The sequence below is a fragment of the Talpa occidentalis genome, unplaced genomic scaffold (assembly GCF_014898055.3).
Source record: "Talpa occidentalis isolate TD23 unplaced genomic scaffold, MPIMG_talOcc4v2.1 talOcc4.15, whole genome shotgun sequence".
NCBI lineage: Eukaryota > Metazoa > Chordata > Mammalia > Eulipotyphla > Talpidae > Talpa > Talpa occidentalis.
In genome coordinates this window covers 24,724,228-24,868,406 of record NW_023601543.1, presented here as the reverse complement: position 1 = coordinate 24,868,406, position 144,179 = coordinate 24,724,228, and the positions used below count along the sequence as shown (strand labels likewise).

Here is a 144,179-nt window from a genome sequence, read left to right as displayed (position 1 = left end):
GCTGGAAACAGCCATCTTTTGCTTTCCTACTCCATCCACTTTAGGGGAACATGCTTTCTAAATCATCCCCCGGCACTCCCCCAAAATGGGCTCCGTGGCCACATAGTACACCTTCTGTTTCCAAGGCCACGATTTCTCCTTCTAGGCATCCCCCTGAGATTTAGCAAGGCACATTGGCTGGGCAGGAATGTGAGCTTTGTGAGGGCTAAGTTAAAAGTTGATCCATTCCCTAACTATAGACCCCAAAGCAATTGAAATCCATGCCAGACCCTAACCACCCCCTCCCTGTACCTGTCCTCCTTTAAATCTCTTCATTTCTTGCTTCATCCTGACCCTGAGTTTTGGACTTTGCCCTGGGTAGGGGGGAGCTCTTTAAGAAAAGTAACATTTATTTTGCTGCAAAAGCATACGGAATATGGAATCAGGAGAGGGGAATAAGGAGAGTTGGATTTCTAAGAAAGGAGATGGATCAGAACAACTTTTTTCAGACTAGGAAGGGTTCATTGCAGTGCAGTATTTTATACTGCAAGCACAATACCAATATAAACAACACCCCCTCCCTCCTTCCTTCCTTCCTTCCTTCCTTCCTTCCTTCCTTCCTTCCTTCCTTCCTTCCTTCCTTCCTTCCTTCCTTCCTTCCTTCCCTCCTTCCTGTCACCTTCAATGAGGACATTGCAAGCAGGAGGAAAAGAGAATGTCCACTCCCCATCACCCCTGCCCTGCCCTTGCGCACCCCAGACTTGACAGCCGGAGGTCCATTTTCTTGGAGCGATGAATTCCATCTTGACAGGAACGAGAAGCCAGGCTGCATGTGAGAATTCTCTCTTCTCCCTGGAGCCCGAAAGACCTGCCTAGAGTTGCCATGGTAACTCACTAGTGCTCAGGCTCTATTCAACACGAGTGTGATGCTTCTCTAGTGATCACACCATTCCATAGCTTTTATGTTCATTTCACCTTTCCTGGACATCAATTACATGCTGGGGTCTTAGCAGATCACAGGCGAGACTGGGAAACAAATTGCCGCCAGCAAACACAAAGGGAAAAAGCAAAGCAAAACTAAAAACTGGAACTCTATGTTAGCGAGCTGTGGAACTTAGCAAGATGCTTCACCTCTCCCAACCTCATATTGCACTTCTAGTCCATGAAGTGGTGGTGGTGGGGGGTGGGGGGGGCTCGCTGCTTCCCAAATATTTTCCTCCTCCTCCAAATGACTGCATGTACATCATTAATATGCATGGAAATGTCAGCTTTAGCTATAGCTAGAGATCAGCTGGGGGCCTGATAATTTAAAAAAGAAGCTATTTAACAAAAGACCTGTAGAGGAAGCAGGAAAAAGGAAATAAATAGGGCATTGGGGATGGCTGAGAGTAGGAGACAAACTGTAACTTTTTATCCTCCGGTTTGATGGAAGAACACTCACGGTCAATTGTATGTGGGAAATAGAGCCATTTTTTCCCTCTTCTGTCCTTTGTACATAGCCTCCCCCCACCACCCCCGCCCGGGCAGGGCATTCATTCCAAGGCTTTCAGTGGATGCCTGAAACCACAGACAGTACCAAACACTATATATGCTACTATTTTTCCCTTTCCTCTGATAAAGTTGAATTTATTAGTTAGGCACAGTAAGAGATTCACAGCAATAATGAATAATAACATAAAACAACTATAACAATATACTACAATGAAAGTTTATGTCAATGTGCTCTCTCTCAACATATCTCACTGTGTAATATTTCCAGACTGCAGTTCAAAACAGGTAACTGAAACCACACAAAGATGAGGGCAGACTCCTGCACCTACTAGGTAGGTGGTATCTCACTGTACTCAGTGATCAGGAGCTCATTCTCTCTTTCTTGCCTCTATGTGGACTGCTTTCCCCGTAGAAACTTCCTTCCTTCTCTACAAACCAAATCCTACATATGTGCAAGGTGCACCTTAAGGCCCAGCATCCCCGCAAAGGGTCTCTGTAGCTCTCCCAAGCTACAGGAATCACTCACACTCCTGAACGCCCCCTTCTCATTCTTATCATAAACTGCTCCCCCATTTTGGCTACCTTCATTTTTATTGTGGGAAAGACACTTTTGTTTTACAATTTCACTGCTTTTATATTGATTTTATTTTTTTAAAAGATTTATTTATTTATTTGTTTGTTTATTTATTTATTTATTTATACAAGCACTGGGTACAGTCAGAAGCGCAGGAGGGTGAGAGAATTCACCAGAGCCAGAGCGGGGAGCAGAGCAGGCAGAAGGACCGAAGTACACTGCTGAAGGGAGCAGCGGGCGGCAGGAGAGGTCTGCGCGCCATGTGGGACCCTCCTCCGGTGGCCAGGGATCCTGCTGGCGCTGCAGAGGCTGCGGCAGCTTCGCAACCCAGTGCTCAACCGCTGCGCCACTGGGGAGGCCCTATATTGATTTTAAATATGGACAGATGTAAAGAAGGAAGCAGAATTGAGCTATTATTTTCCCCTTTCTAAAACAATAATAATAAAAACAATACACATGTAAAGGTTAGAAAATTCAAACTGTGGCAAGGTACAAAATGAAAAACAGAAATAGACAGCTAACAGCTATGTAGAGTCGGCTAGGTATGAAAGTGGCTAAATTTGTTCAGGTTGCTGTAAAAAAAAAATACCAGGGACCAGGTGTCTTAAAAACAACAGAAACGTGGGGGGCCTCCCTGGTAGTGCAAGGGGTTAAGTGTCAGCACTATGAAGCAATCCACAGCCACTGTAGCACGAATCCAATCCCCAGCCAGGGAGCTAACCCACATGGCATGACAGACCTCTCCTGACTCGCCCGCTGCTCCCCTCTGCAGTGTATTTCAGTCAGTCTGCCTGTTCTACTCCCCACTCTGTCTCTGGTGAATCCTCTCACCATCCCTGCAACTCTGGCCTACACCCCAGCTCTTGTATGCATAAATAAATAAATCTTTTTTTAAAAAAAAGAAACAACAGAAATGGATTTCTCACAGTTCTGGAAGCTGGGACATCCCAGATCAAGGTGCTGGCAGATTCAATGCCTGTTGAGGAGAAACTTGCTCTATGCTTCACAGACAGTGCCTTCTCTGTGTCCTCACATGGTGGAAGGGCTGAGTGATCATTCTGGGGTCTCTCACAAGGCACCAATCCCATTCATGAGGACTCCACCCTTGTGACCTAATCACTTCCCAACTGCAAGACCTTCTAATACCATTACTTTCCGGTTAGGATTTCAATGTATAAATTTGGGGAGAACATAAAGAGTCCATCTATAGCAGAAAGGATTCCCGTTTCCATCTCTTCATAGAGGTGAGGGGACAGTTTTTGCTATCTGTTCTTACCTCCATCCACCTAGTATCACAGTTGAGCAAACAACATCCCCACAATGCATTTTTTGCTGTACGGTATTGCTCTCTCATATACACATTTTTTAATTCCAGTCCAGGTTAAAAGATGTCTTTTTTAGAAAAACATTTTCCCTACCTCCCTGGCTCCATAAACACCTACCCTTTAGGCTTATTCTGAATCAGATTAGTCAGGTTGGCTACCTGATCATGTTGATAGTTTTTTCATTCTTATCTCCATGTGGTTTGGCTGGTCTCCCTCTTGCATGCTCATCCACTTGAAGTCCCCAAAGACCTATGGGATAGTCATGCCATTTATCAGATGTAAGAAAACCAAGGAAGTTAACAAGAGTCTGCCTGATTGGGTCACTCTGCCACCAGCTTTCTTCTCTGTTACTGGTTCAAGTGGATGTATTTTTCTGTGTTTTGTTTTTTTTTTTTCATTCTTCCCTTGTCTTTGGGACTTCCTTAGAGAGTGGAGGCTGTTTAGAAAGCCAGGTCCTTGTAGTATCCTACCCCTATCCATCCAATATTGTGTCCTCAATGCAGTCTTGCTTTCTCATAGCCTTAACCACTTTTTTCTCAGCTCATATGTGTGATCACATCCTGACTGGGGAAATCTACTGGCACTTACCATGCTAAATACATTGACTCTCGAAGCCAAGGCTTAGCAAAGTACAGTCTATTCATCACATCTATTCAAGGAGACTGATATTTTTTATCAAGGTAACACTGGTTTACATTGTTGTTTCTATAACAGAAGTATAGAATCCTCCCTTCCAGGTATTATTACCACACTGCACCCACCACCAAGATACCCATAGTCCACCACCATAGTTTACTGTGCTTAAAGAGTCTGATTCTGAGTGGCCTATGAGCTAAGACTTTTTTTTACATTTTTAATGCTCAAAAAAGGCAAAGGAGTAATGTTTCATAACCATGACAACTATATGAAATTCCAAATTTAGAGTCCATATGTAAAGTTATTGGAACACAGTTACACCTATTAGTTTACAAGTCTGTCAGTGGCTGCTTCACTGTACATTGGCAGAGTTGAATAGTTAAGACAGAGACTGTGTGACCCACAGAGCCTAAAATATTTACTATCCGTCCCTTTATAGAAAAAGTTTGCCAACCCCTGCTGTAGTACATGCCATGTATTTGTTGCTAGCGTTCTCCCATAGTTTTGAACTTGACAAACTCCAGGCTATTGACATAAATGAGTGAACCAGCTTGACCTTGGAATAATAAGGAAAGATGGCAAACTGAAAAGCACATGTCTATCTAAAGGTGAAAACCAGGACTTGTGATCATTCTTGGAACAGGCCCAACTTTACCAATCTTCCAATTTTTCAAGAGAAGACAGAAATCCAGATTTTTTTAATTATCGCTCCTCATTTTTTTTTTTATGTTGGCAAACATTGCTCAGGTCAAATAAATCTTTTCTGTCAACTGCCAGTTCACAATTCTTCTTCTGAGTCTCTAATAGCAAGGAGTCAATTCAGGTTGTGAGAGCCTCACATTCCACCATCCTTGCAAACAGCACAATTGAGCTGATTAGCACAGCCTGCTCCATTGCAGATGCACAGTCTTTGGGGGTGACAAGCAGAAATGAAAATGAGGCAAGAAGTCCAGTCCTTTCCTCTGCTGCCTTGTCTTAATCTGACTTCTGAGATTTTCTCCTCCCTCACTGACTTGCTTTACTATTTCTTTCTCTGCCTCCATTTCTTCTCTCAACTATTTTCTCTCTCCCATTAAACTGGGGTTCACTCTATTGCCACTCTTTCAAACACAAAGTGAATGAGTGTATAAAGAGAAGTTTCCCTTGGCTTTATTGTTCTTGAAGCTCCCTCATATTCTATTCAGAGTGATAGGTTATAGAAGGAGGTAGAGTCCCTACTTAGGCCTCGGACCTGAGTTATCTAATGCAACCCAACTTTTCTAGAAGGTCATATAGGGAGTGATCAGTTTTTCTAATAAAGTGATAATTTGTCCCCAGTTGGCTAGTGTTCCTTTACAAATCCTTCCATAGGGAAACTCATGAGATTAAATGAGTAATTGACAAGGGAGTATTTCAGAATTCCAAAGTGGTATAGACAAGTGTCATCTAGATACTAGCAAAATTTTCACCTCAGTTCCTCAAAAAAATCATCTTTCTTGATTCTCTTCTGTCTCCTAAGGTTGTTCCATTCCAGGCTCCATTACTAACCCCTCTTCTTACGCCCATTCCTTAATGGTGTTCTACATTCTTTATCCCAATTGTCTTTGCAATCTCTACTTGCTTACCATGCAAACTCAACCACTCCTGTGTCCCTAAATACAACATATAGGAATCTAAAACCTTTATCTTCAGACTTGATCTCCTCCTGAGTGTCAGATCCATTTATTCCTCTCCCAAAGGGAAGAGAATATAGAAACATGATTAAGAAAAGGACTTTGTCTCTTAGCTTTGCATCTTAATAACCAAGGGACCTTAAGCATGTTACTTCATCTATAAAGTTGGATAATAATAGTATCTATTTCTTACAATTATTTTGAGGATGAGATGACTCAACAGATGTAAAATATTTTTACAGTGCATGGTACAAATGCATTTTGTTGAAACCCTTACCTCTTCTGCCCATGTATATGGTCCACCTTACATGCAACCTTGTTTTGTACCATCTATGCCAGACTACTACTGCTATTACTCCTCCTCTTTCTTCTTCTTTTGTCATTAATGTCCTCAAAGGCAGAGACTTGATTTCTCATTATATCCCAAAGCCAGCAAATGATTTAATGAAGAATGAATAAATGAAACAGTGGGTCTGACTTAAAACATGAATAAATAAACAAATAAATGAAAATTGAGCTGAAGTGCTAAAGGTTGTGTTAAAAATAGAAACAACAGGCCCCAGATGGAGTTATTTATCTCAAGCCCCACCAAGACTTAATACTGAGCCTGATTGCAATTTCAGCCTTTCCCAAAAGTGGAGTTTTAAACCAATCAATATGGAATTTCCTGGTCAGTACTAGGAAGGTGATCTGCCTGATAAGGACCACTTGTATCCCCCTAAGGGAAGGTGGCTTTGTCTGACTTAATCTTTCTTTTCTTGTTCCCCTGGTTCTTCTAACAATGAAAAACTTCTATTTGTACAACTCCTAGCAAGCAGATCCTTTCTACTTGCTAGATGCTGCCTGATTCATAAATCATTTAATAAAGCCAATTCAATCCTTAAATTTATTCCAATGAATTTTGTTTTTAACTGTTGTTATAACAGCAGAAGGTGGGAGCTACTTTTCTGACCAAAGAGTAGAATGGAAAATTCCTTCCTGCAAGCATTGGGAACTTATTAAATATTTAATAAATGTCACTTAAATAGCAATATGCAAATAGCATCTTCGATTTCATTTAACTCAATGTGCTACTGCATAATTCTTCATCTGAAAGCAAGCACAACAGATCATTCATTTGGCTTCATTTATCAAGCATCAGCATGATATAGTTGCCTTTTATCAAACCACAGCAGCCTGAGGGTCTGGAACTGATCTAGTTGAAAAAAACTGAGCTCGGCTTTCATGGACTTATATCCACTTCATAATTTTAGAGGCCCTCTAAAGCAAAGGTTTTCCAACCTGATTGTGCTTTGGAATAACTTGGGAGTTTTGAAACTATGCAGACACCAAGGTCCCATAATAGTCCTACTCAATCATACCCTCCAGGAACAGAGGTCTAAGACTGTATTTTTAGAAATCTGCCCAAATGACTCTAAAGCAATACCTTAAAGATAGTCAAGATTGGCCAGTAGATGTCACTGAATCCTTCCTAACCTATGCCATCCACCTGTCCTGTTCTCCTAACCTTTACTCGTACTTGGAAAACTGTCTATAGAAAGTAGCTCTGATCATACCCCAGAGGCATCCATAGCTCAGGTCAAATGGACCATGAGAGAGAACAAGAGCCTTGCCATTCATAGCATCTGGAACCCAAATGTTTCCTGGGCAGCTTGGTGACGGCCGTGCAGGAAGCAATTCCCAAGCCTGTGGTTTTCTTTCCCAACTTGATGCATTGACTGCTAAGGTAATACAGTCTGAAGGAGTCATGTTCCTTTGGATGCCTGGAAATAAATAGACCTGTGAAACGAAGCACAGAATAGAAGCAGCAACAGCAATACTTAAAAAACACAAGAAAAATAGTTTAATTTCTTAATGGCCTTTAATTTTTAATTAGCTCTGGCTCCAAAGAAATGGGAAAAAAAAAAAAAAACAACAGAAGAAGTTGCAGAAATAATCCCATCTGCTACAGAAGGCCTCTACGGAACTTGACCACTAAAAAAAGAAACAGACTGTTCCTTGCTTCCACAACTCAGCTTCTCATGGTTCAGTCGAGCTGGTCTTACCACAGAAGGATTCAGCGATTTCCTTAGAAATGTGGCTTTAGTTTAAAACACAAATGACCCCCTGCTGGAAAACAGTTGTTGATTCTACCAACCCAACACTGAATTTCAATGATGCTTGTCTGCGGATACAGGCATCACTCATTCACACACCACACACAACTCCTCTAGGGGCCTCCGATCAGGGCTCAGTTTTTGTTCCTCTTGGTTGGTAGCCCCTTTACTCCACTGCTCCGGTACTCGAGTCTGTGTGTGGTGGCCCCAAGGCGTTACAGAAAGTGCATTAGTCAGCACGGGCTAGGCGGCCATACAGGCTAACTGACTGACTAGTTTAAACAACAGAAATTTACTTTCTCATAATTCTGGAGCCAGGGAGTCCAAGATCAAGGTCCAGCAGGGCTTGACTACAGGAGAAAGCTCTCTTCTGAGCTTTGTGGACAGCCACCTTGTGTGCTCACATGGACTTTCCTCAGTGTTTGCACTTCCTCTGTCTCTCTCTCTCTCCCTCCTACTTTTTCTCCCTCCCTCCTGTCCTCTCTCACTCCCTCTCTCTCCACCTCTCCCTCTCACTGCTTATGTAGTCCGCAAGTCCTGTTTGATTAAGATCCATTCCTCATTACTTCATTTAACCATAATTAATTCCTAAATGTCTTCTCTCCAAATACAGTCACACTGGGGGCTTAGTACTTGAACATATAAACGTGGGTGGAGTAAATATTTCTATCTCTGGCAAGAAATCAGTGTAGGAAGATGCAAAATGGATACCTAGGCCAGCAACTTCTGGAAAGGCCCAGCAGGAAAGACATAGGTCAGACAAGAGTGTCAGCTTTCAAGGGGCCAGCCGGTCAGTCTGCACTCCCCAATCCCAACCCTACACCCACAACCTGTTGCAATCTCCACTGTCTACATGTGTACACTCTGCCCAGGAGTTGTCTACTTTAACCCACTTTAAAAGACGTACCCCAGCCAGGAGATTTATACTCTCTTTGGCTCAATTATTCTCCCTCCAAAGGGAAACAGAAGGAGAAGTTGAATAAATTGGGTTCCAGTTATCAGCATGATAAGTAAGAAAAATGAATAATAGCTATGTATCACCAGAGCAGAAACATGAAACTCTTATTTAATGATGCTCCTAATTGCAGTTGTAGAGCATGGTTTACTTTGACTAAGTGCATTCTAGCTTGTTACCCCCATCTAATCTTCAAAATAAACCGGGAGTTATTTATTTCCATTTGACAGAGGAGGACACAGATACAAATTAGCTATGAGAGTGCCCAGGGTCACAATTTAGTTACTACTAGAGTCAATACTGAAAACTGAAAAAATGCGAACAGTCATTAATCAAGTAACAGCACCACACTGGCCACGTGGGCACCAGAAGTTGTTATGTGGACATCACACAATTTAACACTGACGTCCTCTCCTTTTAGTTCACATATATCTATTTGGTCTCCTTCAACTCTTTCTCAAATCATAAATTTGTATATTGCCGTATTTCCCATAAGGATAAACATTGGAATGAGCCCAGAGGATCAACTAACTGCAAATACTTAAAAAGTTGGTATGGCATTTCAGAGTTTTCAATGCTTTCATATATATTGTTATATTTCATCTTCATGGCAACCACCCGAACACCATTTTAAGAAAAGTCATTTTGTGTTCTTATCTTCATAATGCTTATTTTAATACATTCATGTTATGAAACACTTATTGAGAACTTACCATCACTTTTATCATAACAGCTAACACAGACTGAGCACCCACTATAGCAAGCATTGTATTAGGCACTGTGCCAAATGCTAAGAATAAAGAAATAAATCACATGTATGCCTGCCCTGAAACAGTCTTGCAAATAAACAATTATAGTGCAGCTTAAGGAATGCCTGATAGCGATCACTTGACCTCTGCACTGGACTGTTCTAACTATGAGAATCCAATCACTCACTAAGCAGGACATTTCAGTTTCGGAGAGTTCTGATCCAAAGCTCTTTCTCATCTTGCATAAATCTTCTTCCCCTTTTGTTTCCACCCCTTCCTCCTAGCCCAAACCCTGGGGACACATAATGTAGAGCTCCCATTTCGCTTGACAACCCTTCAAATATTTGAAGGCAATTATCACCAGCCAGCCCTTCCTTAGCTTCCCTGCCTTGGCCTCTGCCTACCCCACCTCTCCAACAACAGAGTGCACTGATCTACCTACTAATACTCAGCCCTGCCCCAGTTTGCAGAATAACCAAGGGTTGAAGTAGGACTCACTCAGTGGCTAGCCTCAGCCTCAGCATTCCAAATTCCAATTACCAGGACTTTGCATGAGGGCACTCTCTTTTTTCTGTTAGTTTCTGAATTCCAGTTCCTTCCCCAAGTGTGCCTTAGTTTGTTAAACAAGACTTCTCCCGGGACCATTAGTCTGAGTTTCTTTTCCTATAACTGGCCTATTATCCCAGGCCTCTCACAAGGAATGTGGCTGTGAAAGGGAAAGAGATAAACACACAGTTAAAGTACATTTATTAGATCAGGAGGAGGAAATGAACAGAAGAGAGGTTTTAGATAAGGAATAGAAGGTGCTTCACGAGGGGATCAAAGTGCCTAAGACCTTGAGAATGAAGTCCAGAGCAAAGGCATGGGTGGGGGGACTGAGTTTGATCTGGAAGGATGCCTTATCCTCGGAGCCTAAAGGATGCCTCTCCTCAGAGTAAAGTTGTAGGTAAGTAGTCTTTGGAGAAGGCTGGATGTTAAGGTCATTCCTGGGGCTGACTGTGAGGTGGTTATCACCAGCACAACAATATAGAGATGAAGTGCTTTCTGACGGATGGATGGCTATCCTCTATATATTGTATTTGTTTTTAATATGAGCCTCTTGTTCCCAAAGAAAATTCTGCTTTTTCATTGAAGTGAGGGTTGAAGCGCTCTGCATATAAGAGATGTGGACATTTGTAGGCGGAGTGAGAAGAGTGCTATGTGTAGAGAGGAACCACAAAGTGGTCAAGCACAAACACAGAAGCCTCCAACTGAAATTGGAGACTCTGAATATGCAGCGGCACAAATGTAACCTTTCTCCAGCAACTGCAATAACCCCGATACTGCGGTGGAGGGTGCAGTCTGCCAGATTGGTCATTAATTATTTTATTAAAAATAATATTCAATAATTTCCTGTATATCAGGAAAAATTATAGGCTCTGAGGATATAATGATGACCAAAATAGGGTCACTCACAACATTAAAGAGACCGCATGACTCAACATTGTTTCTTTCACTTCCCGGATATCATACAAGAACAACAAGGAGAACAAAAGAAACCCCACAAATCCCATCTATCGACTAAGACAAATACAACCTACACACTCAAAAATAATACTGTAGCTGCCAAATGTATCTGAGATAGGGGAGGAATGGGAAGAAAGGATGGGAAGTGAAGAGAAGAAGCGCTGAGAGTAGGGAAAGAGCACAGCAGATCCTAGGAAGATTCAAAAAAATATACTTCCTGATGTTGACTGCTGTATTCGGAGGTGGAAACATGTTCCCTTAATGTGCAGCAACAGGTCCAGGGGCTTGGATGAGTAGGGCAGGGGCAGATGCCCACCAGCTCTTGTTTTGGCTCAAAGAGGCTGTTGACATGGGAATAGATAAAGAATCACGTAAGGAAGCCATGTTCATGGTCAGATTCCCATCTCTCTGCCTACAGGGGACAAGGTTTTGGGGGCATGAAGCATTCAAGGCTACCCTGGCCATTTTCCATCACTAGAATCTCCTATAAATAGCTCTGGAAAGATAATCCAAGTTGTTCAAGAATGGATCATAAAAAAGGAATGGGCACAAAATTGACAAAATTATACTATTTATTTTTATTTTTATTTTTTTAAAGATTTATTTATTTATGATTACAATAACTAGGATATAGTCCAGAGGTGTGAGAAGTGAGAGGAATCACCGGAGACAGAGCAGGGAACAGAACAGGCAGATAGACTGAAGTACACCGCTGAGGGGAGCAGCGGCGAGTCAGGAGAGGTCTGCTGCACCATGTGGGCTGCTCCCTGCAGAGGCTGTAGACAGTGCTCTGTGTTCAACCCCTTGTGCCACAAGGGAGGCCCTATACTATTTAAAAAAAAAAAAAAACTAAAATCTATCCTTCTCAAACTCTTCTAAAACATTGAAGGGGGGGAATCACCCAAATATACTTCACCAGGCCAACATTGTCTTGATCACAAAACCAGACAAGGACAACACACAAAAAAGAAAACTATAGACCAACATCTCTGATGAATATAGATCCATAAATCTTCAACAAAGTCTTGGAAAATGAATTTGACAATATATTAAGACAATCAATCACCATGATCAAGTGGGTTTCAGCCCATGCCAGAAGAAGAAGGAGGAAGAGGAGAAGGAGAAACTAAATCATTACCTAGCTTCATTCACAAAACAATTCAAAGTGGATTAAAAACTTGGATATAATACATGAAACCATAAAATACATAAAGGAAAACCTATATGCTACACTCCTAGATATCTACCACAAAGATGTATTTAGGGACAACTCCAAAGGCAAATATAAAAACAAAACCAAAAATAAACAAGCAGGATCATATTAAACTAAAAAAGCTTTTGTACCTCAAAAAAACCAAAAAGGCAACTTAACAACTAAGAGAAGCTATTTGCACACCACACCCCTGACAAAGGGGTTAATTACCATAACATATAAAGAACTCATACAACTCAACAACAACAACAAAAAATTCAGTCCAAAAATGAGCTAAAGACCTAGACACTTCTCCAAAGAAGATATAGAAATGGCTGTTGAGCATGAAAAAATGCTCAAGAACACTTATGAGGAAATGCAAATCAAAACCATTATGAGATATCACCTCATGAGAATTGCCTACATCAAAAAGATTGAAAACAGCGAATACTGGTATTTGGAGAAAAAGGAATTCTCATCCATTGCTGGTGGGAATGTAATTTTGTGCAGCCCCTACGGATAATAGTATGGAGACTCCTAAAAAAAAATGGGAACACTATATGATCTGACAATACTTCTGCTGTCTATTTACTCATAAAATGTGGGAAACATGAATACAAAAAGATGATATTTTTCTATGTTCATGGCAACTTTATTCACAATAGCCAAGACATGGAATCAACCTAAATATTCATCAACAAATGTGCAGATAACAAAAAAAAAAAAGCCATGAAATATGTAGTGAATGGAATACTACTCAGCAATTTAAAAAATATGAAATAGTGCTTTTGGTTTAAAATGGATGGGCCTTCAATCTCCCTAATGAACGCTGATGCAAAAATCCTCAATAAAATTTTAGCTATCAGAATCCAACAATGTATCCATAAGATAATTCACCACGACCAAGTAGGATTCATTCCAGGGACACAAGGATGTTTAACATCCGAAAATCAATCAACGTTATCCAACACATCAACAAAAGAAATATAAAAACCATATGATAAATCAATAGATGCTGAGAAAGCTTTCAACAAAGTGCAACACCCGTTCATGATAAAAGCCCTTGAAATTCTTGGGATACAAGGAACATACCTCAACATCATAAAGGCCATCTATGACAAGCCAACAGCCAGTATCATTCTCAATGGTGAAAAGCTGAAAGCAATTCCATTAAGATCTGGAACAAGACGAGGATGTCCACTCTCACCACTGCTTTTCAATATAATACTGGAAGTCCTAGCCAGAGCAATAAGACAACAGAAAGACATCCAAGGAATCCAAATAGGAAAAGAAGAAGTCAAACTATCACTATTTGCAGATGATATGATAATATACATAGAGAACCCCAAAAGCTACACAGAAAAACTAATTCAACTCATCAATCAGTTCAGTAAAGTGGCAGGATAGAAAATCAACACGCAAAAGTCAGTAGCCTTCCTATACACAAACAATACATCTGAAGAAGAAAGAAATCAAAAAAACCATCCCTTTTATTATTGAAAAAAAAAAAATCAAATATTTGGAATAAATCTAACAAAAGAGGTAAAGGACCTATACAAAGAAAACTATAAAACACTGTTAAAAGAATAGAAGAAGACACAAAGAAATGGAAAGACATCCCTGCTCATGGATTGGAAAAAAATAAACATTATAAAATGGCCATCCTACCAAAAGCAATATACAGATTCAATGCTATTCCAATCAAAATTTCAATGTCATTATTCAAAGAAATAGAACAATTATTGATGAAATTCATATGGAATCGCAAAAAACCCCGAATAGCCAAAGCTCTCCTGAAAAAAAAAGAAGGGAATGGAGGCATCACACTCCCAGACTTCAAACTATACTACAAAGCCATAATCATCAAAACTGCATGGTATTGGAACAAGAACAGACATACAGACCAATGGAATCGAATAGAAAATCCAGAAATAAACCCACAGATTTATGGTCAACTAATCTTTGACAAAGGAGCAAAGACTATGCATTGGAGCAAAGAAAGTTTGTTCAATAAACGGTGCTGGGAAAACTGGGTCACTACATGCAAAAGAATGAAGCTTGACCACTACCTCACACCATACACAAAAATCAACTCAAAATGGATTAAAGAACTAGACATAAGACCTGAAACCATAAAATACATAGAAGGAAATATAGGCGAAACACTACGTGATTTGCACATCAAAGACATCTTTACAGACACATCACCTAAAGCAGTGATAGTGAAGGCAAAGATAAACAGCTGGGACTACATCAAATTAAGAGCTTCTGCACAGCAAAAGAGACAATAACAAAACACAAGAGAAACCCCACCGACTGGGAGAACATTTTTGCACCCAACACTAATGATAAAGGACTGATCACAAAAATCTGCAAAGAGCTGATGAGACTCAACAACAACAAAGAAAATAATCCAGTCAAAAAATGGGCAGAAGAGCTAAAAAGAAACTTCTCTGAAGAGGAAATGCAAATGGCCAACAGGCATATGAAAAAATGTTCAACATCACTTGTCATCAGGGAAATGCAAATCAAAACTACCATGAGATACCATCTTACACCAGTGAGAATGGCACATATTAAAAAAACTAGCAACAACAAATGTTGGCGAGGTTGTGGAGAAAAAGGAACTCTCCTGCACTGTTGGTGGGCGTGCAAACTGGTCCAACCACTATGGAGAGCTGTGTGGAGATTTCTGAACCTACTAAACATAGAGCTTCCATATGATCCAGCAATTCCACTCCTAGGTATTTACCCAAAGGACACAGAAACATCAATTCCAAAGAACACCTGCACCCCTATGTTTATAGCAGCACTGTTTACAATAGCTAAGCTTTGGAAACAACCCAAATGCCCAAAAACAGATGACTGGATCAAGAAGATGTGGTACATATATACCATGGAATATTACTCAGCATTCAAAAAAGATAAACACATGCAATTTGCAGCAACATGGATGGCGCTGGAAGGGATCATGCTCAGTGAAATAAGCCAAAAAGAAAAAGAAAAATACCGGATGGTCTCACTCATAGCAGGAATCTAGAAAACTTAAATAAGGGACCAGGAAAACGAATAACTATAAGAAAGTGAAAATCAAAATCAACAAAAAACTATGAACCAGAGACACTTTTTGGGGGGCGGGGGTGGGAGGGGAGGGATTGGGGTCAGAATGGGGGGGCTGCAATTGTATGGGGAATATAAAATAAAATTTATTATTTAAAAAAAATAAAAAATAAAATGGATGGGCCTTGAGGTCATTATGCTAAGTGAAATATGTCAGAAAATGAAAGACAATTACTGGATAGTCTGACTCATTTGTGGAATGTAAATAAGCAAAGAGAATAAACTGTCAAAACAAAAGGAATCATTCTTAGACTCTATAAATGAGGGAAGAAGGAGGAGGGGAAGGAAGCTGGCAGGGTTGTGGCAATGGAGCTTTGGTGGAGGGTATATGGGACACATTCACATATGAAAATATGAAGTTGTAATCCCAAAATTACATAGTTATATAAACTAGTGGCAAATCAATAAAACTATTTTGAAAGATGGAAAAGTACAACAAAAACCAAACACAAAAAATTTGCCATTGAACAGATGAAAATTTTATCCAAGCATTCTGACCAAATTTTTTTTTTGGTAAGTTCTATAATTTATTTATATATTTTTTACATCAGTGTTCATTTTCGTACAATATTTGCTTTCTCCTTTCAGGTGTAGTCCCTGTAAAATTCCCACCACCACTTCATTGCACCATCACCATAGTTCCCTGTGCTCTTCCCTCCTCTTCCCTGTGCTCTTCCCTGTTTTGATTCCTCTCCCTCCTCCTCCCCTGCAGAATGTCTCTGACTCATAATTGCCTGTTAATTTTGTTTCTCTATTTATTGTTGGTATTTCTTTCCTGATCCGTTATTTGGTTCCCCTATATTCCTCCTATAAGTGAAGCCATCCGATATTTTTCTTTTTCCCTCTGGCTTATTTCACTCAACATAATCCCTTTTAGCGCCATCCATGTTGCTGCTCATGGCATGAGTTTATCAAATTTTGGGTATATTCTGAAGATGAAATTGATGGATTGGATTGGGATATGAGTTACATAGTCCCATTCCAATGCCTTGGGAAGATTTCTAGCAGTGGGCTCACATGGTAGTATATTTCAAAAATATATCTAAACAAACTAACTAAAACAGAAAACAAACCCTTAGGCTCTTACCAAATGGTGGTTGCCAGAGTAGAAGGGGAAGGAAGGCGGGAAGAATAGGTAGAAATGGTCAATTGTATAGTGGTTTGTGGTTAACCAGACATTTGGTGGTGTGTATGCTGTGATACATTTATCAAGGTGTGGAACTATACTCTTCATACTTACAAGTTATTATAAACAAATGGTATCACCATAAAATGTGTGTGTGTGCGCGTGTGTGTGTGTGTATGTGCAAAAACAGGAGAGCTTAACCTAATTAGTTAAAATTAGTTAAGACATCTGTGATAGGTTAACTTAATGCCAGCTTGGCTAGGCTATGGTACCCAGTTGTTCAAACACCAGTCTAGATGTTGCTGTAAAATATATTTAATGTGATTAATATTTAAATTGGTAGACTTTGTAAAACAGATCACCTTTAATTTTCATAGTATGGGTAGGCTCTGTCCAAGCATTTGAAGGCTTTATATGCAAAGACTGAAATTTCCCAAAGTGAAAGCTATTCTACATCAATGTTGCAACATCCACTCTTACCTGATTTTATATAAAGAACAAATTATGTATAAACAATATATACATAGGTAAACAAAATGTAAACTATATATATATTGACTCTCTGGAGAACCCTGGTTAGTACAGCTGCTATCTTTTTCGACTGATTTTCCTCCATTATGCTTTCCCTCATATTTGAGAGTCAGGAAAGAGGAAGTTCAACTGAAGATATATTTAGCTTGTGTTTAGTGAGATATATTTAAGTAGTTTGCAGTTAGTCCTGTGTATAAGATAAATCATTGCTAAACCATCCTGGTAAAGGAATGTCTTCCAGAAATTCTTCTGTTGTTCATGCTGCTGATTTCTCCAGCATGGTAATGCAAAGGCACAAAGCCAGAGGTGTTATCACTATATGAATACTTACGGTACTTGGCACAAAAGTATGTGGGCACTGAAATAAGGTTTGAAATGTATGGCTCTATAAGCTAATTTGTGGGAAATTCCTTCAATCACTAACTAATGCCTAAACACAAGTTTTCTTCTGTTATGAATAACAGTGCATATGGTTATGAATAGTACTTTTATTATTCTATGATAGGAATTGCACAGAGTATCATTAATCACAATTCTAATGTTTGTAGACCACAAACCTGAGCCAGTTCTAGAAATATCAATTGTATTTCCAGTGTGTGAACTTGCACATTTTATCCTTCCAACTATCAATAATAACAATACACTATTATTTTTTATAGATTAACAATGTTACTGGAATGACTGAATTATTCCTTTCCTATCTATAGAAACATATATTTAAAAACCATTGTCATTATGAAAAAAGTCAAAAAAATATGAAGCCAAAAGTATTATGGAGGTATGTTCAGCAGTCAATTCACTTAAAATAGTGTGCTGTTTTCTTTTTTATTGTCATGCTTGTGTTGTTTTTCAGCTTTAAAAATTTTGTAATTACCAAACTTTCTCATTGTAAATAAATATTTTAATATCTGGTTGTATGTTTATAATTTTTATTTATTTTTTAAGATTTATTTATTTATACAAGAACCGGGGTACAGGCCAGATGCGCGGGAGGGTGAGAGGATTCACCAGAGCCAGAGCAGGGAACAGAACAGGCAAATGGACCAAAAACACCACTGAGGGGAGCAGCGGGCGAGACAGCAGAGGTCTGCCGCACCATGTGGGAATCTCCATGGCCGGTGGGAAATCGAACCAGCTCTGCAGAGGTTGCAGACAGCTTCACAGCGTGGCACTCAATCTGCTGCGCCACTGGGGAGACCCTTATAATTTTTAAAAGTCCTTTTTCCTAAAGAGAGCCTTCCAAATTGTCCAGCTTGAAGACTAACCAACATGTAGCTATGCAGCTGGATGTGAAAAGAAAGAGTATTAAACTATGGGAACTACACCTGAAGGAAGAAACCAATTACTGTACAAAAATGAAGAACAATGTAAGAAAATAAACTTAAAATATTTTTTAATTTCAATTAAAAAAATTACCACTAAAAGAAAAATAAACTATGAAAAATAAAAGATGCAATAGTTTTGGTTTTGTATCTTTTAACTTTGGTTGTTGGATAGATTACATATGTGTTTGTCACACAACTAGTGTCTAACATCTTGCAGGTCACAAAAATCTATTTCCCTTTCTGCTTTTCCTAGCTCTTGTTGGTTCCATGGGTGTCATGATGGTTCAGTGCCTGCCACCCTTCCCTTTACCACCTACTGCAATATGACACATGTCTTAAGTAATTTCCTTTTAACCTCCCTTGTTTGTGCCACTTAGTCCCCTACAACTGGATAAATACAAATTACCATAGATTCATGACTTAGAAGAAACATAAATTATCCTGCTTAAGCTGTGTTTTGATCTCTTCAGATCTCTCTGTTCCTGTGGATGTGTCATCTTTGAAAAATGACACGCAGAGTGTGAGAATAGAATAGATATAACCAAGACAGGAGAATAAAATGTTAAATGTGGACAGAACCAATAGAAAAAAAAAGTCAAACTTTTGAATAAATCGTAGGCCTGTAGAATATCAGATTTTAAAATATCTGTGCCACATAGACAATTTTGGATCCATGTGAAAGAATTTATGACCTCAGTGGTAGTATTTCGTCTCATGGAATCAAGGAATGCAAGAGCCAGAAAGCACATTAGAGATCATAATCCAGTGACCTCGTATTACAAAATGGTCATTGGAGATAAATGAACTGACCACAATCATAAATTTGGTTGTGGTTTTCTCAAGGACTATAAACCATGTAACCCCATAACAAAAGTAGCCAACAAAATGTCTTATTTGGTTAAAGCACTAAAACCAAATACTTGAGTTGATATATCTGGAGAGAATAAGTGGCCACTTCACCATAGATACTAACGGTGAATGAAGAAAATAAAGTAACTGCTTACTGAAGAAAGGGTGTGTTTGAGGATAACTAATGTCCAAACTAGATTTACTCATTTAACTCCATGCAGGTGGGAATCTATTATGTAGTAGGGAAACTGCAGTGAGGAAGGGAAGTAAGGTAGGTACCAGTGAAGCCTTGGATAGAGTCTTTCAAAGTATGTAATATCAAGACAAGCTACATGAAATTCTCCTGGGAAACTCGTTAAAATGCAAATTCCTAGGTATTATCTCAAACAACAGGATAAGGGAAAGTGCAAAAAAAAGAAAGAAAGAAAGAAAGAAACTAGACCACTCTGTCACAACATACACAAAAATTAACTCAAAATGAATTAAAAATTTGGCTGTAAGACCTAAAAACATAAAATACATAGAAGGAAATATAAGCAAAACACTCGATGACATTGCTATCAGGGATGTCTTTGAGAACTTGATGCAACAACAAGGTAAACAAAAGCAAAAATAAATGGGAATAGGGGCCTCCCTGGTGGTGCAAGGAGTTAAGATGCAACCTATGAAGCTATCCACAGCCACTGCAGCACTAGTTCGAGCCCCGGCCAGGAAGCTACTCACATGGCACAGCAGACCTCTCCTGACTCGCTCGCTGCTCCCCTCAGCAGTGTATTTCAGTCAATCTGCCTGTTCTGTTTCCCATTCTGTCTCTGGCCTGTACCCCAGGTCTTGTATGTATAAATAAATAAATCTTTAAAAAAAATAAATGGGAATTCATCAAACCAAAAAGCTCTGGACAACAACAACAACAAGAACTAGCATTAAAGCAAAAAAACATCCTACCACATAGAAGATACTTGAATCATACATCTGACAGGGACCAATATCCAAGATCTACAAAAAAAGAACTCATACAAATCAACAAAAAGAAAACACAATATAAAAATGAGCAGAAGAGCTAAATACACACTTTTCCACTGAAGACACACGGATGGTCAACAGGCAATGAAAAAATGCTCATCACCACTTATCATCAGGAAAACGCATATCAAAACCAGAATGAGATATGACCTCATTTCTGTGAAAATGGCCCACATCAAAAAAATGAGAAACTGCAAGAGTTGGCAAGGGTGTGGATAAAAAGGAACCCTCGTACACTGTTGGTGGGAATATAGACTGGTCTAGCCCCTGTGGAAAATAATATAACCTTTGCTGAAAAGTTAAAAATAGATCCACCATATGATCCACCAATTCCACTCCTAGGTATCTACTCCAAGATTGCAAAAACCACTAATTTGGAGGGATATATACACTCCTATGTTCACTGCAACATTATTTGCAATAGTCAAGTTGGGAAGGGCTGCACACATTGCATGTGGTGTCCACTTCTTTTAAGTGTCAAAGAGGTTATACATTTTGGCTCCAGATAAGGCAATTTTACATTTTTCATTATTGAAAACTTCGTCTTCCTGTATATTGACTTATTTATGGATGATATACTATGACACATGGGATGTGTTTCAAATAATATGGGATGGAAAGGTGGGGATGATAAATGAAGCAAGACTTGCCATGTGTCAATAATTTTTAATGCCCAATAATGGCTACGTGGAGGTGCTTTCCACTATTTCCATGTGTATGAAATTTTCTTTATTTTTTAAAGATTTATTTATTCATGCATAGAACTGGGGTGCATGCCAGAGGTGTGGGGAGTGAGAGGATTCACCAGAGACAGAGTGGGGAGCAGAACAGACAGGTCTACTGAAATACACTGCTAAGGGGAGCAGCGGGTGAGACAGGAGAGGTCTGCTGTCCCATATGTGGGTTAGCTCCCTGGCTGGGGATCGAACTCAAGCTACAGTGGTGATAATGCTGAGACTTAACCCTATGCCACCAGGGAGGCCCCAGAAATTTTCTTCAATAACTAATTAAAACATTCCATCTTTGTATATTCAGCCCATTTTTTGGATTGGCATCTTTTTATATTCTCAGTAGGTATTTGTCCCCATTTATTGAGAAACCTCTCTGGTCTTATTAAGAATGTGTCTCTGGTCTTTTTAAGAATTTGGTCTTATTAAGAATTTGTCCCAGGTAGTCATCTGTTTAGCCACAGACATAAGACTAGAATGCCATGTTCTTTTGACATCTGAACCGGTATGTTCTACCACCTAATTGAGTGAGTTGCTATGTTTCCATTAAGAGGTTGTTAAAATTCAGAGCACTTCTCTAGGGCCTTTGATCTTAGAAACAGTCTTCATTTGATTGTAGGTCTGACAAAATCAGACTGCCTTTGCACACACTATTCTTCATATGGAATTCTTCCCCTAGTTCACCAGGTTAAGGGATACACATCCTGCAAAGCTCAGCATAGTTGCCCTGACCACAGCTACTTTCCCTGTGCCACACCACTATGATCTCCCTTGTGCTAGTCTTATATCTTCCAACTTGTTCCATTTCTTGTACCACAATAAACGATGTGTGTATGTGCGTATATGTGTGGTTTTCCCTACAATGGACCTTATTTTTTTTAATTGGGAGTCTTTTATATAATTGCAACATTTAAGAAGTTGCTCGATAATTCACCTGTGCCTGAAGAAAACATTGATAGAAGAAACAGACAAACGGGAAAAAAAATAACATGGGGGTGAAAATAAATACCCTGAGCTTGGTCAGTTTGTGCATCTGAGGGAAGAGTGATTACCTGTAATGTGGTGTGAAATTTTGGTGTTGTGGACAACACTTTTCTTCTTGGACACCAACAAATAGCAGCACAACTGCCAATCAATGTAGAGTATTCGAAGAAGTCCAAATTACTTAGCTTTTTTCCCCAATGAAAACCTACAGGGGGGCCTCCCTGGTGGCGCAAGGGGTTAAGCACTGCACTATGAGGCAATCGCCAGCCAGCCAGGGAGCAGCCCACATGGCGCAGCAGACCTTTCCTGACTCGCCTGATGCTCCCCTCAGCAGTGTATTTCAGTCAGTCTGCCTGTTCTGCTCCCCACTCTGTCTCAGGTGAGTCCTCTCACCCCCTGCATCTCTGGCCTGTACCTCTTGTATGCATGGATGAATAAATCTTAAAAAAAAAACAAACCCTACAGAGTAAGATGGAGGTGGAGGGTGGGGGAAACTCCTATAAACTGTGTAGGTCATTTGTCACAGTAGGTAAGGACCATGGAAGGGAAGATGGAAGGTACCACACAGACCATCAGTTCAGCTTTGATACTTAGTAATATTTAAAAATATTCCTGTTTAGCATGTTTGCTTAGATGAACATGCTGATTTGGGTCACTGTAGAAGGAACACTTGCTTTTTCATGCCACAAATGAGCGGTCATTAAGAACTAGGTATGGTATGTTTCTAAATGTAATGCTTCCAAAACTGGTAAGGTGTGTTTAACACCATCTCCGTTGTCCTGAAAAAAAAAAAGGCTGGGCCTCCCCGGTGGCACAGCGGGTTGAGCGCAGCGCTGTGAAGCTGTCCACAGCCTCTGCAGCAAGGGTTCGATTCCCGGCTGGCCAGGGAGATACCCATATGGCACGGCAGACCTCTCCAGTCTTGCCCGCTGCTCCCCTCAGCAGTGTATTTAAGTTAGTCTGCCTGTTCTTCTCCCTGCTCTGCCTTTGGTGAATTCTCTCACCCTTCCGTGCCTCTGACTGTACCCCAGTTCTTGTATAAATAAATAAATCTTTTTAAAAAAAAAGGCTGGGCTTTCGCACGTATACTTTTCAAAGCATCCATCATAAACATGTAGAGAATGCAGGCCAACTTAATAAAAAATGAAGTTTAGAGTTAAATTAATTATATACCTTTTCCACCTATACTGTGTCTGTTTTTCAACACCCATCAAGCCAATTTCACTGTAAAAATGTGAAAGTGTCATTTCAAAGCCCACCGGGATCTTATCCTCCCCAGTGACGGCTGAGGCTCAGTGGTAAAAAGGGGCCTTCAGGGAAGGCTGTGTAAAGGCAGCTTTAACATTTTCAGTGAAAAAAGAAAAAAAGCCAACTTGTTTGTGGTTTTGATTTGCTTTTAATAACAAGCTCCCTCAACCAAAACTGATGAATTGGCATAAGAACAAGGGTACAAAAGAACATCAAGGAGCCTTCCAAAATGCTAACCAAAGGATGAATCCTCTGCTTTGGGTGGCCATCATTTTATCCCTCAGAACCAGGAGATAAAAAGATGCAAAGCTTTTAATATATGCCGCCTGAATATATAAAGGAACCGATTAGAGCATGTGGCCAGCGGTGTTGTCTTAATGCTTTATAATCACATTCCATACTTTAAGCAAATGCAAATTCTGCTGCATGCTGCCCTTTAAAAGGCAATTTCACTGCATACTGAATTGGAAGTAATCACTGATACTGCACAAACAAAATCTCTGTTGGGTAAACACCAAAGCATTTCCCACACACTAATGCATTTTAAAATAGCTAACTTTATTGTCAGTGAAAGGATAGGCACAAAGTGGATTCAAACCTGCTTAACTTTATTGGAACTAGCTCAGTTGATTACAGAACGGGGTCTCAATCATTAGGGGGCCACATACATTTCAAAGCAAAGGCAATTCTTCTCCAGCCATCTGCCAACCCCACCTATTCATTTTACAAACACATGCCATTAATCACAAGGGAGGCCAGGAGGAGGTTTGAGGGCTGCGTGTAAACCCATCGTTGCTACCCGAAAAAAATAAACAAACTCCCAACACTTGTTCTACTGATGATGGATGGCACTTGGAAGATATATTTCCAAGGATCATGGCGGGCTGCAATCGGTGGCAATTAGCCCATAGCTGATGCCTTCCTTTGAAAACATGTTCAGTAAGAATGCACACATTTTAACTAACACATTCCATATGTGAACGAGCAATTGAGATAACAGGAGAGTGCATGGCTAACACATATGAGATTATAATTTATAAAAGTTGATGCATGTGAGTGTTTAAGCTCTTCATAGAAAGTAGTTTGCACAGTTTGTTCATTTCAAATAATTGTACCCACCCAACAGCGTAACAAAGAAAAGAGAATGCAACAGATCTCATAGGATTCCTATGGCAGATATTTCAGGTTCCCGTTAGCCTGTCATCCTGAAACTCAAGAGCAGCATTGAAAATAAATCCTTCATTAAAACAATAATCAAAATACATGATTTTAGAAGCATGTTCAAGCTACATTTATTTAATAAGAAAATTAAGAGGAATTTTACATCAAGTAAAGTTTGTTCTAATGAAGTTTTTCTGAACAGGGGACATCGGGGTGCAACTGACTTAGAAGGTCCCCAGAGACCACCAGGCCATATATGTTAAGACAACAAGGTCACCCTTATGTCCTCAGGTGACACTAAAATGCATAGATAAGTGGGAGCCTGGAAAGATCCCCCAAATGTTACATCCACACTATTGTGAAAAGGTGGCTAACTTGAGATTTCTCCCATAAACCTGAATTTTTAAAATGACACCTATTAGAGACTTTATGAAAAGGCTGAATCTATCTTCTTCGTAAACATAATACACTGACATGGACTTCTTCCATCTCTTAGATGCACTATATTATTTTAGCAAATTACCTGGGATTAAACACAGCCAAAAAGGACTGCCTCTGGTGTGAGGGGGCAGAGATGTTGTGGAAAGTTCACAATACTTTGCAAGGACTTCTTCCTTTCCCAAATATACAAGTCTAAAGAGATGGCTGCCACACCGTGTGGAATGTATGACAACTGTCACCTTACAAAATGTGGTTCAAGTCATGGTTCCCAGGGCTAGCAAAAATTCTGGCAATGTGCTATAACCATGAAAGGAGTGGATATGGGTTTTTTTTTTTATTTTGATGTATTTATGTGGATAGAAAGTAGTTCTCCTGAAATGTGCTAGTTGTTATTTCTAATAGTTGAGGTTTTTTTCCTTATGACTAAAAGGTAATAGGTATGAGTATGAACACAACGGCACCTCTAACTCTATTTGGGATTCACTTGATAACTGAGCACGAATATGTAGTATGATCACGTCATTATTGAAAATGTCATGACTGGCTAAAAAATCACATCACCCTTCCTCTCTTCTCTCTCTCTCTCTAGATACACACACATACACACACCACACAAAATAATTCATTGGGAAGATAGTTAGGAAAAATATAACAATGCTGTTAACTGTGCCATTCCTATACTCACAGAGGAAAACCCTATAAAATGATCTGAGACAGCAAGAGAAGTGAGGTTGATTCTTAAGGGGATCCTTCATGTGACTCAGTATTGAAATAAGGATCAGGAAAGGGAAAAACCTTGCAAAGGCACTTCAAGAGAGGCAAGAGAAAAATTTAGAAATCTGGACAAACTGCTCAAAATCAGGGGCATTTTACAAAATACACACAGGCCCAGATCACAAAGATGCCTTTTCTTAAAATGAGGTTTTTGGGGTTTTTGAAAATATAAAAGGGTTTCCCATAATAAGCAATGGCAGAGTAGACAGCTGTGATCTTGAAGTCACTAAATATTTCCAGGTCTCAGATTCCTCATCACTAAAATGAGGGAGTGGGGCTATATTGCTAAAGTTCATTCCAGCCACTATGCTTCACGATGTAATATATCAGGCCTATTTCTTCTATTAATCTGGTTTCTAACTAATACATCCCCAAACCTCTAAGCCCCCACCCTCATCTAACTCCCCCCCTCCCTTCACCCTCCCAAACCCCTAAAAAACTGATCTTAATGAGACTGTCTGTAGATTTGTCACCTTAATGAAGGGCAGAGAGGTGACACAGACCAGAGGCCTATGGCAAAAGGCAGCCCTTCTGTTTCTGGGGACAGCCCCTCTGGCAGAGCCTGGAACCATGGCCTCCTTGGTCCTTGCCTGCACGTGCATTTTCTGTTGCTCTCCAGAAGGTATTCCAAGATGGAGTCACTGGCAGTGAGAAGAAGTAGCTAAGTATACTGCTGTAGCCCACCTCTCCTGCAACTGCAGCACAGTACTTTGGGCTTCTGATGCTATTCCCTTGGAGGTACGAGGCAAATATGCCTTTTAAGATGTCATGCTAAGAATTTGGGAAAAGAGAAGTAATTTCAAAGAAGTCACCAGAAATTCAAAGCATTTGACCGGTCACCAAAAATGCTTCCTCATTTTGCAAATGATTGGCAATTTGAGACTGGTGACCTAGCCAGTGAATCTGTGCTGGAGAAGAAATGAACACTAGGCAGACTGGTCTCAGGAAAAGTCAGTGAGCTGTGTTCCTGGCTACAAACTGACCACAAAAGTCTGCACACAGCAACTCATGCAACAATCCATTAAGGCCTCTGATGGTCTCACTCCCCCTAAGAGAGAGGAAGTTGTATATCACTCAGCTAACTTACTTTCCTAGCATCTGAAAGCAATATATTAATTATCCAAATGCATAAATTACTCCCAAGTATATATATGAATGTATTAACCTCCAGGAGGGAACCAAAAGAATCCACTTCCAAAGCACCACTGAAATGAAATAAACACAATTCTCTGGCACAGGGCAGCTGGGAATTGGAAGGGAAAATTAGCTCCAGCACCCGTCCACATTCTAGTACCCCCTGCCTTTTCTCCAGCTTATCTAGCTCCTAAAACTATTTCCTTTCATGAGCCCAAGGTGAGAGCTCTCTCTGGATGCTGTCTAGATGGTAACAATGCAAAACAGCACGCACACAAATTCTCTTCGGCTTCCCGCTTCTGAACTACATGTTACAAACTGTCTTTCAAACATACTGTGCTCTTCAATGAAAAATGATCTGAAGTATGGAAATGCTAGACAAATTTAGGAAGATTGAAATCATTGGCATATATCCAGCTATCACAAGTCCCAGTATTTTTATAAATCCCCACAATAAACCTTAGAGCACATTCTGATTAATTTGTCTTTAAAAGTACACACTAAGTGTACCAGAAGAGGCTGGAACTCGTATGGTATTACTTAAGTACTATGTTGTTTCAGTAAAAAGGTCCTTAAAAACATCCCCCCACCCTTGTCTTCACCCTCAACATAAGAACAACAAAAGGGAAAAATGATTAAAAGCATTCTTGCTGATAAACTGCAACTCTTGACTAGGCCCTTCAGATGAGATATTCCACCATCTCTGCATCAGGCTCCTGTCCCAGGATCTGAATGGCAGCTTTTCTTTCCAGAGTATTGCAGTGGAAAACAGGGCCATCTGAAAGGAAATAAAGGGTTGGAAAGGATTTAGGGACAAGGTAAAAACTCAGATTTCTAGAAATAGCTTTAGAGCCCCCATGAAGCCAACGGCAGAGGGGATGATGCCTGCCACCCCCCATTATTCACCTGAGCACGGACTTCTGCTGGGAGAACCACCTTTACTCATTCCCATTCCCACGCCATGCCCAAGAGTCATTTCCAGACTCTCTGCCATTATCTCTTCAGATTAGTTCCCTTTACAACATGAGAAACCCTTTCCCATTGACCCACTGTGGCGGGAGAGCAGGCGCCAGCAAATAGATCGATCATTGCAGACGGGACTGAAAGTCCCCTGTCAGGGAGGAAGAAACATTACCCGTCTTGTCTGGATTGCAGGTCAGACTTGGTATAGACAAACGACGTGGTCCAGAACCGGCAGCTGGACTTGCAGGAGCCTCAGACGGACCCACAGCTGGAGCTGAAGCCGGAGATGGAGTAGCAGCCACAGTCGGAGCTGGAGTTGGTGCCTGAGTCGGAGCTGGAGCAGAAGCTTGAGCCGCTGCTGGAGCCGGAACCGGAGTTGAAGCTGGAGCTGGAACCGGAGCCGAAGCAGCTGGAGCAACCTGAACAGCAGCAGCGGCAGCAGCAGCAGCAGCAGCAGCGACGGCAGCAGCAGCGGCAGCAGCAGCAGGAGCAGGAGTAGGAGCAGGAGCAGCAGGAGCAACAGCAGAGGCAGCAGCTGGAATCTGAGCAGCAGCAGCTGGAGAAACAGCAGCAGCAAGAGCAGCAGTTGCTGGCGGTGGGGTGGCAGTGGCAGCAGCAACAGCTGGTGCAGCAGCAGCAACTGGAGCAGCTACCATGGTGGTGGTGTTGGTGGCAGCGGTGGCAGTATTGGTGGCAGCATTGGCAGTGATGGCAGCAGCAGTGGCGGCAGCAGCAACTGGAGCAGGAACAGAGATGTGAGCAACAGCTGTGGTTTTGTTCGGTTCCGTTCCCCGTTCTGTTTGGGTGCTGCAGTCTCGGCTGCCCGTCTTAGAGTGAGCTGAGAGCAGGGGAGTTGAGGGCGGCACCGGTGAGGGTGTAGAAGGGACAGATTCCCCACGGTAGTCTCCACCCAGAAGGATCCCTGCAAAAGAAAAGAGTGAAAGAGGTTAGAAAACTGTAGGTTATGCAAATACAGACCTCTGATTTCCTTCTCCCTTGCTGGAGATTCAGGAGAATTCTGCACTGGACTCAAGTCTAAAATCCTTATCATGCAAGAATCCAGTGGTCAGGAGCCTCCTATCACAGCTAAAAGTTCCTTTCAAATTTAGTGGATTCCTTTGGTTCTCATTCCAACCCCCAGCACAATGTATCAATGTATTAAAGCTTTAAGTGTCCTGGTATCTGTTTTCATGTATTTTCCCAATAGTGATTGATTTCTACCAAGTCGTCAGAACACTTCTACACAGTTTCACTTATAACCAATACCATCCACTATCAGACAGGTAGAAAGGATCAGAGGGAAAGAAGTTCGTGGTCATAGATGAACATGATAATAACTGTGTAATCTAAGGTTCGAAACACGATCATGGTCCCCCAAACGCCTCCTCTAGTCAAAGGACAGTGCAAGTGCCAGAGGGCCAAGAAAGGTATTTGGAACAAAAAGATGGAAAATAAAAAAAATATATAGCTTGCTTCCTCAGACTTGAAAAATGTGCCTTGTGGTAGCCACAATACTTCTGGGCTTTTGATGAGTGGAGAACGAATGGAAAGAAAAAGTACATTCTGTTCTCATCTCAGAACATTCTGGTCACAAAAACCTGCCACCCGGCTCTAGTTAGCTTCCCTGGAACTCCCAGTCCTCCTATTATATGGGAGGAAGGAACACAGAAAAAATTTGGAATTTTGGCATTTTGAATGACATGAATGGTGCATGGGCTTTGGACAAAGACAAAAAGGTCCCGCAGGACAAAGGTCAAATCTGAGAAATGATTAGAGAAAACTGAAGCTGTCTTTCTTCCCAACCAAAGAGAACTCAGGATTCTTCTAAAGCCTTGGCTTCTATCAATGTTCTCTCAGCATCAATGAAAATTCAGTGTGGAGGAGCTGCTTAGTGTGCAGTTTTCCTCTCAGGAGGACAAAACCTGATCTAGTGTGTCTTCCTCTCTAGAATCTGTATTATTAACCCCTTTCCTTGCTACATGGACGGGTATCTAAATCGGGGTTCCCTTTATTATTTTTTTTAATTTATTTATTTATTCAAGCACTGGGTACAGTCAGAAGCGCGGGAGGGTGAGAGGATTCACCAGAGCCAGAGCGGGGAGCAGAACGGGCAGACTGACGAAGTACACTGCTGAGGGGAGCAGCGGGCGGCAGGAGGGGTCTGCGCGCCATGTGGGACCCTCGCCGGTGGCCAGGGATTGAACCGGCGCTGCAGAGGCTGCGGGCAGCTTCGCAGCCCAGAGCTCAACCGCTGCGCCACCAGGGGAGGCCCAATCAGGGTTCCCTTTAAACGTGTCACTTTAGGGCCTCCCCGGTGGCGCAGCGGTTGAGCGCTGGGCTGCGAAGCTGCCCGCAGCCTCTGCAGCGCCGGTTCAATCCCTGGCCACCGGCGAGGGTCCCACATGGCGCGCAGACCCCTCCTGCCGCCCGCTGCTCCCCTCAGCAGTGTACTTCGTCAGTCTGCCCGTTCTGCTCCCCGCTCTGGCTCTGGTGAATCCTCTCACCCTCCCGCGCTTCTGACTGTACCCAGTGCTTGTATAAATAAATAAATAAATGTTTAAAAAAAATAATAAACGTGTCGCTTTAATTTTCCTTATTCACTGTCATTACCCAGGCTTCCCTTCCAGCTCTTGTCATCCCTCTTCTCCTCCATGATGGGCGTGCCAGTCAGGGTGGAAGAGTGGGAGAGCAAGCCTGATCCAGCATTGGAAATGGACATCAGAGACTTTGCTGGGCGCATGGACGAGAGCTGCTCTGTCTTACTTGGCTCTTTCCGGGAACGCTGCTGGAGCACTTTGATCATGGCATCCTTCTCAATAATCTGGGCGTGAAGGGTCTTAATCCTAGGAGGCAATGACAAAGAACATATAAAGACCGATTGTCACCTCATGTTCAATTCTCACTGCTGACATGAACTTGAACTTCCATTACCGTTCCAACTAAAGGGTGGTCTCCTTATTTCTGAGCTGGAAGACACAGGATGAGTGTAGTACATTTTTAAAATGCATTTCTGCACACTCCAATGGATGCAAGAGCATCCAGACGTTGTTGCTTAAATCTTAAGAGGCCAAAGTAAAATATCAGCAAAAAGAAAGACCACAGTGGGTGCTATAAGTGAAGAATCTGAGTCACTGGAAGTGATGGACTCAATGAGAACATGAGTACTTTTATGAATGGGGCACAACTTTCAGGTTTAAATAAACGTTCATGAGTTTACAAGAGACATCAGGTATCCTACTCCCCTATTTGAATGAATGTTCCTTTATGGAGCACTCTGCTGTATCACAGAGTTGAGGTGCAGTGCTAGAAAGAAAATCCTAGAGTGTAAATGCCAACAATTCGGTTCTGGCACAGAGCAGATGGAAAATAATCACCAAGGTCAATGGGGAAAGTAATGCTACTCAGAATTCCAGAGTTCATAGGAATCAGCAAGGCAAAGGTCGTCACAACTCAAATCCTAAGTAACAGATTGGCAGGAGTGCAGGGGTGCAGAGGTTGGGGATGGCTGCAGTATCAGGTTTCCCAGCCCTGAGTGAAAATGTGTACCTTTCTCTGCTGGCATATCTGGTCTCTATACCAATTTCTTAGATCAACCATAGACTAGATCAACATTTTACCTGCCCTCCATGTCAAGGCAACGCTTGTTGGCCATCAAGATTTCTTCCTCTTCCTTCTGGATGCGAGCCTCTAGAGCTGTATCATAGCTGGTGTTAGGAGAGTGGCTGATGACTGTTGTGTCCCTGAGAAAGAAAATAGCAGCAATAATGATGGGAAGGCAGCAAAATCAATGAATCCTAGTTCCCTCCTGTGTCAAAGGTATTGCTGGAATACCCTAACCTGGGAGCAAACTCATCAGGAACATTGGTTTCTAAGTGACATCCTGATAAGAGCTTCCAAGATCAAAAGGGTTCAGCTTTCAATTCTAGAAGAGATTACTGATATGGACATAGTTGTAAAAGTCAGTGAAGTTCTATGAGATGCAGACAGGTTTGCCTTCAGAACTAGACAGACATTCTCCCAAAGCCTGCTGGCAGAGTCCCTTCAAGTTTTCAGATCATGACCAGGCAGTAGGAAGATATTTATTTTATGTTTTATATTATTATTTATATTAGATTTCCACTTTATTCTCATGACAGTCATGAAGGGGATAAGGAAATCAGCAAATGTATTGTTACAGACAATAGTAGCTATATCTGAGTACTAGAAACAAACTGTAGATATTTCAACAGGTAGCACCAGATAGGGCATGTGAGCTGAGTGAGAAGCAGGAACTTTGAGTCAAAGCCACCTGGTTCCTATCTAACCTACATCTGGAACATTCTAGCACCAAGTTAATGAGGCTACTCCAAATAAGTGACTATTCTCGGCCAGAGTTCCAACTGCATGAGGGACCATCATGTTTCAACTAAACATGTCTCAGGACATTAAGTCAAAGATTAATTAATGAGGAGAGGACTGAGTGTGGGAGGGGAAGGGAAGGGAGAGGTGAACAGAGAAGAGGGGAGGGGAGAGGAGGGGAGAGGAGGGGAGAGGAGGGGAGAGGAGGGGAGAGGAGGGGAGGGGAGTGTCTAGCTCATGGGCAAGGTGGCTGTCTACACAGCACAGGAAAAGGAAATATGGGAATCCTATATTTTCCTGATAACTCAGGTCATGCTTCTTTCATTTAGCTCATTTACAACTAAGAGGGAAGAGAATGGAGAAAACTGGATCCTATTTGAGTAACTTAGACCGAAAGAAAAAAAAAAGGATTAGGGAGAATATTGATGTAATTATATTGCTCTTAAAGGAAATCAGACAATGGGCCTAGAAAACAATGAACTGGCACTGCTTCGTTATACTTCCTATGAGAACGAGGATCTGTGGAAGAACTCCAGGCATATTTTCTGCTGGCAGCTAGCTATGTTCTCTTAGCTTAGAGTCTGTGACCACTTACAGACTGTGACCAGTACTGAGGAGGGTGAAGGGGCAGGGAAATGAAGAGGTGAAAAATTGGTATTAAAGCTGGAGAATTCTGATGAACTTCTGCAAAATTACCATTTCCCAAAATGTTTGCACCTTATATGCAAGGCTGAAATAATTTATGTGAACAGTGCACTAGCTGGACAGCAAGAAGAGAAAGGACTATAGTGGTTCTCAGCATGTGCTATGTTCAAAATACTTCAGTTTCTCAGAATTCTATGCTTCCCCTGGGGCAGCTCACTGGCTTGCAGTCCTACTAGGGATAACTTCTGTGCTGCAGAGTACCCAAGAGGAAGCAGTACGGAGTAGTGCTAAGAGCACAGGATGTATCCTGTGATCCTATGATCTACACTGCAGTCATAGCCCAGCTTGCCCAAGTTCTCTGCCACTAACAAACTCTGAGTCCAGGAAGTCAGTTAACTGTGCTAAGCCTCCGTCTCCTCATATGCAAACTGGAAAGGGTAATAGTCCTTGTACCTTGTACCTCATGGGGTAAAATAAAAATATGCAGGTAAAACACACAGTGCCAGGCACAGTAAAAACAGTCAATAAAGTCATTATTAAGAGAGAAATGTGTAGGCAGAAAGAATAACATACAAGAGAATATAATTTGAAAGAATTCCAGCTCTCGGTATCATGCTGGAGGCAACTCCTGTAGTGCAGAGTTGCAATGTGATGGCTGAGGCTTTGGAGCCAGGCCTCGCTTAAAAGTGCATGGTGTCTATGGCTACTGGGGACTTGAGCATAAGGTTGTCACTGGGGGAGCCAGTGCTGGCTTCCTGCCAATTTCATTGCATAAAAGACCGTTTTGGGGACTCAGCACTGCCAGCTAATTGATATGGAAACCGTGAGCTCCTCAGGAATGGAGCCTGAATGTGGGGCACTTAGTGAATTCCTACAGAAATGCCAGGATGGCCTTCAGTATCAATATTCCTTCTTGCAGGCTGGGGTTGCTAAGCCAATGGCTTGAGCAAAAGCAAGAAAGCAGTTTGAAGGATCAACTTGACCCGCTCACTTCCAACAATCTGAGTCTACCCTTAAGCTCATCAGAAGGATGCTAGGCCTGAAAGCACGACTTGCAACCCCCAAACCATATATCCCTGAATTTGACATCCTCCATCTCAAATTCTTAAGTAAACAGTTTCTGGCAACAATCAGCTTCTCTCTCTTCCTCCTTTCTCCGACAAGGTTATTCCTATCACATTACTTACACGGCTTTCTAGAATGTCGCCCATGACCTCTTAATTAAAACATCTAGTGGCCTTTTAAACTTCAAGTCCATCTTTTCCTATAGGTGGCATTCTCTTGTTTATTTAATATGTGAACTCAACCATGAGCAGAGCACCATGTTTGAAGTTACTGAGAGGCTGCAGAGTGGAGAGACATGGATAAAACTAGTCCCTGACTGCAGCAAACTCATAAGAGGAGACAAAAAGAGTAAATAATTAACTATTACAGAAATGAGTTTGGACTTTATTCCAATAGGCACTGCAAATTATTAAAGCTTTTGAAGGGGGATGAAATAATCCAAGCTGTGTTTTAGGAAGATAGCATTATCTCTTGCTGAAATGTGATGGGGGGATTAGCAGGGCAGTACACTGGAATCAGGCAAACCAGTCAGAGAGGTTATTGTAATCATCCCAGCAAGAGATAATGATAAAATGAACCGGTGAAGTGGCTAGGGAAATGAAAACAGGCTACAGGAGGGAGAATCACTGGAACTTGGAACCTATTTAAATGTGGACATTAGGGAGAGGGAAGAATGAATTAGAACTTTGTTGTTACTAATTCAAATGTCTGGAAAAGATGGCAGACTGCTCCTTTTCTGTGATAGGAAACCAAGGAGATTTGGGGGAAAATATAATGGGTTTTGCTTTTAGTTACAATGGAGTCAAAGTGTCTTATGAATGGTATGTGACATCTGAAATATGTTGAAAATTCGAACCTCCTCTCAGAATTATTGTCTGAAGCTATAGTAGAGAATAAGATAACTAAGACAGAACATACAATACAAAAGCTGAGGAGGTGATCAGCTTCTGTCTTCCTATTTCCCTTTCTTCCTTTTTTCTCAATTACCTCTATCCCCCCCAAAACAAAACATTGTACATTCCGAGAAAAGCAGCAACCTGACAGAGTAAATGCAAACTGATCATCGTGTGTGTTATCTTTTTTTATCTACTTGCTGTTCTTCAGAAATAAATTCACCATTTATGAGCTGAAACTAAAAATCTGCGTTGTCAGATCCGTTCTTCTGGGACTGAACTCCTACTTGATAGTAATTTTCCTCATCTATATTAAGCATCTAGAAAGGGCTATCTAGGAAAACAATTAGTGTGGAGCTCTAATTCAGGCCATATTATTGTGATTACTTTTAATATATCTCAGTGACTAAACAATAAGTCTCAAATAGCATCTCATGTACAGTTAATAAGACCTATGCCACCACTTTTGAAATCATTATATCTGAGAGCAGCAGAGATTAGTGGTTAAGAGGTCAAAAATGTAGATTTAAATCCTGCTTCTTCTGCCATTGGCAACTGTGTGTGATTTTGTACAAACTATTTAAATTGTCACTGTGTCAGGTCCTTCATCTGTAGAATGTTGAATAATACTTAAAGAACTTTTGTGAGGATAAACAATAAATGTCAATTGCTTAGAAGAGCAGAGTACCTTTTATAGTAAGCACTACATGTGCTTGAGAACATTCTCAGCCTTTTGACCAAAACAAACATTTGAAGTATCATATATTTATTTTAAGTATCATATATTTATTATAAGACCTTTTTTCTTATGTGCAGGCTGGGGTTGCTAAGCCAATGGCTTGAGCAAAAGCAAGAAAGCAGTTTGAAGGATCAACTTGACCCGCTCACTTCCAACAATCTGTTGGAAGTCATCAGTTCATTTTCTATATGGGCCCTCTTAACTTTTCATCAATGAGTAAAATTCACGTAGCCACACAACTGACCAGAGACACAGCACTGACCTATCTGATGTCTAGGTGCATCTGAGGATAGAGGGCAACACCAGCAGTTTCCATATTGATTAAAATACCTATCCCAGACCCTTTAAAGCCAGCTCTAGCTTTTCATACCCTGATCTTGTCTTCATTTGAATAGCAATGATTTCTTCCATTGACAGCTTTCCCTCTGACAAGAGGAGCTCTTTGAATCAAAGAGCTGGAAAGGGTATATAAATAGATCACCTAATAGGTCTTCTCACCTGAGAAAAGACCAACCGTGGCCCTTTCTTACATTTAAAAATCTGTATTTTATTATTCACAATGGCCCCAAACCGGAAACAATTAAAATACCCACGATCAAGTGAATAGGTAAGCAAACTGTGGAAAAGCCATACCATGGAACACCACTCAGCAATAAAAGGGAATACATTGTTGCATCAAATTAGATGAGCCTCAAAATAATTATGGTAAGCTACAGAGGTCAAACAAAGATTATATGCTATATGACTCCTTTTAAATAACATTCTAGAAAAGGCCAATTCTCTCATTTTATAGGAATTTGAACACAATTTCTCAATCTCTCAATTTCTCCTGTGGGGTGGACTAACAGGCATGCAAAGGGTACACTATCCAGACAGAGAATGTTTGCCTAAGGGACAATCATAAAGTGTTCCCACTAGGTGGGAACTGGCTGCTGTTTATCATATTAAATGATAAGCATGAACAGTTTACTGAAAACAGTGATTGCATGGAAAATTTCTACCTGCTGATTTAAAGAAATATGATTTACATTAAACCTATCTTATGGGAGACAATAGATGCTGGAAATAAATTCATCTGAAAGGGGGGTCCCCCAAAACTGAAACCCTTCCAGGAAGGAACAAAGGGGACCGTTTCTTTCCTGCATTTTGACCTAGAGTCTATTCTAAAGAGAATTTCAGCAGGAACTTCCCAGCTCCAGGAACCCTGGCTTTCTGACGTTTTCTCAGATTACACCTCTTCATGAGCTGCATCTTTCTAAGTTTCTGCCCAAAGATGACAAAATTCCCCCCGCATCTCCTTTTCAGTGCTAGGGTTTCATGAATTACCTCTGAGCAAACAGTGAGGACAGGTGTTTTCGTAGGAGCTAGCAGCTAAAGTTACACTTAATTCAACTTAATCTGCCTACTAACTCCTTGACCATCATCTAGCAGGGCTGGCTCTCGTTGCACTCTGGTAGTGTACGGGGATGCAGTGAGCCCACATTTCTCAGAAAACAAAGACTGGTAGGCCTACGCCCATGAGGACCTCAAAATCAAGGCACAAGCGACTTCAATCTATTTCAGATTTACAGGGGATAGCTGGAGACAAGCAGAACACAATCAAGTAATGGACAATGTCTTCCTGGAGAAACCACCAGGCTACCTCCTAAGCAGTGACCTCCCTCTGATTTGGTACGAGCACTCAAAGGTAAAGGTATCTGCCAACCCCTCCACACTCACATCCCAACTGACAGTCTGACAAGCACTTCCAGGATCTGCTGGCTCACCAAATTTAGAATGGTAAAAATAACATGGCGGTGTTTAATGACTCTCTAGAGAGAGATCTATCTGGGTGCAATATGCTAGAGCCTACCTTAGATCCCCAATTCCAGACCCAGGCAGTCTGGATGGCCAGCAAACTATATCACCTTCTGATCTGAATTTACTTCTTTTTGTTGTTTCTTCCCTTCCCAACTGATGATTCTGAATGGCAGTCCCACAAACAAACTGGATAAGAACACCATTTCCTCCAAAGTTCAATAATTCACGTTCACAATGTCGAAAGGGGAACAAAGAAGAAGCAAAAGGTGAACACCCCAGGGCCTCCCTGGTGGTGCAGCGGTTCAATCCCTGGCCAACACTGAGGGTCCCACATGGCGCGCAGACCTCTCCTGCCGCCGGCTGCTCCCCTCAGCAATGTACTTCATCAGTCTACCTGTCCTGTTCCCCACTCTGGCTCTGGTGAATCCTCTCACCCTCCTGTGCCTCTGACTGTACCCAGTGCTTGAATAAATAAATAAATAAAATCTTTAAAAAAAAAAAAAAAACTCTAAAATTTAAAAAAAAAAAAAAAAGGTGACCACACCCTGCCACATCCTCTCCCTCGCCAAGTGGAAAATGGTCGCTTACATATGAACTCATAAGTGAACTCAGGGGCACAGAGAATGCGGCCTTCAAATACAGACCTTCTCTAAGGGCAGGGATGGATTCATGTTCAGCACCACCTCAGCCTCCCTTGCACAAGCCAGACCTAGCAAATGGCAGCAGCCGCCCCTGAGTGACATTTAGTTTCTAAGTGGCATTTCTCTGGAAAGGCTTACACTCCAGTCCTGGGCTAAACAACACCACCTACATATGTGACTGAAAGAATTGGTGGCCTTGGTGAGGGAGGTGTGCAGATGTCCAGTGGACCCCATCTGTAATCAGCCTGGCTTCTGGAGAAAGCTGACCTATAATTCCATTAAGTTCAAAAGCAAGATGAATTTTCAAATCCCTGACCCTGTGTCTCCACAGTTTTCAATCCCCCCATAACTAAGTGGGGAAAAAACACACTTAAGCCAAAACTGGGAGAATAACAGAATATTACAGAAAAAAAAAACACTGAAAATCTATTAATAATAATAATTAATTTGTCAATCATTTCTGAATAGTAGCAGCTGCCTTTCTGTTCTCCACCCTGCACAGGCTCTTCTGGCTGTGACACTCCACCAACCAACCACTCACCGCTGAGCAGCTACGGTGGCAGCAGCATCCAAAGCAAAATGTCTCATCACATTCTCCTCCAAGTACTTCTGCTCCCACTTGGTCATATCAGCTTCCAGGGCGAGGATCCTCTCCTCCTTCTCACGCAGGAGCTCCATCAGTGCAGCAGCATTGTATTCTGAAATGTTGGTGGGCTGAGAGTTGCCCTGGCGCTGTTGGGGGAGATGTCAAGACACCCCATGTTAGAACCGCGGGGACGGAGTCCCATTCGGACAGTCCCCATTCTTGGAAAGGATGTCTGCCCGAGTTACTTCAGTTTGACTTCTGATTCCTCCGAAGGCCACAGGACTTACTATCATGAGCTGGAATTGCAGACGCCCTTGATCAGGACAGACGCCACATCAAATTGTGACTCAGCTCGGAAAGTGAATCAAGGGTTTAAAAACCTCTGTCCCCACCTGCCTGCCTGGTACACAATAGAAATGGGATTTGAAAGCTACGATTTGGTTCCAGTCTTGCCCCAGAATTGTATGTCCTTAACTGAATCAGACCACCTTCTCGGGGTCTTGAATGTAAGAATGTAAGAATGAAGTGGGAGATGGCTACATGATTCTAAAGGCCATTTCCACTTCTAAAATACTAGGATTCTGTCTTACCATGTTCACTTCTTACAGAGTCTACTGTTTCGGGGATTCATAGGAAAAGAAAAGTTGCAAGATAAGAGGCATTGAGGGGGGCCTCCTTGGTGGCCTAGGGGTTAAGTCTCAGCACTATCACCATGAAGGCCTGAGTTCAGCTGGGGAGCTAACCCACATATGGTGCAGCAGACCACTCCTGTCTTGCCCACTGCTCCCCTTAGCAGTGTATTTCAGTACATCTGACTGTTCTGCTCCCCACTCTCTCTCTGGTGACTCCTTTCACTCACACACATACACACACACACACCGTATCTCTGGTAACACCCCAGTCCAGTTTTTCTATGCTAAATAAATAAATATTTTAAAAAAGAGGCATTGAGGATTTGGCTGGGATAGAAAGCTAAGGAAGTAGGCTTCGACTACAAGTGGGAGGCACTTTGGAGCATGATCGGGTGAGGCAAAAAACTAAAGGGGTTGAGATGCAACCTATGAAGCTATTCGCAGCCACTGCAGCACGAGTTCGATTCCCGGCCAGGGAGATACCCACATGGTGCAGCAGACCTCTCCTGACTTGCCCACTGCTCCCCTCAACAGTGTGTTTCGGTCAGTCTGCCTGTTCTGTTCCCCACTCTGTCTCTGGTGAATCCTCTCACCTCCCACACCTCTGGCCTGTACCCCAGTTCTTGTATGAATAAATAAATAAATCTTTAAAAAAAAACAAACTAAAGATGAGCAAGACTGTGGTTTTTGTGTCGTGTCAAACACCAACTGAAAAACAAGCAACTGAAAATAATCTCATTTTCTTTAAGTTCTCCTTACCTGCTGAATTCTGAGGGATTCCAGTTCCCTCTCCAGTCGTGTCCGGAGACGGTGCTCCAACTGCTCACGTTTTTCACAGGCTGCCTGGAGCTGTACAAGGGCCTGCTGCATCTTCTCCACCTTATCGACATACACCTGCTTCTTTTTCAGCTGAAAATCCAAATTGGGACAGTTGGGAGATGGAAGGAAAGAGAACAATAAGGAGGCTTATGCATCCCCCCACCCCCAATGCAAGGTGCATTTCATCTCTTCCTGGCCAGCTTTAAAAAAATGAATGGTGAGAAGGTCCTTCACGATGACTAACACACTGTCTTATAGTATCATACATAGACGTGACCAGCCTAGGCATTGGAGCGCCCTTTTAATCGCCTCTTCTGTCCTCCAATGACATTCCCATCAGTAGTGTCTGTCTTGGATGGCAAACTTTTAAGAGAAGATTTTTAAGGTTTCCATTAATGAATGTCTTTATCTCTGTTCTTCTTCACTCTAAACTAGAATGTTCTGGGAGTAGGTATATCTTAATTTTGGTCGTTGCAGTAGGGAAATGTTAATTTAAAAAAGAGGGACTCTCTAGCTCAAAAATCAAAAATTTCATTTGATACAGAAAGGAAGCCCACCTCCCTATACAGCTGCCTCTTCTCTAAGTGAGAGAAAATGGCTGGACTGCTGCTGAAGGTACAAGGAGCTTAACATCGTCTTTTTGAAATCTGTGACCCTGGTAATTACCTAATATAATCAAATACTGCTCTGCTGGAAAGTCTCTGCTCCTCAAGATTGCAGGAGCCAAGCAATGGTTTAGTCTCGCGACTAGCACTGCCTTGCTGGTTCTTTACTAAAAGATCACAGCTTATTTGCCATTTCTGCCTCACTCATGGGCCTAAGTTGACAAGATGGGACTATAATTTCTCAATTTTCCTTCTAGGACCTTTAATGATCCCTAAAGACTGCAACTGAATGAATCAAATCTAAGACTGAATGAGTTAAACATGAGCCACATCCAAAAGCAAAGGTGGATGCACAGTGGGACTAAGTATTTGAATTCTTTTATTCTCTTGTAATTTACAAGCAAATCCTGGCTCCTTGGGATTGAAGGAATGAGGAAGAGCTCGGAGCTCTTTAAAGAAGAAGGCCTACACCCTGAACCCGAGCAGATAGGGAAAAGGGCAGCTTTCCCAACCAGTTAGTAAATGAGCAGATTATGTTCCTCAGAATACATGAGGGCACCTCTTTGCTAAGAAACATCAACCCGTATACTCTTCCTAAGGCAGAAATTCTTCCAAGTTGGTCACATTCTTCCAAGTCTATTGTTATCACTTTCATGTTAGCTGAGATTAGGAATACTTTCACTACTAAGATTGAAATCTGAAAATACTCACAATCAAATCAAAGGAAAATTCAGAAATTCAGCTCAACTCTAACTTTTCAACAAATTCCTAAGCCCTTGATCTATGTGGATAGATAGTGGCAATGTAAGACGGTGCCCTGTCTACCAACATGGCCCGCACCTACTTAGCTGGGTCAAGCCACCTGACTCCCCTATTGCAGAAGTCAGGTAACTCTTTAATGGTAATGAGTCCAAATCACTGCTATCTAGAATATCCAAGTCAGAGAGCACTGGCATGTACTGACAGAAAAACATTCCTTGTCTTATAAATATACTCTTCCCAAATTAGAATTACTGGACTTTCTCCAGGGGAGAAAGCCTATATTATATTTTCCTATCAGACCTGTGCTATATTTTACATAGGTAACTAGGAGAAGAAATCTTTCAATTTTTGTCTATACCTCCTTGACAATTCCTCTCAGTCCAAGGCCCTCTAGTTCAATCTAGTTTTATAAACCAGGTGAGGATAAAAGTTTTTATCCCTTAGATATTTTCCTAGGAAACAAACACACAAAATTATTATTCTCTTTCTCTCAATAGGTTTAATATTATTCTCTTTCTCTCACATATTCTCTCCTGGACAATGTGACGATCTGTAACAACATGGACCAGGGCAATCGAAACTTTTAGGCAATGGAGGCTTATGTGCTAAGCTTTGAATAATTGGAGAGGAGGAAATATCCTCTATCCTTCTTCACCTTTTGGATTCTATAATCCTCATGAGCTATTTAAAGTTGAATGCATTTATTTGAGAATAGCTCTGAAAACCCTAGGGGAGCATTGCAATGTTAATGCAGAGAATGCTAACTATAATTACTGAGGCTTACAGCAGTTATACTTAAAGGCAATTAAACTTAGATAGCATGCAGTTCTTGCCTTGATGGCAAAGTACTGCAATGCAAGCTCCAAGAACAGAAAAACAAGCAGTCCAGGGCCAGGTGGATTTCTCCATACTCGGCCTTTCTTGAGAAAGAAAAATCTTAATATCTTAGCAAAAGCACCGCCGGCAATAGAAGTCACCAAGCCAACCTTCTGGAAGGGAAAAACAATAAAAAAAAAAAAAAAAAAAAAAAAAAGCCCAGGGAGTTTTGTGACTTGGCTGGAGATAGATATGCAGGTCAAGAAAAATCCCATTGTGCTTTGCCCCTGGGATGACTTTCTACAAGATACCAGAACTGCTGTTGCTGGCAAAATTCTCCTACCTCCCTCAAAAGAAGAAAGAATGATGTTCACCCATAAACACCATGATCACCTGAAGTAAATGCTTAATTCTTAAATAAATTGGGTAGGAAAGCACAGCTTTTGGGTGCTACCAAAGCAAGACCCTATATACGCAATCAACAAAATCAGATACCTTCTACATAACTATGCTTTTTACATCCCATCTAGCTATGCAAAGGAACAAAAGTCTATGTAGTTTATTGATTCCTCTATTATATGCTTCACTTTTACCTTCATCATGATACAACCCTTTTCTGCTTCTCCTGTATAAACTCTCTTCTGTGCTAAGATCCTCAAATGTTAGGTTAGGATACCCTGGGTCCCCACCTTCACCTCCAATGCCATTAAAAATGTCAGCTGTCCTTCCTTAGGTGAAGACAGAGACAGTAAAATGATTAAGGTCATTAGCTCTGGCCTCAGAATGCCGAAGCCAGGATGGCAAATCCTGGCTGTCTCCTACTCGCTAAGTATGCAAACTTAGCCAGGCTGTTTAATCTCCCTGTGCTTCCATTTATTCATTCATCTATAACATGGAGATAATAATGCTGTGTTCTATCTCTATACTGATCAAATGAGGTAACACATAAAATCCTTAATAGAATGTCTGGTACAAACAGTACTCAAAGTTGTTTTTCTTTTCAAGAAAAAGTTAATGCCAAGTCACATACGTTCTAGCCCTCTTAACTTTGAACATTCACTCCAGGATAGCCTTGACATGGTTCTCATGCTCTCAATACCACAAACTATCACATCAATATCTACCTAAGACATGAAAACAGAGCTATCTGCCCCAGGAAGACAATGTAATGCTAAGCCCCAAACAGAGCTATAGATATCTTTATGGTACAAAGACTTCACTGTATCATTGGAGGTACAATTAGAAGCAAGCACCTTTCTTTTCTGGGATATGGAGGCCTCTATCTTCCTATTCGCGCTATCAAAATGACGTGACTTGTGGTCATTTCCACTTTATAAGAAACACTTATGATCATGCATATTGTTTACCTAAAGACCCTTAGAAAGAGCTCACCCCTTCACATACACATAAACATAAAGCTACACAAATTAGAAATTGTATTTGAGAGCAAAATGAAAAGTAAGGGGACAAGATGGTAATCAGAAAATTTTGATTCTAGTCCTAGCTCTGTTCTAAATGGTAACTTGCTTTCTTGTTCTTAGTCTCAGATCCCCCATTTGTTTAAAAAAAAATGAAGGGTGGTTTAGGAGTTAGAAAACCCTCTTACCTCGGTTCCATCATCTATCAACACCTGACACTTCAGCAGGGTTAAGTAATGTAAGGTTTCCGAGGACCCCTTGCTGATCACCCTGCATACCTTTGGGCATGCATCCCTCTCTTAGGAACACTCTGCCCACTAGTTTAAGTTAAAAACAACAACATTGGGATAGACAGAAAATTGCAGACCATCTCTAGTAGTCTTTCTCTTTCATTGTGTGTTTTTTAAAGATTTATTTTATTTACTTTATGCATAGAAGAACTGGGGTGTTGGCCAGAGGTGCAGGGGGCTGAGAGTACTCACCAGAGACAGAATGGGGAGCAGAAAAGGCAGATCTACTGAAATACACTGCTGAGGAGAGCAGTGGGTGAGAGCAGAGGTCTGCAGCACTATGTGGGTATTTCCCTAGCCAGTGCTGAGACTTTAATGCCTGTGCCACCAGGGAGGCCACTATTGTGTTATTTTTTGAGGTAATTATGCTTTACAACATTGTATATGATTTGGGGATATAGATTCATACTTCTTCAGATGTATATTACACTGCTATGCAAGTACTGCTTTAATTTGTGTATATGTACATCCAAAAGATTGAACATATAATGTGTGTACTCTCTATAGGAACCGAGATTATTTATTTTTCTGTCTTTAGTGTTCTAGAAAATGAAAGTCCACTTGAAAAGTTTCCAAAGCCAAGATAGCAGCTCAGGCTGGAGATTAGTACCACGTGCCTCTAGAAGAAGTCAGGTAAATACATTATTTACTCAAATTTCCCTGGATATTCAGTGAATGGAGGAAAAGTTTTCTTTCCAAATATCGATTTTCAAAAATTGTTAAAACTTCCTTCCCATGGCTTCCTTAAGCCTAAGTCTATGTTCTCCAAATGCTGTTCCTTAAATCACTTTTAATTTTGGTCTTGAAATTCCCTCACATCCCATGTCCTGCTGCACCCAAGGTCCAATCTATTGTAATCTACTCTTTTGCCTCTATACTGATAGTTCCTAATGTATACCCTATTAGCAGTGATTTTGTATGATTTAATTCATATGTGGATTCTTTCATTCATTCAAGAGGTATTTATTGAATTTTTATCATGTGACAGGTCTTATTCCACATCTAAGAGCAGTAATGATGTAATGGGAAATAAGACAAAGTCCCTGCCCCATTGTAGGGCAGTATCCCATAGTCACTTAAGGGCAAGGCCCTTCTGTTTTCCTTTATATCTCTCCTAGGTTCTAGTTATAGTTTATTGTTCACTACATTCTTGGTAACCAGTTACTATTAAATAACTCTCTAATACAAGAATAAAAATGAGCATAGCATATCTTAACCATAATACTACAAATATAAACAGTAAACATATTCATAAATGTACTTACTTTGCTTGGCAAGTCAAGATAATGGTTTCAAATCATTCCTACTCAGAGATAAGATTTTCAATGGGAAATATAAAATCAGAAGAAAGCACAGCAGAAAGGCAAACTATTGACCGCATTCATATTTTTCCATTGCATTTCTGCAATAATTTGAACCCCTTCCCAAGCATTTGGCACATTTCCTGACCTCCCCCCACCCACCCCCGCTTTCTGACTCAGGAAAATCTGATCCCTGCAAATGAATACCACGTGATGGCATCTCTGCCCTCCTTCCAACAACTGTGGATGTCTTTCAAAATTATTTTTTAAAGAATGGTTATATATAAAATTACTTCTGGGGTCCCTAAAGCCACCCATATCTCTCAGTCATCTGCAAGGAAGTGAATTAACAATGATTAGTCCCCATTTATTCACCTGTGCATAAAACATAGGGTGGGATATTTTGGAATTAAGAGATCTGGATTTTCTCCTAGGTATAACACTAACTGTAATACCTAATCTGTCTGCATTTTAATTTTATAATCTATCAAAAATGGATAAAAGTTGAAAATATTTTCTAAGTGTTAGAAAGTACATAGGTGGAAATAAGAACAAATAGGCAGAATACACTATTTTTAGGGCAATGAAAATACTATGTGTATTTCTAATCTGTCTGCATTTTAATTTCATAATGTATCAAAAAATGGATAAAAGTCAGAAATATTTTCTAAATGTTAGAAAACACATTGGTGGAAATAAGAACAAAGAGGCAGACTATAGGATTTTTAGAGCAGTGAAAATACTATGTGTGATACCATAATAATAGATACATGTCAGTACACAGTCGTCTAAACCCAAAGTGAACCCTGATGAATCCTTGTGGACCCTTGCACCATACCAAGAGTGAACCCTAATGTAAAGTATGGGGTTTCAGATGATTATGTGTCCATGTAGGTTCATCAACTGTAAGAAATGTACCATTCTGATGGGGGAAGCTATGCATATGTAGGGGCTCTAAAGAAATAAAGTCTGAATAAATAAAAAAATATAAAAATGAATAGAAGGAGGAGGCAGACTATTACCACTAGCTGGGTGAACCTCAACACATACATACCACCATTGGCTAAAAGGACATTGAAAATAATACAAAACTTTTAGTCCAACATGGAAACAACCTAAAGGCCCATCAATAGATGACTGGATAAAGAACTTGTGGTATATGTAAATAATGGAACACCTTCCAGCTACTTAAAAAAAGATGAAATCATGTCTTTTCTGAAAATATAGATGGAACCTGAAGTGATCAGGCTAAGCAAAATGAGTCAGAAAATGAAAGAAAGTTACCAAATGGTTTCTATCATAAGTGGAATAGAAATAACCAAAGGAAACAAAATAACATAACATATCAAAAATACCTCTTAGATTGTGTGAAAAAAATGTGGTTAACACAGAGGGAGGGAAAAAAGGGGAGGAGGAAAGGGTAGAAGGAGTGAATGTGATCATGTGAATGGCACTAGAACTTCGGTAGTGGGTGCAGTCAGGTATACACAGACATTGAGGGTTGTGGCTATACTCCTTAAACTCACATAATATCATAAACCGATGGTAAATCAATAAAACATTATTAAAAAAAAAACTTAGTCCAGTGCCACAGAAAACATCCTTCATTCTGTCTGATTTTCTTTTCCCTTCTGTTGTCTACAACTTCCAAACACACTGTATCACAAATGTCACAGTGAAAGTGTACTTTCTTTGCTCTTCTCCTTCATACAACTAGTATATATTGCTCCATGAGCCTTCAGTGACTTCTGTTTGATTTGATTTAGCCTCCCCGGGAGCCCCTGGCTCCAAGTAAGAGTTCCCTCTGAAGCAATTCAGTAACACTACCCTGGTATTAGCAAGCTACCTCTGTCCATTGCCAAGAGGTTGTGGTCCACTGGTGGATATTAAAAGAATTGAAGAGTAGAAAACCACCTCTAGAAACTTGCTACTAAGGGAGTGTTGCTCATGTTGTAAAGGAGTCAAAAGAAAAATTTATAAGATTTCCAATTTGGAAATTTCAAGAGCAAAAAATCAAGAAAAATGAGAAAACTGAACTCTGAGGGGTCACTCCATCTCCATTTGGGATGGAGACAATGTCTTAGCATATTGGCTGAAGCAACACCTACTGCAAGAAAAATAATTCTGTCATAAATATGGGGCATGTCATCCGTAAATGAAATGCTCTTCAGATAGGTCAACAATTCATCAACAGAACACTCTGGAAAATTTCTGGGTGGATATTTAGTATATCTGTATTCCTATCAATACTCTTATGTGTGTACATAATTCATACCGTCAAATCTTCCATTCACATTTATAATTCATCATATCCATTGTGTGAGTTTTACCTACACCAACAAATCCTATTTTTTTAAGATTACTTTGGATTAGATAGTAAAAGTCTATACCTAGGCCTCTAATATTGGGAAAGGAAGAGGTTAGTTATGGTACTGTGTAGGTGGGTATGATAGCAGAAAATTATGCATCTCAAAAAGCCAAATCAAAAAAGTAGCAAGGGATCTAGAAATAAGAGAATATAAGAACCATGATGAACAGTGATGGAAATGGAGTGAAAATATGAATCCAATTTTGGAGAACTGAGTGGAGTGGCAAGAGAACTCTGGAAACTGTATTGCCACCATCACTGCAATGTCTAAATCATCACCAGTCACTGCAGTTCAGAACAGGTTAAAACTTGGGCCCCTTTTCCTTGAATTTCTGTGGCTGTCGTTCTAGCCTAAAGCCAAAGAACAAGGCTTACTGGCTCTTTCTGCCAGCCCTCCCACATTCCGCTCTGCCCCTTCCTGTGTACTCTGCACAGCAAGCAGCCCACCCGCAGCATCTTCGCTCTTTGATGTTGCCAGAGCCTTTTTCCCACCATCCCTGAAACAATTACCCAAGCGGTGGCTCAGCTCTGGATCATCATAAGACAGCAGCCAGCCAGAAGCCAGGCTGCCTTGAGCCTTGTGAGTGGATATGCCAGGCATCTGTCGAAATTCTCCAGTGAGGTCAAATTAGTGGGGGGCAGGGGGACTTCTCTTTGAATGGGAGAATACCATGGTTGCTGTAGAACACAGAGTTCTTTTGACTTGGATTTTAATGAGTCTCCACTTCAATAGAACCTACGTGTCCCGAAAGACAAGGGCAAGGGTGGAAAGGCAACATTTACCTCAACCAGTTGCCTGAGGCAGATGCTGCAGATTGCTGGCAAGACCTGGGTCACAGTGATTCACTAAGAAAACAGGTTTGATCTTTAGTGTGTTATCTCCTACCCAGCAAGATAACTGCCTGCATGTGGGCAGAGCAGGGTCTGCAAGAGAATCTGTGCTAAACTTGAAAGAGGAAGGAAGTTGTGATTACGGGAGAAAGTTCTCTATAGGCCTGAGGCATCATTTTTGTATAGAGCTTAAAGCAGAGTGAATGTGTGTCATAGGCAAGACTTACTGGCATTAGAAAGATGGAATGGACTTCAGAGAAAAAAATCTCAATGAGGACTTTGTAGAAAGATATAAATGCATACAAGGGTCCTCAGTCCATTAAAATAGTCATAATCTTTCCCTGACTAATTTGATACAATATGAAAGAGTTAACTGAGTGACCTTGCACTTAGTAGGCTAAGGACAAAAGGCTTTATTTGAGGAAGTTTCCTTAATACTCATTTGCTAAGTAGACTGGAGAGGATTTCCTGGGAAGAACTTCTAAGGAAAATTCACAGCTCCATTTGTAAGCCACACTAAGTTTTTTGTTTATAGGAGACATATGCAGGTCACCTAGCATTCATTTCCTTTTAATTTCAAACATGACCCTATTTGAATCACCTCCAACAGATAAAGGGATACATTTTTTATTCATGAATATCCTTCTTGATTTAAAATTGGCGACTAATTTTGCGAAGGAATCACCAAGAAGACTCCTTACTAGATGAGTTATGAAGCTACCTGCTCACCTTAAAAATCTTCAAATTTTCCATACTTGAAGAATTTTACCCAGAAAGACAAGGCCCTAATGGGGGCTGAGTCACAGAAGAAAAGTTCAGTTTCAATGATCAACTCCTATATTTGATGATAAGGGCAACAAACATTTTCCTTTGAATATCATAGAGCCAGAAAAAATCCAGCACTAATATGCTGCTGAAACAAAGAGGGAAGTAAGACTCAGCCCGGGGGTGACATGGTTTCAAGAGTCTGTATGTGCCAGAGGTGACCTTGCATGAAAATCTGGAAGACATTACAAGGCCTCTAGGATTCCACAGGTTTGATAGCCAGCTCTCCCTATCAAACATTCACCTCCGTTAGCTACAGCAACTCAGAATTTCCCAACATTAGCTTCCATGCAAAAGTACAAGCTGGACGTGGTCTAAAAACTTTAACAATAATTGATGAGCTCATTTGCGGTATCTTATCACTAGATGCCATCATTTAATCCTAGCTCAGTATTTACAATATTTTTTAAATTGTGTATCATACATAGTTGGGGGCAGAGCTCTGGACAAAAACTAAAAATCTCTGGAACAAATGCCCAGAAAATTCTCAGAAGTCTGAAGCCAGAAATATATGTACTTCAGGCAATTGTTTCAGTGAAGGCTGCCAGGAGGAACTGTAGATTAACATCTTCTCCATCTATATCTATTATTTTCATGATTAACAGTTAGTAACCATTGAGCCCTTAGAGAGTGTACAGCAAGACGACTGCAGAAACATTGCCCCCCACTTATCTCCAACTGGATGAGCACCTCCCTGGAGGGCAGTGGGACTGTCCATGCACCCCAATCTCAAAGCAGACTGGACAAGGTCTTCATAGTCTGATGAAATAAAGGAAACCAATAGGAAGAGCTATTTCTTTCTAATTAAATGATGCAGCATTTACTAAATCTGAACACCCGCCCACATTTTCTTTTTGGGAGTTGAACCAAAGGATGATTCAGACATGGAGACAGGCAGCAGAATCTGGGGAATGAAGAGTCATGAGATTCCAGTTTTATTCCTGGCTCTAAGAAGAGTTGCCATGTGACCAGAGAGCTACTTCTCAGTGGGTCTCTCCATTTTCCTTGCTTTGAAAGAATACAGTCTGATGCTCATCCTGTAATTTCCTCTGCGATTTCCTTGCAAAAAGGGGGTATAAGGGAATATATGAGGTACAGCAAAAGGCTATAAAGGGCATTTAAGCTCCTTAGTCCTAGAAACCAGGAAAATACAAGTAATCTTCATTTTCAATAAAGCAATCTAACAATATTTCTAATGTAGACATGGGATGAAGCAGGGCGTTAACCTGAATTTATACAACCCGAAATTGAACAAGTAAGCAAATCAAGTTAAAGGACAACATAGGTTAGATGACATTATCTTGTATAAACCCACAACCCAGATCCGACAAGCATTTTAATACCCAAAAAAGAAAGCCGAGGACAGCAGGAGGTTGGGAGATCTCTCACAACTAGAATGATTCTTACGAAGGAGATGAAACCCAATAAATGAAGCAGGAAAGACACAGCATGTACAACAGCCAGAATGCTGAGGTCTTGGTCATTAAACACTTGGAGGGGGGATGAGGATCTCAAGTTTAGAAAGCTTTTGTTATAATGGAGGCTATTTTTTTCTCTTGAAATAATTCAAATTTAGAATAGAAGTCAGTGACATGAAGTTTTCTTTACCAAGTTATACTTCAGCATCAGTTTTTGCTGAAGTACACCCATTCCCTGAAGCACAAAACATGTCAGAGTTAGAAATACTCCAGTACAATGACAATTGACATCCAAAATTAATGACAGGCCAGCAACAAAGTTCCCTCTATTTCACATGAACACAGTTTGGTGTTGCAATTGAGTAAAGTCTGCATCAAGACTAATCAGATACATATTAATCATAATGCTCAGTAGTTTGGGGGCACTTGCATTTGTCAAGAGAAGGCTCCATTCTTGCAAACAAATAACCAAATAACTTGCAACTTTACCCCGGCATATACCTACATTCCAGAACCTAGTCACTAAGAGACAGGGCACAGTTCTTGGTTTGCCATTAACTATAAACTCTCGATGAGTCCCATTCTGTTTGAGACTGGATGTTTGTATTCTGAAACGAATCAGCAAGGTAAATCCAAAACAAGAGGCATAGCCATCAAGATCATTTATTTTTACCCAAGAAAGGACCAAATTTTCACTCAGCATAGGAAGACATTGTGGTTTCAAGACTGTTAGAGTATATGGAATCATTTTCTAGTCATTCCAAAATAAATGTAGGACTGTGAAGCCCTGTAAAAGCAGGAATTGAAAAAAAAAATCTGATACACACTTAAGGTTGGGCTAGGTACATAGTAAGAACGAGGTGAGAGCTGGTTAACTTATATGGAAAAGCAAGTAGAAGTTGTTTCTTGACCTTGGTGACTTTTTATTCTGGAACAAGAGGAAGAAACTTACAGAGAAGAGAAAAGATATCAAAGTCTATTGACATCACAGCTTTAAGCAGAAGTTGCAGATGCTACCTTCCTACTGAAGGATTATGCAGCTAGTTGCCAGTTCACCAAAATGGTGTACCCCCAGTGCCCTGCATTTCTCAACTCTTCTACCCTCGACCCCATCTGCTACCTGAAGAAATCATACATACCTCTTCCTCCAACTTCACCACCTTGGCCTGGGCGTTGCTCAAAGCCTGGTCTCTGATTTCAATGTGTCGCCTTTGGTCCTCGTTAGTAGAACGGGCAGTGGCCAGCTCTGCTTCCAGCTTCTCCTTCTCCCTCTGGCTTTCTTTATCTGTTAGGACATGAACTATCAGTACTTCTGCAGCTGGCCCAAAACCGCGCCTAAGTGGACAGGCAACCATGCCCATGACTAGATATTCTAGGGTTCTACATACAGTTAAAAGAACCAGGATCTCCGCGATCTGGACTCTTATCACCAGTTCTGCCACTAACTTATTGTATAATTTTAGAAAAGTCACTTAACAATGGTTGTACAAGAAGTGATGACAAAATAGATACAAGGTGTTATGGATAAGTATCACATGAAGGAGAACACACACACGCCCCAGAAGAGCAGGTAGGATTGTCACCTCAATTTTATTTGTTCAAACAAGCCTATATTGGCAAAAGGGCAACAGAGTCTCCCAAAAGTTTTCCCATTGTTTCCTCATGACAGTCTATTAAATAGAGTTTGAAATGGTACTCCTTAAAAATCTCAGAAACATGAATAAAAAGTAAAACACTTTACTCATGAAGGTTATTTTCTGACTAAGATCAAATCTATTAAACACGTCCTCTGCAGGAAAAATCTGACCCACATAATCTAGCATAACTCACTTAATCTCACAATCTGCTTCTCTTGCGAACTCAAGAGAGTATGTGGTAAAACCTGAATTCATGTTATGCTTTTCCCTGCTCCTCTCCTGCAGGGTAGGTTGGATGCAGGAGGAGCACAGGAAAGAACAGATAAGGGCTAGAGGGAAAACATCAGGATGAGAGGAATACAAACAGTAATTTTACCTGAAAAACATCTTCTACTTGAGAATTTCCTTTTCTGCTGAGTTAGAAATGTCAAGCCTATTAAAAGCTTAGGATATTTTTTAAAAGGGTCATTTGATATTTTTGTGTACTTATATATATTACACATGTAAATGTATCTAAACACAAATACAGATGTACGTGTATATTGCTAGGCATAATCTATGACCTTAGTCTGGAAGAACTCTTAGTGAGCAAGTAATGGTCTTTCTGGCTTGCATTTTACAGAAAATTCAGTTAAGCAGCACCTATATAATGAGAACTCAATATACATATGTAGATAGACAGAAGGTTTGAGAAAGAAAGCATCAGTGTGGGACAGTAGCCATACCTATAATTTCCCAGAGAATAGAATGATGATATAACAAATCAACATTTCAGTAAGTTACTACAGACTTATATGTGGTCTCCAAACAGTCTTTACACTTTGGTCCACATACTATTCTTATCTCAATCTGCACTCTTATAATGACTGTACCTTGTTCCATTCCTTAGCTGATCAGAAGATCTGAATGTTCCACTTGAAGTGATGGTCACTAAATTTCAATGAGGTAATTTTTATTCCTTTGCAATGACTGCTTAAAGATTCCATTGTTTGGTCCTAGTTTTAGGTGCCTATGTTTATTACACAGAACCCTGAAGAAGTCAATCCTACTAGTTCCCTTGTAACAAATTCAAAAGCAGTACACATACAATAAAAACTGAGGAGAGAAACTACTTAGGCAATTCAGCAAGAAAAAAAGCTGGCGGATAAATAAAGGTAGTTACATTGAACAATGGCAAAAAACCACAATGATAGAGAAGAGTAAAATAATCCTAAGAGTTTTTTGAAATGTCTAATGTCTATCCAGATAAAATTGAATACCCAGCTAAAATGTTTTTTTTTTTCCTGGTAATATATAATCTCCCAAAATTTTTATCAGAAGAGATAACATACAAAATACAATGGTATTTACCTCAGGCATGCAAGGATGGGTGAATATCACAGGTCTGGATCTGTCTGGAGCAGTTGTAACAGGACTGTGATTCCAGTCCTTGCCCTGACTTGAGTTGTTGTTGACCTGAACACATCAGTTAACCCATCCCCCACCAGGTATTTAACTCCATAGACATAAAATAGGACTTCCATTTTTGGTGGGCATGTAAGGAGATTAAAAGTTGCCACTCGATCCTAACAACAATTAAATAGCGGAAAAGCGAAAAATCAACAACTCTTTTTAGATCTCGTAGAGAAATGAGGTCACAGGGCAAACCACTGCCCCCAAGATTGGAGAGACAGGCAAATACAGAGAATCATAATTTTGGGGGAAAGAAACATGTGCAGAAACCTGTACAAGAGTAGGAAATCCTGAACTGCAATTGATGAATTACTGGCAGCTCAGTGTGGAAAGTCTAAGAACTAAAAACTCCTGGGAAACGGGACATAGTGGGACCCCCACACTTTTGTTTTACCTTTAGGAATTCAACCTAGTTCTTGCAGAAAATGTTGGAGAAAAATCCCTTTGTGCTTCTGGCAGAGAGAGGGGAAATGGAACCATTTTTTAAAATACTAGAGCATTCTGTTCTTAAAAACACCACTCTCTAGAGAAACTGTTTTACAAGGATCTAAATTATTGGGGTTGGACCAAATCCTAACTGATCTAGGGGAAGTGAGATACTCAACTCCAGCCCCTCTGCATCAATGAAGGTATAAAAAAAAATCTCAAAGTTATTTGTGAAGTTCAGTTACTAAAAGAGTGAGAACTACTCATAGGACTATAGAACACGTCCCTTCTTACCACCATTTTAGTGAAGGCCTACTCATAGTTGTTCTTCTACCCACTCTATCACGTCTGCCTTACAATGGAAAATGACAAAGCCTAATAAAAGGTAAAAAAATACAGTTTGAAGAGACACAGCAAGCAACAGAACCAAAACCAAATATGGCAGGGCGGCTAAAACAATTTGATTGTGAATTTAAAACTGTGATTAATATTCTAAGGTTTCTAATGGAAAAAACAAGCCATATATAAGAACAGACACGTAATCTAAGCAGAGATAGAAAACCTAAGAAAGAATCAAGAGATGCTAGAGATTAAAGTAGAGGTGAAAATCATCACCTTATTTAATTTCTTAATTTTTCAAAGAAATAAATGAGATAATGGACTTATTTAAAGAGAAGAAGTACTAGACAGCACAATCAAAAACCAAAGGAGTTTACTGCATAAAGAGAGAATGATGATCGTCAGATTGTGTACAGTAATACTAGTGTTCAGAATGAAAAGATGACTTGCTTGGTCTATAAAAATAGCAATTCTGTTTCTGAAGACAGCACTGCATTATACCTAGATGACCATGACACATGTAGAAATGCCCCATGCCCTCTCCTTTTAACTAGGACAGGCCTCACAGCAGAAACTCAAGTGAGCAGTCTTGATTCTCATATTGGGGTAGAATGTCTTTCCTCTCAATACCTTTATACTTAAGCGTATAGGAGAAAATTTTAATAGGGCAGCCTCGCCTTTCTTCCCACTCTGTATCTGGTTAGATGTACCATGGAAATAAATGAACAGTTGTCGAATACATAGTGCATACCAACTATTGTCCTAACTTAATCGTCAGAACAACATACAAGGGAGATATAATTCTCTTCTCCATTTTGCATTTGAGAAAATCGAGACTCGGTAGCCTGCACAAGATCCCTCAATTGGTAAAAAAAGTAATGGTGCCAGTGTACTTAAAAAGACAGGTTGTTTTAAACTCTTTGCACTGCCCCCAAACTACCTTGTCCCAGGGTGGAGGTGGTTTGGCCTTTCTAGGATAGCTGGAATACATTCCCCAAGGAAGTTTTTCTAGAGGGCTTTCTTGGCTCCTACCACAATTCCAACCTCACAGTGTCCAGAGGATATTCAAAGGCCAAGGAAGTCAAGGGACCACAGGCCATGCCCTCTTTCTTGCCCTCTAGCCTTAGTCCACTTTCCCCTTCTGGAACAATTTTAACAGTCTTTCACCCTGCTGTAAATGCAATTTGATCTACTAAATGACCACATTTTATAAACCAACAGCATAACTCACAGAACACCTGAAATACCAACTCTACACAGATAGGAGTGAGAATTAGCAGATCCAAGGCAAAAATCCATACATTTTCTGTTTTATTTTGTTCTGTTTTATTCTGGGTGGCTGCCACCCTCTTTTCACCAGGGAACTAGCTTCCTGGGTAACCGTGACACCACAAAAGCAACTTCACAACAATTTACACTAGGCATTGATGACACCAGAAAAACGACATTCCTTCTTCTAAAACATACTGACAAAGGAACAGGAGCTCAGGGAAAGGAGGAAGAAAAAAAAGCCCCAGTTCTGAAGCCAGTGCACAACAGAGCAACCCAGGAAGGGAGGGGAATATTATAATGGAAAGTCAAAAACACTTGTAAAAGCTGTCTGGAAGCTGCATGGAATGACTTGAAAGGGTCATGAGGAGGCCCTGCAAAGATGGGGCCTGACAAGTCCCCATCAGGCACCACTCCAGCTGGGAGCCACCCTGACAGAGGCTGCGGGGAGAGGATACCAACTTTGGGCATCTGCAGAAGTAAGGGTGTTTCATCTGTTTCCCCTCCCCACCCCAACTCAGTCTTCATAGGGACTCAATCCACTGTAGTTTTTATTGCTGGTTTTATTGTGGCAATTGGAAAGAATGAGGCATTGTCTAGCTGGGTGGAGTCCATTAGGGACCGATAAAGAAGAGGATTAATTCATTGTCACAGTCTTAGCAGTATTTCCAGACAAAGGAAGACTTGGCATTGCCCTCCCCCCACCATCCAGCTTCACAGCCAGAGTCACTTGTTCAGGCCATAGCAGTGCTCCCCCGCTAGCACCCGTTGCAGCCTGTCAGTGTGATGCTATGATATCACACAGGGTATTTAACTAGGGGAGCCCCAGGTGCAGCTGAGGGATTCCAAACTCTAATCATCAATCTGCATGTTAATCCAGTCTCTCCCAGAGTCAGCACCATGGAGCCTTCAGCAATAAATTCCTACAACATGGAAGGACCCCACATTTACTAAGGCCTTTCTTCTGCTAGCCATGACGAAAGTAGGTCTTTCAAGGGGCTTCTCTGGCTTAACACAGAAGAAGCCATGTTGATGTGAGCAGGTGTTGTGGCCCAGCATCCTTCTTGGCCTAAGAGGATAAAAAAACAGAACAACCCCCCCCCCCAACTTCAAGCCCAAACAGGAAAAAGAATCCCTAGAATACATTCACACTGCCCTGACTGTTTGAGTAGACTTAATACAACTGGGCAGCCTGTTCACAGAGCTCACTCCCATGCACACATGTACACCTGCTGCTGAAGCTTTAGGACTTACTTTTTGCAAAGAGCTGGGAGATGGTTTTTCTGGTATCTTCTGACCCCTCGTATTCCTTCTCTGCAAGCTGCTTGTTGGCAGTCTCTAGACGCTCTGTGGAATTTGGAGACAATCAACAGGGCCTCAATACAAACTCCCAAGCACATGCTGTTTGCCGTCTAAACACAGATCTTGGGCAAAACAAGCCTGTTTGTTCTTGTTACACAAGAATGGATGACATGGAGAGGGGTTTGCAAATGTGAAGTCCCACAACAATACTACCTGGTAGTGAAGGAATGAGTTCACCCATCACTGCAAAATCTAGGTACAGAATTCTCAATTTCAATAAAGGAATCTGTCCCTGAATGTATATATATAAATTTATCTTTCATTTGCTATGGAAAAAGAGCATCAAAGTTATTATAAAGCCTTTAAAATCATGGGTAGCATCTATTTAAGTTTCCTCCTTTTATAGATAGAATAGTCTAACCCCAAAGACAGAAAAACGAATCGTCAATGTCATCAGTTTTGAAGGTGTTAAAGATGTTACTTGTCGCCATCTTCAACATTATCATGTTAAAATAAAAATATAAGGAGGGAGTCCTAGGAACAATGGAGCTTGCACAGCCCAGACACAGGCCTCTGCAAAGCCAATAAAGGAAAAGAGGCAGCAAGGATTGCAGGGGCAGACCTGGCGGGTCCCAGATTCCCGGGAGGATACTGACTGATCAAGGCATCAGCCCATCCCGGCTTCGAGTCTACATGTTTGGGACCAAGTACTACTATAGGCACAGAACAGATGCCCTGCAATTTGCTGACCATACTAGTGGACTGGGCAGGCTTCGGAGCTTTACTGTCTGCTCCTCAGCCCCTTCCTAAGCCATGCTGGCTGATGTCTCAGAAGGAACATCAGAGGTGATTCCCTCACCTCTGAGATCCCTGTTGAAATCATGCATCCTGCGAATCTCGCCTTCAAGCTTGTTTCTCATGGCTTTCTCCAGGGCCTCTCTTTTGGACGATGACTTCACAAGGTTCTCGTACGCCTCCGAGACACGCTGGATTTCTGTCTCCACCTGAATTAAAAAAGGAAAAAAAAGGAAGACAATGGCAATGAGACGAGCTAGACTGGAAAGATGATTGGATTGGAAACCATAAATACAAATCCTTACTGACAGTTCTCCTGGGGCTTTACAGGTGGCCAGGAGGCAAGCACACCAGACAGGTGAGAAATGTTCCCGAAGGATTTCTAAGTTTCACCTTAAATTCAAAGAATCTCAAGCTTAAGCTCAATAATTCATGGGGTCATGAGCTTTCCTCAGATTAAAAAAATTACAGATTCTACTTTCAGAGAAAGTGGTAAAAAAGAATAAAAGTCATAAATACAATTATTAATGATTTCCATTTATGAATAAGAATTTTCTTAATTTTGAAACTATTAATATATATAGTACATGGCTAATGTTATTTCAAAGCATTCAAAGGGCTCTCACAGGTTTATTTCCATTCACCCTAATGATATCTGTCTACTCAAGAATCCCTCTCCCCATTGTAGCAGAAAGTTTACATTACCTTTTCTGAGATCAAGTCAGTGGCAGAGATGAAGCCTAGACTCGCTAAGTCTCTGCCTCATGTGGGAGTTCAGTTCAATTTAGCAAACATTTACTAAGGGCCCCCTATTTACAAGAACTCTTTAAAAGTACTGTGGGGAATATAAACATGAAAACACATTATTGCTGCCCTCAAGGAGATTGCAATCTAATCAAGTAAAAGAATATAGGGAAAGATACATTACTCTGAAAAGTATGAGTAGTGCTATCAAGTGTAGGGGAGGAAGAAGTTATTTCTGGTTGGGGGTGAGGGGAGCAGGGAACAATTTCAGGGAGGAGGTTGCATTTACAGTCAGATCCTGATCGCTGGGTCAGATTTCAATGAGCAGAGGTGAGGGGAAGGGTGTTCTATTCTGAGTGAGCTAATGCATTCCCAGAATGACCAGTAGTCTGGCTTGGCTGGACACTGTGGGGTACACAGAGGGAAGCTGGTACGACCTGGCTGCAAAGATAGACTGGAGTCAGATCATAAAAGGGCTATAATGCCAGGCATCTGAACTTCATCCCATAGTCAGAAGGAAACCAATATGGATTTTTGAACAGAATTCATGACCAGCGTAGTGTTTTATGACACTCCTGCAAATCTTGCAAAATGGGAAAAAGGAAAGGATAAAACCTCCAAGAGAAAGGGTCTTGCCCTTGTGTCGGCCCAAATCAGGAAGAAAACAAGAAATCAGACTCCAGAGTCTTTCTGCAACCAGTACAGCTTCCTTGTACATGTGATAATAGCAGAGATATTTGCATAAAATTTGTATAAGACAAATAAACCCCGTGGCTTATTAAGAAATGTTCACATTAAATTTGACTCCTCCAACCATTGTGTATTCCAGCTCAGTTTTCTACTCTTCTCTTTAACAAAGCTCGGGATATTTTATGGAGAGAAATACCAGGCCCCCAGTGGGAGACTGGGGGAAAGGTGCAGTTACCAAACAACTCGAATTCCACCTGGCCCCAGCTCCAAAATTATGCCTGAGGCAGGACTGCCTGCAAACAAATGAGGCTTACACCACAGAAAAGAGCAGACTCCAGGGTGTTTTTCTCCTTGCAGATGGCACCAAGATAGCAGCACAGAAGGTGAAAATTGGTGAATGGCATTTAAAGACAAGATCTGCAAGGCCTGAGCCTGATAAAGCTTTTGCATGAAATTCAAGTGCTGGATAGAGAAAATAAACATTTCCATTTGAAAAAGCAGGCTCGGTGTGGGTCTTCTCTGGCAGCCTTTCCAGGGCAAGGCTTTCCCTTGTCCACAGCAAGCCACACCTGGAAGGCAGTCCCTTTACTCAAGTTGTTCAGAGTACTGTTTCCAAATCCTGTCCCAAGCCTTTCCCCACTCCCGTGTACCCTCCAAAAGAGCAAGCCATACATCCATCAACAGGACCTTCCAGGAAAAGAAATCACAGGAGACCATATTGGCTGGTTTGCCTAAGTAATGGTGGGGGCAGGGGAAAGGGAGGGTGGCTGTGGGTTTCCAGACTTACTCTGACTATTCCCTCTCCAGCCTCACGCCTTCTCGAAGCTCCAGCACTTTTTTTTATTCTCCCCCACTTTCCTTTGCCACATCTCCCCCAGCTGTGCTTCAACTCTACTGGGTTGGCAGCACTGGGTTGGCGTTCAGTTCCCCCAACACTCAAGCTGTGCCACTTACACTTGTTTGAGGCGTCTTTCCCCATCCTGGGGAACAAACAACATGCACGTCCCATACTGCTCCTCCTCCCGTGACTCACCCTATCCTCAGAAAGAAAATTCACCATGATTCCCTTGGCAAAAAAAAGGCCTAGAAAAGATCTGGGTTCATCCTTCGGTTACTGCATGAAAGAGGGGGCCAGGGCCACCCTGAACGGAGACTTGGGGCAGAGGGGCCAATTGTTACAGGTAATCGGCCAAACCTAGTCTGTGTGCTTCTGGTGTGTATATTTCCTTCCTTGTACCTACATGCAGGGGGTGGGTCATTGAAGTTAAAATGAGAGGAAGGAGAAAATTAAGAATTGAGGGTAAAGCCAGGGAAAAACAGTTTGCACTGGACCCCAACAACTCCCATACAGATTTGGAAACATGGGGGGGGGTGGGAGGGAGATTTTTAGCTACATAAAAACACTTAGCCCTCCTCTCTCCTTTAGAACTAGGTCTGGTGTTTATAAATTCTCAGCTTCATTCAGGCCCCTGAAATTTCCACTCCCGGGTGTCTCCTAAGGACAGAGCTGCTGAACAATAAAAGGCAACCTCCCCTCCCTCCCCCACCTTCACCCTCACCTCCCTGAACAGTTCACATTGTAGGGAGATCAAACCACATGAGCTCCACAATGACAAAAGCTGCAAAGAGGCTGCCAAAGGCATAACCCTATTCACCAATAGCCACTGGAAGCCAAAAGCTAAGGTTCCTAGCTTAGGGCGCTAGAGAGCTAAAGTTCCAGCTGCAAGAGACAGGAGGGGCCCAGGGAAGAATGTGAACTCGGAACATACACTGGAACATACACTCCTTTTTCGAGTTCCTCAGCCTAGGGCTGTCACCTGTCACCCAGCTGTGGTGCTAAGCCCCTCCTGCCCCCCACACACACCAGAGAAAGAGAGCAGATGTTGAATTTCAGCTGCAGGGAAGGACCAAAGTTGAAAGGGGGAAAGGCCTGGATGTTAAAAAAGAGTTATTCTGAGAACTCCCACCAGGAAAGTACTCTAAGTCCTTTGCCGAACAAGGCAGGGTTGGGTAGATCTATCTTCAGTGGCGAGATTTTTCTAGCAACTGTGGCTATGTATTTACGATTCCAGTTCAGTATTGGGGAAAAGATACTCAAGAGAAAAATCTTAAAATGCTGGTAGTGGGCCTCTCTGGTGGCGCAAGGGGTAAAGTCCAAGCACTATGAAGCTATAGGCAGCCACTGCAGCACAAGATCGATCCCAGTCCAGGGAGCTGACCTACAAGGCGCAGACCTCTCCCGTCTCACCCGCTGGTCCTCTCAGGAGTGTATTTCAGTCAGTCTGCCTGTTCTGTTCCCCGCTCTATCTCTGGTGAATCCTCTCACCCTCGCACCTCTGGCCTGCACCCCAGCTCTTGTATTCATAAATACATAGAATAAATCTTTAAAAAAAAGAAGAAAATGCATCATCAAAAACGCATTTAAAAATAAAATGCTGGGCCTCCCCTAATGGCACAGGCAGTTGAGCTCAGCGCTGTGAAGCTGTCCACAGCCTCTGCAGCAGGAGTTTGCTCCCGGCCGGCCAGCGAGGGTCCCACATGGAGCGGCAGACCTCTCCTGTCTTGCCCGCTGCTCCCCCCAGCAGTGTATTTCGTCAGTCTGCCTGTTCCGTTCCCCACTCTGTCTCTGGTGAATCCTCTCCCCCTCCCGCGCATCTGGCCTGTACCCCGGTTCTTGTATAAATAAATAAATAAATCTTTAAAAAATAAATAAAATGCTGGTAGTTCTTCACCTACACAGACATCATCAGTGTTCTTGACCTTATGAAGAAGTGTTTCTGCCTTTGGGATGGTAAAACACTCAATTAAGTTTTCTTAATTGGGCCAGGGTGTCTGGGAAAAGCATATAAATGTTTTTTCCCTCCTCACATTAATGTAAATTGGTACTTCTGGAAAGACAGGCAGGAGGTTTTTTTCACAGTTCAACCTTCATATAGAAAAATCCCGAAAACCTGCCCATCAGTCATGCAGGCAATGACAGGTGGGAACTTTTACATGAATATTTAACAAAGAAGATTTAAAGGAGTCCCTACTGTCTCCCTATGGAGGTCTTACCTTCTGCAGTCTTGCCACCTTCTCGTAACACCCTTCCAACTCCTGCCGCAAGTTGCGGTTCTCATCTGAGAGGATCTCAACCATCTGCTGCGCTCTGGAGACAATGGCGAAGGGGTCTGCAGGCATGGGTGGGTAAGAAGCAGACTGCTGAGCCCGAGGCATCACTGAATAGGCTTCTCCCGGCTGCTGCGGCGGCGGCTGCTGCGGCGGCTGCTGCTGATGGTGATGGTGGTGGTGGTGCTGCTGCTGCTGGCTGAGGCCGGGCTGGGTGAGACGGTAGTGATCGCCCTGGTGAGCCTGACCGGGAAGGAAGTGCTGCTGCGGCCTGGGCAGGTGAGCTGAGTGGTCTCCTTGGTTTGGGACCAGGGCGTGTTGGGCAGGAGACAATCTAGTGGACGGTGGAGACTGCAACAAGGGCATGGAACCCCCAGAAGTGAGAGAAGGCGTAGGGCTGTGAGGCTGAGAATTCCTAGCCGACAGTGGCAAAGAGAGGTCTTGAGGTGGCCTGTAAAACAAGAAAGACATGCTCAGGTTAAGCCTTCTGGGTTGGCCCTGGGGGAGACGCAAACAAGAACTTGAGGAGATTTCTGGTGCCCCCAGGACACCCTCAAAATGAGGAGCAGGCAGGGCTACATTACAGGGTCTCTGACCTTCTGTGACGGCCCAACAGACAGAGGTGTGATCCCATGGGGAGCGAACCAGATGACCGCAAAGCTTGCCTTGTGAAAGTCGAAATGATCTATGCCTATTCACCGTTTGTTCAAGTCCGAGCATTATAACTGATTGTCCTACAAGATAATTTTCACCTTTTTATTTTAAACAGACTTTTTCTGACATCCTATATATGGTCCAGCATACAGAGTCAAATTTAGAAAATACATGCCATTTACCCAGAAGACAACCACAAACCACAATCAAAATCACCCCTCATCTTGCAATCTGCAATTCCCTTTGATAATTTATCTATTCATAAACATTACCTGAGGCTATGTACATGCTTATTACATTAGAGACAGCAAATAATTATTGTTGATTACAGTTATTAATAATTTAATGATGCCTATTAGTAGGAACGATACCAAGATTTGTAGAGAATAATAGGCAACAGTATCATACTTTATCTAATCTACCGAATCACAAAGTGGAAGGACTGAGAAGGCCTTAAGGAAATAATTTAGTCCAACTCTGTCACTGGACAGAGAGGGAAACCGGGTTCTGACCGGAGAAGTGAGTGCCAAATAATATAGAGCGAGTTAGAGCTAATGCGGGGGGAGGCCTTGTTTCCAGAGTCCCCTTTTCCGGGCTCCTTCCACCACCACAATGCATTGATTTCCATGCATCAATGTTCAGATTTCCAGCCTACCGCTTACAGAATGTCCCAGAAAGACAACTTTGGCACAATACTTAAAGCGGCTCTCCCATTTCTGTACCTAATACCAGACTATTAGTCGTTAAGGGAAATAACTAGAGCATAGGAATCAAATCGATTACTTCTACCATCATCACTACCAAAAGTATCAATCAGTGTACCCAGAAGACAAAAAGCATTTTCACCCCCAGCCCAAGCCCAACTAACCTCATATACTCCCACATCCTGGGGATGCTTGTAGTACAGTTGGTATTTCTCAATCCCGGGAAGACAGATGGCTAAGAGCATGAGATCTGCAGCCCAACAGAGTTTGGAGACCTTTTCTACTACTTACTAACTGTGTAACCTTGCTCAAATTACCTAATCTGCATGAGCTTGTTTCATTCCTGGGGTCAGAAAGGAATTACAAAAATACTGCGCGCTTCTCATTTTTGAGCTCAGTAGGAATTACAAACGTCCTCTTATCTACCTCCCAAAGAGATAGCTTGACCCTGTTAGTGACTTTAATTAGGGGCTATCCATTTAATATTTTCACTAAATTGTATAAAATTCATAGTGAAACTGGGGCAAATCACCAGGAGCAATTAGCTTTTAACTGGCATTACACATTCTTCCTACACACACTCCAGTTATCATTAGATTTCATTTATCTATCCCTATAAGAGAATCTCACGATTGAAGCTTTCTGTGGTTTCAAAATCATTCCAAACATTTGCTCATGGATACCAATAACCCAGATATTCCCCGGAGCCCTCAAACCTGCTTAAGCCTTAGATCTGTCTCTCGGCTCCATTGATTGTTCATCCCACAATCTCGCAATTTCATACACGTGTCACTATAAATAATTGCTGAATATTAATGAGGGCATGCGAACTGCTTGTGGAGAGAATTTACATAGTTCTCATGGTTAAACTGGAAAGTTTCTACCACACATAAACCTTTCCTTCCTAGAACTTAAAGCACTCATCCAATTAAGTCTGGGAGCTGTGTGTACAAACTTACTGAGAGTAGTCTTTCCCCATTTTCCATACTATGAATCTTCAGTTTCCTCAGAGGTAAAACTGACCATGTACCTTCCTCCTTTTTGAGTAAGAGTTATCATGATTTTTATATACCCCTGAAGTTAAAATATACTGCCCTGGGATCTGCTGGGGCGTTTGGAGATCCATGGCAGGAAAAAAAGGACTTAAATTTCATGTTCTCCAAACCAATTTTTAAATTTTAAGGGGAAAAAATGACCATATTAACCATCTTCCTTTTGGCAGGATTTGGAAACCCAAAGATAGTCCTTTAAAGACTAAATACTCAGCTCTGGCCTGGGGTTCCTCCCCGTAGCCGGCCTCAGCCCCACCAGTGACCCAGGCATCTCTCCGAAACAGAGTTGGCCACTGGCCTTCCTCCCTGCCTGGGGACTGAGAGTCTCCTCCATGCCCCGGACAGCACACAGCCTCCCAAGGGCTTCCAGAAAGAGGAGACCCCGAGGTCACCAGAAGGACTCGGTTGGATCAGCCCAAGAGGGCAGTGGCCTTGGTCATCACTCTGGGCTCTGCCTAGAGGTAAATGGAGAATGACCACTGCCCGCCCCGGGTTTCCCAGGCTGGAAAAGGAACAGATTTCAATGCACCGCGACGTTGGGAAAACCAAGACCGTGTGTTCCTGGCAGGTTGGCAAACGCAAAGCAAGGCCTGAGCAGTTCGAAAAGGAGAGAAAGTCCTCCAGCCAATCAACTCCTCTGGGCTTCAGCATTCACTCACCAGAAGGAGAAAAGGGGGACAGTATTAATCCTGCATAGTTCCCGCTAAAAGAAGGGCGCTGAGGAATGACAAGGGTGGGGGACAAATGAGGGGCTGTCAGATAGGCAAAAATACACTCAAGGTTATAAATAACAATACAGTAAGAGTAATAATAAAGGTGGCAGCTGGCAGGGCAGCACAATCCCTAAGGCCTCCCACTGTACAGCAGCCGAAAAGCTGCCTACTCACACATTAGCAGGGAACAAGAAGCCTCCTGCAGACAATAGAATCACATGATCTCATGGAAACCCCGACCTGCCTCTTTGCCCCTTCCCTTCCTTCATCCTGCCCCTTCCTAAGACAAACTGGGCCCTGGGTACTCTGCAGAAAAGGGGACATGGCAGTCATGCGGGACAGAGGCCAACGACCAAAATCAGCATTCTCCCCCGCCCCCAAACCAGGCAACTCCAGCCAAGAGACAGCTTGTGTGGACACAAAGAGAAAGCAAAAGCCTGCCGTCCTTCGAGCTGACACAGCACCTTCCACGCAGCCACCTCACTGACTGGGAGACCCCGCCCTCCCCACCCACCCACACACTCCATCCTGTCCCATACGTGTGCAAGTCCACACACGCACACTCACCAGAGCAGGTGCCACCAAGAGCCTGGAATTCAACTTATTCTCCACACAGAAACTGTGCTTTTCCCAGGTTCTGAGATGGTGAATCTGAGTCCTGGAGAAGGCTGCAAATTCCTGATTGTTTCTCTTGCACAACCAGCTCTGCTCTGAGCTACAGAGTTAGGTCACCCTTAGATTCCACTAAACAAGGATTTCAAGAAACCTCAGATCTGGGCATGATTTCAACAATTGAAAGGAGGTGGCTGCTTTATAAACAGAAATGATTACATTTTTAAAAGCAGTTAATAAATGCATAAACCCAAGATGCAGAAAAGGCTCAACATTCAGAAAGACCAAGATTCACAACATTTTTAATTCTTCAGATGCCTTGGCCTTGCTTCCCATCTGGAGTTCTGAGCATTCAGGATATTTATTTTTTTTAATTGGAGAGGAGGGCATAGGGAAGATGATGTAATAAAAAGATTGTTTATACCATTTTGTTCATTTTAACAGCAACTCTCTAGCATTTCACTGTACCTTTAAAAGCAAACAGGTTTTTTTTTTTTATTTTGAAGAGCAATTTGTTCAAAGAGTTTGCTTTGCATCCTGATCTACAATTTATGGATTAAGAACTAAGAATTTAGTCTTCTGATTGTTTGATGCCAGCAGGAGTTAGTTGGAAAGGTACTCACAAACTGTCCACCTCGTTGGTTAAAGGAAATAAAGAAGGAAAAAAACATATCGCTACTTAAAAGCAGTATAATTCTGAAAAGCAGTTCAACTACCTCCCCTTGCCAGTAATTTGTCAATAAGTGCCACTCCCTCATTCAAGGGTCCAACAAAAAAATTATTGCCAGAATTTGATGCAGACCCAAACTTCACACAGTATCTTCTGATTAGTGTCATTTTGCTTATTCATTGAACACCAAGCACCCTGTTCCTCTCCTATAGAGGAAAAAAAAGCCCAAGCAAAACTGTTTGTTAAAATACTTCTCCAGGGGCCTCCCTGGTGGCGCAAGAAGTTAAGGCTCAGCACTGTGATGCTATCGGCAACAGAAGTTCAATCTCCGGCCAGGGAGGTGACGCACATGGCGCAGCAGACCTCTCCTGACTCGCCCGCTGCTCCCCTCAGCAGTGTATTTCAGTCAGTCTGCCTGTTCTGCTCCCCGCTCTGTCTCTGGTGAATCCTTTCACCCCCTGCACCTCTGGCCTACACCACAGCTCTTGTAGGCATAAATAAATAAAAATAAAAAATAAAATGCTGCTCGAGAGAGGGTAATCAGCACGGGCTCTACGTTCTGGAGAGAGAACGATCCACAGATTACTTAAGAGGAAGGAAAAAATGCAAATATCTTCTTGTAAAATATATGCAGCTAAATGTCTCTGATAGTGTAATCAGTATGGGAAGGAAAAAAATCCCTCTCTGGGCTCCTTATTATTTATTTAGGCAGATCAAAAGGCTTTTCCATCTAGCTTCAAACACTGTGGGAGTCATTTCAGATCACAAACAATACTGGTGAATGAGTTCTGAAAATAGCTTTCCTGGGAAGGCGGGCCATGTGCTGAGCGGGGCTTTGGATTCTGCTCCACACCCTAGCCGACACACTCCTCTCCCACAGGACAACAGACATTAGCCCATCCACATGTGGGAGGGAGTCCCTCAGACTCTTCCATACTGACGGAAAGAGGGAAAAAAAAAATTGCCAGCTTCATTGATATTTTGTTGGCTTGGACAGGTTTCCACTAAGCTAAGCAGTCCAAAAAACCAACCCCTCCCTGGGTCTTCCGTTTCAATGGGCAGATGGGAATCGGGTTCTTGCTCTCTTTTAAACCGGAAGGGCCCTGTCACCCCATTTCCTGTTCCAAGTCACTTATCAGAACTTAAGCAGCAGCCCTTTGAAAGCTGCTGAGTGGAGGTTGAAAAGGGTTAGGAAATCAACCTGAGTTGAGGAAAAAAGTCCTAAACTGGCAAAGTTAGGGGTGGAGCCCAAAGTGAATTGCCTCTGGCTGAAAAACAGGACCTGGGGTGGGGGTGGGGGGGGGATAAAATACCAGGAAATACCAGGTGTATTCTCTTACCTTCACCCTACTCCGCCCACAGACTGCCTTCTCTCCTGTGTCACCCAATGAACTTCAAACCAACAGGCTCTTTCCCAAATGAGTGAGACAGGGACAGGAGAGGAGGCACAGATTTGGATATCAAAGAGATCGTAAGTCTGGGCACCAATATGGAAAAAGACCAGCATAGGTCCAGGAATTTCAAACCTCTTTGCCATCCATAATTTCATAATTCCCCATGGTAATAGGACAGAAATATCACAGATAACTGCCATCATTATGACAGATGCTGAATTACTTCTTTTTTTTTTTAAGATTTATTTATTTATTTATACAAGCACTGGGTACAGTCAGAAGCGCACGAGGGCGAGAGAATTCACCAGAGCCAGAGCAGGAAGCAGAACAGGCAGAAGGACCGAAGTACACCGCTGAGGGGAGCAGCGGGCGCGGCAGGACAGGTCTGTGCACCATGTGGAACCCTCGCAGGTGGCCGGAGATGGAACCGGCACTACAGAGGCTGCGGGCAGCTTCACAGCCCAGCAATCAACCGCTGCACCACCAGGGGAGGCCCCAGATGCTGAAATACTTCTGAGCAGAGACTCGGCACAATAGTAACAACAGAACAAATACAATCACAGAATCCTAAGGCTGGTTAATACAGCAACAAGAGAATGAACACTGAATCACTAAGAAGTATAATTAAGAAGAAATGAATATATGGCACACTCCTCCTGAATTAATGGCAAGTGGTACAGAAATCACAGGAATACTTTTCATTCTGCATTTTAACATCTGGCCAAAACTTCGATATGATATGATATGATATGAATTTAACTTAGATGTTTAGAAAAATTATACAGGAAACTCACAAATTTTATATACAACAGAAAAATGAAGCAACCCAAACTCCATGAACTGCAAGAACATACAAGGCAAATAATGTTCTGACCCTCCACATACATACTTCCTCACCCCCCACCACCACACACACAATAGTAGCTGGGTATTTGTTCAGTGTCAGAAAGAATCACAGTATTTCTACAAAAATATTCATAGCAAAAATAAGTGATGGCAGTTGCATGGAAGGGAATAAATGGGTATGATAGGATGTTCCAGACTAAAGTCCAACATCATTTGCTTCTGCTCCTCAAGGAAGGTCTTAATACATAATAGAAGACGAACACTGACCCTTCACTATCCGAGGAGACAGGACAATGAATAGCTGCTAAAATCAAGACTTGTACTACTGTTGATCTACTAGATAGCTGAGGCCACGTTCAGCCAAAAAAGTCAAGGGAATGTTAACATGGTGCTAATTATGGCTGAAGAGGTTGGAAATTTAGGTTGGCGGGAAATTTACTAAGCCTGGGCCCAACCATGCATTTCAGAGTTTGTTATACCGAATGCCTACCCATTCCTTCCCTTAAGAGTCCCAACACAGCAGAAGCTGCCTGGGGATGAGGTCAGGAAATGACAGAAAGGGAACTCTCTTACCTGGCTGCTCCATACTCAGGGGGATGCTGATACCTCATCAGTTGCCCCTCTGTTCTCCCTGGCTGGTTCAGACGATGCTCACTATAGAAGAGCCCTGGCTCTTGGGGCTTGCACACTACAGACTGGGGTGGCATGCCCTTGAAGGGATACTCTGGTGGGGGGCCTCGGTGTTCCATGCCCTTCAGGCTATGCTGGCTGGGAGGTGGCCCTTGAGCCTTGTAGAATTCACTGGAATTCGTGGGATTCTTGTAGAGGTCATTGGGCTGTGGTGGGGAGAGGGGAGCGCTGGTAACCGGCGGATGCGCCTTAACCCCACTGGTGGCCAGTGACATCTGCATCAGGCGTTCACTCAAGGAGCGGACATGTCCTTGCTTAAGGTCTCTGAGTCCTTCGTCCTGGTGCATCTTCCCAGGATTAAGGCGCTGAACTGATGGGCGTCCCTCAGTTCTCATCTTCTGGTTGGTGACTCCCGTAACGTAGAAGGCAGCTCCAACACTGGCATGCTGTTGTCCCCGGAAGTACTGGGACTGGACCTTGGCTTCTTCATAGGTTGGGAGTTCTTCATTGTTCTGCATCCGAGGAGAAAGCTGCTTCTCCATGATGATGTTTTCTGACTGGATTTCCTGCCCCTGGGGTTCTTGCCGAGCAGCATGAGCCACAAGCTGTTGGTGGTGGTCTTGGGGACTCAGCACATCACTCTGAGGGCCCGGGTTCCCACTGCCACTGGGAAAAGGTGGGCCGTTCCCTGTGGCTTGCTGGTGTATGGCAAGCAGGTTGCGATTCTCACTGGGATTGCCATAGCGAAGCTGCTCTTGTAGCAGACGCTGCAATACCGTGGTTCCTCCACTTGGCTGTTCTTCAGAATTTCTCATCTCTATTGCTGGCGGTGCCTTGTGAAGAGAGAGAGAAATTGGGCACCTGGGCTGCCCTTGACCTGGGGAGGGGAAACAGGAATCTTAACACCCAGTTGATGGATTAATCAGTCCCCTAAAGGGGGAGAAAAATGGATATTTGGGGGCGAGGATTCCATTGCAGAGAAGAAGTAGAGAATTGACTCAAGAATTGATAGATTCATTGTTGGAAACTCCTGGGTCTAACACTGATATGATGAGAAATTTGTAAGCATAAAAGCTATTTCCTCTTTCACTTTTTAGCATGAATTTAATAGTCAATCTTGACTTAACTCCTAAGAGGAATGGGGAAAATCAGGAGCAGTCATTCAGAATGACCAGAGAGAGGAATTTTCCTAGGTCCTTACTTACAAGAGTCACCTCTCTATATTCAATTTAAATGAAAAATCCAAATGTGGCAGTAGGGGCAGGATAGTACGGAGAAGTTACCCCATAGACAATATCTGTAAAGCAGTGCAGTATGTGAAGGAAGCTAAAAATTCCAAATAATAACTAAAATAAATAAAAGGTAAACAGAGCTTGACTTGCATCAGATAGAAATGATCCCTGCTTGACACCACTCGTTTTCTCTGCTCTCATAAAACTCTGAAATAGATTTTCTTAAAAATCCTTTTTGTATTGTCCATTTGGGATGCTCCTTGGCTTAATAAATGAAGGGCTTGGGATAATTGTTACTGACAAAGTTTCTCTTTCAGTCATCCAGGAATAGCTATGGAGATTTTTGTTGTTGTTGGATGGAAGTTTAAAGGGGAAGCATTCTTTCATTCTACGTGTGCCTCTGATAACATTTAGAAATTGAAAAATAAAAAGGTTCTCCTTGAAGAAAGGGTGTGATATCAATAACCCCCTCATCACCACCACCACTTCTTAAGTAATATGGGTTGAGTGAAACAGGTATCAACAGTAAGACAACTCAAGATTCAAATTCTGTGCTACAGATTTACAGGGTAACCTAAACAGTTGATTCCTCTTCCCTTGACTTCTGTTCTCCTGTCTGAAAATTAGACGTGATGTCTCTCTCATTAGAGCTCATAATTCATTTGGGCCAGAATCTGTCATGTTGAGTGCTGCAATTCATTACTGAGATTCAGTAATGAAACTTTCACTCTAAAGATCTTAAGTCATGTTAGAGGATAGACATTATGCTACACAAATCACAATAAAGGTCAACCTCACCAGCCTCGGGTTCCTGGGTGAGAACTCTGCAGTCCCAGCTCCCAGGCCCTGATTTCTATATTAGAAAGTATCCTTCAATCTGTGGAAACACGATCCCTTTTCCTTTTAGTTTTGCAGGGGGGTGACCCCGGAGATGTATATGGTAGATGGAGAAAGGTCATCTTTTCTCTTTCCACACTTCTCACATGGTTACTGCTACCTGATTGCCAGTTGTTCTACTGAGCATTTTGACTCCAGAGTTAACCTTCCAAAGGCTCTTTTTAAACCCCTTTCATATTCTCTAGGGGCGTGCATACCATAAGGCTGAGCAATCAGCCCTCTGGACCCCTTTCCCATTGCCTCCCTCCTCCCGGTGACCCTTTTGTGAAAGGCTGACAAGTATAACACAATCTCTTTTGGTGCCTGAAACTGGAAAGATGACTAGCCAGCTGCTTTTCCTCTCTCAAAAACGTAATACAGGAGCATGTATGTTAAAGCAAAATCACTTAGAAACCCTTCCTGCAAAGCAAGGAATTTCAGAGACAGAGCTGCCCCAGACCCTGAAGAGTATACCACCCCCTCCCATTCCACACCCACCCACCCAGCGTGAACACACCCTTACACATGGGTATGTGCACGCACACAGACTCACACACACACGCACACGCACACGCACACACACACACTGATGGTCCATACCTATTTCTGCTTTCTTTTAGGCTTAAAGCCTTGATCAGGATAGGGAATTCTTGCTTATGAGCAGCTCCAGAAACCGCAACGGCAGATTCCTCTCCCCTAACACTCAGGTTCAGGGTAAGCGCCGCCAAGAGTCCAAGCACTGGTCACTCTGAAATGTTCGGGATGGGGAGGGAAAAGAAATAAAAACGTCGTTTCTATTTTGCCACCAATGGCCAACAGTTAAGCAAACCAGTCCCTCCAAGGGAATGATTTGTCCTCCCATGTGCTTGCCTTTGTATGTGTGGCAGAATCGTTTCGTTTTTACCAGGGCAGAAGGAAACCTCACAGGCCAGCAGCTGTGTTCAGGAGGTCCCCAGTGTCCCAGGGATGGAAATGTTCAGGTCTGAGACAGGAACAGATTGCCCTGCTCTGGCCACACAGCCCTAAAATGCCACTGCTTCCATTCTGAGTTGAAGTGGTAAGTGATGACACAAGTCATAACCACTGTCACCATTAGGGTGCGACCTTTAAACTGCCTTCAGCAGTGGAGCAGGTTAGTAAGGCTCACAGCCTTACACCCCAGAAGGGAAGGCAACACCAGGAGGTAGGTTTAGGGTCATAAAAAGTGCTCAGTGAAGTTCCCACTTTAACTGCCCCAACTTCAGATGGGTAGAAGCAAAGCAAAATGTCATTTCAACCAAGTGAGTAAGGATTCATTGCATCCCGACTATTCCAGTCACTTGCCAGCCTCATACTAGAGACAATGTGGGATACAAAAGACAAACGACATGGAGTTCCTGCCCTCACAGAGCTTACAATCTGATTGACTGCCAGTCTCACTGGAGTAACAATGGTGACGTCCCATCTAAATACACAGCAGCACCTGTTCTGCAAAGAGAAGATGCCACCACTTGTTTTCTTAGCACTGCCACTGCCCTAGTATGTCAGCAAATGGAAACTACTAGACTCCATTATAGATTAGATGCAAATGCCTACTACAGAGGGACTTGAGATAGTCCTCATTTCTAACTTTTTCTTGACACTTGGAAAAACCCCATAGGTCCAATCAAAATGTTATAAAAGTGAGGAGTTGGTGGTCACAAGATCCACATTCATATTTTCTATCCCGGCCTAGCCATGCCTCATTCCTATCACTTAAAGGAAAGGCTTTAATCCACACCAGAGACGCCATTTGAGGAGGAAGGCAATGCAAAGGAAGCACACAAGCGTCTCTGTATTTTGGGAGCAGGTCCAAAACATTTGTGTTTTTAAAAAAAATCCACCAAACCGCACAGTGATTAATTTAACATTATTTCCTTGCAATGTTGCCAAAAATAAAGTGAACAGATATAGAGTGAACAAACAAGGAAATTTGTCTTTCCATCTTATTTCGGCCCAACACATAATCACAATCAAAAGAAAAATCATCTTCCATCTGCAAGGTAATTATTTTAGGGTTTCTCCCCCAATTTCAAAGCAGAGGAACAGCTGCTAATTGGAATCAAATCTGGACTGTTAATACAGCTGCTATGGTAAATAACCACCGCACTTCTATTGTCCAATACCATACAAAACAGTTGTCTTTTTTTTTTTCAACTGAAACACACAAAAAAACAGCCCCAGGCTTTTAAACTTGAGTCCCTGGCAAGAAATCACCATACAATTCTTTTCCAGTACTATTTAGATTCTTCATGCTGATTTTGACTGGCTTGAGCCTCACACCCAGCTCCTGACCAAGAAAACTTTACTTGTCCAAAGTCTTACTCTCTTCCCTTAATTTGGTCCTCGCTCTACCATATCCTTTTCAAAACCCAAATCACTTTTGTCAACCGGACACAGATCCTCCCTCCCCACCACCCCACCCGCTGGCCTTTTTTTGCTTCTGTTTAAAAGAGGAAAAGAAGTCAGCCTAAGAAAAAAAGCTTTGGTATTCCTCTCCAGTTTACTGTTTTTTTTTTTTTTCTTAAAGAACTTATGCTCAGCTACATGTCAAGAGTCGAATAAGGAGGAAAACACTACTCCATTTATTCGAGAAAGGAAAGGAAAAGATTCTTGTCTCGTGTACAAGAACTAAAATGGTATGAACTCTGCAACCTTTAATCTGCCCACAGCTTTAATCACGCCACTGCCAGGGGTCTGACATCATCTTCAATCAATAAAATAACCTCGTTTCTCCTGGGCTGACCTAAGGATACTTAATAGGGGAAGAAAAGATATCTGTGGTTCACTCTTTTAAAATGCAAATTGAATCTATATGTTTAACTCTCCAATAACAACAACAGGGCAGCAAGGCTAAGCCAAATTCTTACTCCATTTGCTGTCACTGGGCTCTCCCAGTATACACCTGGGAGTTTGATCCAAAACACTTTAGAGAGACCCCAGATGTTTCCAAAGCCAAGTCCAACAAAATCAAGATTGCAAGGTGGCCAGGGCAGACAGAAAGCCCATCTTCAAATACATGCTGAAATACGCTTATAAGATCTTCTTACTATCCCTTCAACATCATCCTCCCTTTCTGCCCCCACCCCTCACTCCACCAACCAGAATAAAGAATCTAATTCTAGGAAACCTGTTCCTCTGCTAAATCTTGGTCAACTTGTTTCATATGATTTTACTTCCAGCTATATGGAAAAGAGCCAGTTTAGAGTTTTCCCTATATCTACAGGCACATATTTGTGCATTAAATACACACATACACACACACACACACACACACACACACACAAAGAGATAGGCAAAATGACCCACTGAATTCACCCATGTCTCTAGATTGTTCCATATTGTGACCTGACATGTCCTAGAGAATACCTTTCCCAATAGTCTTGCACCCCAGAATATTAATTCACTTCCTTGGTCAGAAACAGTGGTTGCTTTGCAGGTCATCCCTGAACTGTGAACAGGCAATGAGCAGGCGGTAGAAGTACCAGGGTCAAGTGCTACAGCCTAGAAGTCACACTGGCCCCCAAGTTCAAATCCTGGATCAACTGCTTACTAACTGACCTCACACATGTCAACAATCCTTAACCTCCCCAATCTCAATTTCATCATGTGCAAATTAGAGATAAAGGTTCTCCTACTTTACAGGGCTGTTATAAAGACTAAGGAGGTGAGCCATGTAAAGTGCTAAGCACAGAAACTGGCACATAGCAAACACTCAAAAAAAAAGTTAGTTGTAATTTTTTATTGATATTTCAAAGGGGCCTTTTTCTAGAAGGCTGTAGCAATTTTACGTAGGTTGAGTTTTTTAAAATCTTTATTTTCAACTCAGCATTGTACAGGGGACTTTGTATCAGCAAAGGTCAAAACTGGAAGGACTCTTCTGATACCATCTAGTTTCCAATCCCATCTTCCTACCCTTGAATATGCCAGGGCTGACAAATGGTCAGAGTCAGGACCAGAATGTAGGTTTTATTACTGCTAGGGCAACAGACCTTCTACTACAACACCTTATTTAGCATCATTATATTGTACATACGAGATGCTTAAAATATTTACTAAGTCGCATTGACTGGTTTTCGAAGACCTTAAAACCTGGCTTAAGGCAACCGCCCATTTTTCAACCATTGGAGGTAAAATTGTTAATGTCAGGAGGGAAAATTCAAGGAAGTAAGAGGTACATGGTTAAGCCGGAAGTATGACTGAAGGATCTCACAAAATCTCTCCTACTTAGGCCAAGACATGCAGGTGAATTGGAAAGTAACATGAACCTCCACCGATCAATGTTTCCAGGCCCCTGTTCTAGGTCTTGTCAACATCATATCAACTTGGCATTTGCTGTTACTCAAGTCTAACACTAGCTTAAGAAAAGGTTTTGAGTTGGCCCCACCTCTTTGCTTCTATCTCTATCTTTATCTAGATTAGATTACAAAATTATTTTAAGACCCATGGTAAGGCTTTGGCATTTCTAAATCTTACTGTGGATCAGGGTCAGTTTTCTGCTTCTGAGATGGTAAGTGAAAGGTATGGTCATTTTTGATCCTAGTTTTACTTCATTGCACTCCACAGCAATGAATGTGCCCATGTTTACAAGGCCACAGAGATGATTAACCCTAAAGGGCACAGGCCATTGAAATATTGGGTAATGAGAATCCTGTTGCCACCACCCCTCCACATCCCTCCACACACACCCACTCCAAGAGAATAGATCACATTATCACAGTCTCTTTCATCTTGCCTCAGAAAAAGAATAAGCGGTCCATGAAATGAGATTGAGAATAAACTGGTAAGCTTAAGAATATATCTAGAAATTGACTGTTTTGCCAATCACCTACCTCTGGTGGACTACTGCCCACATTGATTTTCATTTTTACTTTAATTTACAAGAAATACAAGCACAACTTGCAAATATTTATGAGACCAAAAAAAAAAAATCACCCATAATCTCAGGACTTCAAATCAAACATTTTTAGCATTATAGAATACTTCCTTTAGTATGTTGTACATTTGTGTTTATACAAAGCAATGAAATAGCGTACATATAATTCTGGATCCTACTTTTCATATTATCATAAGTACTTTCTCCATGTTGCAGTACAGACTTCATAACAAACATTATAATAACGGTATAGTAGTCCATTAAATGCGTGTGTTAAGATTCACTTACCCATTCTCCAATTATTAAGACATTTAAATCGCTTCCAATTTTTTGCTACTTAAATGCTACAAAAACATCTTTGTGATTTAGCCTTTTTCAATATTTTGGACTGTTTCCTAATGATAGAATCCCAGAAGTGAAATTAATAGGTCAAGCAGCATGAATGTTTTTAGACAACCCACTAAAAAATAAAACTAGCAACACCAAAGCACCATGAAACCGCTCCCTCATTTAATGAAACGTTCTTCTGCTCCCATTTTTCCACCAGGGCAGAGCAGGACTTCTGGGAGGGAAAAAAGCCAAGAGAAGCAGTGTAGTATCCCAGTGGCTTGCGAAATGGCAGAGTGGAATGTGGGCTCCCCTGTGAATCCAGCTTGCATGCACTTGCCCCAAATTGCCACCCGGCCAAGAGGCTAATTAGTAAAAGCATCAGGTGGGTGAGAACAGGTTCATGGCCTGTAATGGCTTATATCATGTTTCATTTTTGCCCTTGGAACAATCTGACAGTCAGCTTAAAGACATTCAGTTCTAGTGACCCTGCTGCATTCTGAAAATTAAATTTGTTAGCTTCAGGAGACCATCCTTCAGTATATTTTGAAGGGCATTTTGCTATAGAGAACTAAGCATATATGACCAGTGAGCCTGTATGTGTACCTCTAGTTTTCAGCCATGGTTAAAGTGGCACATGATAGGGCAGCCCTGTTAATATTATATGACTAAATGGCACCTGTCTTAAATGGCCAATACGCCAATAGACACAGTTTTATTTACAGACTCAACCATAAAACTCATCCAGCTCTGAGGCTGGGGAAGCAATAAGCCAGGAAGCCCCTAGCCTAGCACAAGTAGACATAATAGGCATCTCTCCCTGGGCTTCTTAGGTAAAAATCTCAGAAGAGGGCAGTTCTGCTTTCCACTTCTGCCCTTGAAGTTTTTCCCCTGATTCTTCTGCATCTTTCTCCATGCTCCAAATATTCTCAGTATGGAAAATTCACCCTCTATTGTCATTGTCCCTAATGGATTTTGTACACATGTCTATTACAGCACTTAGCACACCATATTTTCCATAATTATTTATTGGGCACTTACTATAGCCAGGCACTGAATAGGCTGGGGGGGAGGGGATAGTAAAAGGGAAATAAAACAGAATCCAGTCCTCCAGGAGTTCCCAGTCAAGCAGAGGGGACACAATCCAACAGGAAACCAGAGGTGTGAACAGACAGCTCTGGCAATGCAGAGGACTCTGCAAAAAAAAAAAAAAAAAAAAAAAATACTCTGGGCCACTTAAGCAAAGCTTCCCAGAGGAAAAGACCTATGAGCCGGTTAAGAGACATGGAATCTGATATCCAACTGATATTAGGGAAGTGGGAAAAGGAGGAATCAAAGATAGACTGAGCTGTACCTTTCTTGGGGAGTCACTAACATAAGGACAGCTAAGGTCAGAATGGGTTGGCTCCTATAAGAATATGTAGAGCAAAGGACCAAGAATGATACTAAGATTGGACTCCTGAAAAAGGTGATCACTCGAGCAGCGGGTACTTCACAAATGTGAGAGAGAAAATTCCTTTATTTACCCTGTGGCTTTTCCCCACATGTACCTTTAATCTAGACTTTGTAATACACTGCTCCAGGGACAGAAGCCCCCAGTTGCAATGCAGAGAGGTAAAAATAAAGGTCAATTCTTGTTTTTCAAGCCTCTAAGTAACCAGGCAGAAATTTCAGGAATGAATTCCAGAGATGGAAATTGCTAAAATATGAGATCTTTGAGAACATGAGCTGGGTACATGATTTTTCACTGTACCTTTCCCTACACCTGAACCACTAACTGGTAGATAAAATATGCTTAATAACTGCATACTGAATAAATAACAACTTCCCAAAGACTTTGCTAGAGGCCACAGAAAAAGAAGGAAGGGAATGAAAGACAGAATAGCAATAATAGTAATATCATTACCTTTAGTGTCTAAGTCTTCTAAGCAGACAAAAGCTCTTTCACTTCTGTTATCTTATTTGTCCTTCTCAGCAGCTCTGTGAGGAAATAAAGGCAGATGTGATTAATTCCATTTTACAACTGGAGACGCTCAAGTCCAGGACAGATAGCTAACGATAACTAATTCAGCCAAGGTTTTCGCTATGGCTCACTGATGGGGCCAGGATCAGAACCCAGGTCTTGTGACTTCCTGCCCTGTACTCTGTTGCCAGAAACTAACCTCTACAGAACTGACTCTCCAGCTGTTTGTTTGTTTTTTTCTTAAAGAAGACAATGCACAAGAGAAATACATTAGGAAAGCAAAGTCCCTCTGCATGCCAAAATACTCTTGAATATGTGAGTGTGTTGCACCTTTAAGGAAACGTCTGAGCCCCTTCTCCATACCAACACTGGAAGGGCTAAATGTAATTCACAGTGGGGCTCTACTAACGTAACTGGGTGCTCCCGGTTTTGCTGTACCCCTTTGGAAGGGAACCCCATCTGCCTTCAGTCTGGTTTTGTGTCTGAGTGGGGCTCAGGTGCAGACTGCAGGTGTGGCATTCAGCAGGTGCATGGACAGGAGCCAGCGTTTCATATCTTCATACCAAAGGGCCTGAGTCACTCCCCAAAGGCAGCCCCTCCTCCTCCTGCCTACTTGCAAGCCCCAAGAACCTGTCTTGACAGAGTTGCCTTTGCAAAACTTAAACTAGACCCGGTCTTCCCAGGAAGGGTTAGAGTGAAATCAGTTAAACTGCAAATCCTATAACCCAGCCAAATTTCCCACACTTAGAAATGAATGCACCCCAGGCATAGTGTCAGGGAATGTATGTGCAGAATGACTGTTCCCTGCACATTATGGGGGAAAGGTGGAGCACCACACAGCCATATTGCATATGTAGCCAGAGAGCACCTACCCTAGGGCAAACGGCCCTGAAACCTCATGAACAAGTATTCATTCCCTTAAAATAGATGAAATAAGAAAGAATGTGCTAGAATCCTGCACTGGGGTTCCCGTCATAACCCCTCTTTCAGGCTGCTAAGGAGAAATATTTAATCCAGTCTTGAGAAATACTTAATCTACAAAAAGCACCAGGTAAGAAATGTCATTACATTGCCCTAATGGAAGGCTTACTGAGAGCCTGAGGCCGACGGAATGTTCTCGAGGGTAAAGGGTCATGAAAATTTTCTTAGCTCCAAAAATTGTTGGCTTTTACCAAAACAATTTGCCTACCCAAACACACACACACACACACACACACACACTCACATACACACACACCCCAAAAAGAAACTAATTGTAGAAGAAAAAAAAAACCCAAATGTTACCTTAATAAAATGGTTTATTGTCATTCATTGTGCTTCTCCAATTCATATGGGAAAGCCAAATTAATAAGCTTTTGTTTACAGTCCACAATCCAGAAAGTAAAACTGGCTACTAAACTAAAATGTGATCACTATATATAAACAGAGTGAAACAAAAATCTAAACTGAAAACCTAAATGTAATAAAGAGGAAATTAGATTTCTTCAAAATAGGCAATCTAAATAATTTTCCCCATCTGTGATTTTTATCTTAGTTTGCTATCATATGGAAAAAATGTCATTAATTCAATGCAAATCTGTGCCCCTTGAAAACAACTAAAATGGGTAAGTGATGTACTAATTAGCTTCCTAATGGGGAAGGTTTTAATTGAACTATTCCATAAGAACCTTCATCAAAGTTTCCAGGGCAACTTCATAAAAGGATGTCAAACCTGGCCCATATTTTTATCCCCTTAAAAATAATTCTCAATACACAGAAACACAGCAATCTTACTTCTCTTCAATGCTGTTAACACTCAGGCCACTACATTTTCTGATGTCAGCAATCCCCTTCCCACAAATATTCCAAGTATGCACCACCGTCATTCTCCTTTCAATTATGTGGTTTCTCTGCTTCTTTACTGATTGAGTCCAGGCCTCTTGGATAATGAGAAGCATGTGCAGGGAAAATATGCTCTTAAAAAACACATACATCAGTTTCATCTGCATTATGGGGGGGTAGATCATTTGTCATTATCGAAAGGATCAAAATGTGAAGTTCGCTATGGGATACATAAAGGGGGAGAAAAGATCAGCATCAATGCCTAAAGTGGGGAGGGGGGCAGTTACTGTGATCTGTAGCAAAACCAATAAGAATAAGGGGGAGAACACCTCCCCTCCACCCCATTCCACCTTTTCTAGCTTGGCCACATTTATATTTAATGTTATCTTAATGTTGCTTTGGGGGGTATTTAAGTTCTGACATACGCATGGAAATGAGCCATGAATTGTACAGCAAGCATAAATAGTCCATCATTAATAAAAGCCAGCTGTGTATAAAACACAATGGCTGGGTTTCAGTTACTGGCTATCATCAGTATGTGTCACAAGCAAATATTACTCGAAACTTTCTCCCTTAAAACACACACACTCACTCACACACAGAAATTTGCTTTATTCTTCTTAATCTTTTGTAAGAGCTTTGAAGAACTCACTGATCTCTATGGCACATTCCAACTAATGCCTATTTCTGAAGTGATTTTTCATCACCCTGGCAGATGCTAGAGTCCTCTTACTTGAACTCCAACTTACCATATAGAACGAAAATGTTTAATTTTTTTTTTTTAGGCACAGAGGGTCAGTAATCCAAGTGTTGGGACAATCTTAATTATAGTTAGTAAGGCAATGTGGCACCAAAGGGCACTGTATGTTATAAGGGAGCAAAGCTCATTAAACGTGAACACCTGCTCAGGACCCTATAATAAGCCTGCTCCACCATCATACAAACACCTTTCATCCAATGACCTCAAAGCATGTGCCCAATATGAAGCATACCTAAACACCTCTGTGAAGTATTAATATCCTCACTTCCCAGAAGGGTAACTGAAGCTCAGAGCAACTAATTCATTTACCCTTGGTCACATGGCAAGTCAGAGAGGGTTGGGCAGAGAAACCCAGATCCCGGTTTCAAGTCACCCAGTCCAACGATATTTCATGGAGTTGGGGTAGCAGTGAAAGTGACTTTACAAATGTCAAGGGCAGCCTATAGAGTTAAAGATTTCTAAAAAGTTACCTTAGGAGATATTACCAAATATATCCATCTGCATTTTCCCCATGAACACATATTACAAAAATGTTCCTGTACTTAATAACTTGGTTCTTTCTAAGTACTAAAACCCATACTTCACTTTTCTGTGCTGGTCAAAGGAACTGAATGTAATTTATGATGAGCCACTGGTTTCCAGAAATGAATCTGTCCAAAATTGGAGATTACATGTATACTTTATGTTCACCATCAAAGGAAATGTAAGGGACCATGTAAGTGAACTTTCACTAGACAGTGAAGGCCTCAAATAGAAGAACCCATTCTATCCCTACGTGTCTTTTATTTCATTGTCTAAAATCCTTAGTTTCTATACAACTTTTGTCTAAATTAAACATATTTCAAAGCTATAAAACAAAACATCTGTGATTGACTGCTTTCTTTCTCATTTGTGAGATTTTACAGTCTATCCAAATTTGTAGCCTCTTGGTGAGATATCATGAGACAGTGACTTAAAAAAATCACTGCTAATGAAAACTAAGCAGTAAACCCTAGATTTTTTGCTTAAAAAGAATAGGGGAGGTGTAACATGAGGTCAAGGGAAACAGAATTAACTGCCTTGCTAGATACATGTACAACCCTAAATCACAGAAAGGGCTTAGGGGTTACTTATTAATCTGTTAGCCTCTCCTGGCATTCGAGGAACAGACGTATGTAATTCTTCAAGCGTATCTTAGTCAGGTTCTGACTTCACTCCTCCAACAGGTTTACAAAGCTAAGTCTTAGGTGGCTCTTATTTAAAAGCAGCATCGTACAGTCCTGTGACCCTAATGAGGTAAAATTCATCTAAGTACAAAAACAGAACTTGAAAGGAATGAGGAAAAATCAAAGCGGGTGATCTGTTAGGGTGACGGGGTTATTGATGAAGTTTTAGGCAGGGTCTTAGCTTTTTAATCTCATAGGTTAAGATCCAAACACAGACATTTATGTTGATATATCCTTACAGGTTTGGTTTTCAGACCCTGAAGACTACATGATTGTATTTATAACAGTTGCACCTCGTTCTACTAAGAATCATTTGCATTCACAGCAGAAATTAAAACATAGCAAGAGAATCATAAACTTTTAGAACTGGTTCTCAAAATCACCCTGTGTGACCTGCCACAGTTTGCAAAGGAAGAAACCTGCCAAGGATAGTCAAATGAGTTGGAGGTGTGCCTAGAGCCCATGTCCCTCTTACCAAGCTCACTAGGAAGGTTTATGATCCATTCTTAGATTAAAAATGGTACCAGTTGCCATTCATTACCAGAACCAATTTTCTGGATACTTGGCTTAGTCAAATAAAATAACTGGAAATAAAATCTTTTACCTATATGAAATAGATAGTCCTATTCTGAGATCTATCAAAATCTCTGAGAGCAAAACAAACTCCATTGTTACAAGTAGAGGCTAAACATGACCAGCTTTATTTACAGGCCAGAGTGATGTAGACAATTAAATCCATCCCACATAACAAAAAAGATTGCAAAGGCCAAATAATGGCCTTGCTTAATTCAAGCAATAATCATTAGGAGAAAATTCTAATGCCTTCCTTTATGCAATAAATACGTTTCTGTAAAGGCTCAGTTATATCAAGTTTTTATAGCCAAGTCATAGTTTAAAAGCACTAAGCAGCAAAGCAAATTCCTGTAAAGAAACTGTATTGGATTCTTTTATAAAGCAAATTGCCTCCACTTTTTCCTCTTTTTCCTTTTTTAGTTCACATTTTGTGTGTGTTGTGTTGTGTGTTCTGTGGGTTAAAAGGGGTCAGAAGCCCACCATGGAAGAGAGTAATGCAATATGGGCAGCCTGTTTAATGCCCCCTTATTTCCTGGGACCAAATTCTAACCTTTGACTTGGGGGTGGGACCCTAGATTTTGGACCAAAGTCCACAAAAGGCAGCAAGGAACGAAGAAGTAAGCAAGTCAAAAGACAACACGTCATAGTAAACGACCAACAAAAATTCCTGGGGACAGGAAATCAATGGAGCACAATTCTAAACAAATTGGTTTAGTCCCAAGCTAATTAACTTGTCAAGCAGATCTCCAAACCCACTGAATCCAGGGGGGAAAGAGGTGATGTAATAGGAGATTTTGGAACATTTACCCATTTACCATCCTAAAAGGCTCAATCACGACCACACGCACCTCTCTCCACCCCTTTCAGTGGGTTTAAGCTGGCCTTAATGGGTGCAAAGGACAATTTCTTCCAGACAGTCCCTAAGAATAGACTGTTCTCATGCATTCCAAATGCTCAGTCTCCATGGAGGAGGCTACCTGGTCACAAGCATTTCCCAAGAGGGAATATATCCTCTACTCCTCCTCAATGGTAACACCCCCACCCCATCAAAACAAAACAACTTCTAACCATCCTGACAACTTCAGGGGCTTTTTGGGGGGGATAGGAAAAGGAATCTTCAGAGAGGAATAGAAGAGTGTGAGAAACTCCTCTTGTCTCCAAATGGGTCGGGGGGAGGCCTGAAAAAGATGGATCAAAGGAAGAAAGGGAGTGGGGGAGAAGGACTGCTTAATTACAAAGACACCCTGTTTAAAGAAGGCAAGGCCTTGGTAGAGGGCTCTCAGGAGAGTCACCACAGCAGATGCACCCACTTAGAATTCTGGCACTCAATGGGACCTCAAGGTCATAACATCCAACCCTCTGCTTTCTCAATAGATGGTTATTAAAGCATTCTAGAAAGAAGCTGATCTGTTCTTTACAAACCTTCAGAAAACTTCCCACAAAATGCTACGGCTATGGGGGCCTCCCTGGTGGAACAAGGGGTTAAGCACAGCACTATGAAGCAATCCGCAGCCTCCGCAGCACGAGTTCGATCCCCGGGCCAGCCAGGGAGCAACCCACATGGCGCAGCAGACCTCTCCTGTCTTGCCCACTACTCCCCTCAGCAGGGTACTTAGGTCAATCTGCCTGTTCTGTTCCCCACTCTGTCTCTGGTGAATTCTCTCACCCCTGCATCTCTGGCCTGAACCCCAGCTCTTGTATGCATAAATAAATAAATCTTTAAAAAATGCTACGGCTATGTATTAACCTAATAAATTCTACTTCATAAACCAGAAATGAGATTTTAATGTTGAGATCCAAAACAGTATCAAATATGATTTTTACAATTCCCTTCTCACATCTCTGAAATAGGTCAACAGGTCCACAAAATTTTCAAGTAGAAGTTACTCTACATACAAGCATGGTGAGAGATTTCATTTCGTTCAAATCTGGTCTAAGTTAGAAAAGCACTATGACTTTACAGAGTCACAAACTTTTCCAAAGAAAGAAGTATCTTAAAATGAAGTATGATGTAGTGCCAGAAAGTGTCTGTAAATGACACCGGATAAACCCATACAGAATAGCTGGAACCTGAGTTATCATCTGTAAATAGATGCCACTACTCTACAACCACCTGGCTATTAAAATGTCCCAGGCCAGTTATAAAATGTAATTTGGTCAGGCCAAATTTTCCCTTCCAGCAGATCTGAAACACGATAGCCTTTAAAATTGTCACCCTGTAACGTTCCTTCTCTCCCTTCCTGCTTTCCCATTAACATCAGTGAACAAAATTATTTGAAAATATAAGTAATAATGTGTTCCCAAATAACCAATGGCTTGGGAAGATCTTGGTAACAGGTATTTGACCACCACCATTTTTATTAGTTCGCCATGCTTGCCCAACTGGAGATAGGTGGGAGATGAGCAGAGATTTATCCAGTGTCCAAAATGGCATTTCAAACTATTCTTAGCTACTAAATGAGGGTGCTGAAAGGTTTTAACTGAGGCGGCTTCACAAAGACTGGCCTAAGAAAGGACTTTTCACAAAGCCTAGTTCAAGGAGACTTCAATACCCTTAGCCCTCCATTATTGAAGATTATGGTGACTAATTATCTTCTTCTCTGAATAGGAGAAAAGGGGTATAGTCAAAAAAGTTTTAAACTCTTCCTAACTTCCAGTCCTCATGGGGAAGGGGGTATGGAGCAGGTGAGGGAGGAGAGCTAAATTAGACACTCCAAAGCTGTGGAGAATTCTTTCTAAAATATATGCTAGAGGCAGGAGATGCTATTTCTCACAAGCTTTCCTCTTCTTCCTTCATTGACTTGTACTTAGCCCCTTGGTGCAAATTACTATTAGTCTATTATCCGTGGCAACTTACCCAGGACTGCTCACACAGCACCAAGACTGTCACTTTCCCTCTCATTTTCCTTCCGTTCACTCTCATGTCTCTATAAAGTCCAACTTGCTGCTGAAACATTCACTTACAGAGAATAGGTTGGGACCCTCAAGGAGGAGCTGGCAAAACGAGTTACTAACATCTGTAAAGCTGAGAAGGGGCAACCCCTTCCTCACACCTCCCACGCCCACCAACACTTTAAGAATTGGGCCCCGGGGGAGGGGAGTGTGAGCCCCCACCCCAACCCTAAGCATGCAGGAGGAACTCCTCTAGCCATCTGAGATAAGCTCAGACATTCCTGCTGAGCTTCATGTAGACTACAAGTTCCCGAGTGTTTAAATTCGTTTCGTGCTCAGTTACCTAGAGACTTCCAAGAACCCCAGGAAGACGAGAAAGTAAGTGCCATGAAGTAGTGGTACCCACTAGCATCTCCGCAGGACGGGAAAGGAGCGCACACTCTAACTGATTTAACTTAACTGCACATCTCGGAAAACTCGCGGCCAGCTGCTGCAAAGAAAGTAGAACACACGGGCATTCCCACACAGCATTCTAGATCGACTCACTCGCACCGAGGGCACAATCAAGTTCATGCCACCATGGATTCCTGCCCCAGTTCCCCGCGAAAAGTAACCACGCGTCTCCTACCCCTGAAGGCAATGCAGACAAGGTGACGACTTCAAGTGGCTTCGGTTCCGGGCCGGCGGCCAGGGATGGGCACCGGGGACGCCCCAACTCCGGGCTGCTCCCCTCCTCGCTGCTCCGTCCGCGCTCTTCTTGGTGGCAGTGGACAGGCAGGATACCGGGCCGGAGGGTGGAGCAGCGGATGGTCAGAAGCGAGACAGACTGGAGGCGGGGGTGGAGAGGACGGTAAGAACTAAGAGAGGATGAAGCGAAAGAGAGCAGAGATGGAGGAATAAATCAGGGGGTCTACCAGCTTCAGCAGCCAGAAAGCTCCTCGGAAGGAAGGGGCGTGACTGCGATGAAGGCAGCTCCGGGGCTAAGGATGGGAGGTAGGGGAGGGGGCGATGGGTGGCTTTTCTCCTTGCGGTGAGCGGCTAGGACCGCCCAGGAGCAGGGTGGACTAGCGAGAGAGGCGGGGTAGAGGGCGGGGAAAGAAGGGAGGGAGCCTGCTTGGACACTGGGGGGTGCGGGGGCGGAAGAGAGGCGGGCCAGGGGGCGGGAAGTTTCAAACAATTGAACTGGCGGGGTCCGGCCACTCTGGCGAGAGAGGGGGTACCCGCTCTCGTGGCCCGACTAGCGTGGCACGACGCGGTTACAGTAGCCCTGCGAGTCTATTCAGGGACTGGCTGGGAGGAAGGGGAGAGTTGTGCAAAGGTTACAGTCATGATCTACGCCAACAGCGGAGCGGAGTCGCGAGGGAGAGCCAGTGCGGCTCCCAGCCCCACCGCGGCGGGAAGCAAAACAAATAGAAACGCCGAAAAGCCGCTTCTAGCAAGGCCGGCTTAAAATAAGGCAGGAAGGAGCAGCGCTCCTTGCTTTCCCTTCGCCTCCTGCTTGCTATTCCCAGCAGGCCCCCATCCAGGTAGCAGCTCGGCGAGAAGCCCTCCCTTCTCCCCCCGGCCCCAGCCTGCCCCTTCTTGCCCCCCGCCCGCGTCCCCGCCCCCTCCCCGTGGCGGGCGGGGGTGGCGGCAGGGCGGCGTGGGCGGGGCCCTGCGGAGCCTCCGCCTTCGGGGCGGGCTGGCGGGGCCGGCCTCCGCCGTGCGGGCAGGAGAGCCAGTCCACCCGCCAGCCTTTGGCGGCTCCGGGTTGGCGCAGTCCGGCCTAGAATTCGCTTGCGATTGGTCGCCCGCGCCGTCGATCGGATCTTTTTCTCCCACCGCCCTCAAATTAATAAAACTCAACAAGAGGCTATTGTCTCGCTCTCGTTCTCCCCCTGCTACTGCTGAGAAGAGAAAGATGAGACGCTTGGTTTCTCAGCCTGCTAAAACAGCCCGACAGAGTGTCGGTCGGCTCCGGTGCACCTTTATGGCACTATCCAATCCTCTGGGAATAGGTAACATTTCTTTCCCCTTAGAGCGTTAGGCCAGGGTCAGGGGGCGAGCACATGAAGTGTCCAGCTAGTGTTCACATTTCCCGGCTGCGAAAAATTGATACTAAGAACCCAGAGGGTTAAGAACATCTTGGAACACTGAAAAGCTACCATTTTACATCTGGGAAAACGAAAGCACAAAGAAATGGGGTAGGGGTAGCAGAACAACTTGGAATTTGGAACTAAAGGAAGAATTCATTTCGGACTCTGGCACTTACCAGCTAGTGTGCGACTCTTGTTACCTCCCTTAACTTCTCTGAGCCTTAATTGTCCTATCTGTAAATAACGACTGGAAGACATGCCTTATTAACTTGCTGGCACTGGTATATGAAAAGAAAATGAAGTGTGTGTGAAAACTGTAAGCCTAGAAACACTCCACGATATATGTGTTCCTACTTGTCTGTGGTGTCCCAAGGTGGAGAGTCACATGTTTAAGAATCAAGAATCAAATATAATGCTCATCTGTTCTACACATCTACGTCCAAGCTGTGTACATTTTGTGACTTTATTTAAAAAAAAATCAACTCTCTTCCCACAGTTTTTTTTTTTGGGGGGAACATGAAGTTGACTCCCTGCAGTTAAAATAATAAATTACCCCTTTTCTGACCAGGGTGGGTGAGATTTCTTTTTCAAACACTTCTGCAGTGGTGCCCCCCCCCTCCCGACCTAAATCTATTGTGGTGCTGGTACTGAAAGAGGAAATCATGCTGTGTATCTGCAAAGTGAACTTGAAAAAACAAATAAGAGGCAACATTTACCATGGAAACCATCATTCTCTACAGATCCATATTTCCTAGAAAACATTACAAGGAGGAAGCAAGTCGAAATGTAAAGGCCTTCACAACTCAAAGCTATTATAAGGAACTCAGTCCAGTGACAAAGTGACATCCAGTCCAGTTCAAGCCATGCCTGACAGGAACCTTCCGAGGGGTTATGGAGCAAGGCATGCGAGAGGAAGCCTGCTCAAAGGAAACCCTCTCTCACTATGAACAGGGTCTTAGAGTATCAGTGGTGCGGGGAAAAGGAACGGGCAGGTGGCATGCTGTGGGGTGCTGGGTGCCTCAGCTTGGTGCCCTGCTTGACTCACTGAGTTTCAGAAGCAGGAACATGGGCAAAATGGATGCTTGCTTTCACTGAGTTTATGAGTGATCTGATTTGGGTGATTTTTGCTTGGCGAAGGGGGAAATTTTTAGTGTTTGAAGGACATCAAGACACCTCGTTTGTAGAGCAAGGAAAGATTGCTTGGAGGGGTGGACAGCAAAAGCTTCAGAGGGTGAGACCATACGGCAGACAACCACCGATCACAGTGCAAACAGGGTCCTTGTTAAAATGAACCATGCAGTTCAAATGGAAACAGGAAAATATGCACACGGTAAAATTAAAACAGTACTAACAGGAGTAAGGTGAAGTTACTCTGCACAGCTCTGCCCTCAATAGTCCCTTTTTCTCCATGCCTCTTAAATGCCCTTCCATCTCAAGATAATTTCCTTAACCTCATTCTTTTTCATGAGAGCTCAGCTTTCCATTGCCTACACGTGCCACAAATCTTTCACTCCTTCCCCTGTTGAGAGGTGCTTTAAGACCATTCTCCATCTTATGCTGTCATAGAAGATACTGGAAACAAATCCTAGTGGCAAAGACCTGGTGACTGTGTTTGTGGTGTGCCTGTTCCCTGCCTTGAAGTTACCCTCAAAAGACTTTTCCGACCTGCCTTTCCTACCTTCCCCACAGATAATGGGACCTCCATACAATGGAAACACCCTAACACAATTCCTTTAACCCACCTCCTCAAGTTCTGCCTTGGCCATTTCCTTTCTCCGGATTTGGATTCTGAGGGAGTAGAGTGAGCACTGCTCTGTACTTATTTTTTTAAGATTTATTTATTTATGCATACAAAACTGGGGTACAGGCCAGAGGTGTTGGGGGGAGGTTAGAGGATTCACCAGAGACAGAGTGGGGAGCCGAACAGGCAGACTGACTGAAATACACTGCTGAGGGGAGCAGCGGGGGAGACAGGAGAGGTCTGCTGCGCCATGTGGGTTGTTCCCTGGCTGCGGGGCTGGGGGTTGAACTGGTGCTGCAGAGGCTGAGGATTGCTTCACAGTGCTGTGCTTAACCCCTTGCGCCACCAGGGAGGCCCTGCTCTGCACTTAATGGTGGATCAGGCTCTGTGTTCAGTCTCTTTTTAACTTGTGGAAAACACTTTTTTTTTTTTGGTACCTCAGCTTTACCCAGGTTTTCTAAACATCTTAGGTGTTCCTTCTCTCGTACCGTGCAAAATTCCTCTTTGCTTTTTACCCCCAAAACCCTTTAGTTTGTTTAAACTGAGTTTGAATTTAAAGCTATGCTTTGCCAGCTCTACTTTGAAGGGGAGGGGGGGGTCGAAGGGGAGGCCAACATCAACAAACATTGATTGAGTTGCTGCTATTATGGACAAGTCTGAAAAAACAAAGAGGGATGAGACTTGGCTCCTGCCTTCAAGGGTATATACATAAAACGACAACTAACAAGCATGCGCTAAGTGCTAAATGAATGGGATTGACAGTAAAAGCTGTGGAAGTTGAGAGCAGGGAGCAAAAACTAGTTCCAGAGAGTGAGTTTATACAGCAAAGTATGCCACACACATTTAACTAATCCCCACAGCATCCCTGTGTCTTCATATCCTGACTGTAAAATATGGAGAATACTGGGGCGGGGGGTGGCGGGGATACCAGGAGAATTAACCACTAGCCGTAAAACACCTGTGTAAAGACAGGGGCTTGCTCGTCTGGGTTACACGTTAAATACCTGCATATACCAATAATGCATATAGTGATCATTTTAAGCTTACAAGTTAAGAGTCTCCATCCCAGACTACCTATCTGGTTTGGCCTTTTTTATTTCTTCCATAAAATGCAACTCCTCCTTTAACATGCAATAGAGGTCAATGAATGTCTGCCTTGAAGACATTATCCTAAGCAAAGCAAGCCCAGCAGATAATTGTATGATTCTATTCGATATGAGGTAACTAAGGTAGGAAAATGCATAGAGGCGGAGGGGGGGGGCGGGGGTCATGGTTGTTTAATGAGCACAGTTTCTGTCTGGGATGATGAGAAAGTTCTAGAAGTAGTGGTGATCATTGTATATTCGAATATACTCAGTGTCACTGAATTGTACACTTAAAACTTTTAAAATAGTAAAGGTTATGTATATTTTACCACAATAAAAAATTAAAGGTAACACCCCTCAGGCTCAGTGTCAAACCATACCAACGATGGGGGCTGCCAGGCTATATCTCCTGTAGAATAGAATATCTTGGTGTTTAATGTGGGCAACTAATAAATGCTTTAATTTTTTTGAAAGTCAGCCTTTTGCCTGCAATATTTGAACCCCATGTACAGGAAAAGTAGGAGGGAGAAGTTGGCCTATAGTCTATTCCTGTTAAAGGAAAGACCCCAAAACCTTACTTTGCACTGGATGACATGCTCCCCACCAGCCAAGTCACCTGGGAGTGTGAAATGAGCACATCTTCCTCTAATTGCCTTGTGAACAGCTAAATCATTTAAATGCATTTACAAACAAAAGCAGAGGCAAGCACATACACCAGGGAAAATAAATCCTAAGGATTTATGGCTCCACATAACTCTCCCCTTCTCCCTCAACCCCCAAAACCCAAAAATATATCAAACACTGAAAAGCAGTGTTCTCCAAAATACCTCCTTAGGTCAGCTTCCTGTTTATTCATGAGGATACTAGCTCTGCACTTGGAGAAGCCAAGTGATTAGAAAAGAGCAGCTTTATCTCACGGGGAGAGGAACAAAGGGACGCACACACATGCAATACTAGCTTTGAGTTCGATGCTCTTCCTTCTGGATGCCCCTCTGCTCCCCTGCCTACCCTTCCCCAGCATATGACACACATACACACATGAGCTCAGTGATGCACACGTGCGCACGCACAGTCCAGACACAGGAAGTTTGAAGCCTGATCCATGTGTGGAAAACAGCAACGTGGGAATTCAGGAAACAACACCAGAACTGTGCTCCAAGGCCAAGACCTGCTCCAGCATTTGGGAGCCAAGTCACTCCTGGGGTACTTGTGGGCCCCAGCATTTTGGAAGTAAATCTGGTCTAGAAAAATAAAGCTGCCTGCAAAGCTATTCCCCAAGCACCTCCTGGGGTCCTGTTTGAGTAACCTGGGTTCGACTCTTTATGATTTATGCAGGACTTCATTTCAACTTAACTAAATACCATATCTCCTTCAGCAGCTTGAGTTTCTGGAAAGACCCAGACTGTCCATACTTCTCAGTAGGGTTTGTTTGCAAAGTCCTGGGTTAGCCAGAGCAAGAGAGTTGTAGGGAGGCCGAGGAACACACATCAAAGTCTGTACTCTAAAAGGTGCTGGGATGAGAGGGAAAATATGATTTAAGCAATGATAAAAAATAAATCACTGGGAGCAAGTTAGAGAGAAATCAAATTCCTGAGTCAGTAAAGTCTTTAAGGTACAAAGTTTGCAGAATTTAAAGGAAGTTTATCCTCTGACATTATCCTTTGCAAATAAACCTTGATTGATTCGGCGTTCTTTCTGTTTCTGCAGTTGCCAGAGTGTCTGAGTGTTGTTATCCCTTTAGAAGGACTGGGTAGAGATTTATCTCCTCTGGCACAATCAGCCTTCCCTTCAAGTCTGTCACGGTCCTGTGAGATTCATACAGGAAAGACCCTTGTTAACGTGCAACTATGCAACCTGGGAAGGGTTAAATATTAAGCCATCTTTGGTGTGCTGTGAAGGAAAGGATATAGACTTCGGGAGTTAGTCAAGCCTCAGCTCCGGTGCTCACCAATGAGGTAAATTACTTAAGCACGCTGGGTCACATTTCCCTCATCTGCAAAGTGGAGAATGATAATTTATCTACTATGAGGGGTTGCTGGGAGGATTAAATGAAATAAATGTTGAGGGACCCTATCACAATGCCTGGCATTTTGCACTCAACGAAGTTTGTTTCTTTTTTTCCCCATCCACTCAGTTTTGTAGGGAATTCCAAGGGGGACAAAAACGGGTTTGTTTAGTGGCTTTCTGGGGTGAAGAGCACGGAGCAGTAAGTCTCTCATAATCGCTCTCCCCTATAAACCCTGCTCAGCAGCGCCGTGTGGTACAAAAAGGACTTCACATCATAGTCTGCATTCTCTTGCTCACTAGTTATATGACTCTGGGCACAGTTTGGAGCCTTCATTTCCAGGTTTGTAAAATTAGAGTGACAGAAACAGCCATTTTGAGAGGTGGGATTGAAGATGAAATAATAAGGGAAAGATTAGGTGGTATTGTCAGTTGTAATATTTTGTGCACTGGGCTGAGTACAGTTTATTTTTCTACCAAGTGTTTTCTAACCTGAAGCAGGGAATGGTTTCAGCAAGAGTGTTGAAAAGCCTTAAGCACGGACTGCTATGTGCTCCCAACTTCCTGGTCTTAGCTAAGGAATTTGGGGTAGTGTTAAAGCAGCTGTATACATTCTAGCTTCCAACTGTTGGACCTCCTCGCCCCAAGATGTTCACAGTATTTTGGCAAGAGCTCAGTGAAAAGAAGGCTTCCTAGGAGATGCCCCAGCAGATCCTGAGGTAATAGAAACATTCAGTCTATGGCGCATAGGCCTGGGACATTCAGGCCTCCAGCTTTGTGAACCCCACACTTTTCCTACTTTATTTTTTTAAAGATTTATTTATTTATGCATACAAGGACTGGATGGGGGTGGTGGGTGACAGGATGCACCAGAGACAGAGAGAGGAGCAGAACAGGCAGATGAGCTGAAATACACTACTGAGGGGAGAAGGGGGCGGGCGAGGCAGGAGAGGTCTGCTGCGCTATATGGGTTAGCTCCCTGACTGGCCAGGGATCGAACTCGAACTCGTGCTGTAGTGGCTGGCAACAGCTTGATAGCACTGTCTTTAACCCCTGCACCACCAGGGAGACCCACTTCTCCTGCTTCAGAGTCTGTGCACATGCTATTGTTTCCGCCTAGGGTACTCTACATACCTCCATTCGCTTTGCTCTCCCTTACTCTTCACAATCATGAACTCGATGTTATTTCTCAAGGCCTCAGGTTAATTGTTACTTCTTCAGGGAAATATCCCCCAAGCAGTAACCTCCACCCCTGTGGACGTCTCTTGTTTATCTTCAAACATCCATGTGAATTGCGTATTAGATGTGATAAATCCTATCAAAAGTAGTTTTAATATAAAAATATTATTTTAATTATTCACTAGGTAAATTATTTACCATTGTCTTCCAATCCAGAAAATGACTGGGCCTGGAGGAAGCTTAGGCTTTAGCGTGTAGTTTTGTGTGCTCCTTGGCACTCTCTTGTCAATTCCTTTAGGGATATTCAGGGATTGGCCAGTTCGTAATTTTTTAGAAATATTCCTCCATTAAACTAAAGGATCTTTAGGGTTCCTTGCCACTCCTGGCTGCTAAGAGTTGTCAGGATACTGGCAAGTTTTCTGAATGGTGGAGTGGGTAGCTGTATCAAAAATATCACCCACATTCCCCAGCCCCTCAGTTCCTTGATCTCGGTGTATTATGGGGAATTTGGAAGTATGGTGAGGAGATGTAGATGTGAACTGTTTAAATAGAAGGTGGTATGTTTATTTGGTGCCCAGCCAATGATTGCTGTGAGATCAGAAGAAAGTGCATGTGTGCTAAGGAGGAGATTAAAATGTGATGGAGTGGCTCAATACTTTGATGGCATGACGGTTCCAGATGACTTTATGGATGGTGTCACTTCTTGTACCTCCATCAGTCCTGGTAAACCAAGAATAATTTTACCAAAGGGCAGCTCAGTATTATAGAAGAAACAAAGAAAGTTTTCATTCAGATAAGATCCCCATGTTCAATTGATTGAGTTAACCTCACTAGCCTCAATTTTCCAATTTATTGGTCGAACAATAGAGACTCCATTATATGTTCAATATTGTTCTAAGCCCTTGGGATGCATTGGTGAACAAAATAGGCAAAAATCCCTGTAGCTTACATTGTTGATATGTGGGAATGGTGGGCAGACATTTGAAAATCTGCGAGGATTCATGTTATCTACACAGTCAAGGAATATGCTAAGTTCTTAATAAGTTGTAGTAGCTCTTATTATTATATTTTTAAAAATAAGGCAATCACCATCTGTGAAGTCAGGTAATTTGTAAAGAAACTCAAAATTCTATACAAAGTGTTGTTAAAAAAGAAAGAAGAAAATTTAGGTGAAGCCAGGTAATTTCTGTACAAGAGATAATCAGTGGTTTGAGCAACGTACGTGATTCTTGCCATATAGCAATAGTAGGGGACTCATATGAGTTTTCCCATCTTATGTGCCACTATGGTTTCCTCAATACCAGTTCCTTCTATGGTAAAATTCAGTCCAAAGTAGCCTAAAGCAGTAGGCTTAAACTCCATTTGGATAAACTTTCCTCCTTCATTATCTCCAGATCAAACACCATAAATTTGAGATCACAATATTCCCCTACAACCTCTCCTGTCATGCTCTTACCCAAGTGAAATTAACCAATCAAGCTTTTTTTTTAAAAGATTTATTTATTTATGGATAGAAGAACTGGGGTACAGGCCAGAGGTGTGGAAGGTGAGAGGATTCACCAGAGACAGAATGGGGAGCAGAGCAGGCAGATTGAAACACACTGCTGAGGGGAGGAGCGGGCAAGGCAGGAGAGGTCTGCTGCGCCATGTGGGTAGCTCCCTGTCCGGGGATCGAACTTGTGCGGCAGTGGCTGCAGATAGCTTCATAGGTTGCATCTTAACCCCTTGTTCCACCAGGGAGGCTCACCAACCAAGCTTTTAACATGCTTTGGATGTCCCACCCTTCTAGTCCCATAACCCCCTTTCTGGACGCGGTAGTATGAGGAGGAGGAAAAGACGGTATGCTGTTCAGAGTTTTTCATGTTTCATAGTTTCTAGCTTGATAAAACAAAACAACTTTGAACTTTGACCTTATTGCAGAACAGCACCATGACTTACGTTTCATAATTTATGAAGTTCATTTCACGAGGTGTCACGTTTCGTGTACAGGTGTCACGTTTCATGTCAGGTTTGCAGGATTTCAAGTATTGCTCCTCCTGCTTGTGGGAGTGGGGCAGACATTGAGTTGGGGTATTGGGGAACCTTGGTGTGTTCAGGCGTCCTCGTTCGTTTCCTTTCCCTTTCCCTAAGTTTCAGTTGTCATCCTAGTTCATCTCTCTATCAGATTACATATCACATTGTTTTGTGGCTATTTATTCTCTGGATTCCCAACTAGACTTTAGGTTCCCCCGAGGTCATGGACAGTGTTTTATTTGCTGCTGTATGCCCAAAGCTGTAGTACAGGCTGTATGTGGCACAGTGGGTACTAAGGAAATACATTTGGGTGAAGGAAGCATGCATTTCATGACACAAGTATTTGTGTACATGAGTCATTTTTAATCATTTTCAATTCCCCATACTACTTTATGTTTAAATGTAAAATCAAATGTAAAATCAAAGGTATTTCCTCAGCATCTGTGATCAACTTAGCAGGCAAAGTCATCCCTCTTTAGTTCAGGTGAAAAACCCCTTGAAGCCATTCCAACCCCATCTCAGTGGCTTTCCCTGGTTACCCTCAACATTAAAAAAAAAAAAAATCATCTATGGCTTTCTTTGAAATGCAAACACTGGATTCAGAATTATATCAAATTAAAAGCCTTTTCAATGCCCAGCCTTCTGAAAGCCTTAACTTTCTCTTGACTCTACTATCCTTTCCTCACTTCCAGTTCTGGATTGGGTCACCTTTCCCAGGGATGCACTTCTTTGCCAGTCATTTCCCACCTTGGTGTTTTCTCACGAAGAACACTGGAAGTAGTGTAAAAGCAGCATTGGGTTTGGTATCCTGAGAGGTTTGAGACTGGTGCTGTAATTTACAAGCTGTGCAAATTCACACTAGTAGTAATTTATAAGCTGTGCAAAGTCACACAAGTAGCTCAACCCTTCTGAGCCTCAATTTCCTTGTCTGTAAAAATTTGGGAGAATAATCACCTCATGTCTTAGGACCACACTGGTTTGTTGCGAACTTCACATCAAACAGTGGTTGTGAAAACACCTTGGAAATTGAAATGCTTAGTTTCAGGACAACTGTGGTTAGGGTGGCTACCACCCACACTAACCCTTCCCCCACCCCCCACCCCAATTAGGTACCAAGCATTTATGCAGCCTTAAACACTCTAGCCCTGGGCTATAGCTGGGTGGGGGAGGCATTGTTCTTCCCATCTTCTGACAAGTTGATCTCTGCTTAAGACTTGCTGCCCTGAGGTCTTTTCAGTCAGCATAGGGGGAGGAGCCCCTCCCTTGGTTCCTCAAAAGCAGATTTGTCAGGTGCTCTTTAGATACTCGGTGCTTTCTACCTTAGGGCCTGTTTGTCCTCCTTAGTGAAAAATGGTTCCTGTGGGAGAGGGGGGAAGGGAGCATTTCCAACCTCTTCCTCTTTTGCACCAGAACTCCCAGGGTCCCCAGTCTCCAATTTTTCAGGCATAATTTCTTTACATCCATCAGAGTTTACCCCATAAGGTATTGTACACAAATCCCAGGCAGGTAAGTTACATTTTGCAGAGATTTCACTTATTCCCAAAGTGCAGTCTCAGCTGCTTGGTAATTACAAAGTCCAGGCCTTCCCTCTGCCTTTGTGGTCAAAAAACACCCTAAGTATTTGCCTCTTCCTGACCCCAGCTTCCAGACTGCGTTTGGGTTTGCTCTGAAAGCTCCTGGGGGAGTTCCCCTGCCTTAATTTGGCCAGATGCTCAATGTCCTGCTCAAATCACGCTCACCTTTTTTTTTTTTTTTTTTTTCACTTTGAATAGCTTTTGCACAGACTTTAAAATGAGTCAAACCTACCCCCTCCCCTAGTTCTTCCCCCTGACGCTGGAGGAGTTTCCCTTTGCAGGCCCAAGGGCCCTGGTTAGTATACACTAGTCTATCTCTCCTACAATTCCTCTTCATTTACCCTACAAGGTTTCTACTGCTGATTCTGCATAGTCGATTTTACCACAAGTTGAAATCTAATTGAAATTTACATACACACCATCTTCTACAGCAAGGGTGGGCAAACTGCTACTAAGAATTTTTTTAAACAATTTTAAAAGGCTGTTAAAGGAAACGAAACAGAACGAATAGTCTGTGACCCAGACTAAAGGGTTATAGCTTGCAAAGCCTAAAATATTTACTATCTGGCCCTCTATAAAGAAGGTTTGCTGACTCTTAAAGTTTTCCTCAATATCCAAAACCAGTTTGACCCTATCACCTTCTTTCCCAAGGTTACAGGAAATTTCTGACTTATTTATTGCCACATTTTACCTCTCATCTATCTCTTCCATTCAATTTCCAGTCTAGCCATGAAGAGTTTAAAAGGTTTCTGCTCTACCTCCTTAACTCACATTTCATTTCTTTCCCAGGGAATAAACTAATTTCCTTCAGTGAGAGCAGATCCCCGCTCCCTCCCCTCCTACTTCTAATTAATATCCCTTTGGCTTTGGTGGACACTTTGGAAAGTGAGAGCTCCTTGCTCATTTTCACAGAGTCTTAGAAAAATGCCCAGGGTAATTTGAAGACGGAGCAGATGTTAAATATGGGGAGATTTTTGTAGACGACTAAACCATGGAGACACTTAAAATCCCCCTGCAAATGGAGACTAACTCTGTTTCACCCACAAGGTGATTTATTTCCATAGCTCTTTGGAAGAAGGCAGGATCAGTTTACTAGGGCTCAGCTTACTCAGCAGAAGGGCTAATCTCCTCTGTTAAAATGTATTTTCTGCTGAATTTAATCTTACTCTCATTGGTTTTCCATGTACACTACCTTTATAATTACTGAGAGTGGACCACACCTAAAGAATGTTGCCAAACTCAAACAAAGAACATCAGCAGCTAGTCCAAACACAAATACTTACCGGACAACTATTAGATACTTAGCACGTGATTGGTGCCATGTGGTGTACAAAGCAGTTTAAACTTGGGCTCAGCCTCCAAAAACTCCAGTGTAGCTAGAGAGAACAAATGCTAAAATAACTATTTCTATATACAATGAAGATGAGTGAATACCCTAGATTTTAAAGTCTTTCCTGATTGTCCCATAGCATATACATATTTGTCAAAGTGTCAGCTTTTCTGAATACATGATCACTAACCATATATAATTGTAATGCTTACTCTTATTTTTTCAGATTTATTTATTTATTTATATAAGCACTGGGTACAGTCAGAAGCGCGGAAGGGTGAGAGAATTCACCAGAGCCGGAGCAGGGAGCAGAACAGACAGACTGACGAAATACAATGCTGAGGGGAGCAGCGGGCGTGGCTGGAGGGGTCTGCATGCCATGTGGGACCCTCACCAGGCCGCAGGGGATCAAACCAGCACTGCAGAGGCTGCGGGCAGCTTCGCAGTCCAGCGCTCAACTGCTGCGCCACCAGGGGAGGTCCATAATGCTAACTCTTAATAGGGAAGAGAAGTAAGACATTTATATAAATTTTGATTGGCAAAGAGGGTACAGATTCCTGTGAAGATTCCTGGAATGACTATAGGTAGACAAATTACAGAAGAAGGCATTTCCAATCTTGTGGAATAATAGCATTAGCAAGGGTTTACAACCTGAAAAAGTCTCCTCTGTTTGTAGTGTAAACAAATAGCCTATATAGAGACTAGGAAAAGCTCAGCTCGGCTATGCAAAGTAGGATCAGATTTTTGAGGAACTTGAATGCTAACTAGCACAATTAGAATGTGTTCTTTTGGAGGTTTCAGAGACTGATGAAAGTGTGTTTAATGAGGAGCATAACCTGGTAGTGGTACACAATAGTTTAGAGGAAGACTTCACCAAGCATTGAGAACAAAGGATCAAAGCCGGGACTGTGTGATTCTTATTGTTGACTTCTCCTTGGTGCATAAATTTAGCAAGGGACCAAAAGTGGCAGGTACCAAGTTTGACTTTCTTGGGTCTTTTGTCATCTTGTAAAAAAAAATCTTTCACCACATTTCACAACCCAAGTCCATGCACCTATCTTGGGTTAAAAGCAGCTAGACTGAACTGGGAGGGCAAGACTAGTTGGACAAAACCATGAAGGTGTTTCAAGAATATCTAGAAATTTCTCTCTCCACCCATTAAAAATGTCCTTTTTTTTTTTTTACCTGCTATTGAGGATTCAGAAGCCAGACTTTTTATGACCTCACACAACAAGAGAACATGTTGACTAATGTTTCTAAAATCTATACCACTTGCTACATTTGCTCTAAGATACATGTATCCAACTGCCTGCTGAAATTCTCTGTATGTTTGTTGGACATCTCAAGATTAGTATGTATAAGCAAACTTATCAGCTGCTTCCATCCTACCCATTAATCATCATCTGCCTCTTCCTGTGTCCCTCCATCTGCATGAATGATACCACCATCTATGTTGTTGCCTAATTGCCTAATCCAGAATCACAGGAGACAAAAATCTTCCTTTCTTCCTCATCACCAATCACTAAAAGAACACAAATCTCCATTCCATTTCCACTGCACTGTTTTATTTTAGAGACTTATCACTTAAAGCATTCTCAGCTCTATATCTTTCTCCCATCCCACCCTGAAAACCTATATCCACACCAGAGACAGAGCATATTTTTAAAACACTAATTTGATCCTGTCACTCCATTCAAAAGTCTTATGTACTATCCCATATTCCTTCAAGAAAAAAAAAAAAAACTCCTTAGCTTGGCTTACAAGCCCTCTAACTAATCTCACTGGCTTTTCTTCCCAACTCCACCCTTATTTTCATCCACTCAGAGCAGTTCTTCTTTCTCTAAATGCCTATTTATACCCCAGTGCCTTTGCACATATTGTTCTTGCTCTCATCTTGCTGTGTCCATCTCTGTCTCTCTCTCTGTCTCTTGCCTCCACCTTGTCCCCACCCAAATCCTTTGCTTGTTTGTTTTCCTCTTTTCCTTTGTGACCAGCTTAACCATTGCCTGCTCCAAAAGCCTCCCTTAACTCCCCAGTGTGGGTTACATGCCCTTTGGCCTCTGCTCCTACACTGAATGTAAAACTCATCATGTTTACTATATTAGAATGGTCTACCTCTAACTAGAAAATGAGGTCCTTAAGTGAAAGGAGCCATGTGTTTTTTCTATCAATACTCAGATAGCAAATCCATCAGAGTATTTGTTAATTGCAACAGATGAATGGATTTAAACACATCCACAGTAATGCACAAAGGGATGATAGGCGATCCCTTCCGGAGAGCAGGTTTGAGAGGTAGAGAGCTGGGAAAATGTGATGGTGACTGACAGAGGATGGACAGTATGGGGGTGGGGGGAGTGTTGGTATGTAGAGTGTTGGTATGTAGAGCATAGGGGGTGCTGTGAGCACAGATAAAGCCATACTGTAGGTACCACACAACTGGAGAGGGTGGGGCACTGGCAATACAGCAATGCCTGTTCCAACAGAGAAAGCACGCAGCTTGGAGAGGAGAGACAACTGACTTGCTGACCTGTGTGAGGCCACCTATGAGATACTCTGAGGCTGCAGGACTGGCCTTGATTTCATCTGACAGGCAATAAATTGTAAGTGTTTAGAGGGCATGGACATGCTGTCCTCCCCTCTGCATCTCCCAGTAAAGCTGGAGGCAGATGTGTGCACATATGGGGGCGTTCCTTCGATCTTGAACCTGTTTAATGAGGCAGTGGTGGTTTGAGGAAACAATATTGAAGTGGGAATCAGAGGACCATCAGAACTACTTCTGCCTTTTACGCATTCCTGCTAGTGATCATGGGCAACATGCTTCAACTCTGTCCCTCACTTTCCTTTTCCTTAAAATTAAGGTGTCAATATCCAGTTCACAAGATGGTTGTGAAGAACAGAGTGAGCTGAGGGAGTGAAATAAAATGTTCAGCATAATCAACAGAGAGCACATGCTCCACACTTGTCAGTGGAGCTGAATAAATGAATATAGAGGGCACAGGACCCCAGACCCGAAAGGTTCATCCACCGCAAGTCAGTCCATTGTTCGAGCTATATTCCTTTTGGTTGAATGCTTTCTGATCTCTAAGATTGCTCTCTTTAAAAATGAAATCCTTCTCTGAGGGGTCACACCTCGAATTGACACCTTGTTATCAGTTAGTACTTCAGCAGGCAAAGTTAACCACAGCCAGCCAAAGCAGGAATGTGCCAGGAAGACAGGAAAGGACACTTCACTTAGAGTAGACAGAGAGGGGAGAAGGTGGGGTATGGAAAATGGAAACTTTAATCATGAATGTGGGAGTGAAATAAAGACAAATATTTCAAATTTCATCAATTTGCCAAGGGCTTCCCATAGTGACAGCAAGGGGCCAAATAAAGGCCTAGTTTTGGTCACTGAAGTTGATATTTAATTGACTTTAGAAATGCACACGTGCTCGCGCCCCCCCACCAAACATACACACTATAAACCCCAAGTGGAAGGCCAACTGCTGTGACACAAAATGAAGGGTGTTTTATTAAATTTGGGGAATGAAGCATTACCACTGTGTGGTCCCTGCATAGTGTTTCATAAAATGTGTGAGGAGCGCCTTATTTTAGGGCAGAAGAGAAGTCACTTGGCATCTAGATTCATCGGTAAAGACATGGGCTGGTAACAGAGTGAAAGCTATCCTGGAACTTTCCTTTTTCTTTTTAAAGATTTATTTATTTACGCATACAAGAGCTGGGGTGTAGGTCAGAGGTGCAGGGGGAGGGGGGATTGAGAGGATTCACCAGAGACAGAGTGGGGAGCTGAACAGGCAGACTGACTGAAATACACTGCTGAGGGGAGCCGAGGGCGAGTCAGGAAAGTTCTGCTGCGCCATGTGGGTTAGCTCCCTGGCTGGGATTAAACTCAGCCTGTAGTGGCTGCGGGATAGCTTCATAGTGCTGGGACTTAACCCCCTGCACCACCAGGGAGACCCCTATCCTTGAACTTTCATCCTTTTTCCTTTCCCAGTTTCCTCCAGTGAACCCCAGAGGAAGACAGAGTTATGTGAATGACTGCATCCATGGATAAATGAGAGTCAGAAATGCCATGAAAAGACTTATTTTTACATGAATGATTAAATAAGACCAACCAAAAAGATAGAAGACAGAGTAGGAAAAGGCATCTGCAGGGCCTGGACACAGCCTTATCATGTTAGAAAACTGAAGTCGGCTCTAAGGCAAAAAACAAAAACAAAAACAAAAACAAAACGGGTCTGTCTTAGCTAGAATTTCCTGGGTACCTACTATAGTGTGTGGCACATAACAGATCTTCAGTATGTTTCATGAATGACCCAAATAAGGGCCTGTGTAAGTTTCCTAGGGCTGCTGGAATAAAGTGCCACACACTAGGTGGCTTAAAACAACAGACATTTATTATCTTACAGTTCTGGAAGCCAGAAATACAAAATCAAGGTTTTGGCAGCTTTACACTCCCTCTGAAACTTGTAGGGGAGAAAGTTTCCTGCCTCTTCCAGCTTCTGGTAGCCCTGGAGTTGCTTGACTTCTGGGGCATAAATCCAGTTTCTACTTCCTTCTTCACATGGCCATCTTCCTGCTGTGTGTCTCTAGTCTCTCTCAGTCTCTTCTACCCTTCTAAGAATGCCAGTCATATTGGATTAAGGCCCACCCTAATTATCTCATTTCAATTTGATTACATATGCAAAGACTATTTCTAAGGTCACATTCACAGGTACTTGGGGTTAGGATTTCAACATTGCCTTTTAGAAACCCCAATCAACCCACAACAGAACCTAAAGGAGCCCAAATCCCTAACAGCATTTCCTGGTTATTGAGTTTGGGAACATATCTTTCTCCAAATTTTGCTCTAGACTTGATTTCTTGCCATTTTCAAGGGTGTCAAGTTCTGAATCTTCTTTCTCTAACATTCTTTTGCAGGAAAAAAGTAAATGTACAGTATTTTTTTAATGGCCAAGTTTTTATGTTTTTAATATCTGCAATTACTTGGACAAATGATGTGCCCATCCCCATTGCACTTAATCTGCTTCCTTTTTTTTTTTTTTAAGTGCTCTTTGGTCAAATTCTTTCAGTGTGACTATATGTTTATTTTCTCTGGTTTGCAAATATTGGGGGTGGGGAAAGGAGAGTTCTTGAGGAAACAAAAAGCACTGAGATGTTAATGAAGTACCAGGGAAAAGTTTCAGTCCTTGGTGTGTTCAGTCCAGTTACCGTGGCTGTGTTCCTTGAAGTTTCTCCATATCCCATCCCACACCAGGACCTATGGTTTGCCACAACTAGGCTTCTCTCTTAACTAGTTCACTGTTTAGCTTTGGGTCCTATCCAAGATTCTGGTTCCTGATAGGTAAATGGGAAAATAGAATAAGTGAAGCTGGAGTTCACAGACTAATTGAAATCTACAAAATTGCAAGCAAATATGTATTCTATTAGTTTCCTGTTATTGATGTAACAAACTACCACACACTTGATGAACTTAAAACAAGTCTATTCTCTCGTAGTTCTGGAAACCAGAATTCCTAAGTAAAGGTATCAGCAAGGTCCTGTTCCATCCAAAGACTCCAAAGGCTCCAGGGGAGATTTCGTTCTTTGCCTCCTCCAGCTTTAGGTAGCTGCCAGCACTCCTTGATTTATGGTCATATCTTTCTACCTCCTTCTTTACAGTACCCCCTCCTCCTTCTCTGTCACCTCTGTTTTGTATGTAGACACTGGTTAATGGATTTCAGGTCTACCTGGATAATCCAGGATGATCTCTTTGTCTCAAAATCCTTAATTTAATTATATCTGCAAGGACTTTTTCAAAATAAGGTCACCTTCACAGGTTCTGGGGATTTGGACATGAACATATTTTTTAGGGAGTCACCTTTCAACTGATTACAGCTTGCTTTGTTTCTAGATGGCATTTCCATAAATTTTGTCAGATTCTCAAGGGTCTGTGATATGGTGAAAAATTCACAATGGATGATCTTTAAAGCCTTTAAAAAAAAATCCAACATTCTACAGTTCTATAACTGGTGAGATAAATATGACCTGGCTTTAATAAAATATCTTGCATCTAAGAAGTACTCAGTCATTTTTTTATAAATTTTATTTGGCATTGGAATGATAGTAATATTGATATAGCTAACCTCATTGTGCACACCGTAAGTGCTAGGTGCTATTCTAAGTGTTTTATGTGTATCGGCTCGTTTCATCCTTATGATTAAACCTTGTGATGAAACATTATCAAACTCATTTTTCACATGAGGAAGCTGAGACACAGAGACATTAAATATCTTGTTCAAGGTTGCACAGTTAATTTGCAGTTAGAATTCTAATTCAGCCCGTGTGGCTTCAGAGCCTATGCTCATTACTATTATACTTTGTAAAAGAACCCTGTTTGGATTTTTAAACTTATGGAACACCCAGTGTCATTAAAAAAAACAAAAAAGAAAGAAATACACTTGTAGAGATAGTCCAGATTAAATGAGGCTAAAAAGATATGACAATTATTTGAAATATCCCATCCTAGGGTACCATATGGGTGGGGGACAAGATACAATAGAGGATATTATTTGAGTCAACTGACAAAATTAGAAAACAGTTGATAGATCAGATAGGATATTATACCAATGTTATTATTACTGAATATAGTTAACTGTACTGTGGCATGTGAGAGAATATCCTTATACCTAAGAAACATACAGCAAAACATTTATTGGCAAAGGATCATGATGCATGCAACTTACTCTCAAGGTTCAGGAAAATAGATAGATTAGATAGATTATAGATAGATAGATAGATAGATAGATAGATAAAAGAAAATAAGGCAAAATGTCAGCAATAGGTTAATCTGGGGAAAAGACATGTGGTATTCTTTGTGTCATTTTATTCTTACAACTTTTCTAAAGTTTGAAGTTATTTTTAAATAAAAGCACTATTTTTTAATGTATGGAAAATTCATTGAGTGAACTGGCTGACTCCCACTTGTCAAATATTTGCATTTTATGCTAACTTTGGAAATAGCATATTTTAGTGTTTTTATTCAAATCTGCTAACAGTTATTGAGTGCCTATTATGTGCTAGAGACAGAAACATGTATTTAATAATCTCCCAAACACTAATCCTTCTTATTGATGAAGAAATTGAGGACCACAGATGCTCAAGATTTGCTTGAAGTCACAGGACAATTATGTGCAGGGCAAAGATTTGATCCCAAGTCTTATGCTCTTCACACTATACCACAGCTATTGCCATTATCGCCAATTACAAGTGAGCCATTTCAACATTTCTGAACATAGAAATCTTTAACTATTGTCAGTTTGACTTTCTGATCCAGTGGTCAGAACCTCAGCGGGAGGGTTTTCTACTCTGGCTCCAGTAGTGATTACAGCCTTGGATCCCCAGGAACAAAAAAGGGAGGGTTAGTTTAATGGAACAATGTTACTCTCCTTGTTTGATAAATAGAACCAATATTCCCACACGAACAGGAAATATTGAATTGTTAATAGCTTCCCTTGGGTTTATTATATATACGATATCGACATACCTTAGCTATACCCAGAAAGTAGTCAAGCCAAGGAATCCCATCTGAAAGTTATACTGTCCTGTCTTCTGTTAGTCAGTGTTCCAACAAGAAACGAAAACCCCTATTACTTAATTTTAAAAATATTCCAACATGGTACAAACTTATATAGTTTGTTATATGTTTATTGAAACACACTTCATGATTGGATGGACATGAATCAATCAAAATATTTATTCAATGTCTATCATGTTCACAGCACTGCACTGGGTACAGTGGGGGCATATGATACAGACTACGTGATCTGGACTTAGAAATGAATTAGGAATATAAGACACGAAATGAGAAGATATTACTACAATACAATGCAAGGCTTAGGAAATGACTACAGGTAGCACCTGCTTTTCAAAAGTTGATGTTATACCACTTAGCTTTTATGAAAGACTTACATTAGTAGCTATTTTCGCAAACTGTAAGAAATGTCAAGAGATCTTGGTTTTTACCACAAGCGTAGAAAAGCAAAATCAAAAAAAGCTTTGTTTTGAGGCAGCTGTTTAGAGGGGCGGCAGGCACCCTGAACAGTAAGCATGCTCCTCCCAAACTCCTCACCCGCAATACTTTCTGCAGGTTGTGTATTTATATCATTCCTACTTTTACTATATGTGTTACTTCGAGTTTTATTTGTGATTTGGTATGATTTAGGAGCTTATTTTAGGGGTCCGGGAATGAGAAAAAATTAGCATAAGGTTTGTTTACTTTATGCCATTTTGGTTTACCAAAGATTTCATTAGAATATTCTACTTTGGGATAGCTGTATAAGCATAGAAGTTTGGAAACCTGTATAGGCAAAAGTGCTATGGGTACCTGAAGGGCAGATCATCACTGTGGTCTGGATTCTATAGGGAAAAGTTCTCCTTGGATGAACTGGACCTTGAAGATTTGGATAAGCAAAGAAAAGGCATTCCAGTGGTGGGTCATGGAGGTAAGAAGGTGTACATTTCATGAGATAGAATTGACTCGGAGTGTTAAGAGAGTTGAAGTTGGTCAACAGAGGCTTATTAAGGTTGTTTAGCCAGTAAGTTACATAATGAAAGCAGTGTTTGTAGAAGTTCTGGCAGTAGTGAGTAGAATGGAATAAGCACTTATTCATTACCTTGGATGCACATTAAAATTAACTGGGGATTTTACAAAATACTGATGTCTCAGTCCCAACCCCAGATTCCAATTTAATGGTATGAGATGTAGCTTGGGCCTTGGGATACTAAAAAGATCCCTAGTTATCTCTACAATGTAGCAAAATTTCAGAACCAATGCAATGAGGAGGCAGGAAAAATACTAACATAAATATGAGCTAGGGCCTCCCTGGTGGCGCAGCAGTTGAGCGCCAGGTTGCGAAGCTGCCCACAGCCTCTGCAGCACCAGTTCTATCCCCGGCTTCAACCCGGCCACTGTAGGAGGGTCCCACATGGCGCGCAGACCTCTCCTGCCGCCCGCTGCTCCCCTCAGCAGTATACTTCAGTCCTTCTGCCTATTCTGCTCCCCACTCTGGCTGTGGTGAATTCTCTCACCCTCCGGTGCTTCTGACTGTACCCAGTGCTTCTATAAATAAATAAATAAATCTTTAAAAAAAAAAAAAAAAAGATGAGCTATAAGACTGCTGGAGTGGGTGGCCAAAAAATAGAGAGGAAGGTTTGGATACAAGTATCATTTTTTAAAAAAGATTTATTTATTTATGCATGCAAGAACTGGGGTACAGGCCAGAGGTGTGTGTGTGGAGGGGGGGTGTGTGTGAGAGGATTCACCAGAGACAGAGTGGGGAACAGAACAGGCGGATTGACTGAAATACACTGCTGAGGGGAGCAGCAGGCAAAATAGGAAAGGTCTGCTGCACCAGAGATAGAAATTGTGCTGCAGTGGCTGCAGGGAATGAACTTGTGCTGCAGAGGCTACAGATAGCTTCATAGGTTGCCCTGAACCCCTTGCACCACCATGGAGGCCCTACAAGTATCATTTTAAAAGGAAGAATTTACCAAGCTCAAGATAGACCATAGACAGAGAATTAGAGGGAAAATTAATTTTCTTGTAAAACCAGTTATTCTTTTACTTGTGGTCACATTAGGATTCTCCCCATTCGTATCACCACCATAGGGTGCCTGTCACCAAATCACCCATAGTCTATCACCATAGTCTTTTGTACTTCCTAATTAGAGGGAAAATTTAAAGGAAACATTTAAAGATGGTAGTTCAATTCCTGGGCTCGATGTCTTGTTCATGATAAGTACCCAATTAATATTTGTGGAAATGAGTTAAACTTTTTTAAAAAAGATTTATTTATTTAAGCATATAAGAACTGGGGTACAGGCCAGAGGTATGGGGGTGGGTTGAGAGGATTCACCAGAGACAGAGTGGGAAACAGAACAGGCAGACTGCCTGAAATACACTGCTGAGGGGAGCAGCGGGCGAGCCAGGAGAGGTCTGCTGTGCCATGTGGGTATCTCCCTGGCTGGGGATCAAACTCATGCTGCAGTGGCTGTGGACAGCCTCATAGGTTGCATCTTAACCCCTTGCACCACCAGAGAGGCCAGAAATGAGCTAAACTTAATAGAATAATTTGGAGGCTCATGCTTCAATAGCAGAAATCTGTATAACAGAGAGGAAAAGTCAGTTTGGAAAGAAGAGGGGAACTTTGTTCTTAGGTCAAGTATAAAATGAAAGCAAGTTATCAGGCACTTTTGAGATTGGAATGGGATTATGAAGCAAAATCAGAGCTGCAGACTGCCATTTAGTAATCATCCACATAGAATGAATGATATCACCAAGGGAACGGAATATGTGAGAAGAGAAGCAGGTTGATGATAAAACCATTGTTTTTATTTATTTTTTTGTTTTTTTGTTTTTTACAAATCAGAAGGTACTAGGCATGCTAGTAAGGAAAGAAGAGTAAGTTAAAACATCTAGCAGGATCAGGAAGGGATGCTGTGCATTGTATAGCTATCCTAAGGGTTAGAAGTTAAGGTCCCTGTCTTCAGGTAGATTACAATCCAGTTGTATGGACAAGCCATGGTTCTAGTTATATTAGTCAGTAGAAGTTTCCATGCTAAATGTGACAACAAATACTAGATATGTTCACAGGAAAGGGCAATAGTTGGGTGTACTTCTTGTTTTTAGATTGGAGGGGAGGATAAAAAGATAATAAATTCAGAGATAGAAGCAGGGGTAGAGTGAACAAGTTTATTCCTTCTAAAAATCAAGACCAAAAGCCCATATGTTCCGTGTAACCTTCTCTAAACACTTCATTCTACTGCTTACTCCTTCTACCCTCAAGGCCCCACCCTTCGTACACCTCTTCCTTTGAACCCAGCCTTGCCCTGGAGTCAAATACACAGACCAACCTCCTTAACTGGCCTTAACCAAAGATGCCCTGGGGGAATACTTAAGAGAATATAGCATGCCTAAGCAAATGATTTCTTTGAATGAGTATGAATCAGATGGTTAAAATAGGACAAATCTAGTGAATTTATTCCATCTCAGAAAGACCTGAGAATCTTTCTCAAAGGTTCATTCACTCAAGTAGTGAATGAATATGATCTACATGCTCATACTACATGTCAAGATGAGATGCAGGACGGTGACCCAGACAATTTGTCAACCTCACAGTGTTGCTATGGGGCAGTTTGTGCTTGCAGAATAATTTCAAGTTGCCAACCTACAATGTAGGCAGGACCTGAAACACTCCACAGGTTACTGAATCAGCTCATTATTTGTTTAGTGCCCTACCATTTGTTTGACATTATGTAGACACAAGGCTCTATTGAATGAGGAGAGTGTGTTCACTGCTAGGGTCATAACTGGGGCCTTGGAATTACAATCCAAACAACCTGTCACACATTTCAGTCACACATAGCAGCAATATAATTCTGTTGCTTTGGAAATAGTTAAAAGCTAGCTTTACAATAAGAAGACAAGCTCCTGAAAGCTGGGAGGGGTGGGTTTGGAGTGTGATTGACAGACTGTCATTAGTATTTGACAGATATCCATGATTGTTTTTTCTAACAGGAAAATGGTGATTTTTTTAAAAGCAGTTTTAGATTCCTGCTTTTTTTTTTTTTTTTTTTTTTTTTTAAAAAAAGAAAGCCTCTTTCTTCAACTTTTCTGTGTGGTGTCAGTAAATGAACTGTTTCCTCTCAAATCATGCATATTGCCTTGCAGCATTCAACTGGATAGTAATATATCACAAACATTTGGATGTGGGAAGGGGAATGGCCAGAAATAACTATTTAGGTCATATGGGCTTTCAAATGCATCTGTTTACGCACAGAGAGTCCCTACAGAAGGCTGTTTTATTTCAGGGAATATTTTACCCTGATGACAAACTTTAAGTCAGTGAGTCACTTTCATGGTCTGACATTTTGCTTGCCATAACAGTGTTTGAGAGAGCTGTGTCACTTTTACGGGTTGCACGTGTTCCGAAGCAAAGTTTCAAGCATTATGTGTGACACCCATAGGTTATACTGGATGGTGAACTTTTATGAGACTGGCTTAAAATGGAAACAAGCATTATTCAACTTTATTTCAATTACCTTGTTACAGAATAAAATACTAGTTACATTAAAGGGTAATTCGAGAACTAAAGAATAGAATTGGTATAATGGAATGACAATACCTATAATGTTACATCTAAATATAGCCATGATCATTTTTCTCCTGCTTAAAATTCTTCATTTTGTAGATCTAGATTCCCAATGATACACTCACTGTACTTTCAAAAAAATTCAGGAAGTCCCCAAGTTCCAAAGGTTTGTTGTTTTGAACTCAGAAACAATTTTTCCATATAAACAATGGTATAAATTATGGGCATTTTCCCAAACCAGTCCACCCAAAGCCACTTAACCCCTAATGTGATTGAAATAAAGTAGTATGTACAGCACATATAAAGGCTTTACTGTGAAAAACATGGGAAGACCAGAATAAATTTCCCTTTCCTGCAGTGACTCCCCTTTGGTGCTGCTCCCTACCCCAGCTCTGAATCCTTTATCCACTGGTCAATATAAAAGGAAACACCCCTGACTTCAAAACCTGTGTGGTTTCTTCAGGGTCGGGAAAGAAGAAAGGCAGAGAGGCATTTGAGGCTGGCCACCCCTTTTCTTTCCCATCATCAAGTATTGGTCTGTCTGCAGCACCGACAAGTCTTTTTTTTTTTTTTTTGTTTCTGTTTTTTTTTTTTTTTTTTAGGAATTTTAAAATTGATATTAGTAGTAAGAACTGAGATAAAAATTCTCCAATCTGTGCTGGCATTTCTCTACATTTATTCACTCTTTCAATAAAGCATTAATCAATTCCTAAGTACTGGATACTGTGCTCTAAATTCTGGGGATACCAAACATGAATGACCTCTAGAGTCCCCTGGCCTAGTGAGGTCCACAGACATATAAACAAACCATGGCAATGCCGTGTGCTGCCTGCAGTGACAGCGCTGCATTTGGTAGAGTGCTGCTACAAAAGAGGCAGTGTTCTCCTTGGCTTGAGGGGCAGGCGTCAAAGAAGCCTCCAGAGAGTATACTCGAAGTCAAATCTTGAAGGATGAGGTGTTGTCAGGCAGGTAAGGGACACCGAGAAGGCATTTTAGGTAGACACAAGAAGTCATGAAATCCCACATGTTTGGAAAAATAAGGGCACTGGGTATAGCTTGACAACACAGACAAAACATGGCATTGTTAGGAGACGGGGAGGAAGTATTATGCTCAAATTTGCCATTCTGGTGGCACCCCAGGAAGATAGGATTAATGGGAAACCAAGGGGAGGAAGAGACTCTTTAGGGAGGACAGCAGGGAGAGAAAAGTTTTCATTTAGTTATCTTAATTTTTAAATTTTTAATTAAAAAACCTAACACAAGGTTTATCATCTTAACCATTCTTAAGTATACAGTTCAGTGGTGTTGAGTTTTTTTCACATTGTTGAGCAACCATTAATACCACCTATCTCCAGAAAATGTTCATCTTCCCAAACTGAAATCCCTCACCCATTAAATAACAGCTTCTTATTCCTTCCTTCCCCCATCCTCTGGCAACCACCATGCTATTTTCAATCAGTATGAATTTGGGTAGTCTACGTATTTTATGTAAGTGGAATCATACAGCATTTGTCTTTTTGGGGCTGGCTTATTTAGTTATTTTAATTTAAAAAATAAGGGTCATTGATGTTTGTGATATAGAAAAAAATCCAAATAATATCTAAATGTGCAACATGAAAAGTAAAAGCATGGAAGGAATGTAGGTTTTGTTAAAGAGATTTTCAATATCCATTTGGGAACTAACATTTGCTGGGTGTCTGCCACATGACACTGTTGAGTACGTTACATATGTAATTGAATTTACCTCTTAAAACATATGTGATTTTATTTACTCATCATACTTTATCATTTAATTATCTATAGTCCCCAGGGAGAGGGATCTGACAAGAACTAGGCAAGCAGTCAGGGTTAATGCTAAAAAATTGGATGTAGAGAAGAGCTTCTTTGCCAGTGATAGAATTGTAATGTGCTCTGGATCCAAGGAAAACCAACCTTAAAAAGCACTGAAGGAGCAGAGCAAGACATGGAGAGAGTATACAGCTCAGACACATCAGCTCCTGAGCTTGAAATCTTTGTCAGATATGCTCTCTGGTGGGGATAACCTCTTACCAAGTTCTCTCGGAGTTGACAGAAGAACTTTTAGGTTAGCTGTTAGAAATTTCTGACAGTGCTTAGTTCTCCAGTATAGGCACCAACTGATACTTTTTATACATATTGCTCTACTAGCCAAGGCTAACATTCCTTTAACTTTCCTTTACGAAAATATATTTGTTTTCTAAAAGATGTTATTGTGCAATCATCAAAAAAACAACAATCTCTGGTCAAATCCATTTGGGAATCAGCTCATACTAGATGATTTGCCTAAAGATTCATAGCATGTTTGACCTTATTAAAAACCCTGAGAAGACCTATAATAAATAATACACTTTGAACATTGAAACCCCTGTTTCCCAAATGTTTTTGACTGCCGTCATTTCCCCTGTCTTCTTCCTAGTTCCATCTATCCATCCATCCATCCATCCATCCATCCAACCATGCTCCATTCATTCAGTGAGAGCCTACTGCTATGTGAAACTCATGGTATTTTATGGCATTTTATGTTTTAAGAATTTGGAAAGAAAATGAGGAGAAAATACAGTCATTACTATCAGTTCACTTCTGCATAATATCCCTGAAGTCACCCAGTGTTTCATGAACATTATATTTCATTATGGACTAGAACAGCGTGGGATTATCAATCTACTTCAGCAACAATGTGATGTACTGTGGTGTCCTTGCTTGAATGAATAGAACACATTATTCTGGACAGATCTAGACGTAGCATTAATTCTATGAAAATCTCCAGAAATATCTATTTAACCTTTTAGACATCAAGTTTCTCATTGAATAAGGAATAAACATGCTGATTACCAAGTTCTACAACTTATTCAGAGCATCAAAAATATACCATAAATTGCTTAGTCTCAATTTATGATAGCTCTTAGTTTCATGAGCTATCACCAGCATTCTATTGCAGGACTGTGTTTAGAACACAAACGTTGGTATAGATTTAAATTCCAACTCTGCAAATGAACATTTCTGTAATCTTAGCAAATTACTTAAAATAGAGTGGCAATACCTACATAAAATTGTTGTCCTATAACATATATAAAATACCTGGCATAATGCCATGCACATAACAATAATAACAATAATAGAAACTATGACAAAATAATGTACTTAGCATGGTGACCATTATGCTAAATACTTCATATGCATTATATAACTCAATGAAGCCAACACTGCTTTGTGCATGACCCTTCATAATTCTGGATTTGGTCATGGATGTGTCACAGTTTCAGAGCTATGATGCCATCCATTGTTTTAAAAGTGGATTCTCTCAAAAATAGGCTCACAAAATAATGCATTCTTAGGCAAATGTCCTGATCCCCATCTTTCCTTGACTATAAAATTTCCAGTTATAGCCCAAATTCATCTCCTGGACCTGGGCTTTTCATCTTTGATACCTTACTCATTACATGAAACTTTGCTTTTGTACATCATTTCCCACATCTTTGAGCAATGACTCTATTTCTCTAATTTTTATAACAAAATAAGCAAGTTGCCTTACTATTCTCAAAGAACTTCTCAATTAGATTACATGCACTACAGATTACACGCCTATCAAGAATACCCCATTTTATGCCAAATGTGGTTTTTACCTTTGTATTTTCCAATTTCAACCCCGCTTATTTCTGTCTTCATTAGACATGACTACTTGACAATGATTCTAACAGCACAAATATTCTTCAGCAAGCAAGATCCCAGGACAGACTCACTTCCAATCAGTGCCAAATCCCTGGAGAACATCTGAATAGAGGTCTGAATCTGGACTCTTGTGCTCAGAAAATTCGATTATAAGTGTTTGTATTGTATATCTTGGTTTTTCAGTTTGGTACCCTGTGTTCTTTGGGGAGCTCTTCCTCTCCTGTCAAATCATAGTATCTTCATGAGGTAGCTGATAATCATAGTGCCTTATTTCACTGGTCACAAAGGTCGGCCCTGCAAACAGAAAAGTCCATTCCTCTAACCACACTGGTTGCTCTTGGTTGAACGTTATGATCAAGCTTACCCAATTCCAATCCTTCCTTGAGGTGTTTGATTTTGATCTAGAGAAAAATGGCCCTGTTTTTTAGCTCACAAATCTAGAAGAAGAAAGGGAACTGCAAGCAGTCATTATCCCTGCCATAAGGAAAGACCTGCCTTACTAGGTAAGAATGAAATCAACAAAGGAAAGCAAAGTCGAAAGATGGACAGATATTCCTGATGGCAACAGCTGAGCATTGATCCAAACGTCCCAGGTCAACCTTGGACTTCCCAGTTATGAGTCAATGATTCCCTTTTCTCCTCAAGTGACTTTGGGATTCTGTCATTTGCAAATGTACATTCCCGTAGCTGCCATTGTCGATCTGGTTGTTTGACCCCACCCCTTGGATACATTCTGTGTTCTAGCAACAACTGCTCCCTTTGTGTAAGCACCACTCCACTCCACATGTAACTGTGGACCCCAATCACTGAGCAACAGTCTAACAGTCTTGGGTGAATATGCCAAATACTTTATTTCACTTCCTCAGCTCACTCTATTCTTTTTTTTTTTAATTTTTTAAGATTTATTTATTTATTTATACAAGCACTGGGTATAGTCAGAAGCGCGGGAGGGTTAGAGAATTCACCAGAGCCAAAGTGGGGAGCAGAACAGGCAGACTGATGAAACACAGTGCTGAGGGGAGCAGCGGGTGTGGCAGGAGAGGTTTGCACGCCATGTGGGACCCTCGCCAGCCGGCCGGGGAATGAACCGGTGCTGCAGAGGCTGCGGGCAGCTTTACAGCCCAGCGCTCAACCGCTGCGCCACCGGGGAGACCCAGCTCACTCTATTCTTCACAAGCATCGTGCGAACTGGATATTGACACCTTAATTTTAAGGAAAAGGGAAGTGAGGGACAAAGTTGAAGCATGTTGCCCATGATCACTAGCAGGAATGCGTAAAAGGCAGAAGTAGTTCTGATGGTCCTCTGATTCCCACTTCAATATTGTTTCCTCAAACCACCACTGCCTCATTAAACAGGTTCAAGATCGAAGGAACGCCCCCGTATGTGCACACATCTGCCTCCAGCTTTACTGGGAGATGCAGAGGGGAGGACAGCATGTCCATGCCCTCTAAACACTTACAATTTATTGCCTGTCAGATGAAATCAAGGCCAGTCCTGCAGCCTCAGAGTATCTCATAGGTGGCCTCACACAGGTCAGCAAGTCAGTTGTCTCTCCTCTCCAAGCTGCGTGCTTTCTCTGTTGGAACAGGCATTGCTGTATTGCCAGTGCCCCACCCTCTCCAGTTGTGTGGTACCTACAGTATGGCTTTATCTGTGCTCACAGCACCCCCTATGCTCTACATACCAACACTCCCCCCACCCCCATACTGTCCATCCTCTGTCAGTCACCATCACATTTTCCCAGCTCTCTACCTCTCAAACCTGCTCTCCGGAAGGGATCGCCTATCATCCCTTTGTGCATTACTGTGGATGTGTTTAAATCCATTCATCTGTTGCAATTAACAAATACTCTGATGGATTTGCTATCTGAGTATTGATAGAAAAAACACATGGCTCCTTTCACTTAAGGACCTCATTTTCTAGTTAGAGGTAGACCATTCTAATATAGTAAACATGATGAGTTTTACATTCAGTGTAGGAGCAGAGGCCAAAGGGCATGTAACCCACACTGGGGAGTTAAGGGAGGCTTTTGGAGCAGGCAATGGTTAAGCTGGTCACAAAGGAAAAGAGGAAAATAAACAAGCAAAGGATTTGGGTGGGGACAAGGTGGAGGCAAGAGACAGAGAGAGAGACAGAGATGGACACAGCAAGATGAGAGCAAGAACAATATGTACAAAGGCACTGGGGTATAAATAGGCATTTAGAGAAAGAAGAACTGCTCTGAGTGGATGAAAACAAGGGTGAAGTTGGGAAGAAAAGTGAGTGAGATTAGTTAGCGGGCTTGTGAGCCAAGCTAAGGGGTTTGGGTTTCATCTTGAGAGGAATATGGGATACCACTGAAGACTGGAAATGGGGTAAGCATTTTGGAAGTAGCCATCCAGTCAAGAAATTGGTCTTCAGTTTCAGGGTAGTGTGAAGTAGAAGCCAATGGGAATGATATACTGCGACAATGAAACAATTGGGGCATCTTAGTAGAGGACATATCATAATAAGAAATACAGGGGTGGACAATACTCTGAAAATGAGAGTAAGAAGTTAAAGTTGAATGGACCTTACGTTGCTGTTTTTTGGTGTTCTCTAGTTGTTCTAGGTATCTCTAGTGTATATCTACTTTCCATTAGTTATATCTAGTAATCATAATTACTCAAATAAGAAATGAGACATTAGAATTAAATGGAATTTGTGTTTCCAATGCTTTTGAGTTACTCCAGTTAGTCTAACTATCTCTAGTATCTAGTTACTTGCTTGTTATTAAAAACATAATTTCTTGAGCCTCCCCTGGTGGCGCAGGTGGTTGAGCACCGTGCTGTGAAGCTGTCCGCAGCCTCGGCAGCGCCAGTTCATTCCCAGCCAGCCGGCGAGGGTCCCACATGGTGAAGCAGACCTCTCCTGTCTCGCCTGCTGCTCCCCTCAGCAGTGTATTTCGTCAGTCTGCCTGTTCTGTTCCCTGCTCTGTCTCTGGTGAAGCCTCTCACCCTCCCGCACATCTGCCCTGTACCTCAGTTCTTGTATAAATAAATAAATATTCAAAGAATATATATATATATAATTTCTCCATTTGCTTCTACTTTTCTGTAGTTTTCACACTATTTTGACAAGAAATAAGTTAGACTTGAGAGGAATGAGATTTTTAGTTTCTTAGTTAATCTAGTTGTTCTAGTTATTTCTAGTTAGTTTTATCATTAACACTCATTAAATCTAGTTATCAGTTGTTATTCAAACAAGAAGTTAGAATTTAGAATTGTAAAGAAAGTATCATTCTGAGTCTCCTGGCTTCACTTATTACAGTTACTAATTAGTTAGTTATTAGTTAACTTGTTCCTCCATTTTTGCTGCTTTTCTATAGTTCTCATCCATTATATCAACAAGAAATAAGTTAGGTATGAGAGGACATTTTTTTGTCTCTAATAATCCTAACTAACAAGTTACCTAGTTGTCACTAGTTGAATCTTACTTATCAACTGTTGTTCACCACCTTTCTTTCCTCTTCTTTGGGACACAGCTGAACTACCTTTCCTTGTCCTCCTCTGTCTAAATGGGGCCATCTGAGTGGTTCTCTTTTTATATGGTGTGAATTGATGTGTTTTTTCTCTGCAGAGGAAGATAAGGGTTTATGTGCTTTCCCCATTAGGGTTTATGGCTCCCCATGATGATCTTAGTTTGAAGATGGTGGTATTGTAAGGTTAAGGGAGTCTGGGTCCCTGAATGAGTGCAGTGGCTGGAGTAGAGGCCTCCTCTGCCTCTGGCTGACCAGACTGGACTTTGCTTTGAATGAGCAAAAAAAACCTTTACATAGTTAAGCCACTGATATGTATTTTTTTTTTTTGATAAGAATGTGGATTTTATTCGTGTGACTAATAGGGGGCCAGCTCTTTTGCTCCTAGGAGTACAGGACCTGTCATTTGACCAGGGAGCTGCGATTCGGGATGTACTTGACCCTGCAGCCATCTGGAATGAGGCGCTTTTCAGCTAACATGTCTTCAAATTCATCTGCGTTAAACTTGGAAAAACCTTATTTCTTGGAAATATATATTTTCCCATGACCAGGGAACTTGAACGTGGCCCTACCTAGAGCTTCAATGACATGCTCCTTGTTCTGTAGCTTAGTGCGGAAGGGCATGGTGACTTGGCCACTGTGCCCAGGGGCTTCCCAAAGGAACCCAGCATACCTGTCTGGAGTCTAACATTGTGGACAATATGAAGTCAGGCATGAAGGACTCCCCAAAAGTATTGTCTCCAAGTCCTGTAGAACAACCCATAAAAGCAATAGGCCACATACATTACCAAGGAGGCTGCTGTTTGCAACCATTGCACACGGGGCCCCAAGGGAAGCCACTGATATCTTTAGGTTTGTTATAGCATTTAGTGTATCCTGACCATTCTATCTTATCACTGTACTTGTTATACTCTGTAGTAAATTGTTGGTTTTATTTGTCTCCTTCATTCAGACTGTGAGTTCCCTGAGGGTCAGGACAATGTCTACTTATTCTTCCTTGAATCCCTAATGTTAATTTAGTACTCAGCACACAGTAATTACAATAATGGCTATTAGTATAAGATTACACTAAATGAATGTTTATCTATTATCAGGATCCCCCTTATTGTCTCACTAATACGGATAAGGACATCACTTCCTTGAAGAGGAAATACTGATTCTTCACTAATGGAGACTCTGTCTTTAATTTAAGTTTTTATTATAGGTATGTAGAAGAGATTTGTAATGATTTTGATATAAGTGACAAGGCTCAATGATCAACTAGTGACTCAAATGCAGATTTGGGGACTCTTAGTTTACATAGTTGAGTCACATTCTAAGTTGCTCATAAGCAGTTAATAGAATTTTTCTGAAAAACTGAATTTCTCTTATGGAGTCCATAGATGTCAGTATAACATAAAACAAATATAATGAAAACTGGCTGCATAGGCTATAAAGTGTGCATAGCAACAATATTTTGAAATTCATATATATGGGGGTCTATGAAATTACATTTTAATTAGTTACTCTGATAAAAATCCAGCCAACCAAACACACACAATTAGCCAAACTAGTACTTGACAATATGCAGCCAAAAAAGAAATCTGGTTATTTGAGAGAATTTTTCACTTTCACAGGTTGAGCAATCATATGTAGCAAAGAACAATTTTTTTTTTTTAAATGAGTGTTTATGATCATCAAGCAAATTTAACTAAAATCTAATCAGTCTCTAGCACATGTTTTGAAATGCAACATTTTCTTTTAAGCTCTTAAGAAAGAGAAACTTGAGGTGTTAAGTGGAAACATTTTTTTGTTGAATCTTAGAAAAGGTCACTGAAATGATTTCTTAGAAACTTCTAGAACATTCAGACTATGCCACTTCCTGAGTCAGTTTGTCCAGTTCAAAAAGAAACTGAGTTCAATTAAAAAAAAAAACAAAAACCTGGGGGTTATCTCAGGTTCTGCTTGATGCCAAATAACCATTTTGCTTTTATTTTTCAACTATCTTTTTGGCTTTGTTCGATGCAACCTGAGTAAGTGCAGTATTAAGAGTGCTACAGGGCACTGATTGACTCTGCTATAATTCAATGCACTGGGTATACTTGTTTTTACTGCTCTACACATATTCTTATAACAGATCTGCTAAGGAACGTGCAGAATGACAGGTAGCTATTGTGCTTCTAAAAGACAATGAAGATAAGGTTGCAATTTTCCAAATGAAAGTTTTTAGTAATAATTACATGCAAGGCACATTCCTTAACCCACTTACACAGAAGACATTGCCAATTACTTCTGAAAGTCAAAAAGGGACAATTAGCTTCATATTCATACGCTAATAAGCATTGCATTATTTAAACTTGTTTTTCTTTTTAAACTATAAAAATGAGAATTGAGCAGTGGCAATGGAAACATATAAAAGTAGTAATTACCTTCTTCAAAGTGCAGCTTTTCACATAAACACATTTCAGCAAGCAGGTTTAGTAGCTATTTTTCAACAATAAAATTTGGTGAATAAATCTCATTTTCCCCTGTAGAAATGGCTTTTAAAATACAGACTATCAGGTTACCTTTAAAACATCTCTAAGGAAGGCAGTTTGCTTCAAGTGCTCCAAAACTTCCCATGTCTTATTTTTGAAAGCCTGTCTTAGTAGAATATGCTAGAATTTCCATTTAGGGGACCAAATGTATCTCTGTGTTCTTGTTAATTGGCATTTGTTGTCAGACTCCAGAGGGATTAAGGAAGATGGCTATTTTGGATCTTGGAAATAATTCCCAATTAATCTTGCAGAATATCTCAGCTTGGATATATATCTCTCACACTGCATAGTCAACAACAGACTAATCTTTAACATTCATTAGGTGGGCTGGCTGCCGGTTAATAAAATCAGGCCATAACAAAATTACTCCTTAACTTGCTTGAGGGATAGATTTTAATTTACTAAGTTTGTCAGGCAATCAACAATCATGAAATCCGAACAAATTCACAGCTAACTCAGAGTGTTTTGTGGTGCTTAGGTCACAATGCACATTGATTATTTGGCACTCGGTGCTGAACATTAGCTCATTATTGAACACTACCTATCACATCTGCATCATGCCAATTTCACTGAGCAACCTGCATGTCTGCTGCTTCTGCACAATGTTTAACATGCTGAAAACACTAGTTGAAATAAAGATGAACATGCCCCACACTGCTGTGAGATTTTCTTCTTAATCAGGACTCATAGGGGACAGAATTATGAGTTCTTCAGACACCTCTATTCCTTATTTCTCTAGCACAAAAGGCAACTGATTCTCATGCATACCAACTCAGAGTGCAACCTTGGGTAAGTCACTTAACCTTTTTTGTGCCTGAATTTCTTTATCTGTCAAATACCCATATTAATGAACACCTGTTCCACAAGGTTGGTGCGAGTATCAAAAGAGATAATGGTTGTAAAAGAGCTTTGTAAATTGTAAAGTGTGATGCAAGTGCTATGTGTGGATGATAATCATCATCATAATCATCATCATCATCATGTATTAAAAAATGGATGTGGCTTTTGTTTCTGCTGCTGCCTTTTTGCCTTAGAGAAGTCAGACATCTGCCCTGTTGCCCTTAAAAAAATAAACAGAAATTCTGAATCGATTTATCTGGCTACTCTGTGTTTATGAGGTTGTTTCAAGGTGAATTGCTGGTTAGCAAATTGTACCAGCTGCAACCTCCAGTTCAAACCAGAAAAAGCTGGAAGGTATGCTCTGTGGCATTTGAAGTCTAGTAAAAGTTCTTTCCAAACAGGACAGGATGACATGATTGTTAATTGGCATTTGTTGTCAGAGCTGCACATACAGATTCTGCTTAGTAGTGCCATAGAAGCAGGAAACCCAAACAAAGAAGCAATCCCATTTAGAGCATAGTAAGTTAGTGCCAGTGAGTGAAAAGAGGTTAATTTTTCATCTTTGCTTTCCCCATACAATCACCCTAGAGGTTTGTCAATTTTACGATGAAGTACAGAGGTAGACCAGAATATCTTTTCAACAAAGGGAGAATGAAAAACAGAGAGAATACGTTGTAGTATATGAAAAGCATTTAAGGCTTTGCCACCCATGAAATCTAAACGTGCAATGTAAGGTTAGGTCTGCATGAAAATATTCCTTTGGACAGTTGAGGGAAATGCTATGATTTTTCCAGGCCCAAGGGGGGGCTGCTGCCCTCAGAAATGTGTCTGTCCACTTGTGTAATTCAGGCTGAACATTCCCTTTTAGTGGGAACTGCATTCTAGGACCTTAAGAATTTCAGTCTTTGTATAATTTCTCTTATTAATGCTTGTTGTGTGTTTTTTAGAATTGTAGCAAGACAGACCTGCTATTTGCAGCTGAAAGTAGGAGAAAAATAAAGATGATCTTCTGACAGTCTTAAGAGAAGTGATCACAAAAAGACATTTGGGAAATAGCCTGAGGTTATTCAGTGCCCCACGGTAGGGGTAAACGCAGGAAACTAAAGAGACCTCCCTTACTTCAGCATTTTTCCTTTGTAGATACATTCAAAAGAGACTTTTTATGATGGTACTGACCTTGGAAAGATAGAATTGCACAATAGACACCCACCTGTTAGAGTGGCAGTCTTTAGAAGTTTGCTTCTATCAGGCATCTGGCCAGCTTAAAAGAATTTTAATCAAGAAGAGTTTTATGAGGTAACATTGCTTGAACTCTCTCGTCTCTGAAGCTCTTTTGATACCAAGCAAAAGGTTGTTCAGTCAATCAGTTGCTTATCAGGCCTATCTTAATTATACCTTGGAAATCACTATGTAAGTTAAATTATTGTTAAGCTGTTTCTATACTGTCTTAGAAAGTGTGTACTCTCACTGTCTGTTCACTTCTGAAAGGAGATTTTCTTCATCTGGAGATTCACAGCTGGAGCATGACTAAAACCTAACACCAGCCAGGAAACCTCCTGCTGGGTGCAGTTTCCGAGCTTTCAGCATAATTATGCAAATCCATCTTTGACAGTAGAGAAAGGCCAGTGACAATGTCAGGCCAATGTTATCCAATTGTCACTTAGCCCCATTTTAGGTATTTACAGAGCTGATATTCAAGCATTAAAATATGAACATCATTTAAATGTCTAAGGAATTTGTAGTTTGGTTCCTGCTACTGGAGCAGCTCAATTAAAAGAAGAAACTCATCTTCTTTTAGACAGAGGCCTCTCCGTCGATTTCTCTTGACCAGCAACCAGTGTTTCCGTTTCTGACCGATTCTTGTGATACTCCCAGGCTGCGGTTTCCATGACACTGACCACTGTGAACTCTGCCATTCTGGAATTCAGTCATGTCAGAATGGAAAATAGAAGCACCTGCAGCCAGGGTCTATCCTGGATGTTTGGTTTTGTTTATGTGTTTGTTTTTATGTAGCTCAACTACAGTGGAAATCATAAACATTATGTGGGTTTTTGAATAGAAATAAAATAGCCACAGAAATATATCTTATTGGTTACAGAGGCTACAGAGATAGATATGGGGGCATCATAAGCTGGAAACAACCACAGCATGACCTAAAATGCACTCTATATTCTGCATGTTGGTTTTCAGAAGCCTGCCATAAATTACTCATCCAAACTCGTTGTGTCCATCAGTGCCACAGCAATAAGAACACAGACTTTCTAACATTCAATGGGTGTACATCCCACTACATTAAATTGCTTCCATGTTTGAGGGCTATGGTCCAGCTTTCCAAAAAAGCAATATGAAACTTGGGAGGTTTTCAAAACCCCATAGAGAACACCAGAACCCAAAGTCTTGCCTCTGCCAAAGCAGAAGCTTGGATAGCTGCCCAACAACGAGGGTGACCATGAAGATTATGTGACCCACATACTTTTAAGAAGACCGACTACTGAAGAAGATTCCCTCATTCCAGAGAAAATCAGTTGGCTTTGAAAGATGGTGATGACTTAACCAAAGCAGGTTTCTATGGTTGGGCAAGCTGAATTCCATGATAGTTATGTCAGTCTTGTGGTCCAGATAGCCTGGAAACTATGCACAGTCCATTAAGAAATATGCTATGCCTTTTCAGGCCTTATCATAAATTGGGGAGATTACCAGGGTAGATTACCAGGGTTTTTAAATGTGCAGGTTAGAGTACAAAGAGGGTGAAGCAAGAGGAATGGAAAAATAAAGTGAACCAATATGAATGAGAAGATAATAGAATAAAAGAGAGATGTATGGGCAGCAATTCAAAGGAAGTGAAGGGCTTATATTAGTTTCTATAAAAGGCTTGCCGAGCAGTTGATTTCTTACTGCTGAAGTCAAAATAGTAAAGGCAGATTGTCAAATTCTACGAATATTACAAAGAGAATACTGGGTACCAAAGACTGGATATAGTGTAAAAGTGGAGTTATTGGTGAACCATGCTCTGATAACTAACTAAAGAACTGTGTCTCCAAGTCTGAGCAAGAACAAACAAAAACTAGATTTTCAAAGGATACATGTGGCATGAGAACCAAAAAACAGGGTCAGGATACCTATCTCCTGACCAACTGGTAGTGTTTGGTGTTGGCGGTGGTGTAAGCCCCCATTATGGAAGACACTGTATGTTTCTGCAAACAATTTTATTCCCAAAATCTTGCAGTAATACCTGGCACATAGTAGGCATTTGATAAACATTTGTTGAATGAATGAATTACTGAAGGAGGTACTCTCTTTAACATCTGCTCTTCTAAGTTCTGTGATTGGCTATAGGAAAAAAAAAATCCAGAGACTATGTAGAATGCAAAGGACATAACAGAAGGATATGGGGTACAGTTTGAGTGTTTAACTTGGTGGAGGGGCGGTGCTGGACAGATGCCTAAAAGATGGAATATATTATTTTGCTGAAGGCAAACTTTGTGTTTCCTTTTATATAAAAAGACATGATGTCTCTTTGTGAGCATGCTTTGAAGTTTGGAGTGTCAATGTAAATATGAATTATTGTCATTATTGTACAGCTTGAATTGAGTCAAGTTATGTTTGTATTTCCTGATCTGTGCCCTTGGGGCTCTTGTGAGGATAGAATGGGTGTGGGATATACATAGATTGGATAATCTCAATGTATTTCTTCTCCTCCCTCTTTGAAAAGGACTAATGTGAAGACATTTCTTGTTAGGCTTATGTGTCACTACTTGTATTGACACAAAAAGGGAGAATTTAATGCCCTTATGATCAAAGGGTACATGCAGAATCACCGAGTTACCATGCCAAAGTATTTATTGGTCATGAAAATTCAAAAGCACCCTGTTCATAAGAGTCCCCCACCCCCTCAATTGTTTGTTTCTCTGTGTTTTCATGGCAAATTGCAGATTGACCTCAAATTCTACTTCTATTTAGGCTTATTGGAGCTACTTAACAAATGTGTAGTAAACAAATGAATGAATGGATGAACTCAGAGGCAATTATCTTGTGCAATTACAGAGATATTTAAATGTCTCAGTAGTACCCATTAAAAAAGGAAAATAGTATCATAACCTTCTTTTCCCTAGTCAACTTCTTATAAACCCAGCTGCTGGGTCATGATGTCCTTGGCATTCAGCAGAATGGATTGTTTGAAAATGAATTATTACAGAGCATTAATTTTTAAAAGAAAATTCAAATTCCTACTTGGACTACTGTAGGTCCTTAGTAGTTTAGTCTATTGTGTTTGGATTTGGAGTCTGCCTCCTTCACTTATTTCATCTTTAGCATCTCATTTTTCTTCTGGTAAAAAATTTGGTAACAGTGCCTATTCTGGAAGGTTATTATGAGGTAGGTTAAATCATAAATAATTTTATAATAGTGTTTGGCACATAGTACTTAATACATCTTTTCTATTATAATTTTCTCATAATTTTTAAAGATTTTTGTTAACAGATAGATGGAAGTCTGGAGGAAGAGTTCATGATTTGTTAAGAAGGAAGTTGGGTCTGTTTATGGCAAACTGAATTTCATGTGCTGGTAAAATACTCTGTGATACTATCCAGCAATAAATTTTTTTAAAATATTTTTTTATTTATTTATGCATACAAGAGCTGGGGTACAGGCCAGAGATGCAGGTGAGAGGATTTACCAGAGACAGAGGGGGGAACAGAACAGGCAAATGGACTGAAGTACACTGCTGAGGGGAGCAGTGGGCGAGTCAGGAGAGGTCTGCTGTGCCATGTGGGTTGCTCCCTGGCTGGCCGGGGATCGAACTTGTGCTGCAGAAAGTGCAGATTGCTTCGTCGTAGTGCGGTGCTTAACCCCTTGCGCCACCAGGGAGGCCCCATATATTTTAAATATACAATGGAATCTAAGGGTGGTAAATGAATTGTACAGAAGGCAATTAAGAAGAAAGCTGTAGATAAGTGAGAATGAAACTGAAAGAAGGAAGAAAATTCCTTGGGAGAGAAAAGAGAAAGCAGGCCTCAGAGGAAAGAGAAATGGACCTCAAGCTCGAACCTTGAAGAAAACTCACATTAATGGAGTCTGAGAAGCAAAACTACCAGAGGTAGGGCTAGGGAAGCACCAGAATACCTCCACAAAATGCAAGGGAGAAGGTAATCTTAGAAGTGATAGTTGAGGAGCCTCCCTGGTGGCACAAGGGTTTAAATCTCAGCACTATGAAGCTCTCCTCAGCATGAGTTCGATCCCCGGCCAGGGAGCTAACCCCGATGATGCAGCAGACCTCTCCTGTCTCGTCCCGCTGTTCCCCTCAGCAGTGCATTTTAGTTAGTCCATCCGTTCTGCTTCCCTCTCTGTCTCTGGTGAATCCTCTCACCCCCTGCACCTCTGGCCTACACCCCTGCACTTGTATGCATAAATACATAAAATAAATCTTTTGTTTAAAAAAAATGTGGTAGTTGACAGTTTCAATTACTTTTGCAGAGAAATCAAGAATGACTAAGTAGAGATGTTCATTTTTGTTAGATTTATTCTTGATAGTAGGAGTTGAGTTTTTATTAATATTTACATTCAGTTCCCCAGTATAGTGCCTCCTCACTCATGGTAAGTAGTCTAAATCTATATTTGTTAAATTAGTGAATGAAAAGGACACTGAGTAGAGGAGTTTTCATGACAGAAATCAAATTGCACAAGGTAAAGAGCTAGTTTAATGATGAGGAAATGGGGGGTACAAGGTGAGAAAATGGTTATAACATAGGTGGAAGGATTAGGATGGCAACTGGGAGGAGTCACAGGGTAAATGAAAGTCCTTTTAAAAAGTAGAGAGATGATGGAGGAAATGGACATGATTTTACGTAGAGAGAACAGTACTAAGGGAGAGATTGAAGATGCTCCAAAAGAAGGGATGAAGAGTGGAATAGGATGGATGGAGAAATAGTGGAGCACCTCACCCCTCGAGAGGCGGGGAAAAGAGGATGGGTGACAATAAAACAAATTATGATTTAGGAAAGGAAGGTGTGGCAAAGCTGAGGTTTGGAGTTAGAAAGGAGGAGACATGAGGCCACAGTACAGGTAGTCTGAATCTACTTGGTAATGAAGATGAATGGGGCTAAGGATCTGCAAGGCAACACTGGGAACAACTGTACAGAATGTTCTATCTCTAATCTATGTGGTGGAGGATCATGCCACTTGGCTTTAGTCTTTGCTAAGAATTTCAAGTGTTTTTTGGGTTCTGAAATTATTACCAAGAATAATTTGTATAAATTAATTTGTCGTTATTACTAACACTGGAGGAAATATATACATATGTGTGTGTGTATATATATATATATATAATTTTAAAGAACAAAACAGCACTTAAAAATGATGGAAAGTCATATTGAGTTCTAAGAATGTTATTTTTCAAGTCACTGTGGCAGAGTATAATTTTATTACATTTACTCTTTTAACTCTAAAACAGCATTTTAAATCTAAAAGAAGGATTTGTGTTTTATGACAATAATTAAAGTGTGCAAATTATACACCTCATGAATGTCACTACCTCATTTGTAGCTCTGTGCTTTCAAGCTTTTGTACTATATCAGTTTTTGTCTACAGGTTCTTTGGTAAGTTTTTGGTTTTTTTTTTTTTTTTTCTAATTTTTGGTGTCACCATTTTTTTTTTAAAGATTTATTTATTTATACAAGCACTAGGTACAGTCAGAAGCGTGAGAGGGCGAGAGAATTCACCAGACTAGAGTGGGGAACAGAACAGACAGACTGACGAAATACACTGCTGAGGGGAGCAGCGGGCAGCAGGGGAGGTCTGCGTGCCAAGTGGGATCCTCACTAGGCGGCCGGGGATCGAACTGGTGCTGCAGAGGCTGCGGGTGGCTTCGCAACCCAGCGCTCAACTGCTGCGCCACCGGGGAGGCCCACCTGTCACCATTTTTTTTTTTTTTTAAGGAGAGATACACTTATACTGCATGTCTCCACAGGAGCAACTGGACTGAATCTGAGCCAAAAGTTCGAACTTGATTTGGTCAATTTTCCTGAGAGTTTGGGGAATCTTGTAATAAGCAGAAGTTGAGCTGGTGTCAGCAATAGAACTCTACTGCAGTTAACAACTGCACACTCATGCAGTCCCAGTCTCCTTTAGCCATCAAATCAATTGCAATAGGCTTTTAAAGTACACAACACTCAACCCATTCTAGAAGATCTTACAGTCAGCAAGTGTGTAGGGGGAGGAGGTGGAGTACCCTAGCAGCATGAGAATGTTTCTGTTAGAGGAGGTTGCTTAGGATTTCTAGGTGTTTCTACTTCTGCAGTAGTAGTAGCCACTTAAGAAAATTACTTTCTTTTCTCTGTGGGTTTATAGGATTTTTAGGAAGTACAATAGAGAGTTAAATGGTTTTTAACAACCAGATTTCATCCTCAAGTTCTCTTTCTTCTTGCTTCAATGGAACAATTTCTTGTCAGTTCTGCCATTTTATGTCTGTATCAAATTTAATCCCTGGTGTTTCCTTCAATTCTGGGAGATCCTCTAGCTTTTGTCCTGACCAGTTTATAACAAAAGCTGATACTCTCCTTGCCGTTGCTCATTATTTTTTCCCTTATATTCTGCTCTTTGGCAGTAAAAAAGTTTTTCAAAATCTTCAAAGTGTTGTTTAAAGTGTGAATTTTGATTGCTGAGAGTTTTAAGTCTTTTTTGCTGTTTCAGCTGCTCAAGTTTATTTTTCAAGGATTTTAAATTACTTTGTAACATCTTTGTGCCTGCATGTTTAGAACTTTTAGTACTATTATTTTAACCCTTTGTGTATGAGTGCCTGAGGCCCAGACCCTACCACATTTTATTCCTTAATGTCAGGATACATACAGTTTTAATTAACTTTCAAGCATAAAGATGCAAAGGCTGCATTTAGATAGTTATTTCCTGTCCCAAGTGAGTTTCATAACTGATTAAGTTTTCTTCTCGACTTTGATTGGTAGCTAGATTAAAATTATATTTGAATCTACTTGGAATAATTTCATATGATAGTAGGTATACATTCCTGGTGGCTGATCTTCCTTCTGATTTTTATTATTTTCCATTTGCCTGCATTTAATTTATTTTTTTAAAGATTTATTCATTTATGCATACAAGAGCTGGGGTACAGGCCAGAGATGAGGGGGGTGGTGAGAGGATTCACCAGAGACAAAGTGGGAAACAGAACAAGGAGATTGACTGAAATACACTGCTGAGGGGAGTAGCGGGCAAGTCAGGAGAGGTCTGCTGCACCATGTGGGTAGCTCCCTGGCCGCGGATTGAACTCGTGCTGCAGTGGCTAGGTATAGCCTGATAGGTTGTGTCTTAACCCCTTGCGCCACCAGAGAGGCCCTTGCCTGCATTTTAAAAGCTATTTCTCTCTCTTTTTTTTTTTTTTTTTACAATACGTGTTTATGATTTCAAGTCATTGGCAAAAGGAGGTAGATGATAAGTAATTTCATATAAATGGTTTCTGTATCATGGACTTCCTGTAAATTCCCAGTTCTCTGGAATACACTTTAGGAAATTTGTTATCACCCTCTATAACCAGTACCTCTAAGGATATGAATGTTTCCCTAGTCACTATGAAGTCTCTGTATCGTCCCTTTGCTGCTGCAAGTGCAGTCATCTCTGTGGAGGAGCCGACCTTGCTACATATATCTGGGGAAGTATCCAGCAGGACTGACTCTTATTTTTTCTTAATTACATTTTGTTGAGGTAATGTTGGCTTACAAAACTGTGATTTCGGGGGTTGGTTCATACCTCTTCAGATGTCACACTGACGCCTACTATCTTGCTCCTGAGTGATCGGAGTCTTCTTTGTTACTCTCTGAATACGCCACATCTCTTATTTTTAGTTATCTTGAAGCATTACCATTTACATGAAGTGATATAAGGTGAGATTATTTAACACTGCTGGGGCATTTAAAAAAATGGCATCTTGGGGGCCTCCCTGGTGGCGCAAGGGGTTAAGATGCAACCTATGAAGCTATGCACAGCCTCTGCAGCATGAGTTCCATCCCTGGCCAGGGAGCTATGCACATGGCGCAGCAGACCTCTCCTGGCTCGCCCGCTGCTCCCCTCAGCAGTGTGTTTCAGTCAATCTGCCTATTCTGTTCCCCACTCTGTCTCTGGTGAATCTTCTCACCCCCGCACCTCTGGGCTGTACCCCAGCTCTTGTATGCATAAATAAATAAATCTTTCAAAAAACAATGGCATTTTGAATGGCAAACTCCAAGAATGGCCCTTCCTCTTGGAGAAGCTGTATCTATAATGTTGAGTCAGCAAGCACAGCACTACCATAATCTCCCAGCGACAGGTCAGTGACTGGTTTATCTGAAATGACCTGCAGATTTGGGGAGACAGGCGCCTCTTGTGTTCTTGTATTCTATTAATTCAGTTGGTCAGAGTGTTCTCAGCATATCTTGAATAGGATTAATATTGTTAAGTGCCCTTTTGATTTAGGAGGCCTCTATCAATGCCATTTCACTGTCCACAAGCTTTTTCTGGACCATTAAAATTGTCAAATTGAATCCAGTCGAGTCACCATGTCCCTCATATACAAGGTGATTCTGCAGAATATAATTTAAGAAATCATCAAGCAATATTGCATGTGATACATGCAATATGCTACTGGAGTTGTAAACAATGAGAGCTGTTTATTAGGATTTTGTTTCTTTTATTTCTAAAGGTGTAAATGTGCTTCTTTAGTATTTCCACAATTTCACACAATATATTGATGTCAGATGAAATTAGCAATGTGAACACTATTAAAATGGCATATATGTGGGAACTCTACATAGTTAGGAGAACTTCCAGAGTCTGTCTAGTATTTAAAAATCGATTTCAAGGTAAATTGGAATATCTTAGCACACCTGACTTCAGTAAGGATGCCAAGAAACAACATGAACCTAGCACCAGAGTGCCAGCCCTTCTCCCCAAAACACTGCCTTGCTTCCTACAATACCATTTAGTAGTGTCTGAAGGGCACAAGTTGAAACATCCTATTTAGTTGAAGTCTAAATTTGAGGTGTTATTACGGCCCAAGTTGGTAAGTAGACTAAGGGGGCAACAAGCAGTTAACTAGCCCTAGGCTGATAAAGAGAGGGTGCTGGGTTTCAACATAGCTGAACTTTCTGCTAGGGACAGGGAAGGCCTCTTCTGATCTATCCTGTTTTAGCCTGTGCTTCTGACCTCCCTTGTTCGTGACCTATAAATAGCAATCCTATTCTGACTTCCTGTGTCCCTGACACTTTCACCTTTGAAAAACTAATTCTACATCCTAGTCTACATTTGAAAATCTCAGGCATGATACAGTAATTTCATTACTCCTCTACCCCCTTTTTCCTGAACCTTGACTATTTCCAAACTCAGAGAAACCCAGTCACTGTTACTCAGAGGGAAGAGACTGGGTCCTAAACACTCTATGAAAACATGTTTATAGTCAGGGCCTCCCTGGTGGCACAAGGGGTTGAGAGGCAGCACTATGAGGCTGTCCACAGCCACTGCAGCACAAGTTCAATCCCTGGCCAGGGAGGTGACCCACATGGCACAGCAGACCTTTCCTGTCTCACCCGGTGCTCCCCTCAGCAGTGTATTTCAGTCAGTCTGCCTGTTCTGCTCCCCACTCTGTCTATGGTGAATCCGCTCACTCACCCCTTGCACTTCTGGCCTGTACCCCAGTTCTTGTATGCCTAACTAAATAAATCTTTAAAAAAACATGTTTAATGTCAAAAATATAATTCTCTTTGCTATGTTATTCTGTTGCTAAGAGAGATATTAGAAATATTTAATGACCAGAATGTAATGAGCACCAACGTCAAAGGTGATTTTGCCAATACTGAAAACTTTTAAGGCTGTAATTGTACATATCAGCTGACTAATCACCCTTGGCTAATCACCCTTGACTAATCACTTCCACAAGGTGAATCATAAAGCACTTTACAAACATAAATTCATTCATTTATTCAGTTTTTTTTGCACCCCTACTAGGTGCCACACATTGTGTAATGTACTAATTAGAATATGATCTATGAGCTAAAGGAAATTACAATCATGCCCTAGAATTATTTGAGCATTGTAAAACCTTCAATTTCCTCTTACATCCAGAAAGATTAATATTCTGAGCTAATGGGAAACACTGATTCAAATGATTTTCGCAATGTAAAAATGTTAATAATTGGTTTTCTGTTTAATAACCTCAGTGGCGGGATTAAGAATTTTTTTCTCCATTCTGGATTTCTAAATAGTTGAGTTAACTAAACCCTGAAGAATAATGCTTAGGAAGGAGAGAGGCTGTCACCTACATCAGAATCAGAAAATGGACCTTTTATATTACCTCTGGATTCTTATGTTTTTCTTAAAGTGAGTTGATTTTAAACAACATTGTCTTGAATTTCTTCCTATGTTTTGATAGTTGGTGAGCAGCTGAAGCTACAGACAGTAACAAAGACAGAAGGGAGAAAAGGTATTCAAGGTGAGCACGGAGGAGAGTACATGCCTAATGACCAAGAGTTATCCAGAAATTCTGTGAGTGTGTGTGGGGTGATTCCCACTAGGCTGGCGCCAATTATCCAGATGTTGTGGCTGGAGTGAATGATGTAGGAGAGTTTGCACTGCAGGAAATGAACTTGATGAATGTTTCTTTTCTTCAACATGTGGCACACTGAGCACATATTCCTCTCAGAATTTTATTTATAGAGCAAAGCCAAAAGAAGGTATGAGTTTAATACTTTTTTTAAATTAGCATTTACTTTGGATATATGCTGAATAAGTAAAACATGAACTAAAATATCAAGCATTAAGAACCTCTTGTGAAAGAGATAGAACTTTCAGGATAAAATAAGGGTTTTGAATATCTCAGAGCACCTGAAATTTTCTGAATACTGATTTAAGCCATCTCAAACTTCCAGTTTAAAATGGCAGGGAAAGAGTAAGCTGCTCAGTAAATGATGACAGTTGCATGAGGAAGATATATAGATGGATTGAAGGAGATGCAGAGTAAGTACATAGGAGTGGGAATGTGTGGTACAACCTTTTTTTTTTTTAAATTGATTTGCTTGTCTTTTTCCCCTGAAGAATTAAAAAGAGAATTGCTATTTTTATTTTATTTTTCAATTTAAGGATTTATTGTATTTATTTATGCATACATAAATAAATGGGGTGTAAGCCAGAGGTGCAGTGGGGTGAGAAGATCCACCAGAGACAGCGTGGGGAGCAGAACAGGCAGATGGATCAAAAACACCACTGCAGGGAGCACCGGGCGAGACAGGAAAGGTCTGCTGCGCCATGTGGGTCAGCTCCCTGGCCAGGGATAGAACTTGTGCTGCAGGGCCTCCCCGGTGTCGCAGTGGTTGAGCGCTGGGCTGCGAAGCTGCCCGCGGCCTCTGCGGCACCGGTTCGATCCCCGGCTGCTCCCCGGCCACCGGAGGAGGGTCCCACATGGCGCGCAGACCTCTCCTGCCGCCCGCTGCTTCCCTCAGCAGTGTACTTCGGTCCTTCTGCCTGCTCTGCTCCCCGCTCTGGCTCTGGTGAATTCTCTCACCCTCCCGCGCTTCTGACTGTACCCAGTGCTTGTATAAACAAACAAACAAACAAATAAATAAATAAATAAACATGCCTCTATTAAAAAAAAAAAAAAAGAACTTGTGCTTCAGTGGCTGTTGATAGCTTTGTAGTGCTGAGACTTAGCCCCTTGCACCACTAGGGAGGCCCCAAGAATTGCTATTTTTAACAGAACTTTCTTGCACAGACTTGACTTCCCTGCAGATCTCGTACATTTAATAGTCATCAATTGTTTATTGAAAGCAGAAGCAATTTTGATTCTAGTTTCCTTTTTCTCATAAAATTCCCTTTCTTCATAATTTCTCTTCCCCAGATGAGGAAAAAGAAATGACTTATTTTGTCTGATCTCCCTCCTTGTTCAGCACCATATTTACTAGAGTTAATATGGGAGCAACAATAAGGAGCAAACTCTGAACTTGCAAACTAACTCCCTAACTGATGTCTTTACACACTCCTCCACAATCTCCATGCCTCGGAGATCTCAGGTGTTGGGGACTACAACTCCCAGCATGCCATAAACTTGGCTTCCTGAAAATGGGGCCATTGGGAACTAGGGGCAGTGTTAAGTGGCCATGCTTGGCTTATAACGGAACACATGCGTGCTCTTGCTCTCTTTTTTTTTTTCATGTTTCAGCTTGCAACGTGGTACTGCTGGGGGCCAGGGGAGACAGATGGAGAAGAGATACGTAGAAACACTTTGAGGAGAGACTTGGAAGTGACCTGTGGGTGTGTGTCTGCTCCTGGTCCTTGGCAGAGAAAATGACAGCCATTATCTAGATCTCATGCTGGATTATGTGGTATTTTGATTTCTGAGTTCTTCTGTCCTAGTTCTCTGAGACCTGCCCAACTCCTTTCTTGTGGTTCCTTGACATAAGTTACCTTAGAGTTGTGGCAAATTTATAAGCTTCAGCAGCCCCACTTTATTTTATTTATTTTTTAGATTTTATTTATTTATGTATACAAGAGCTAGGGTATAGGATAGAGGTGCGTGGGTAGTGGGGAGGGAGAGAATTCACCAGAGACAGAGTGGGGAGCAGAAGACTGGGGAGCAGAAAAGGCAGATCTACTGAAATACACTGCTAAAAGGAGCAGCAGATGAGACAGGAAAGGTCTGCTGCACCATGTGGTTTAGCTCTCTGGTGGGGGATAGAACTCATGCTGCAGTGGATGGCAATAGCATGATAGTGCTGAGACTTTAACCCCTGCACCACCAGGGAGGCCCAGCAGCCCCACTTTAAACCAAGACTGACATTTGGCTGGACATTTGCCAATGAGGAAATGGGTAATTTTTGGAGGCTTATCAGGAATCTATTATTTCAAATCATTTCTTCACTCTTTCTCTACACCCACCAATTTTATTGAAAATCTACCATACTAAGTGTATGCTTCCTTTGCCTTTGTGTGCATAGATGTCTGAATGTCTTTTAGAGCATGCACCCTGTTAACAGTTTTCAGACCCTGGGTACCCTGCAATCATACACTAACAATAACTTCAAGGAAGTCTTGGTGAAAGCAGTTGAGAAGGTACAAACAATTCTGCTGAATGCAAAAGAAAGATAACTTAATAATCATTTAAGGCTCTTCTATTGCCTTGATTGTGTCTTTAAAAACTTAACCGTGGAGAAAATTATACTTCTAGGAGTAAATGTGGTTTCAGAATGCACTTACTGAAGTGAGTAATTCATCTCCATAGTCTCCTTTCTCATGGGCAAAATACTTCCTCCGGGGAGAGGGGATCTGTTTCTTTCGAAGGGGCGTCTTTTTAAGTAAATATAGAAATCAAGAATCTGTGTGGTTTGTGATTTAAATAAAATATATATTCAGACATTTCATCAAGAGCAGTAAAATAAGGCCTCCCTGGTGGCGCAGGGGTTAAAGTCTCAGTGCTATCAAGCTATTGCCAGCCACTGCGGCATGAGTTCTATCCCCCACCAGAGAGCTAACCCACAGGGTGCAGTAGACCGAGCCTGTCTTGCTCCCCTCAGCAGTGTATTTCAGTGGATCCTCCTGTTTTGCTCCCCACTCTGGTAAATCCTCTCACCACCCACACCTCTGGCCTATACCCTAATTCTTGTATGCATAAATAAATAAATCTTTAAAAAACAGTAAAATAAACTCAAACATTGCATTTCTAGAGTGTTAATACATTTGCCATACTTCATGGATGACACTAAATAATTTAATAATGGTACAGCAAAATACTGTATTTTTGTAAAAACATGACTTCTGAAAAAGATAAAAAGGAAGCTTATAGCCTTTTGACTCTTTTCAATTCACATCATGTCTATATAATGTTAATCTTAATTAACAAGCTACGTACTTTGGTCCTTGATGAAACTGTCCAAGAAAACTAAAGAATGTCCGCATCTATATACGAAAACAGTGATGATGTCCAGGAATCATTGATCTCATCCTCGTATATTGTGGCATCCACAAAGTCTTCCTAATTACTGCATCTTGAAAGAGAACTTAAGTATTCTTTGTAGACAGGTATTCGTCTGTAACTACTTTGGGACTTGTTTTTCAAACTTGGGAAATCAAAGAAGCAAATTTCCATGATTGTGAGTCTTCAAATTAATTTAATCATTTGGGGGACATGACGAAAAGCTCACTGCTATGCCAGGTATGACATCTGGAAAGAGAGATAAAGTAGAATTCTACTTTGTTTATTTAGAGCTAGATATTTGGCACCTGCAAATGTCTAGAATATCTGAAAACTGAAGTAAATAAGCCTCCAAGTATAAGCATTCTTTCCCAAAATAACTGAAAAGATGCAATGTGTTTGGCTAATTTTCCAAGCAGAAAAAAGAACTGCTATGTTTGACTGGTCATGATGGTTATGCAAATCAAATCCCTCTATTGACAATGTATTCCAATTTTCATAAAATGGAACCAAAAATATGAAAATAAAGTTTATTTTCACCAAACTATACTAAAATTTGGACAAAATGTATAATTTTGCACTGGTTTTAGAGCAAGATGTTTACAAGGATGAAATAAAACCTTTTTAATTTTCCAAGGGGTTTTCTTTAACTATGAGAGGCAGGGGTAGTCAAATAATTTTGTTTTCATATGTGTACATTGGTATTATCCTTATAGTTTTCTTTTTCTTTACTCCTTTTTTAAATTTATATTTTTTTTGTTGAAGCAGCAATGTATTATACACACATGAGGTGTGCATCATAAAAATTAACATGTACTTATACTACATTAATTTCTTCACTAAAAGTTCAAGTTGGTCCTTTACCATACAATTGACTCTTTTTTCTGATTTACCCATCTCCTTCTACCTTCCCTTCTGGTAACCACTACATGGTCTTACAGTCTGAAGTTTTATTTCTGTTGTATTTAGTTCATCCATTTGTTTGTTTTTTCTACATACCTTATATAAATGGAAACCTCCAGTGTTTGTTTCTCTGACTTATTTCACTAAATATTATGCCCTCTATATCCATCCAAATTGCAAATGGCAGGGTCTTCTTTTTTTTCAATAGTTTGAGAGTATTCTATTTTCTATCTATCTATCTATCTATCTATCTATCTATCTATCTATCTATCTATCTATCTATCACATCTTTATCTCAACCTCTGTCTATGGACATTTTTTCCATTCTTTGCTATCATCTTGTATGGTTTCATCATCCTTGCCAGTGTTCTTTATTTGTTAACTGGCCCAGATTTTCAGTATTGCATGTTATCAGAACAGTGTTTCAGCATCACACACATCAACTGCATGTCGTCTTGCATATTTTGTAAGACTTCCAGTTTCATTTTGAAGATGGTTTGTTTGCCTTGTGTTGTCTGAATCTCTGCTGGACAATGAATAGTATTGGCCCATAATAAGCAGAAAGAGATGCTTGATAGAGACTGAATTTATAGGTAGCCAATTTATTAGCAACTATTTTGTGTTATGATGAGTTTTGCCCCCCTTCACATCCTCTTAATTCACAGACTTGGAAAATAGATACTTGGATAATGAAGACCACCTGTTCTTGTGTTTCCTATAAGCCAAAGTAAATTCAGTGACTTTAAATGAGATCAGTATTGCTAGAGTGTCTTAAATGCAAAATGTTTCTGTATTATTTCATTATTAAAAATAATCTATCTCCTTAAAGTAAGCCCAGAGAATACAGTTTTATTGTTCTAATTGTTAAATGTGAATGAGCTCTTTCTCTCCTAAAAGACTGTTCACTTCCCAAGCGCAGGGCCTCTTGTAGCAAAACACAGAAAATATCTAGCAAGATAGAAGAATATTGTTTGAGGAGGAAGTTCACATACAAGTTATTCTTTTCCTTGTCAGTTTCCAAAGCATTCTATTATAATGTCTTCCAAAATATATCCTTCAGTATTTTGATTTTTCATGAGATGTTAATGAATGTTCCAAAAGAAAACATTCTCAAAGTGAATTTGGGAAAGGAATGTGAAATAGTGTCACTGCTATGGAAAAGAGTGTAGAGGTTCCTCAAAATATTAAAAATAAGATTATCATATGACCTAACATTTCCACTACTAATAGAAATTAGGACCACAAAGCAGTACCTGTACCTTTATGTTCATAGCAGCACTATTTATAATAACCAAGACACAGAAACCACCTAAATGTCCATTGATGGATGAATGGATAAAGAATATATGGTGTATACATGCAATGGGATATTGCATGTATAATGCACATTAAAACTGATAAAATTCAGTTTTAAAAATGTAGGAAATACTGTCCTATGCTATAATATGGATGAACCTTGAGGACCTTGTACTTAGTGAAATAAGCCAGTCAAAAAGAAGACAAATCCTTTATAATTCCACTTATATGTGGTATCTCAAGTAGTCAAACCCTTCAAAACGGAAAATTAGAATGGTAGTTACTAAGAGTTGTGGGGAAGAGGAAAAGGAGAATTGTTGTTGAATAAATATAGTTTATTTTTGCAAAACAATGTGTGTATAGTTAACAATGTGATACCACACACTTAAAAATGGTTAAGATGGTACATATCATGTTATGTGTTTTTGCTACAGTAAAAAAAATAGATTCGGGAAACACTGTATACTGAATCTTATTTTGGGCACCTGCCCTGAATATTAATGTGTGTTGAGAATGACTCCAATAAGGAAACTTATTAACTCTTCTTTTGCCCACTATTTCCCAAGGTCATGCACAGCAGAACTTTCTGTTGGTTGTTAGTGAAGAATATTTATGAAAATTCAGTAGGACATTAGTGTGGTTTGGACTACAGTTTGGGAACACTGCCCTACAGAGACCCTCCCGCACTACAGTACAGACAGAAGACAGTATTTCCAGGTGGGTGTAATAGATTCAGTCTTGGAGAGAACATATATTTAACAGAGCACATGCTGGAAGAGCCTCACCACTTTTAGTTCTTTGAGCATTTATAAAAATAATTGCAGTACTAAAGAAAAAGCAAGAGCTATAGAAATACACTTGAAGAAAAATATACAATGACTCCTAAACCTGGCTGAATCTGCTGGGTTGCTTTAAAAAGCACAGTTTAAGCCTTACTACCCAATGGTTCCAACTTAATAGATTTGAAGATTGACCAGGTTCGGGAACCAAGGCTTTAGAAGTCTGAGTTTTGAATTATCTACAGGGAAATTGAGGATCATTTGAAATTTGCATATTAGCACTGTTATAAGGAATTGAGGTCCCAAGGTCAAGAATGAAGACAGAATAACAAAAAATAATCATGGTTAGACTAGAGTGAGGAAGGAGCCTTTTGGCTAAGGGTTTTATGAATTCCTAAGAAAGGTCTGGAAGAAAGTCCATACTCAAATCCCTGTTATTGAAGCTTGGAACTATTTGCATATTGGTATATATATATCCATGCTAAAGTTAACTGCTTAATAGATTACATACATAGGTCACTAATATAGGCTAGGCTGTTCTACCTATAGGTCATGATTTAAGAATTTTGTCTGTTATTGTTTTTGTATTTGAATTAGTGTTCTCTTTTGAGAATTGCAACCATAATTCTTGTCCATAGAAAGAAAAATAAGCTAAAAGCACTACTTGCATAGTGGTACTTTACTAAGGCCTGTATCTGTTTATCTATGTGTTAGACAAATACTGAGAGAGTTAAGGAACCAAGGTATTAAAAAAGAAACTTGAGAAGAATAAAATAAACATGAAAATTTGAGAATATAGCATAAAATAACCTTCGACTGCACACTCTCTTGTTAAATCAGCACGAACCCAATGGACACATAAACAGTGTGATAGGTTGTATGAAAAGATGGATCAGAGCAATACAGATCAATTTAATGTGGTTGATATCAAGAATCAACTTCATCTTTTTTAAAAAATAACAACAAAACAGAAATGATGGCTTCAGTAGGGGAAGTTTTGTGTCAATGCATATTTAACATGAACTGAAAGGTGCTAGAAGACTAAGCCAATTAGAACCTCCCCCCACCCCGCCACCTTAAGACAACCTAAGGGACTGTATAACTTTAGTCTAAGGTTTTATCCCTGACATTAAAAACAAAAGCTAAACAAACGTAGGAAGGGATAGCATAGGATGGTGTGTAAGATAATAAGTGCTGCAATTGGAATGCCTGGGTTCAAATACAAGCCCTGCCACTTACTGAGTGATACAGGATAAATCGCTTTGCCTCGCTCAGCCTCTTTCTTCTATTGTAATATGTGGGATGATAATTACACCTATTGCATAGGGTTATGTGTATTAAATAAGATAATGTATATAAAATTCTCAGAATAGTACATGGCACATGAAAAGTACTCCATAATTGGTAGCTGTTATTATTATCATTCATTGATTTCTCACGGTAGGCAAGTTTCAGACTTTTCTGATGTGGGAATGCTGGGGAAAGACTAGGGCAGTGTGGGGTGGATAATAGAGTGGGAATTAGAAAATTGTGTGGGATTAGAAATTTTATGTGCTGAGGATTAGAGCTGTCACATGGCACTCCAACTCAATCTTAACTTTTCCCTTTCTGTAGCTTGGATAGATCTCATTCCAGATGATATTTATTACACTACATCTATATGTCATTTTACATTACAGAATTTGCTCTCTTGACTGCAATGGGGAAGAAAATATCCTTGATATGCTAATTCTAATTTTTTTTTGCAAGTAATGGCTCTTGATAAATTATGTTGTCTCTTAGACCAGAACACATAATATGGCAACTGCAAAAGAATACTGTTAAGGGTGTCAGAGATCATTTTCCAACAAATTGCTATCAGAAGCGAAGCAATCATATTTATTGTCTCTAGGAAGAGTTGTTGGTGTGGGGCTTGGATTTTAGTTTCTAGGCTGATAGGCAGAATTAGCCACTTTCCAGATGCTAAATACTTTATTTTAATGATGTCTGTGATGTTTGGTTTTCTCAGGCCGAAGAGCAATGCTCCTGACCCATACTTTTTTTTTTTAATTTTAGTTTTTTTTTTTTTTTTAAGATTTATTTATTTATTTATACAAGCATTGAGTATAGTCAGAAGCGTGGGAGGGTAAGAGAATCCACCAGAGCCAGAGCGGGGAGCAGAACAGGCCGACCGATGAAGTACAGTGCTGTGGGGAGAAGCGGGCACAGCAGGAGAGGTCTGTGCGCCATGTGGGACCCTCGCTGGTGGCTGGGGATCGAACTGGCACTGCAGAGGCTGTGGGCAGCTTCGCAGCCCAGCTCTCAACCACTGCGCCACCGGGTAGGACCCTGACCCATGCTTTTAAGTTGTTTTGTCACCCAAGTATATACTTCATATACTCAAAATCAACATGTCAACTCCCCTGTTTGATTTTATTACTCTAGGATTGGGAAGAGAAGGAATGTTTATGGGAAAAAGTAAATGGCCCAAGAGACAGCCTCACCCCTACATCCTGTGACCTGCGTTAACTTCTACCACCCCATCGCATATACGCTTTTCCTTGTCTCTAATCTGTCTAAAATGCTCCTTGTTTTCTTGCCTCTGTGTCTTTACTTTTTTATTAAGCCATTTCACAAACATGTATTGAGAGCCTACTGTGTGCTGTGAATAGTGCTAGGAACCTGGAGTTAGGGCTGCAAATGAGACCAACAGGGTTCTGGCTTGAAATACTTTCTCTCTCCCTTCTTTCCTCCCTTCCTTCCTCCCTCCCTTCCTACTTATTTTCTCCCTTTCTCTTTTTTTCATCTTTAGAAATAGCCACCATCCTTCAAGATCCAACTCATCCTATTATATCTACCTCTCCTTTATAACTCAACCTACAGGAACTCTTCTTGCTTTCAACGAGCAGTTAATTGGTGCATGATTCACTTGAACTTTATCATATACTCTTATTTTATAGTAGTTGTTGAAAATGCTATGGCTGCAAATAGTAGAGTACTTAACTAGTAGCACCTGAACAACAAGGCCGTCAAGAAGGCAATGGCTGCAGAGTGGCTCTCTCATATTAACAGTGTCATTAAAGAGCCACGTTGCTTTGCCCATTCCACTCTGCCTTCCTCAGTCAGTTATATCTTTCCTCATGGTTTCAAAATGGCTGCTGTAGCTCCAAGTATCACATCATTACATTAAAATGTCTAAAGCAGGATGCAAGAGGGCATAGTGGAAATAAAAGAGCCTTTCCTTCCATGCCTTTTTCAGAAATCCCAGAAAAATTTTACTGACTGGCCAGAGAGTACAGGATTGCCATTACTGGCTTAAGTAATTTATGATTCATCTCTTAGGTCTGGACATCTTGCCCCCAGGGCAATGCTGGAGATCACTTAGGAAAGAAAGTATGAGAAATGACTATTGGCTAGGAAACCAACTACCTATGCCAGAGTGCTTATGATTTTGAATGGTATACTTACTAACTATGGTATCCTGACAAATTATCTAAGCTTTCTAATTCTTAGTTAATGCATCTGTAAAACTGAGTATAATGACACCTATCTCAGAGGGTGGCTATGAACATCACATCAAATACTGCTTACAAAGAAAAATAAAAACAAATAGTGATTATAACAATATGTCACACAAGAAATGATCCTCAAGAAATGTTTCCTATGTATGTAAATAAGGCATGGCTCAAACTTCTGACCATGCACCCAAATGCTAATCTGTAATCTTTGTCCCAGTTTCTGCAAGTCAATAGAGTGAAGTTTGGCAATACTGCTTCTGTGTAGAGGCCTTGAGTATGTGATTGCCTATGATTATAATATACAAAGTGTTAAAGGAGACTCCCAAGTCTAAAAATGCCTTCATTATTCCTGTGGCTCATGTCTCCTGCTATAATTCAGTGACCTTGAACAGAATAAGTTGAGGTATGAGGGATAGGTCTAGAATGTCAAATAAAGTATGATTAACTAATTTCCCCCCTTCAGCTTCCAGACTCGGGATATTGTAAATTAGTTTATGCTAAGGTGTTAATATCGAATTCAAATCTAACACTTCAAGCAGTCCAGTTGTATTTGGACTTTCACATCTAGCTCATGGAATCAGATAATCGTGAGCCTGAATCCTACAACTCAGTGTGTGATTATCAGTAACTCTCTTACCCTCTCTAAGCTGTTATCCTCCTGTGAACTAACTGAAAATAGTACCAACAATCTCATAGGGTTGAAGGCATTAAATAAGACTATAAAAAACATAGTACAGGACTGGCACACATTAACTGTACCCAAATGTTTACTCCTACTTATTCATAAATCTTACATCAAATCATCTTATGTTACAGAAATAGCAGGAAAGATGATTCTTACCTTCCCTTCGAAGAAATGAGCACATGGACTTAAACTGATGTGCCTTACATTCATGGGAAGGTAACCAGAGTGCAAGGCTTAGATTTCCTAGACCTCCAACACACAGCCAGACGTTCTTCTGCCAAACGTAAAGAGTCTCTCAAAGGTGTCTAAGGTTTTCCTGACCAAGGCTGATTCTCAATGATCCAACTACTTTGTGTCAGCTATTCTGTGTTTTATTAACAAGCGGTGTGTGCCACAGACATCCCCGGCAGTAATTCCATCTAAACCATGATCCTTCTTATCGAGGATCAGGAGGGTTCAAGTTCACATGTGGATG

At 41.3% G+C, this 144,179-nt stretch overlaps 1 protein-coding gene, 1 long non-coding RNA gene and 2 pseudogenes across 5 annotated transcripts; all 4 read right to left on the bottom strand.

The window, feature by feature from the left end:
• LOC119245550 (ribosome maturation protein SBDS-like) overlaps positions 1-864 on the bottom strand; it is a 1,907-nt pseudogene extending 1,043 nt beyond the window's left edge.
• Positions 865-25,887: 25,023 nt separating this feature from the next.
• On the bottom strand, positions 25,888-86,971 carry AMOT (angiomotin). Of its 4 annotated transcripts, none has more exons than XM_054695598.1 (15): positions 86,563-86,971; positions 78,627-78,700; positions 77,762-77,915; positions 72,100-72,247; positions 69,335-70,268; positions 62,063-62,567; positions 57,639-57,783; positions 56,732-56,824; positions 51,494-51,639; positions 39,661-39,810; positions 38,225-38,415; positions 31,180-31,302; positions 30,173-30,405; positions 27,735-28,484; positions 25,888-27,377 (listed from the first exon to the last, which is right to left on the bottom strand). In XM_054695598.1, exons 5-15 carry the CDS (start codon positions 70,204-70,206, stop codon positions 27,280-27,282), a joined length of 3,306 nt encoding a protein of 1,101 aa, XP_054551573.1. In that variant the 5' UTR covers positions 70,207-70,268; positions 72,100-72,247; positions 77,762-77,915; positions 78,627-78,700; positions 86,563-86,971; the 3' UTR covers positions 25,888-27,279. The 4 variants fall into 4 exon arrangements, with proteins under 4 accessions (XP_054551573.1, XP_054551574.1, XP_037367950.1 ...); XM_054695599.1 differs by having other exon boundaries at positions 30,326-30,405; XM_037512053.2 differs by lacking the exon at positions 77,762-77,915.
• Positions 86,972-114,774: 27,803 nt separating this feature from the next.
• On the bottom strand, positions 114,775-123,477 carry LOC119246570 (uncharacterized). The gene is made up of 3 exons (XR_005125530.2): positions 122,817-123,477; positions 116,214-116,330; positions 114,775-115,047 (listed from the first exon to the last, which is right to left on the bottom strand). It is a non-coding gene; the product is annotated as an uncharacterized LOC119246570 (long non-coding RNA).
• On the bottom strand, positions 118,983-119,102 carry LOC119246823 (small nucleolar RNA SNORA70; annotated as a pseudogene).
• Positions 123,478-144,179: the final 20,702 nt, after the last annotated feature.

Bases quoted from the DNA above. Each gene is read 5' to 3' on its own strand.
- AMOT (XM_054695598.1), bottom strand. From the start codon at position 70,206: ATGAGAAATTCTGAAGAACAGCCAAGTGGAGGAACCACGGTATTGCAG. The intron at 51,640-56,731 runs GTAAGTCCTAAA...ATGTCCTAACAG, and splicing joins CTCCCAGCTCTTTGCAAAAA to ATAAAGAAAGCCAGAGGGAG. The intron at 30,406-31,179 runs GTAAAATGTTGA...ATTGCCTCCTAG, and splicing joins TGCCTTGACATGGAGGGCAG to GATTAAGACCCTTCACGCCC.